Raw genomic sequence first — 134,714 nt, 5'->3', positions numbered from 1 at the left:
TTTTTCTTTAATCTTAGAAGACAAAAGACTGGGCGATGTTAACGTGAGGTTTAGATGCATCAACATTTCGATTTGATACCAAAACACAGAAGAAGCTACCTTTGAAGAAGATCAATTCCACCGAGAGTGATGGATAAATAGGAGATTTCGACAAAAAATAAATAAAATAAATAAAAAGTGCCGATTTACAAATATTTCATTTAAAAAGACGTTTTATATACTGTGAATTGTAATAAGGCCCACTATACTAAGTTTTAATTAAAGAAACAAAGCTAAGGTTAAGTTTTTTTAATTCGAGTTTGATTTATTTATTTATGTTCTTGGAGATATCAATAGAAAGTTTATTGCTTGCACACTTATGTACATACAACATTTTAGTTTCTACAACTTTCTCGCGTTACGTTTGGACGGGGTCTTGGTCATTTTCGCTACGAAGCGAGATACTAAAACCCATCAAGAAAAAAAAAAAAAGTTGGAATATAGTGTACTAAGCAATAGCAGACGTGACTTCGCATATTTTTAGAAAAAGGCGAAGAAGATAGAAGCTAAGTAGAATAGCATTTAATGCTTTCTTCTAACTCAGCAACTTTTCGAAAATTTCCCTTGGAACCTGAAATATCAACTTCTGGCCACACCAGCTGTGAATGATCACTTATTGATTTGGGATATCGATCCTACTGTTTGTTTGTAGAACTTGAAAAAGGTCAAAAATTATTGGATTTTTTTTTCCAAGTTAAAAAAAAAAAGAAAAAAAATTCTGATTTTATTGCCCGTTTGGAATATATTTCCTAGAATTTTCGACACATTTTAGTTTTGACTTAAGTTGGGCAATTGAAGTAAGAGTAAAACTTTAGAAATAATAGAAATAACGCACCTTCTTGGGATACTTCGAGTATTTGTTGGATAAAGAAATATTATTGGTTCCTTTATATTTACTCTTGTCTTGAGAATATATATCTAAACATTACTCTTCATTTGTCTCCATTTTATATGGTTATAATGATCTATTTGGAGCAGGTTTTGATATATATATATATATAGTATTAAAGATCGGGGCGTGAAAATTTATGGATCATATTCAATTTTAGTCTGTCTCCACTCCCTTTGTACAAAATCTCATTATACTAAATGGCCCGTTTATGGTAAACAGTGTACAACCTGACTGTAGGACTATTATCACTACCCGCTTATTAGCATTTCTTGGGTAAAAGTTCTCATTTGTTTTTATCTCATATTATGACTTCCGGGTAAATGCCCTGTAATTTCTCCTGTTCCCAACCACAGAAATATTACGTCATGTTTTGCTAACGGTTTATTAGTAACTATTGAGAGGGCGTGCATAAATTCGTGCATTATAGGATGTTATTTATTTTGTGGACACTTATATTGTGTAATCATAAAAAAGAATAAAATAATGAAAATAATGGCTGCAATATCCAAATGTGTTCTATCAATATCCTCTCCATATAATGTGTTATATTGCCGAAATTTCGTATGATGGTGATTTTTTTGCTTTGTAAATATTACCAAAAACTAATCTCAACTGTGGGGGGATGGGGATGTGAATAAGATAGTTTACCAAAGTTGAGTTCATTGGACAAAGTAATCACCTCTTGGGTTTTGGGCCCTCGATACACTGACCTTACTTTCAATTTTTTTTTTTTTTTCATATATTTCACTATTTTATTTCTCAGTTACACAGAATTACCAGACATCTAAAGTATAAAAAAAGTTATGAATTTTATATGTTAAATATACATAGAACATATAATTTCTACAAAACAATAATAATTCAAGAATCCTTGAATTATTATTAGAAATGTACTCTTGTTCTCATTATTTTGACCTATAGAGCAATTATGTAACTTGCTGAAAATCACACGATCGGGAAAATATAACTATATATATCTTTACATTTTCAACTTATAACGGCACTTTTACAATTGATTTTTAATTATTCCTATAAACTGAAAAATGTCATTACCATTTTTGTGTTTCGAAAAATACAAAAAAAAAAACAAAAAAAAAACACGTAATCTTGTGAGGAAGGACACATTGAAAAATTTTATATACTTCTTAGTTCATATATTTATATTTAAATTATTATTAGTAGTAGTATTAGAATTATGCAGGCATCTCCATGGAGTCAGCAGACTCATCTTGGTAGACCCAATCTATCCACATAATATCTATCATACCTCTTCATGAACTCATTGGCAGACGAAGCATAACTGAGTCAGGCAACGCATTTCCATTCATTCACCATCCTCCAAGTGAAAAATTTAGTCCTCACACTTTCGTTAACAAACTCTTACTTAATTTCCAGGGTTGACCTATTGTTCTTCCACGACTATCCCACTGATGAAATATTTCCCCTGCATCAATCTTATGAAAACCTTTTAGAAACTTAAACGTTTCTATCATATCTCCTCTTCACTCATCAACCGACTTCTGTAATCCACAAACTCTCAATATAGAGAGCATTCCTTACATCTCTCATCAACTTTGTCACTCGTCTCTGAATCTCTTCTACCACTTCCTCATTTCCAAGGAATCCAGAGGACCAGACCTCAGCACAGTAATCCAGATGCGGGTGCAATTCATAAACGCTTTATAAAGAGGAATAATAACTTCTTTATCTCTGCATGTTTGTGTGTTTTCTTCAGTAACCAAGTAATCATACGTGCTATCTTGGACACCTTAGCAATATGCTCTCTGAACTCCGACTCTTTACCCATCAACACCTCCAAGTTCCTAGTCTCACCAACCTCTCGGGGTACAATTCCATGAATGTGGTACACATCTTTTAAACTTTTTATCACAAAATGCATAACTTTACACTTTTCCAGATTGAACTGACACCCGTTATCTTTTGCCTATATTGCCAGCTTATTTAAATCATCTTGCAAGCTGTCTACAACAGCTTGATTAATTATTACTCTACCCAACTTTGCATCATCTTCAAACAACTGAATAACTCCCTTCAAGTGATTTCTTATATCATTTATGTACAAATTAAACAATAATGATCCAGAGCCTTGCAGCACACCACTGGTTCATCCTGGATTCTGCTTCTCCATACACTACTTTTTGGTATCTGTCCATCAGGCATTCTCGTATCTACATCACAAATTTAATATCCATCCCCCATATGTTCTAATTGCATAACAGTATTCCATGGAATATCCTACAAAACATAGCAGTATCACTGTGTAGCCATTCCCCTTGTCCAACACAGCTGTCACTCTATCATAAAAAGTTAAATTACTAACGCAAGACAGAACCTTCAATAAAACCATGTTTTCCCCATAGAATATCATATTCTTATTCACCCATTCCTAGATTCTGTCTTCGACCACCACTTCCGAGATGGTGATTAGTCTGTAATTTTCTACCGCAGTCTTAGAGCCTCCTTTATGCAAAGGAAGGGACCTTGCCAGACCTCAGACTTTAGTTAAAGAGCCAAGTAAGAGGCATTGACAATTCCTTTGGACATTCACGTAATACCCGAACTGATATCCCATCCAAAATTATGAGATTGATCATCGTAAACTGTATGATTGCTGTTTATCACGATGAAGGGTTTTTAATATATTCCTTTGAAAACGTTATTGCAGTTAGATAGATTTCATCGCCTATAGCATAAATGGCGAACCTATGGCAGGCGTGCCAGAGGTGGCACGTCCGAGAATTTTGCTGGCACGTCAACGATTCAAAAGTGATATATCCTTTTATACGCTTATAAATTCAACTTTTTTTTTTTAAATTATTACAATACGTACAAGTTAAATTTTGTTTTACACGATAGCGCAGCTATGAAGACGTGCATATGATTGGTGCGGTATTAATACAAGATCACATCACCCAAAGTGCGCGCGGTTAGCCTAGTGGCTTTGCGCTTGGTACATATGCCTGGGGAAGGAGTGTCCTGGGTTCGATTCCCGTCGCTGACGTGAATCGAACTTAAGCTTAAGTTTAAGCTTAAGGATCTTCCTCAGACATAGCCAAGTTAGCCAGTCTTGGACGTGGACAGCAGGGTTTTTCCCCCCAGCTTATCTGGGTTTTTTCATCCCACAACCAAGCAAACCGGCCCCGTGAACACACACACACACACACACACACACACGGATCTACAGCCATAAATACTTAACCCCTCATGAGGGGGTTCAACTAGCCCCAATAGGGACGGGGGAGGAAAGGGAGGAAACTCCATATGAATAAATAAATAAAAACACGATCCAAAGACTCACACATGCATTATATGTATAGTGACCATATTTTTTTGGAGAAAATAAAGGACAAATCAGAAATTGTTTCATAATAAATAATAAAAAAAAAACAGGTTGAGTTTATTTGTTTCACTAAAACTAAAAAGCTTTATAACGTTTATTGTAAAATATAAGCACATACATAGCATTTCAAAATCATATTATTACTTAAAAAATTTAATTTTGATACTTTTCACAAGAATGAACTTTTTTTTTAAATAAATCAGGTTCGTGTTTTAAAATTCGTAAAACTGTATACAATTCATGTCAAAGTTCTATTTGACATGAATTGTCAAATAGAACTTTGCAAATTTGAAATTTGGTATAAATGCATGCTTTCAATGTTTTGATTTCGAATTGTTTTTTTCACTGGTCCACATATTGTTCACTAGTGAAAATACTCGTTCAATGGGGACATTAGATCCACGGAGATATACGCAGAATTCAAACGATTTTAAAATGTTGTTAAAAGATATGTGTTTATCTGCGAAATATTTAAAAATGGAATTAAAAACTGCTCTAACTAATGAATCACACTATTTGTTGAGAAATATATTACACAGACTGCAAACGCCTCTGTACCTGATTCATGAATACAATAAAAATTATAATTATTTATAAAATATCATATAATATTATAAATAAATAAATAAATTAATTTTATATTAATTTTTCCCCTACTAAAAACTGCCCGGCACGTCAGCAACTTGATTTGTAAATTTTTGGCACGCGCCGGCACGACAGCAACTCAATTTATAAGCTTTTGGCACATGAAAAGGTTCGCCACCACTGGGGCCCTATAGTGATAATTATCCCCTTTGCTTTTTGGAGTCATGAAGTATGAAGAAATTCCAATGGTCTGCAAAGTAGAATTTTGAGGTTGTAATGTGCGCCTAACATTGCCTAGTTGGAATTTCCCCTTTCAAAATAAATACATAACTAAATAAAAATAAAAATCCCATAGGACGCTACCGTCCTCTACGGAACGCTTTTAAAATACGTGGAGGCATTAAGTTTATTTTTTTTATTTAATCACGCAATTATCCTTTTTTTTTTTCATTTAATTTTTCCACATTCAGTAAGTTATTAAAAACGTACCTTTTATTGGCATTTTTTTCTTTTAAAAGCCTTATCAGTGATGTCATATGTTTAGACTAGGGTTGCCAGATTTTGGAAAACCAATAATGGGACGTGGGTCAGCCTTGTTCCGTATTTGGTTTTCCGAATACGGGACAACTTTGGTGAGTCCGAAAATATTATAGGACAAGTCTGCTGTTGCAATCATTAGAATTAAAAGGATGATGATGCTTAATGCCATAGTTATTTAGGCAGAAATAACATTTTTTTGATTGCTGGTATTTGGTTTTATAAAATAAGTATCAAATTTTTGGAACTGTAACTCGAAATGCTCAATTTGTGTTTGTGTTGTGTAATATCCGATCGTTCCCCCATGTGCAATACTAAACGTTTGTCTACCGATTTCGCATTCAACTTCGTCGTTATATTTCTTTTTGCAATAAAATTCCACTCTTTCGAATAATCATCGTTAAAAACGCACTTTCGTTTTGGCATTGTTAACGGCTTAAGGGAAGAAATAAAATTTATTATTATTACATAACACCTCCAGGGAGTCCAAAGACTTATCGAGGGAGGGTACCTACTCTACAGCTCTCCGTTTCCACCACTCCACCAGCCACAACTACCTTCATCTACATTCTACATCAACCTCATCTACCGCCGACCACCACCACTAGTTATATTTTCACAAGCAAACATCCATGCCCACGTCGAGATTCGAATCCGTAGCCTTTTAACTGGAGAGCGGATCCGCTAACCACTCGGCCAACTAGGCCATCATTTAATTTACCTTTGTATAATTAATAAAGAACATTAATTTATTTTTAATTATACATTTGGGTATTAACCAAATATCCCACATTCGAAAAAGACGCGATATTATTTTTTAATAATTATTGAAATAATTATTAAAATTATTTCAATTTTAATAATTACTAAAATTGAAATAATTTTAGATTATTTCAATTTTAATACGTAACATCCATGTACGAGGGTGGTCGGAAAAGTTCTCTGCCTTGACCATAGATGGCAACACTATCGGCAAAAGATTTTTTTTTCTAAGTTGATACCTCTATCATAATTTCACGTTTGATACATCCATGTGAAATTCCAAGTCATTCTATCAAGTAGTTTTTTATACAACTGTCAGAAGCCAAAGTGTTGTCTGAATCCCATGAAATGGATAAAATTGAGTATCGTGCGGTTATAAAATTCTTTGTAAAAGAAGGTTTCACGGCAAATTCATTCGAAGCTCCTTCGTTTTCGACAATTAAAAAATGGGCTGCCGAGTTCAAATGTGGCCGTACCAGCCTTGAAGATGATCCACGTGAAGGACGACCAAAAAGTGTAACACCAGAAATCATCGATCAAGTGCACGATATGGCATTAGAGTCAAAGTGCGTGAAATTGCTGAGACTCTAGGCATTTCAATATTTTGAATGAAGAATTGCAAATGACAAAGTTTTGCGCAAGATGGGTGCCGCGTTTACTCACAGCAGATCAAAAGCGCACTCGCATGAAAATCTCTGAACAGTGCTTGGAGCGTTTTAACAAGAATAAAACTGATTTTGTGGGTCGATTTATTACTATGGATGAGACTTGGATTCACCATTACACACCAGAATCCAAACAGCAGTCAAAACAGTGGACAGAAGCCAGTTGTTCAGCGCCAAAGACACACAAAGTCGGTTCCATCAGCAGGAAAGGTCATGGCATCGGTGTTTTGGGATGCTAAAGGCATTTTATTTATTAATTATCTTGAAAAGGGTAAAATAATAATCGGTGAATATTTTTCCGATCTTTTAATCAGAGACTAGACTTAAAGACAGAAGAAAAAAGTCATCTTTCATCAGGACAATGCACCTGCCCACAAAAGTGTTTTGGCAATGGGAAAATTAAGGGATCTGCACTATGAATTGTTTAATCATCCACCCTATGGTCCAGATTTGACACTCTCTGACTTCTATCTCTTCCCAAAACTAAAACTCTTCCTCATTGGTCAGCGTTTTTCTTCGAATCAAGAGGTGATTGCAGCTGTAGAGGGGTATTTTGTAGACCTTACTGAGAACCACTACAGGGGACATGATAATGGCGCTGGAACATCGCTGGAATAAATGTATTAGTCTTAAGGGAGATTATGTTGAAAAATAAAAATTATTTTGAAATTATAAATTCGTTTTTTCATTGTTAGGCCGAGAATTTTTCAGATCACCCTCGTACTATACCGATACCTCACCGCACAATGTTCAAATAAGAACTGTTTGAAAATAAGCAAATGGAATATATCTGCACAGAATTATAAATAATATGCTTATACTAAATAATAAGTGACCAATGAATAGGACTGTCGCAGCCGTAAACCGTAAACAATTAATTTCCTCGAATCGTAGTTTTTATGGCTTACAAGTCAATTTAAGTTGGGTTATTCGAAAAGAATATTGAATATTATAATTGCTTAACATCATATTTATAATTTTATCTTTTCATTAAAATACGGGATATCAGGCTGTCCGTAAAATTTTTAATACGGGACAGCAATATTCGACTTAAAATACGGACGTCTGGCAAGCCTAATTTAGAAAGAAAATGTTTCCAGTTTTTTGATGATTTTAATACAAGCGCTGTTTCATTACGCTTAAAACATGTAATTATTGTGACGTAAGTACAATAAATAACTCATGGTTATTTATTGATTTATAGCTCATCGTTCATTTAAAAAAAAAAAAAAATACACTTAATTATGAACTACAGGTGATGTTGTTGATTACGTCTTCCCATTGGTCAAGTGTGAGTGACGTCACCCACGTTCCGTGAAGCGGTAAATGTTGAAAGAATACTTTGAAAAAAATAATAAAAAAAGGGCGCATTAGGTTCGAGATTGTAAATCGGTGATGTAAACTTATGGATATGTTATCTTTCTATGGTACTTTCCTCGTTTAATGTTTGCTTGGGTAATATTTCACAGTTCTTTATCTTTTTAGTCATTTCAATTCCGGCAAAAAGCTTTTTTTTTTTTTTTAAACTGTTGTATTTTTCATTAAAAATAACAAACATGCGTATTTGCAGGCGTACACTTCTGTGGCTAATTGTTTCAAAAGATATATTTCGGTGATTACACCACATTTTTTATTATTCAGTTATACAAAATACTGAAATAATAGTTCCCGACAAGTTTCGTAAATCGTAGGATTTACATCTTCAGGGGGTAAATAGTATAACTTAAAGTTTAAACAAGAGAATTAATAAATACAAATCATAACCGTCTGGCTATTCATAAACTCCTAAAGTATTGTTTATACAATGTTTAAAAAGATTTAAGATGTCCGGAGGGAAGAGGGAGGTCTTCTAGGAGATTCAAAATTTCTTGTCTCGGGACGTTTGTAAACAAGCTGATAATGTCTAGACTTGCTAAGATGTCTGTTGGACCAATATGTATATCTTTCACTTTTTCTATGAAATGTTTACTATTTTTTATGAAGGAAGATGTTTTTCCCATATATTGTGAGATCATGTTGGTGAGGTATTTCGCCAAGTTGGAAGTCGGTGAATCACTTCCATCTACTATTGGTCTTAAAGGTACATCTGTCTTATGGATCTTTGGAACACCATATATTCTTGGTATCAAAGGATGCTTTGATTATAAGTATTTTTTAAGTTCTTCCGTCCAGAGAGGCACTTTTTTTTTATTAGATCGTTTGTTTTTTTGTGTGTATGCCAAGTCTCTGTCTAAGGGTTTGTAGATGTTTGTATCTTCCAGGAGATTTTTCATTTTGTTATCGTATTCTGTAGCATTTAAAACGACAGTTGCGTTGGTTTTATCCGCTTTGATTATGACAATATTTTTTTCATCCTTTAACTTTTTAAGGCAAGCGTATTCATTAGGTAGATTCCAACGAGGTAATCTGCTTTTTAATAGTAAAGCTGTACTTTCTACACGGATAAGATCTGCCGTGTTCTCCGATAAATTTCTAATTCCTTTTTCTATTTTTGCTACGATATCAATTTTTGGTAGGAAACGTGGGCTTAAGGCGAAGTTAAAACCCTCGAGTAAAAGGTTATTCTCTTCTTTTGTTAGAACTCTCGAAGAAAGGTTAATAACTACTTTTGAATGATGTAGTTGTTTTTTATGTATTTCCTTCTTCTGAAGGAGTAAGTTGAACTTATGAATTAATGTATGTTTCTTCTGAGATCGCTATTGCTTTGTTGAATGTAACACTTCCATCGTACCTATGGAACGATGTTGTTCCATAGGTTGGATGGAAGAGATGTGGCCAGGAATTATTTATTTATTTATTTCGGTGATTACACCATATTTTTTATTATTCACTTATACAAAATACTGAAATAATAGTTCCCCATTAATAAAGGAGTTTATGAATAACCAGACGGTTATGATTTGTATTTATTAATTCTCTTATTTAAACTTTAAGTTATACTATTTACCCCCTGAAGATGTAAATCCTACGATTTACGAAACTTGTCGGGAACTATTATTTCAGTATTTTGTATAACTGAATAATAAAAAATGTGGTGTAATCATCGAAATATATCTCTTAAACATGCGTATATTATCTCGCCTACATTGCATTTTTAGTATGTGATAGGGTTTGTAAGCCAATACTGACCGCTACGTGCCTGTTTCGATTTTCGGCACTCAGTTTTACGATTGTAAATGCCTAATAAAAAAGATTACAGGAGTGTGCTTTGTTACTTACTCCCGTTTCGGAATTTATGAAATAATATTGGCATTATATTCATATAAAGTTTCCTGAAGATTGGTATGCTTGTTCGAAATGATTTGGTAGAGACATAGGCTTATCGGATTATTATTATTAATAAATCAAAATGTCATAAAGATCGTAAGTAGATAAAATAAAATAAAATACGTCATTAGTTTCATTCCTCAATGATAGATGGCAGTGCGGTCTCACTTTCTCAAGTTTCCAATTACAGTACACGTTTTTTTTTGTGTAAATGCAAACACAATTTTTAATAAATTTATTAATACAACGTGTTTATATTATGAATATTTCGAGACCGTTAATATAAAGAATATAGTTAACCTTGTGTAAGTAGAATTAACATTGCTTAAGTAGGTAAGTTAAATTCATAGTTTCAACAAACAGAAATTTATCGCAGAAATCTTATCTCTACTCATAGATGATATGATTTTCGTCTTTGGGATAGATCAGCAGCAGATGAAGAAAAATCCAATTCATTTCTATCGCATGACGATAGATGGCAGTGCCAACGAATGAAATACTGTCAGTTACAAGTTGTGATATATCATCATTTTTTCCATTACGGGAATAAATATTTCGTAAATTAAATAAAATTCAGAAATAACACGTAATTTTAAAATTAAAATTAAATACAAAATTAAAAAATATAAAATTTTATTTTCATAATAAATTATATGAAATCTAATAGTAAATAATATTAACTATTACATTTATCATAATTAATTACTTGCTTATTATAATTTATTAAATTATGAAGAAGCCTTTGAATGAGATAATAGGCAAATATTATGGAATATAATCGAAGTCCAAGGGTATTTAAAAGTGGAGATATCAAATGCAGTTAAGAACTTATAACATTATTGGTAAATATTCTTCTTCTTACGTATTCTGCAATTGAGCAGGTTCTTCTCTTAGTAGCAAAAACTTTCCTTGCACTCTCTTCTGTTCTGAGCCTTCTCTTTCAAGGTTGTGTACCTGTCTCCATTCAGCATGTCATCTAGCATTGTTTTCCTTACTCTTCCCCTGGGTCTTTTTCCGTCTATTTTTCCTTCGATGGCATCTCTGATGATTCCATTCCCTCTCAGAATATGTCCGATCCAGTTTCCCTTTCTTTTTATCCTCCTTAACAGACTTTTTTCTTATTTTACTTCTTTTAAGGCCTCTTGATTAGTTATTTTATCTGTTAATTTAGTTTTTTCCATCCTTCTCCAAATCCACATATCAAAGCTATCCAGTATCTCAAGGAAATGTTGTGTGGAAACACTCCAACAACATTTTATTAGTCTTTTCTTTGGCTTCTATCCATTTTACTTCTGAATAAATTCCATTTTCTATTAAATGCATCTCTCCCCATCGCTATTCTTGCTTTTATGTCAATTTTACATTTTCCATCACTGTTAATAACACTTCCTAGATATTTAAATGTCTTTACTTGATTCGGTTTTTCCCCATTTGGTCTGATATGTATATTTGCCGCTTTCCTTGCTATTTTTATTACCTTTGTTTTTCTTATGTTAATTTTCATTCCATAATCGATACAGAATTCCAGTAATCTGTTCAACATATGTGGTAGTCCTGTTTTGATAATTTCTATCCTTTGCTACTAAAATTTTCTAGCGATATTAGTGGAGTGGTTTCCCGTTGCCTTCTCCATCGCAGTGCTCCAGCAAGTACTGGTAAAGCTGCTGCCCTCTACCAGCTAGAGTAGAAGATGGGAAAAGGAGAGACCCCTCGGAGTACTACTCCTACCTCTAGTATTCTAATACCCTCGGGGTCAGCCAAGTAAAGCCATATAGGACAGAATATAGAAGGAACCAAACACAAGTAAGTGGAAGCAATGTCAGGCTCAGTTCGGGACCCCTGGCCGCTAACCATGTACTCCCAAGACGCGAGTCCCTGATAAATATTAATGAATGTATAAACAGCAAAAATAGAAAAGAATCAAGGTTTTCTAGACGGATTTATGAATTTAATTAAAGAAAACTAAAACTATGGCATTTTCGGGTAAATATCTCATGCGGACTAAAATAGTAATTGGTTTAGATCGTGTTGTAAAAAATAAATTAGACCGTTCCCAAACAATCGTTCTTATTTTTTTTCTTTAAAAAAATTAAAAAAAAAAACACAAGAAGGGAAATAAAATTTTCCATTTACTATAAAGTAAAAAAAAAGTAATAAAAGTGCATTATTGTAAGTGTTAGGTGTGTCCGTTTCCGTATTCTTTACAAATGTATGATATTTCAAATGCAAAAGAACAAATCGATGCATTGTTTTGTTTTTTTCAAAAATTTAAATGTATTTTCATATTTAAATTTTAGCTTTTTCTGTCGTGAAAAAATGCTTACATATATACATAATTAATTTCTTTCAATGATGGGAAACCGTGGATATATTTTATTCTTGAATTATTAAATATTATCTAAAGTTATTTTGAGATTCTTTATAAGCAAAAATTTACATATACGCAGGTAGTCGGATCTTCTAAGTAAACACACTGTTGAGCCAGCTTACAAACACAGCATCGTTAAAGACTGATGATAGATGTGGCGCCATCTTGTGTATAAAGGAATATTTTGCATTTGTAACTATTCAAGAAATGCAGCGATATGCTTGCGGTGTTTGTTGCGAAAACGCACTTAAAATATTTGAATGTTATATGTTAGTACTTTTTTTTCTTTCATTTTGTATTATTAATATATAAATATATTAATATTTTATATATACTGAAGTTCAGCAAACTTCGGACAGTTCCAATTTACTGAAATTGTGTTTATCTTAACTGTAAAATAATTATCTTGACGTATGCAATGTGGCGCCATCTCGTGGAAAACAAGTTTCTTCGTTTAGCTGTGATATGTACGAGGCATTATTAATCGCCGTTAAATTACAGTTCGTATGCTGGTTGACATACTTAGCTGTATTTTCATGTTTAAATTTCAGTAATAACTGTTGGTATTATTCAAACAAAAAAACTAGACACGAATGTAAATAAATAATTTACTATCTAAAATTAATTATTTACAGCTGGCTTTTCGCTAGCTTAATCTAGCATTATCAGAGATTTAATGCACTGCTCTATCTACTCAACAGCGTTAACAATTCACCAAGAAGAGCGCCTCTGTCGCCCTCCATGCAGGTGGCTTGTTATCCGGGTTATTTTAGTTTGTGTCCTCACCATTTTGCCTATGATAATGCTAGCTTAAGCTAGCGAAACGTCGGCTGTAAATAATTTTAGCTAGTAAATTATTTATTTTCATTCTAGTGTCTACGTTGTTTGCTGTTCCAGAAACTTCGACACGAAGAATATTTAACTGTGTATAAAATGCTACATTTTATAGACCTAGGTGTCCAGATCATATTTCTTCGATTGCTGTGCCGACAATCAGAACCATTGCGAAGCATATGAGATAATGTGATCTTCTGGACAATCAGTTTGCTCTTCCAACATGATTTGTTGGGATTCGGCACAATTACAAATTGGTTTTCCCGTTCTATGTGGAAGGGGGAAAAAATCCAATAAAAAGTGCCAAGATATGGAAAGAAGCACTTATGCACAAGATGAAATTGTTAATATATACTTTCAGGAATCGTTTCGGTGACAAAGCCCTCGAAACAACATTGAAGTCACTTTCCTAGAAATAAGCAAAAGGTTGAAGATTAAATTGGAAGTTGAAATCAGGAAAAGGAAATATAAGGAACTGTACAGTTTGTGTAACCTAGGACCATACTCATAACGGTTACTAGAAAAAGTTTCTAGTTTAATTTTCAATAGTCACTACAAAATTAAATGACTGTATCAATAAGGGCTCAGGTACACGATATATGCTTGCTCATAATCTATTAGAATCATAATTGAACATAATATTTGAGTTACAGTGTGATCTCTTATACGTTTAAAATAAAGGCCAATATTATTTAGTGCCATGAGGTAGTCTCTCAATCTTTTTCTAAAAGCGTATTCTGTGGTTACTGACTTTATTTCGTATGGCAGTTTATTGTAGCTGCTTGTTGCTAGGTGTTCAAAGGATTTATGAAAAATTTCTTTGTTTGTCTTGGGGACTACTAGCAAGTTTCTGTCGCAGCGTAAACCATAGTCTACAATATATACCGAAAAACTTACAACGTTCTTTCTTACATGCAATATGCAACCATACTCCCTCTGTCTAAAAAGAAACCGAACTTTTCGAAAATAGAAGAAACTAGTGGCGTCACCTGTTGTATCTTTTTGTTGTCGCAAGCGGCAACCTTCATTAGTGTTGTGTCAACTGTTTATGACATTTGTTTCATTAGAAGCCGAGTTATAGTTCCAAGAGTAACTGTTTTTTGACTAACGGTCGGAAAATGAGTTTCAAACTGAGAGTTTCGATTCACTTTTCTGTTAAACTTGGTAAAAGTTTTATCGAAAGGCAAGAAATGCTTCAAAAAGCATACGGTGATGAATGCTTATCCCGTACTCAAGTTTACGAGTGGTTTAAGCGATTTCAAAGTGGTCGTGAGACGCTTGAGGACGACGAAAAGCCGGGCAGTCCAAAAACTGGACTGAACGAAGTCAACATCCAAAAGTGCGTGATTTCATCAAAGAAAACCTGAAATCACCAATGTGATTGATTGAAGATGAATTGGAGATTCCAAAATCAACTGTGCACAACATTTTGACCAAGAGTTTGGGCCTTCGTAAATTGAATTCGCGATTTGTTTCCCAAAGTTGACCGACGACCAAAAAATGTATTGAATTGAACACTGCACGGACTTCATTAAAACCGCTAGTAAGAACTCAAACTTCCTTGAAACGATTGTTGCTGGTGACGAAACGTGGTGTTTTGAGTATGAGCCCGAAACAAAGAGCCAGAATGATGACTCCTGTCAACTTGTGGAGACCACCAGAAGAGGGGCATTGGAGAAGTCAAAAATAAAGATAATGCTGATTTGTTTCTACGATTCCAAGGCCATTATCCACAAAGAATTCGTTCCGCATGGCCAAACGGTCAATGATGAGTTTTATCTCGAAGTTTTGAAGCGATTGATAACGAGAATTCGTCGCCTACGGCATGAATATCGTGACGACCGATAGTTCGTCAAAACTCACTGTCACTCTTGGCATTATAACTCGGCTTCTAGTGAAACAAATGTCATAAATAGTTGACACAACACTAATGAAGGTTGCCGCTTTCGACAACAAAAAGAAACAACAGGTGGCGTCACTAGTTCCTTCTATTTTCGAAAAGTTCGGTTTCTTTTTGGACACAGAGGGTGTAGAGATAGAGTTTCTGTAATGGCAAAATATTATGAATGTCAAACAGGTCATTGGTTGAATATGCGATTTCAGTAATCACTTATAATTCTAATTATTTTATTTTGTATTCGTATCAAAGGAAGCAGATTACTTTAGTAATCTCCGACAGGTGATACTATATTGCAGTGAAGAATTTACCCAAGAATAATACCTTAAAAATGTTGTCTTTACAAATTTTTTAACATCGTGTATTCTGATGATTTCGTACCTTAATTTATTTGTTAAAATGAGATATAGGAGTTTCATTTCAAATTGCCGTTGATATGGAGTCCCAAAAAATTTTGGATATCACTACATTTCGTTACATGCCATTTTACGGTTATATTGTGATCTAGCTTATCTGTTAACGTGTGTGTGTGCATGTGTGTGTGTGTGTGTGTGTGTGTGTGTGTGTGTGTGTGTGTGTGTGTGTGTGTGTGTGTGTGTGTGTGTGTGTGTGTGTGTGTGCATGCGTGCGTGCGTGCGTGTTGCACGCGCGCTAAACCGGATATTTAGTTTCAATATCATGGTTGATCCTATTTTCTAGATCCTGGAGGATCGTTTTAGTGTATTATATTAATGCCGTGTCATCAGCGAACGATGTCGTTTTGCCAAAAAGTTTGTATTTACGTAGATGATTAATATATATTAAAAATAGGATGGGTTCTAGCATTAAACCTTGCGGGATTTCATATTTTATTATTTTTGGTGTGCTATTGAAGGTGTCATAGCTGTTATATCGTTTTCTATCTATCTGTCTATCTATCTATCATCATCATCAGAGTGGCCTTATGACTTACAGCACTCTGCAACCCAACAACATCATGGAGCAGGAGTTAGCTTAGGTGTACATCATAGATCTCCCTACAAACTAAAAGTGATTGCTGATATACCAGGATATGCCTTGTATGCTCACATAATAGCACCCAACCATAATACCCTGCATGTGTTCAACATCTACATACCACAGCAGGATGCTCTGGCATCACAAATCCTGGATTTCGTTCAAAACCATCTGTCTAGTATAGACCAAGAACATGTCATAATAGCGGGAGACTTTAATTGCACTCTTGACCAAGAAAAAGACAGACTTCAGTGTGCTGAACATCGTAGCCAATTAATAAACAAACTTCAAACATTGGTAAACGATAATGAACTCATCGACGTCTTCCGGCATCAACATCCTGATAAGAAATCCTACACATGGAGGTCAGCAATCACAGCGACAAATAGGCCACTCTACCAAGCACGACTGGACAGATACTACATTTCCAAACATACCTTGCCTCTAGTCAGAAACATCTCACACATCCCTTCCTACATTTCAGATCATTGTTTCGTCAAGCTGCAACTTTCATTATCCTTGGAAGCATCCAAATCAGGAAGTGCGTACTGGATCTTCAACAATACTCTCCTGAAAGATCCAGATTATATAATAAACACTCAGGCTTTAATAACCAACCTCACTCACTCGAAAGTGGATACAGAACCAATGAAAACATGGTGGCCCCACCTAAAATCACGAATAAAATCCTTTACGCAGATCTACAGTCACCAGAAAAATCAACAGAAGAACATTAGAATCAGACAACTTGAAGAACAGCTCAAGTATCTCCCAGAAGAAAGCCCTGAACATCATTCTGCCTTGCAAGCCATGCAAAGACAGGCAGAATTATCGGCAAAAGGTGCCCTACTTAGATCGCGGCATACACAAATAAATCTTTCAGACGCCCCCACAAAATATTTTTTCTCTTTGGAAAAAAAATGCCAGGCAGCAAACTCCATCTCTGCTATCAGACTTCAAGATGACAGCATCACAGAAGATCCAAGAAAAATCACCTCTGAAATCCTACAATACTACAAGAATGCATACAGCACTGCAGGAACATCCCATCATGCCATTCACGAAATATTGAAAGAAACAAAAAAAATCTCTGCAACAGATCGGAACCACTTAGAAAAGAAAATCACTCTACATGAACTGAAAACCGCATGCACATCCTTGCCAAAGAACAAATCTCCTGGCCTTGATGGTCTCACGTCAGAGTTTTTCCAAGTCTTCTGGAATCAACTCGGACCACTTCTCCTCGAAACACTGCAAGAAGCCTACATCAATGGCCTCCCACAATCCGTCACGACCTCAGTAGCACGATTGATACCAAAGAAGGGAGACCACACGGATATCCGAAACTGGCGTCCACTCTCCCTAATTAATACCGATTGCAAAATAATTTCCAAAGTTATAGCAAACCGAATAAAGCCAACACTGCCTGAAGTTATTGGCCAACATCAAACGTACTCTGTCCCAGGAAGATCAATACATGATAACCTCCATTTAATAAGAGACCTCATCCACATCGCAAATAGCCAACATGAAGACCTAGCACTCGTCAGCCTTGATCAGGAGAAGGCTTTCGACAGGGTAGAGCACGAATACCTTTATGAAGTTCTAAAGGCATTTGGCTATGGTCCTCTCATCATTGAAACAGTGCAATTGCTTTACAGAGATGCACACTTCTGTTTAAAAATCAACAACAGGCTCACTCGCACTTTGTCATACTCTCGAGGGATCAAGCAAGGATGTCCCCTCTCTGGTCAATTATACACACTGGCCATAGAACCCTTCTTAAAAAGAATACACGACACCATCACCTCCAAACGAACCAGAATAATAGAACCACATCAAAAAATTACCTTATCAGCATATGCCGATGACGTCACTGTAATAGTACGAAATGAAGAAGAAATGACAGTAACCGAGGAAGCACACAGACTATATGCACAAGCCTCAGGGGCCAAATTAAATTCTGCCAAAACCACAGGCTTGTGGTCAGGCAGATGGAAGTCTAGAAATGATTCTCCGATCGAATGTACCTGGTCAAGCGAAGGACAAAGATACTTAGGTGTGCACCTTGGCAACACCAAAATATATAACACACTGAACTGGACGCAGCTGCACAATCGTTTTAAACAGGTGCTAGGTAAATGGAACAGCGTTCGTTCCATGTCTTCACTTAGAGGAAGAGTACTAATAGTTAACCAGATGGCTGCTAGTGTCTTATGGCATACCCTCAAAGTACTCACACCTCCTGAAGAATTTCTCCACCACATTCAAAAGGAAATCAAACGTTTCCTCTGGAACAAAACTAACTGGACAACACACCCTCAACTCTGCAAGCCACTCAGCAAGGGAGGTCAAGGCCTGATTTCCCTTGAAAACAAGATTCGATCCTTCAGGATAATCCTCCTCCTAAAGACACTTCAATGCAATCACACTTATGTAACCACCTTCGATTACATCACGAAAGCATCCACCAGAGGACTTACACTTTCCACAATCCTCCGAATCTCCTGTCCTGCGCCATCTCCTCCTAAACTACCTACCTTTTACAAAGATGCTCTACAGCGATGGAAAAACACAGGACTCCATCACACACTCACAGGATCAACAGAGTCAGCTGTACTTACAGAACCACTATTTTCAAACAAAAACATCACAAGTCTCACAACTGGCCAGCCTTTTCTTTTCCCTACATGGAACTGGGCAGGAATAAGAGTCATAGGAGACCTCCTAACCCACACCCTAAAGTGGAAAGCATTCACAAGCCTACCAATGAATAACCCCAAAACTGAAAAACAATATCAACAGTTGCAAGCCTCCATTATAAAAGCCTATCCAGATATCGCTACACCTCAGGAAATCCGTATTCCTTCTAGAAACTGCTCGGGGCCAATATTTCATCTTGTACAATCTGAAGCCTCACTTCCAATTCATCCCTCCAACTACAAGAAAATATACCACTTCCTCATGTCAGTGTCCCCATCCTCACCATTCTTATATTCAGCCTTAACACTCTCATCTACAAGGCTGCATATACCACACAGTTTTCAGTGGGATCTGCCATATAAATCAAAATGTGCCAAACCAGATTCCGAAATACAGTGGAGATTATGGCATAACATCTTACCAACTCCTTCAAAGCTCTACAAATTTAAGCTAAGAGAAACGGATCTGTGTCCATTCTGTGACGTTTCAGGCACCCTGGAACACACATATCTGACCTGCCCTGCAAACAAAGTGATAATCACCTATGCCCTGAATACCGCCTCTAGCACCTGTAACTACACACACAGCCAAGAAGACTACTGGAATTTAGTCCACACAGAAGAAAACAGACACAGAACATGCAATTTCATCTTCATCTGCGCTAAGGCCGTCATCTACAGCTTTTACCTAAAACAGACAAGAAGTAACCAGCACCCATCGATCACTGAAGCTGCACAAACCCTCATGCACATCCTCCTTCGGAAACTAAAAAGCAGGCTTCTATTGGAACTTGAGCACTTTAAAGAAACAAGAACTGTCGCGAAATTCCTAGAGGAGTGGAATCCAACTGGCACCCTCTTCTGGATTGACGACGACAATGTGCTTCATCTGAATGATAACTCAGAATGAAACTGAAGTGTTAATTTTGAATATTCATTTATATCTCTATTGTACACCCGAAAGGAAAATGTTTTTTTTCTTTCTCTGTAAATATATACTTATAATATGTAAATAGTCATTGTTGCCTATCGTGTAATGTTTATTTTAACAAGTTAAAAAAAAAAAAAAAAAAAAAAAAATCATCATCATCATGCCTATCAAGGATTTAGGCCTAGAGTGGCCTATTCCGGCCTTAGAAGTCATCGTTGAATCTCTTAAGAGGACGTCCGGGTTTTCTTTTCCCCGGTGGTTTGTACTTTAAGGCTTGTTTTGGTAATCTTTCTGTTTTCATCTTTCAACGTCTTCCATCCATTGGTGTTTATATTTTTTAGTTTTTTCTATTACCGATTCCTGGTTTAATTCTTTCATAATTTCTTCGATTCTTTTCTGATCAAATGGGGTATACTTTGCAGTTTTTCTCATAAACTTCATTTCTGCTGTTATTAATATTTGTTTGTCTTTTTGTTTTTTTGTCCAGATTTCACTTCCATTTAATAGGACTGGTAGGACTAGTGTAATATTGTATACTTTTAGTCTGGTTTTTTTTTGTACAAGGTTTGGTTTAAATATAGAGTTAATTACCCCAGTTATTTTTAAAAATTTCGCAATTTTTACGTTTATATCTTTTTCATTTTCATATGTAATCATACATCCTAGGTAGTTAAATGAATTCACCTGTTCTAAAATCTTGTTATGTATTACTATTTTTTTCTTTCTGGATCTTGTCCGTTAAAGGCCATCGTTTTGGATTTTTCTGTTGATATTATCGTTCCATAATCTTTGGATATCTTATTTAGATCTAAAATATCTTTCTGTAAGTTATCTTCCGAATTTGTAATTATTTGGTCAACGCAAAAAGGAGTGTGTTTAAGTTAACTGTAGGAGAAAGTTTAATTCCTTGATGTAAATTTTTACTCCATTTTATTATTATTTTATTTAAGTAGATATTAAAAAGAGTTGCTGAAAGGGACATCCCTGTCGAACTCTTGGTTTATCTCTCTCGGATATGATAGCTCATGATTTAATCTTATTTGTATTTGACTATTTTCATTTATACTTATGATAGCTTTTAGAATATTATTTGGTATTTGTCTTTCTTTTAATATGTTAAATAAAATGCTTCTTTTAAGTTTGTCAAATACTTTTTTCAAAATCAATCAAAATAGAAATCATGTTTTCTATTATTCAAATAGGATTGGAACCAAACATTGGTAATTCCTCTAATGCCGATAGACATTTTCAGAAGTAGTCAGTCAGGATGCACACAATCGAATGCTTTAGAATCTAATACGAAAAAAGCGCTCCTGGAATTCCATAAAGTTTAGATATATCAAGAAACGCGTCTGTTGTGTGCATTCCTTTATTTATCCCACCATAAACTGTTATGGAATTCCAGTAGCGCTTTTTTCGTATTGAATTAGGATCTAAACCGAATTGATTAGGCGCGTAAAATGATATGGAATTAAGACAGCTATTTAATCGATTTTATTAGGATTTCAATTATCTTTGGGAATGTAGATAATATAGACATTGATCTATAATTCCGGATTTCATCTCTGTTACCTCCTTCAAATAACAGAAGAAATGAGGCAACCTTTAAGTGTTCTATAAATTGCCTATATGTAAAAGATTTATTTATAATATGTGTAGTTAATTAGTAAACCTTAAAGCAGGAAAAAGAACATTATCTCTATTAACGAAATTTCTTTCTTGTATGAATGATAAAAGTAAAGAATGGGGTTGGTTAACACGATAATTGGTAGGACAAAGCAGAAACAGGAGAATTCCCAGAGGACAATGATGTCACTGATGTACTTAGCGAAATGAACGAACGATGACAGATTGTGAACTATGAACACTTTACAAACTATGATGGCACAACCATCATAGTTTGTAAAGTGTTCATAGTTCACAATCTGTCATCGTTCGTTCATTTCGCTAAGTACATCAGTGACATCATTGTCCTCTGGGAATTCTCCTGTTTCTGCTTTGTCCTACCAATTATCGTGTTAACCAACCCCATTCTTTACTTTTATCATTCATACAAGAAAGAAATTTCGTTAATAGAGATAATGTTCTTTTTCCTGCTTTATTTTGTCCTTTAAGTGTTTAGCGAAATTTTTATACTCATATTCAAACATTAAATTGTTATGATTCTTTCTATGCTTCTAATAGATGTTTTCTTTTGTCCTTATCCTATTTTTTAGTTTATCTGTTAGTCAGCGTGTGTGAACATCATTTTCCACAGTAACTCTTTTGTGATATTACGATTTGCTGTCTGCATATTTAATCATTTTGATAAGTTCCTCATATAGCTGATTTGTATCTAATAGATCGTTTTGAGGCAGTTCATACTTTTTTTTAATGCAATTCCAATTTATTATAATTGGTGCCTCTTTCGAATTTTTCGTGACTACCTACTGCACAGCTCATGTCAACACTATTAGGTAATGATCGATTCAACAGTGTAGACTGATGATCTGTTATTTTGATAAAATACGTTGTAGAGAACACCTCATAACCTCGTAGACCGTTTGGTTTCTTATAAATATGATCAAAACAACTTGCTCATTTGTTCGCTGTTCTCGTATTTCCATCTGTGTATGCAAGAAACTCACGAGAAGATAATAAATTTTTATATCGTTCAATTTTGCTATTATTCTTATATAAGTCCAAATTTATATCCCTCATTGGTATAACACTATTATGTTTCAAGGTCTTTAGCTCTGTTAGAAATATATCAACTGGGCCATCATGGTATATAGCAAATATAACTATATTCATTGCTGTGTCATAAATCATCACAGTTTCAGCACTATGCGTATTTGATTCCAGTTGAGGAAAATTAAAAGTATTTTTGCTAGAGTACAGAATTAAGCCTGAACGCTTATAATCACGACAGTCATAATACGTTTGTCGTAATCAGTTTCAGGTTGTTTGATCCGCATTTCGCTTAACCCTAGCACACTATATATCATCCGATTTCTAAGAAAAGTTAAGTCGTCAAAATTTGACCTTAACGACCTAATATTTACATGATATAAGTTGACATTCTTAGAAGAATTTGAAGTAGCATCAAAAAACTTTTTACAGAGGTTAGATTATACAGTTTTTTTTACAGCTGATAGTCGCACCAAAACCTGGGTTATTCATATGTTCTCTCTTAGGTCCAATTGGATCAGCATTATTTCAGTTGTTCACAGTTAGGTAGCATTTAGATTTTATTGCCAACTGTGTTCGTTGAGATCGTCAGATGTTTTAATCCACATCACTTTTGTGTTGTCCTTTCTCATGAACAGTTTACCGTCTCTTACCCATACACATTCGACTGCACCACTTGCCCTCTTTTGTTTTGCTTCTTAAAGAAGTTGCTTATTAAGTTTCGTCAAATGGTCGTTCATATAGACGGTCACCGGTTTTAACTGTTCATCAAACTGTTGGGCTGTACTTTTGTTGAGTTTTCTTGCCTCCACCATCCATTTACTTTGAGCATTTTTATTCACTAATTCGATAACAACTAGCTTGATGTCTGTTTTCGCCTAGTGGGTATTTTGTGGGCGTCTTCCTTTGCATCTCCAAGTAGGTTCACCAATTTTTCTGTTATGGTTTGCATATTTTCATTACGAGCCTCTGGTAAACCGTTTATTTCAATATTGTTCAAACTGTAGTGCTGCTGATTTCATTGATTTCACATTTCAATTCGGTCATTTCATTTGTATCTTCAGTAATTTATTTTCATTTGTCAGTTCTGCCTTGATTATTTTTTCATGGCATTGAGCTTTATTCTTTAAATCCTAAATGCATGAAAAGCTGTACTACAGCGATGATTTCGAATAATTTTTTAACAAAATTTATTTAATATAATACCTAATACAAATACCATTTAACAATGACAAATATGTATAACCCAATAGTATATTCGGGTTGTTAAGTGTATAACAATTACAGAAACAAATATGCAATGCCTAATAGTCCAGTGAACAAAAATATTGGCAAGAACAATATATAGGAGATATGTATGTATATGTCCACGCCGTATAAAAACACTAATTAATTGATTATTTTTCATTAGTTAATGTTTAATTTTATACTCTTATTGTAAAAAAAAAATTAAATACTCATAAATTTTTAAGTACTCTCTAAGCTTTCTGTATGTGTTCATGTTGGTCCCGTTTGTATTAAAAGACGTAAGTCATTAACTATTTTAGAGTCAAATATATACAGTGTTTGTGAATTATTTGTTTTTGTGCTTTTTCGAACTAAATATTTTAAAACCCACTTACCTGCAGAAGTATCTTTTCTAAAGCTTACGTACTGATATCAGCCTTTAAGAAAAGTAGTATCGGGTGAATGTCCGCGTGGTCAGCCGAATGACTATGCGCTTCGCAACCATATGCCTGGGAGAGAAGTGTCCTGGGTTCGATTCCCGTCGCCGACGTGAGGATCTTTCTCAGGCATGCCAAGTTAGCCGGTCTTGGGCGTGGACAGCAGGGTTTTTCTCCCCAGTTTATCTGGGGGTTTTCCTCCTGCAAGCAGGCAAACCGTCCCCCCCTCCTGAACACGCACACACCCACGGATTACAGTCAGGAATACTGAAGATCCAGCCATAGGCCTGATTCGTCAGTTATGCCGGTTCCGAGCCTGGATAAAATTTGGAGGGGGGAGGGATTGAGATGGTGCCGTACTTCCCTGTAAAAGGGGATCACGGCCGTTATATCGTCAGGCGAATAAATAATCCGGTAAAATATAATTTTCTAAGTGGCAAGATATTTAATAGGATATATTTGCTGTAATGTCTCTGTATTTACTGTTCGTTAAAATGCGTATTAAGTTATTTTGTAAAGAGATTAGTGGTCTTAGGGTGGTGTGATATGTTCCTCCTAGGCTTAGTATGCCATACTGTCAAAGTTCAGAATCTTTTTAAAAGGAAGACACGAGATAGCATAAATCTTACTCTGTTGAATACTTCTGTATTATGTGCTTTCCAGCTTAAATTTTTACAATTTAGATTACTTTTACAATTCCAGTTATGAATATACGAATGAAAAATTTATTTTGCTATTACAGTCAGGAGTGTATGTATTTCTGAGTTAAAAATTATAAATTTTGTTTTTTCAGCATTGCGAGTAAGTTTATCCACATGAAATCAGTTTGTCACTGTTTTCAGATCTGTGTAACTCATGTTTTGCATTTTACAGTGAATATCAATGCTGTGTCATCTGCAAAGGTGTTTACTTGATAACTGTAGATGACAGAAGTCGTTGATGTAAATTATAAATAATACTGGCCCAAGCGCACAGAACCTTGGGAAATAATGCAATTTTGCTCTTTGAAATTGCTATAGCTTTTGTTAAGTTTCACTGCTTGTAATCTAGACGTTAAATAACGTTTAAACCAGGCATGCGCACAACTCTCATTATTGCCACACACACACACACACACACACACACACACACACACACACACACACACACACACACACACACACACACACACACACACACACACACACACACACACACACAGTGGAGAATTATTTGCCATCGTGCAGACTACGTAAGCGTTCTGAGGTGCTTTAACTGCAATAAATTCCACCATCACACACGAGACTGCAGAGGGAAAACCACCTGTCCATTCTGCTCTAAAGAACATAAGTTCAGCGAGTGCCCACGAAATAAGTCAGAGATGAACTGCCAAAATCACAACAAGCATGCCAAAACCAAAGACGACTGCAAAGTCACATGGCACTAAGCAAAGACTGCCCGATATACAATTACTATAGACAGCTCAAAAATTCAAAACATCGATTATGCTTTGAATAATCGATGTTTAAGCAATCATAGAGCCAACAGAAACAGCACTATATCCCTGGCATGCCTTTAAATAAATCTTCAACGCTCCATAAAGGCTGTAAATAACTTAACAGAATCATAAATAGAAAAAATATAGAACTAGCATTAATACAAGAAGTATGTATCTCGACTATCACACAGACATAAAACACGACTTAAAAAAAATGAGCAACATCACTGATTTTACCACCAACCATGGCCTAATACTTGGAATAGATAGCAACGCCCATTCGGTATTATGGTTTAACGAAAACACAAACAATAGAGGAGAAAATTTGGAATAGTTCATAGCATCAAATTCCCTACACATACTAAATGACGATTGTAACAGTCCATCATTTGAAAATACCAGAGGAAGCAGCTTCATTGATCTGACAATAGCAAACAACGCTATTTTACCCAGGGTTTCTGAATGGAAATACGAAGAAGAGGAAAGCTGTTCTGACCATCGCATAATAAGTTTCATCGTCAGTAACAAAAATTTAAACGGAATAGACAATACAAACCATCGCCTTAACATCAAATACTTCACCAATAACACCAACCTAGAGAAATTTATAAAAGCATTAAAAAGAGAATTTTCACGCTTAATCTCAGAACTTCACTTTGATGCGAAAAGCGGAAAAACAGCTCAGCTTAGACAAAAACCTAACCATCTGGGCATCAGCACAAACCGATATAGACTTCCTTGCTTCTGCACTTTCATCAGGTCTGATAAAATCCAGCGACAAAACACTCAGAACAAGCAAGAAGCTAAACATCGATGGAAGAAAATCAGTACCTTGATGGAACGACGAACTAACAGTCCTAAGAAAATGTGTCAACGCACTCAGACGATTATACCAAAGAACATACAATAACCAAGATTTAAAAGAGAGCAGAAGACAGAACTACTATAAAGCCATACACAGCTATCAGACCAAAATTACAAACGAGAAAACAGAATCATAAAAAAAATTCTGTACTGTTTCAACCGTATCGAATCCTTGGAATTGCATATATAAATTACGGTCAACACCTATACTGAACTATCAAGAAAATGGACGTCACCTACACTAAAAACTTAGTAGAAACTGCAGCTATTATGATAGAGAAGTTTATTTCCGATGACATTGAATCAACAGATGAAGAAATCCACAAAACTTTCAGACAAAGAATGGAACCAGATATAGACTTTCCTGACGATGACTCATTTGTAGCTAATGAAATCGAGTCAGTATTAAGATCAATGGATCCAAGAAAAACTCCCGGAGACGACTGAATAAGCAGCGATATACTCCTAATAGCGTTTCTCGAATTCCCCTAATTCATAACAACAGTTTACAACGAATGCCTAAAAAGAGGACGATTTCCTTCATTATGGAAACACTCAAAAATTATACCCATAATCAATGGTAAGGTACTAGAAAAACTTCTAATAAACCGAATAATGCACTATGTCTACTCAATAAACCTATTCAACAGCAATCAATACGCATTTAGACCTGTCCAGCACAGTAGACGCAATTAAAGAGGTCACAGAAGACAGTCTACAGCAAAAAAGAGACGTACTACTGATCTCACTTGATGTGCTAGGAGCCTTCGATGCTGCGTGGTGGCCAGCCATAATCAATCAGTTAATAGATTTAAAATGCCAAAAAAAAAAACAACTTACTCTACCTTACAAAAAATTATTTTACAGACAGAAGAACAACCATGACAATAAAAACTACAACTGTAATGAAAGAAGTCAAACGAGGCTGCCCGCAAGGTTCCTGCTGTGGGCCAGGTTTCTGGAGCATTCAGTAAAACTCACTTTTAAGACTTCCTTTCACTGCTGAAACAAAAGTCTTAGCCTTCGCCGATGATGCGATAACGGCCAACGAAGAACTCTTTAAAATTGCAGAGTGGGCACGCGAGAAAAAAGTTACCTTCAATAGCACCAAGTCTAAAGTGCTCCACATCTCACGAAAAAAATCAAAATAACCCGTAACGGTCTTCCTAAACAGAGAAGTTCTCGAGGTAGCCAGTGAGTTAAACTACCTAGGAGTGATAATAGATGAAAAATTTACCTTCAATAAGCACATCTCATATGTTGCCGAAAAAAAAGCTTACAAGTAGTAAATCTCCTAGCTAAGTCGGCAAAGATTAAGTGGGGATTAGGCCAACGAGCGCTGAAAACAATATGTACCGGTGCTATACTACCACAGATATCTTATGCTGCACCTGTCGGGAAACATATACTAAAATCAAAGATAAACCGACAAAAACTAAACAGAGTTCAACGCCTTATAGCCATATGTATAATTCAAGGATACAGGAAAATAATTTTCGAGGCAGCTTGCGTTATTGCAGCTCTAACACGATCTACCTGAAAATACAAGAATTATCTCTTGTATATGACGTCACTTCCGGAAGATATATAATGAAAGTTACAACATTGATCCAAATTACTACGAACGTCCGCTTCACTACAGTAGGTGGCCTCATCCAGCAAAGAGAACATATATTAAGAAGGAAAGCTCTGAAAGCGATGAATTTCAAATATACACTGACGGAAGCAAAACCAAAGGGAGCGTCGGTTGTTCTTTCATTGCATATAACATACAGTCCATTATACAAGAACGCTGCTCTAGGCTGCATCCTCTCTGTTCCAACAACCAAGCAGAACAACTTGCTGTGGTTCAGTCACTCACACATCTCCAAGAATTAGAACTCAACACCTCTCAGCAAAAGACAGCAAAACAATCTACAGCGATAGTAGAAGCACTATAGATGACATTAAAAACCAGAACAACCATATTGGATTGATAGAACAGACAAGAAATCTGGTTCGAAATCTCACTCTAGAGGGATATGAAATCCAGTTCTGCTGGGAGAAAGCGCATACTGGGGTAGCAGGAAACGAGAGAGCTGATCAGCTGACTAAAGAAGCAGCTGTTAATATATGGATATATAAAAATATAAATACGAATATCGATATAAAATATAAATGTAAATATGAATATTGATAAAAAATAGAAATATAAATGTTAATCAGTACTTGTAAGCTACATGTAATATAAGCATTGTATGCAATGGAGCATGACACACACACACACACACACACACACACACACACACACACACACACACACACACACACACACACACACACACACACACACACACACACACACACACACACACACACACACACACACACACACACACACACACACACACCAGAAATCGCGTACAGACTTTGAGCATCTGGATACCGATGGAATAGCTGATTAACGCTGTTGTAAGAGCCTTCACATAAGAGAAGAAGTAGTAGTTGCACCAGAAGTGCATTACAAGAGAGACATCTTTATCTTGTAGAATGTTATCTCAAGGAAAATGGGTCACACCCTTGAAAGCAACTGTCAAACGATGCCTTTATTTGTTGAACTGTGAAATCGATAAAGCATCCCGATATCTTAGCGAATAGGGGGGGGGGTCTAATGACAGCTGGAAGAATCACAGATACATAATACACTTCGTGTATTTGGCAATCGCTTAGAAATTTGCATGAACGAAGGACAAAATGATAAGATAAATAAACCAATAGCCACAGTTAGTATAGATAACTACTTAACGTGCGTGCGTTTCATAACTTCGTAATAGAAAATATTAGGGGTTGAATTCTGTTCCGTTTGCTGACCTATAGTCTTCTTCTTTTTCAAGGCTATTATTTTCCAGTTAATCTTTCTCTATTTTTAAGCACTGATCAAAGTGTAATTGTATTCATAGAGTTTTTAGAAATTGGTTAGCTGGTCTCTCTCTACCTTCGCTATTGCAAGAAGATTAGTGTGCTGTCAATAAACAGACAAAAGCGACACGAGAAATTAGGCTTAAAGCTAAGCCATCTATGTGTAATTCTAAGTATATACTGCTCTTTGTTAATGTCGTGTTATCCACAGTCGTTTTTTTTTTAAGATGTGGGATTGAAACACTGAGAAACTTCACTTATTTTCGTAATATGTAAAAAAAAAAAAAAAACAGAATCGTTTTCTTTTTTATGGCGATCTCACCTACAATAGGTACAGACGATTTTCTTAACGTAGCTAATACTCTTGTTTTGCGTAATTTATTTTCGCACGTTATTTATTATTGTACAATATAATCACCGACACTAGAAATTCAAATAAATAAATTGAACACATGAAAATTTTATTGTTTTTTAAAAGAAATGCGTTTTTATTGTTTAGTTTATTACATTTTATTAGGGACTTTACAACATCGTAATGCTGATTCACACGTTATTCAGGAAATGTTCACTTCTTCTCCTCATGAAAGTTCCTGTTTGTGTAAATGGCTTCAGGATTTATTATTTTCTTCGTCTATTTACGGAAGCAAATAATTTGCTGGGAAGTTTAAAGACTTCTCGCTTGATATGACGACACATAACTATGTTGAAATAAATATTGAGATAACGCTAGATTTCAGAGAAACGTAAATTACACATTGAAACAGCATATAGTCCTCGTAGGATCCTGATCATACATTTCACCGGTTACAGATAATATAAATTGGTCATTCCAAACGGTTCGTCTATGTATCCTTGTGACGCACTAGTCTAGATGCACCTGACTCTCCAGATGGTTTCTGTGCAGGCTAGTAATATGATCAGAAAAAGGCATAGCATGATTCGTACTCGAAATGAGGATGGTTTTTTTTCACCAGTTTAATATATTCTGTCACCATTGTTGATATTTGTCTTAGTGGAGCTGCCTTTCTGTAGAAACTGACACTATGCAGCTCCTCATGTATTACCCTACTAATCTGAAGTCCCACAGATTCTTTCAACTCCTGAGTGAGCCTTTCCGCATAGGATTACAGAAATTTCCATACCACATCCCCAGCACCCTTTGGTACAAGTTTCCTGGGTTTTCATGTGATGTCGGAGGTGGCATCCTTACATTTGCATCGACTGGAAATGTTGCCTATACAGTTAATTGAGTAAAGTACAGTGGACTCTAGAGATACATCTGCTTGTCTTATATAGTGATATGAAAAATAAAATTTGTCATGTCTCCTACTCAACCAGAGGATGTCTCAATACGTATTTCAACATAACATACATAACTAACCAGCCGCAAAGAGCTGAATTTTGATAACTAAAATATCTACTTTATTCAATACTATTTCTTGGGTTGTATTTAGAGTGAAAAACTTAATCGATTTTTAACTTTCTTTCTTTTTTTAAATAGAGATTTGAAAATTATTTAATGAAACTGTAGCTCCGTAAAATAAACTTGAATAAAAGATTAAGTCTGAGAATTAAGGGGAGGGGGATGTATTGTATAATACCTTATTAACCCGGTGATATAGCTTTCGGTATTCTGATCGTAAAAATAGGAGGAGGAGGAACTCCAGAATTTGGGAAATATGTGACCAAAAACCTTGCAAATAATATTGTAATAAATTTTTTTCCAGCTTGTATATGTATGTGCTTGACGATCGGGTAAGCTGAGTGGTTAGCGTATCCTTCTCCCTTGTTGCGGGTTCAAATCCCGCTGTGGACATAGATAGTCTTCAGGTTAGAGATGTCAGCAAAATCATCACTCGATACGAGGCCACTTCTCCGTGATGGGAGACCTAAGTGGCTTGAAAAAAGTTCCATGTTTGATCTCTACAGCAGAATTTCTGAGCTGCGTAAAAAAGTAAAAAAAGAATGAAATCCATAAAAATAGAAAAATCTTTAAAATAGCACATAAATAAATATTATATAAAAATTAATTTAATATATACCAAAGGCGTAATAAACCGGCATTGAGAATATTTCTAAGAACGAACCACGAGGAAAATACGCCAATAAACAGAAAATATTTTACAATCTATTAACTCCTACCATTTATTCATTCCAGAGACAGACGTACTAATTATGTTTGAAATAATATCTAAACTATATCAAAATTTAAAAAAAAAATAATCGGACGGTTTGTAGAAATAGTTAAAATGCACTCATTTATTAAAAATGTAATAGTATTTCAATATTTTTATGTATATTCTCTTCATTTATTATACATTTTTGTAAATTAAAATTAGAAATAAAAAAAGGAAGACATGCTAAATGACGAGAAGCGACAGGTAAGAATAAGATGCGAAAGTTGTGAATTTTTAAGATAGGACTACATTGCAAAGTAGATGTTTCAGTTTAAAAATAAAAGTCTAAAATAAACTCATCACATTAGTTCTGCAACTTCGAACTAAGTAGGTAACCAACAGACGGATACAACAACCTAAACGAGAACAGACCACGTCAAAATGATCCATATTTTAAACTTACTAACTCTTTCCTGATATTTAAAACAAATTACGTAATATAGTATTTAAATGTGAATACTAAATATAAATATACGTGTACGATATTGACGTTTGGTGGCATCTTTGGTTCTGGTTACAATTCCATAGTTTGCAAATCCTAGTGTTTGTGATTTCTACCAGTTTTGAAAAATGTGGATAAAATTTAGAGGCAAACCGCTGTTCCCTTTCAGTTGATGCTCGTGGATATTGGAAAACATTTGCATCAGCTCCTCTTGGGACATCCAGCAGTGAAATTATAAAAAAAAAAAATAAAATAAAAAAATAATCTCATCCTTCTAAATCTTGGAAAACGTCAATCGTTAATAGAAGGCCTGTTTTCATTTATTCTTCCAGGATTACACGACCTGAAACAATCAACAAATCCACGATTAAAAAAAAAAGGATTCATTTATATTTTAAATACAAAATTTTTTTTATTTTTATTTATTTAAGTCATTTTAAGTCTAATAAGATATATACTCAGATTTTAAGTATGAAAAGGTTATAAGACTACTGAATGGTTGTAAGAACTTTGTTTGGACTTATCACTATCATTTTTTGCGAATGGTAATGATGACTTTGACAGCTCAGACGGCTAAGTCCTCCCGGGAAAGAAATAGTAAAGCATCTCACTTCACGTGCAGTAGTTCCACTCCTTGTATGTCATCATTGGTATCATTTGAAGCAATTATTTAAATTATTCTGATTTTGCGTTTTTATTTTGTCTGCAAATGAAACACCAAATTGGTGTTACATTTCCTAGTCAAATTAGTCCAATAGCAAACGCAAGCAAAGATTGCTTCGAACTAGGTATTGATGACAGTTAGTGTCACCCTGCCTGATGAAAATATGGCCCGGATCTAGACTCTTCCAGCAAGACAACGCCCCATGTCAGAAGACTCGCATTCTGCAAGCATGGTTCCAAGATGATATTTTAGCATTCAGTGTGCTCCCCTGTGCGTCTAATTTTCTTGATTTGAATGCAATCGATCATTTGTCAGATCATGGAGAACGCAGAATCTGTCGGTCCACGTCACGCCATCCCCTAGCTCTGTCGCTGACTTCAGGATGCAATTCTGTATAGTTAGTTGGCCCAGAATACTTCCGAATTCCTTTCGTGGTCTAGTGGAGTCAACGCTACAACATGCACAAAGCAGTTATCTCGACCAGAGGAGGTCCAACACGCTGCTAGATGAATGTTTATGCTCATGAGTTTATATGTCGCTTAATAAAGATCTTCAGCGCGATGAAGAAACAAAAGATTATGAATTATCTAGATCAGTGTTTCTCAACCTGTGGTCCGCATGCAGACTTAAATTAATTAAATAAATGTATATTTTTAGTTATCCAAACAAATTAAAATTGAAGAAATAAGTAAAAATTATTGAAATCAAATGGAGACTTAAAAAACATAAGAATATTCAAAGGCAGAAGCAATAAAACTATATTATAGTTCACTTAACCCCTCTTTTTTATTATTCGTCATTCTGCCGCTAAATTTACAGCTGCAGAATGACAATAATAAAAGAGGGGTGAAGTGAACAGTAATATAGTTTTATTGCTTCTGCCTTCCCTTGCTGTTTTTGTCAGATTTGAAGTGAATGTGTTATCCACATTTCAACCAATGGCTTGTTGTTTATTGATTTTTATTATTGAAGGTTTCCCTCTTTCAACCAAGGCTCAATATATCTTGAGAAGTGCTAAGTGATACTTGGACAAAGTGTGTTGTGAGTTGACCCCAGTTATATATTTATATATTTTTCGGAAACGTTTTTTAATAATGGAAAAGTGGCTTAGAACTAGGACTTGGAAAAGAAGGGCAAATGAAACAGGTGATGCTAACCCTAATTGTGATAGGTGTTGTAACGGCGAGTAAATCTGATACTATTAAAGAAGAAGAAACAAGCAGTTCAAAGAAAAAATACAGTAGGAAATATAACAGTTCACATTTGGAATTCGGGTTTACTTGGTGTGGAGATGAAAGTGAACAGAAACCAGGGACGAATGCTGGTCTTGAAATTCACACTTGCTCTTGTCATTTTGGGAATGAGAGGTGTGATTGAAGTCTGATTAGCGGAATAATGAATTACTGACCGTTTAAAACTATGTACAGGTAACCCTCGTATAAATGCGGATGTTAGGTTCCGCAGAAATGACGCGTTATATAAATCGCGTTATGCGAGTCTCAGATCACATAGAAAAAGTAGGGTTAGGTTCAGAAATCTTTTTTTTTAATTATATAAACAACAATGAGATATCCAACAAAAAAATATTTTTATTTAATTCAGGTAACTCATGTAAGTTAAGAAAACATATAAACTATGACACAAATACATAGTATAAAAGTATAAAAATTACAAATTGTAATTAAACTTCATTGCACATAATGCATAAATGTTTTAGGCAAATAAAATAGTAAAATAGTGCATATTTTAATCTTTCATAGCACGAGGATTTGAGGATTGGTTAATAAACATTAGTTTTGTCATGTAATCATCTGATGCATTACTACAAAACAGTAGAGTAATTCTATCTTTGGAAACTTTGAATCCAGAGCTGATCTTTCATTTTTCGAAACATAGGTGCATTTTTGCCCTTTTTTCCAATATAACCCGGATTTATCCGCATTGAACACCTGGTCTGCATTATAAATGTTTATAAACTTTGAGAGTTTTTTGTTTAATAAGATTTCCATGCATAGGAATTTTCTTTTGAGGTGCAATCTTCTATCGAAATCATTAGAGATTTCTCCGTTTTTCCATTAGAATATCGCGTACACGAGCAACGCGCTTTGAACTTATCGGTGACCTAGCAATAAACACTTTCTCGGATTTTATGTTCATTTTGTTTGATTGTTCGAATTGTTGATTCATTTAAATCCAAAGTCCCTGCAAAAACCTCTGGTTTTTCTCCATTTTTCAACCTATCCAAGATTTTGAATATTTTTCTTCGAGAAATGTTGGTTTTTCCCTTTCGTTGCAGTTTGTGGCCATTACTATAAAAATAATTTTTTACATATAAAAGCAAGCATTATATATTGTATGTAATGCTTGCTCACTAGAAAATAAAGTGCTCAGCTTGAGATGAACACATTTATGATTTTTAATGCACTTTCCTGGAAGAAACGAGGATAATTTTCAACAATAAACGTTTTATACGGTAAACAACTGAGGTGTGTGTTATGATCCGTCGAGTAGTTTCCGACTCCTGGCGACTCCACGAACATACACTCTCCATTCCGATATGTCCCTGACCATGTCTTTCGGAACCTCCAAAAGCACTCCAGTTGCTTCTTTAACTCCATCCACCAATCTAATTCTTGGTCTTCCTCTTCTCCTGCTCCCCAACAACTTTAACAAGCATCATCTTCTCCAGACTGTCATTTGCTCGCATAATATGCCCAAAGTAAGACAATTTTTGCTTGATGATCATAGCTTCAAGGGAGCAATATGGCTTTATTCTGTCTATCACTGATTTATTGGTTTGCTTTGCAGTCCATGGTATTCTTAGTAAGCGTCTCCAAACCCATAATTCAAATGCATCTATCTCCTTCTTTCACTCCTTCTGAGGGTCCAACTTTCATATCCATACAGCACCAAAGGGAATACCATTGCTTTCACGATTCTGATTTTTGTTGTCAGGCTAATATCTTTATCTTTAAAGATCTTGCTTAAATTTGTCATTGCTTTTTTTCTGAGTAATAATCTTCTTCTAACTTCTTCGGTACAATAACCATCTTTATCAATTCGGGATGCTAGGAACACAAAATTGTTAACTGCTTCCATTTTCTCCCCATCTACTTCAAAACAATTGAGATACATGCGTGCTAAAGGGTATTTCCCGTAATATAAATTCACTACTTATAATTACATGCGGGATACAGACAGACACAAATTTAACGAAGATAAATTTGATTTTTAAGTCGCGCGGTGAAAATAATACGAAAAGATAAAAGGTTACTACAATTTGTAGACCGTGTTTTTATCGAAACCGTGTTGTATAAGTACCGCGTTATACGAGGGTTACCTGAATTTAGAAATTTATGTACATTTAATCATACAAATACAACATTTATTTTACAAATGATATTCTACCTTTTTCAATTTAGCAACTTGAATACAAATTCTACCCTACGGTTCTTCTTTATGAACTGGTCAATAACATCGTCATAAAAAGTTGGTTGTAACTTAATTTTCCAAGCAACACGCACACTCGTAAAGTCTGGCTGAAGCTCACTGGCTAGAGCTACTTTGACTGCGTGCGGCCCATGTTTAAGCAACAGGGTGAGATGACGTGGAGTGAGCGGAAATGACTATGCGCGCGCATTTTGACTCCTCTTTCAATGAACTGTCGGTCGTAGAATTAATGATATGGCAGGTGATGTAGAATCTCAGTTAATCGAAAGAGTTAAGAAGAAAGCCCTTATTATGCATTACAAATAGACGAGACTACTGATGTGCAGTTAATATGCTACGTAAGATATGCGCATGATAACAACATTCATAACGATAATCTGTTTTGTAGAACTTTGTCATCCCGAACAACTGGAGAAGAAATATTTCACACTCTCAATAATTACATAATACACAAAGGGATCCAGTGGAGAAAATGTATGGGCTTCTGTTCTGATGGAGCTCGTGCCCTTACAGGCAGGCATAGTGGGGTTGTTTCTGTGGTCAAGGAAGTAGCTCCGGATATGAATTGGGTACATTGTTTCATACCCAGGGTAGCGTTAGCCTCCAAAGGAATACCACCAGAATTTAAAACTGTGCTATACAACGCTGTAGAGCTAGTTAATTTTATTAAGGTTCGACCGTTAAATAACAGGTTATTTTCAGTACTCTGCGATGAAATGGGCAGTGAATATATACAACTTTTGCTTCATTCTCCTTTGCCCCTGGAAAACAAATTCGTTTGCTTTCCAGGGGCAAAAGTACTAACAAGATTTTCTTGTTAGTACTTTGCCACACTAAGACGATTTCTGTATTTTGTTTTTGTTTGAAGGAGCGATGAAAATCCTTTCTCACAAAGATAGTTTGTAGAGAACTGCATGACGATTTTCAGTGCTTCAGATAAATCGGGAAATTCACTTCTCGCTGAAGGCGAGATCCAAAATCGAGCCAAACCAAGATGACAAAATGGCATTTTAAGTCCACTGTCACTTGAAATCTCAATTAAATCTTTCGTTCTGATAACGAAAGGTCGTTCTTGTGACTGCAAGCCTGAAATAGATCTCAAACCCACAGAAATTTCTTACAAAAGTTCTTCGGAAAATATGTTCCAAAATTCCGTTTCAGAGTTTTGAGGGGATCGCAAACCCTTTCCAGAAACTCAGAATCAACAAAAAGATCATTTTCCACTAAAAAGGATTCCAGTGTTGGAAAATGTGCAAACTGACTGTCTTTTACATAACTAATGCACAACACCAGTTTTATTATTTGTAAATGAACGTAATTCTAATTTTGCATCACTCCTTGTTGAAGCACGGTTATCAACACTATCCCATCCTTCAGACATTTTTTTCGAAATTAAATGAACTAAATCTCTCCCTTCAGGGAAATTCTCTAACTGTTCTTGATGCCTACGACAAAATAAAGGCATTCGAAAAAAAAAAAAAAAAACTGGTTTGTGCATTAGTTATGTAAAAGACAGACAATTTGCACTTTTTCCAACATTCGAATCCTTTTTAGTGGAAAATGATATTTTTGTTGATTCTGAGTTTCTGGAAAGGGTTTGTGACCACCTCAAAAACATCCGAAACGGAATTTTGGAACATATTTTCCGAAGAACTTTTATAAGAAATTTCTGTGGGTTCGCGATCAATTTCAGGCTTGCAGTCACAAGAACGACCTTTCGTTATCGAAAACAGAACAGTTAATTGAGATTTCAAGTGACAGTGGACTTAAAATGCAATTCCATGATCTTGGTTTGGCTCGATTTTGGATCTCGTCTTCAGTGAGGAGTGAATTTCCCAAATTATCTGAAGAAGCACAGCACTGAAAATCGCCCTGCAGTTTTCTACAACTTATCTTTGTGAGAAAGGATTTTCATTGCTCCTTCAAGCAAAAGCAAAATACAGAAATCGTCTTAGTGTGTGTGTGTGTGCCTATCTTCGACTGAAATTGACCAATGTTGAGCAAGATATCCAGCAACCCTGCAAAAGCACCGAGAAGCGGAACCATCTCATTAAAAGTAATTATGTTGCTAATAACTAATTTTATATCATATTATTTATTTGGACTACAGTTTCCGAGTTTTCTCGTTACTGGTTTTGGAATTAATCCATTTCCAAAATCGGACAAAATCTGGGATGAAACGAAAGTTACACAAAGTAATGTCACGGTAAGCACAGCTCTGCTGGCGTGGAGGATAGCTGCCCGCGTCCAGTATAGCGAAGTTCCGTATCTTGTACGGTCGTTTGCGGGAATATGCGGCCGAGCATATACTGAATCCCTCGCATGTAGGCAACAACATTCGGTGATGGATTGTACAGAAACATGGATCACAGCGTAACGAATACAAGGAGCATACAGGGCGGACGATAAATAAAACCACCACATGATTAACGATTCTGCCAAATTTATGATGACCACTGCTGTGCCTCTGGATAAAACAGGATGGATATAATTAAAACCACCATCATAACACGATTAGTACAAATCGCATACGTACAATAAATACGGCATACAGTCGCTTGCAGGAAAATGTGCACGACCACGTGGATGGCACTTAGCGACTGACATCATGGGTCGGATTGTTTATAGATATTAGAAATGACCTCACATAACAGGATGTTTTAAATTTTTTTCGCTGGTCATGAAAAACTCATCAGTGAAATAAGGCGATTCGTATCAGCTGGAAGCATGTGTGTGCGTGCGTGTGTGTGTGCGTGCGTGCGTGCGTGCGTGCGCGTGTGTGTGTGTGTGTGTGTGTGTGTGTGTGTGTGTGTGTGTGTGTGTGTGTGTGTGTGTGTGTGTGTGTGTGTGTGTGTGTGTGTGTGTGTGTGTGTGTGTGTGTGTGTGTGTGTGTGTGTGTGTGGATGGATGGGGTGCTCATTAATGGCTTTGGGATTTTCTGAGCGAAACTTTTGAGTATATGCAGGGGATGGTTTGGACAGGACAACAAGGGATGTCATCCATAATGGAATCCATGGATGTCAAGTTCGTATTCAGTATTATGATGAATGGAGTAAGATAAGAACAACATTTTCCCTCGTCTCACAACGCACTTAGCGAATGGAACAGATTACATGTCGAATCAGAGAGTGCGTGAAGATAAAAGTTGTTGTGGGGTAACTTCATGAGTATAAGCAGATGAATGGGAATAACATAAAATATAAAAGTTGCTGTGGATAGATCAATGGGGATTAAAGATAAACGTCGTTGTGGGCAGATAAATGAAGATTTCAGCGGGACAGTGCTGATATTCCCCATTCATTTGCCCATGGTACCAAATACGCTAAAAGGTTGTTGTGGGGTAAGCTTAATGAGCATCGGCAGATGAATGGGGATGACATATAAAATACAAAAGTTGCTTTGTGGGCAGATGAATGGATGTATCAGCAGGATGGCGTTGACATACCCATTCATTTGCCCACAACAAATCGGAAACTGATACCTTTATTTGTTTAATAAAAATTAAAACTGTGTTCAGTGATGATATCCTTTAATTCTTTACTTCCAACTTAATTAATTATTTTCCATATGTATTCAAAACATGATTTTAGATTTATTATGATATTAAAGGCACAGTTTTCCCAAAATGTTGGTAATCCCCAATATACATTTAAAAAAAAAAAACATAACGTAGTGGTCCGTAGAATTGTTTTAGGCATTTTTGGGTAATCCCCAAACCTGATGTCCTATCATCAGGTTTGGGTTTGAATCGAAATAAATATTTCGATTCAACAACTTATTTTTAAACATACCTGGTGATGGCATCAGCTTGCTTCAAGGTGTCTGGCATTTTGCAGTTTTTTGTTTCTGGAAGTAGCAACACTAACAACCCGCTAACTATTGATAGCCCTCCGTAGAGTCCTAGACTTATCACCATGTGATAGTCTTTAGCCTAAAACGAAAACTCACAGTATTAATATTAATAACATTTAGGTGTGCTACGAAGAAGTAATAGTCAACAAATAATTTAGTCAACGTAAATAAAGGTAAGAAGATTATTCTTATTAAGAGAGACCTATAGAGAGTCAGGGACTCATCGTGGAAGGCTGCATACTACACCCACCAACTATTCTACTTAATCTTGAATTCATTCACACTGCTAGCACTCACAACATCCAACGGAAATTCATTCCAATCAAGCACCACTCTATAAGAGAAAAATCTAGCCCTCACCGATTTCTTAGTAGCATTCATTCTGAGCTTTCAAAGATGTCTTATATCCTTTCCCCATCCTCTATACATTGAAAAATTCCATCAATTGAAATCCTGTATGACCTTTCAGAAGTTTGTAAGTCTCAATCATATCACTCCTCTTTCTCCTATTTGCAAGTGTCTGCAGTCTACACATTCTCAATCTGTCTTCATAATCAACATTTCATAATCCTGATATCATTTTGAACACTCTCCTTTGCATTCTCTCCACTGTATCAGAATCCAAACGGAAACTAGGAGATCAGACCTGCACACAATAGTCCAAGTGAGGTGTTATCAAGGTCTTGTAAAAAGGAAAAATGACATCTATACTTTACATGTGAACGTTCGTTTCAGCATTGCAATTATCTTTTGAGTTGCATTTGCTATCTTTGCCACATGGCCCCTAAACTTCAACTTCCTATCTGTTAACACTCCAAGATCCCTAGCCTCATCAGTTTCTTCTAGCCTAATCCCACCAATATTATATGATATTGGATATCTAATCACGCCAAAGTAAATGACTACATTTACTGCTATTGAAATGACATCCATTTTCCCATGCCCACAACAACAACAGCTTATTCAAATCATTCTGCAAGTACTGCAAGTACCAGCAGCATTCCTGATTACCCTACTTATCTTTGCATCATCAGCAAATAACTGTATGTAGCTTGTCAAATCCTTCCCAATATCATTAATGCACAGAATGAATAACAGTGAACCAAGTGTACTGATCCTTGTGGTATTCCTCACTGGTTACCTTAAATCTTGCAGACTCACATTCTCCGTATACCGCTTTTTGATATCTATCAATCAGCCATCCACTTATCCACGCTAATATTCTACATATTCGAAACCCATGTTCTCCAATTTATGCAGCAGTCTTCCATGCTGTATTCTGTCAAAAGCCTTAGCAAAATCCAGAAGTATCATGGTGTATCCAGTCCCCTTGTCTAGTTCAATGACCACTTTGTTATAGAATGTGAGCAAGTTGTTAAAACATGCCCTTCCCTTAGTAAACCGATGTTACTCATTGGAAAGTGGAGATTCACTGTCAACCCATTTCTGAATGCGAGCCCTTACCAATTCAAAGCAATATCAAGTTCAGCTGAACACTCTTTTAGCACCCGTGCTGATATCCCATAAGTCCGAATTGCTGAATTCTTATTCGGTTTGTGCAATAGCTCTAATACCTCAGCCTCGCACACACCTGCGTTTCTTCATCTAGTGAAGAAGAAACAGTGAGCTCAATGTTGTGTTCCCCATGTTGATAGCTTTTAACAAAATGGGCACTCATTAACTGAACAACCTCTTCTGCATCTGTAACCCTCACTCCATCTGGATTTAGAAGAGTTATTCTTTCATATTCATTATTTCTTTTACTTGCAGCATATCGAATAGAATTCTTGTGGGTTGTCTTTTACATGCAGAGTCAGTTTCTTTTCATACTCAGACTTTGCTTTCCGTACAACACTTGTGACTATTCCAGCCAGCTGCTTATAACATTCATAACTGATGTCATCCTTATGCGCACGGTATTCCTTCCACATCGTCATTTCTTACGAATCTCTTGCTTAATAAGATTACACATCCATTTGACTCTTACCTTATTTATTCTTCAAACTCTTGGGACACATTCTGATATCGCATCATTTAAGTATTGTTTAAATGCATATTCTTTACATCCAGCAACCAGTCCCATTCCACTAAACTCAGTAAATCCTCAGTTGATCATAATTTCCTGCTTTTTATTTCAGCATGTAACGTTTTCTGAATGGAACATTCATAAACTTAGTCACTTCCCAAGTGAGTACCGCATGATCATTGTCATCAACCGGATGCAGAAACGCCTTCTGACACTATAATCAAATCTAACATTCTTTGACCTCGAGTTCTTCTCTCACATGCTGCCTGTGGAAATTGTCCCACAATAAATGCATTTTTATTCTTCTTATGAGATTCTATTGCTACCCAATCAATATTTGGATAATTAAAGTCTCCCATTATGATTACTCTCTTCCAAGATCTTGTCTATTTGGTGGTTCATTTCTTCATCACCAGCTACCAATCCACCAGATCTGTAACAGCACCCCGCCATGTGATTGATCTTGTTGGATTCCACCTCACACCAGATTACTTCAAACTCACTGCCATATGAAATACTGTTAGTAGTACTACAACCATAGGTCTCAACTCTAACTGGATTCAAGTTATCGAATATCATTAGCAGCACCCCCCCCTCTCCTATCCTCTCTATCCTTCCTTAAAATGCTGGACCCTCTACACTCGATACCAGTTAGTATGTCTGATTCTGATAGTTAGGTCATACTAATACCTACAATCTGAGGTCGCAGCATATTGACCAAGGCAACAAACTCTACCCTTTTGTTTCTGATACTCGTAGCATTCGTGTACAGACATAATAATTTACCTGCATGTTCTTTTGTATACTCTTGTATGCAGTCTGCATGACACAGTTGGACAACTTGCAGATCTCAATTCTTCTCTAGTGTTTTATCCATGTACAAATCTTCGCACATGTGTGGTGTGTCCGAACCGGTCAAACACAAACCCTAAATCGTTCTCACCTCATCAACATTTCCATGACAAAGCCCATTCCTGTTCTTAGCACTGTTACATAACATTGTCGCTCTTACACTCACACCATTCCTCCCTTTTTAATTTTTTTCCCTGACTCTCTGTGTTAGGGCTCATATCAGTTATTAGTTTTTCTAGAGTCCTGATAACAAACACATTCAGGTGTAGGCCGTCCCTCTTATACAAATCCAATCTTCCCTCAGACTCACTCCACACATCCGAAAACTCGCATCCATTCCTTCTACTCTACCTACGCATCGAATCTTCTGGAACACAAACTTTTCCTGCTTTCGGTACTTACCAAATACTCGGTGAAAGGGGCTACAATACTTCCAACTCTGGCGCATGATGAACTGGACGATATACCAATATTGCGGGTCACAGTGGGAAAGATCTCTGCCGAATACACGTAAGCAAGAGAGAAAGATGTCGAGACTGCAAACTTCCCCATCATAGCCAACGTTAGTTTTAGCCAATACATAGCTGGAAAGTAATTAATAATAGAAGACTTAAACATGTTAGGAAGTTGCACCTTAATCTAAGAGCACAAAATGTTAAGTTTAATTCTCATTGATGGACCATGCAATAATCATATCATACATTATGTGTTATGTATAGCGACTCATGACTGTATGTAAATATCAAGGGGCTAGAACATATAAGCAGTATTGATAACGATACCTATATGTGTATATTAATACTGATGTATTTTGTCGCGTTTTGCAGTGGTTCCGAATGTTTGGAATGTAAAAGTGTTGACATCAAACAAAATAATAAAAATTATTAATGACATCGCAACAAAAGTTAAATACTCACTGTCTGGTACAAAAAGTATGGAGATGCAGGATAAACCAGCGAATACCATTGTGATCATTGTCGGATTTCGACGCCCAATGTATCTCAAAAGAAGAAAACATAAGATATTAGCAGGAAATTCTACGACTCCAGAGATGAAGAAATCAATAAAGAAATGTCCTCCAATGTTTGCTGTGTTCAGAACAAGTCCGTAGTAAACAATAGAATTGACGAACCTGAAAAAAAAATGGGAATCCAGGCTATAAATATTAGTTAATATAAAAAGGACAAAATAATTCATAACTGTTTCGTTGGTTGTAATTAAGGTTATTTTAAAGAACACATGAATGGATGCTGGGAGACTGTGTTTCCATGTTTAAATTTTCGTAGCAGTTGCTATTCTGGTCCCGCTGATGTCCTCCATTCACGTGACTGTCCTTGTTATTCAGGTCATTTTAGTTTGTGTTTTCACTGAGCGTGTAGTGTTATATTGCCTTTGGTAATGCTACCTTAAGCTAGCGAAACGTCGGCTGTAAATAATTAAATTTTTGAGTTAGGTCTCCAATATACAAGCGATGAATTTGATCTCCTGCCTTAAGACATTCATAAATATCTATTCCTGGTGGATTGGAATCCACACACTATTGGGAAGAGAGAGAGAGAGAGAGAGAGAGAGAGAGAGAGAGAGAGAGAGAGAGAGAGAGAGAGAGAATATGCTATCACTTATTAAATATTACACCCAGTGAACATCATGTTCCACTTACCACAGAAAATAAATATTTATTGTCTTTTTCCTTAGGTTAGAATATCGTAGAAGGTCTAGGATTGTTGTATGATTTTGTTTTCTTTTTTCTTTTTCTTCCTGCAAAGTAGAGACATTATGTCATTCCAAATTAATTCTTAACAAAATATAACTAAATTCAAGGCAAAATTAATTATACAATCAGTAATGACCGTAAAAAAAATTCAGTCTTTGTCTACTGATAAATGGTGCAGGATTATGACAGTCACCGAACAGAACGAGTCGTACCTCCTTTTCAAAACACTACTCTGTTTTGAAATGCCAAAAGTGTCTCGTATTTTTCCACAGAAATTTGATTATATAATACAAAAGAGACAATGTTTTTTTTTTTCTCTCAGTTATTGCTTAAATTCAGCTATATTGATAATCATTGCTCGCATTACCATTCTAAGAAGATAGATGGCATTACTGGTGTATTAAATCCAGTTAATTCCGCTAATTTATTGTATATTATTATTACAACGTCATACCTCCAACAAGTCCAGAAACTTCTCGCTGTCCACCAAACTACTCAATGTTCCAATTACAACACAACGATATCACTACCATCAACGCCATCTACCGCCCACCACTACAACAGTTTTTTTTTTTTTTTTTTTTGTAAACAACGTGTATTCTCATGGCCGATTTGTCTGTCTGAATGCGTGGTTAAAAAAAAAAGAGACGAGTTTCTGGAAGAAAAAACTCCTGCCTTTGTATGAGATCTGTCAATTCACCTTCAAATTGAAAAAGTACCATCTGAAAATTTCTCTTGTTATGACGAGAATCGAACGTAGATTCCTTCCACAAATATGGAATAGCCTGCTATTGTTCCAGTTACACCATGCCCACACTACATTAATTTAACTTTTAAGAAATTAATAAATAATTAAAAAGTGGATGCGAAATATCAAATACGTAATAAAATTATAATTAATGTTGCTTTTTCATGTTGCGTTTCTGCAATTAATGTTGAAAAGTTGAGAAAGAAGTACTTATTTTCCCAAATTATTTAATTATTTTGATTCTAATCTAGATGATTTTCCATTGTTTCTGAGTTGTTGCCGTGTCATGTGACATCACTGATTTGTCCAAACAATGTTTCGGAAACCAATCAGAATTCAGAAAAGCACTAAATGTAAGTATATGTGTAGACAAGGATTTTAATGTCGATATTTACTGAAACTGTTTCATGTTGCTCCCAAGCAGTGGTTAAATTCAGCCAGGGCTGAATTGTGCGCGATAATATAAGTGTTTATCCTGATACAGAAAATCTGCAATTTGATAAAAAATGGTTTGTAAAAACCATGTCAAACGGGGAACAAGTACTCAGAAATTGGTTGATATATTGCAAGCGAAAATATGCCCTGTTCTGTTATCCGTGTATTCTTTTTGGAAAAAATCAGAATGCATGGACAATTGCGGGGGTTCGAGACTGGCAGCATTTGAATCCTATGTTACCACGTCATGAAAACTCATTATATCATAAAATAAATTAAGTCGAATGGAAAACTTTCGAATCAAAAATTAAGAAAGGTGGTTTTATAGACGATCCATTAGAAGAAGCAATTTTAAAAGAAAAAATAAGTGGAGGCATATTTTAAAAGTTAGTTTGGGTGCCATTCTGTGTTGCGTAAAAAATAATGACGCTTTGAGAGGAACTTGTATAAAAATTGGTCATCCCGAATGTGGAAAATTTTTGAACACGATGGAATTAATTAATCATTACGAGCCTATTATTGCGCAACATATTGAAAGTCATAAGAAAAATCAAGTTAATTATTTCTCTCGTATAATACAAAATGATATAATTAATATAGTTGCTTCTAAAATTAGACAGCATATTATTTCAAATATCCAAAAAGCAAAATATTTTTCGATTTTATTTGGAAAAAATCAGAATGTATGGACAAATTTTTTGTAAATTCTACTAGTAGATGGGATCTTTTAAAGGAAAATTTATTTGTTCGTCTTCAAGGTTTAAGTGACATGTGCGAAGTTTTAGATCTAATACTCACACAACTCAATGATAGATTTACTGCTTTACAAGAGGTCGCCAACGACTTCAGTTTTATAAATGGATACGCTTTAAAAATTATGCAGCTACATGATTGCAAACGATGCGCAGCAGACCTGGCATTGAAATAGAATAACAACTTAGATGCTCCAGAATTTGTATGTGAATTTGAGAGGTTCTATTATCAAGGCATGGAATTTTTTGAAAATTTAGGCGATATGGACGCTTTTCAAATCTTGCAATAATATTACGAACTCTCATTACAAAACACGTATCCAAATCAAGACATAGCATTAAGGATTCTCATAGCAATGCCTGTAACAACAGCTTCCTGCGAACGTTCGTTTAGAAATTGGAAATTGTAAAATCGCACCTTCGTTCTTCAGATTGGAGAAGAGCGATTGACAAACATGTCTATAATATCAATTGAAAAAGATATTGCAGAAACATTAAATTATGACGATATAATAGAGTGTTTGCAAATGAAAAAGGTAGAAAATTTTTTTTTTTATAAAATATGCTGAACTTATTTATGTTTTTATTCTATTCTTTTATACTATCCTATGTCGTGTTTTTCTTTAATTTATTTGTCATTGAATATGAATAAAAATTTGTTTTTATTTAATAGATTACTGGGGTTAATAGTAAGTATTTAACATATTGCATTTAGTTAAATTTAACTTGTTACATTTAAATTTTTCAAACTTTTTGTCATTTTTGGGTTGGGGGCCCAAGTTAGACACTTGCCACAGGCGCTTCATACCCTCGTTACGGTACTGCTTTTATTATACACGTTTTTAAATTGAAATACATTGCTTTACTGTAATGATCCCACTGCTTTTATGACTAAATAGGTACAAAGTCTGATTTTAAAATCAAACATAATCATTTTATCATTACGTTATAAAACAAAAAGTATTATAATTCTAAATTTTTTCCAGATGACAGCAAATCATCTGGATCGTGATCAGCATTTATCAAGACACTGGAATGTTCTCAGAAAAAAATAAATAAAAATAAGAAAACAGAAATGGAAAGAAATCAACAATACGCATATCTGGGATGTTTACAGTTGAAATGATTCTTTCGACTGATTCTCTGAATTAAGTAAAAGAGGTAATCATAAAATTCGTTGCCATTCCACCAAATGTTTTGTTTCTGTTGTATGTGCTGCCAGAGGTGGTTTATGCTTTCTTTCGTTCTCAACCTCTTTGAAGTGTTCCGATCGGCGTATAGATCTGCCAGTTTGTCCTATGTAGTTTAGACCATACTGAAAGCAAAATGAGTTAGATATACTGGTTTGAATATATACTTTTAAATGAGCCCATGCCAGTTAAGAAAAATGCAGTTTTATAATGAAAACATGTACTAACATTTTATAAAATAATCAACCACAGTGTATTCAAATGTATTCAAATAATTTTCTCAAAAAATGTCCAGTTTGACACTTTTTAATAAAAGTCGTAATTTTCATTGCCCCTTACTAAATATACATTTGTTTATAAATATTATTTGTTTGCATGCTAAAATATGAATAAAATGTGCAGTTTTACTATATTATAATGTTTTTTTTTTTTTGTTTTACAGGTATTATAATTATCATTCTTAATAAGACTGTGCTGCAGCGACCTCTAGTGGCATGATATTTTTATACAAACTTTCATGAAAATCGAGTCAAGAATTTTAAAAGTTATAAAGATGATTTCAAAAAAAAGTTTCTTTTTTTTTTTTTTTTTTGCTAAATCAGCATTCAGTAATTTTATTTACCTGGTGTAATTCATCTGAAAGTTTTTTCAACTTGGTGTTTAGGTCTGCTACATGTTTTCCATTCATTTTAGATGCTTTCTCTATAATATATGCAGCTTTATCCAGTTTGCCGTTTGCCAATAACCATCGAGGAGATTCAGGAATAATCCTAGATCAGTAAAGTACGAACAAATCATTTTTACATATAACCAAAGTAAGCATGCATGCTCTAACTGTTGGTTTTCTTTCATCATTTAATACATTAAGATAGCTGTGTATCGCTAACCTTTTTATTATGATTATAGTGAATGCACTCACCACCAGGTGCCAAACAGAATGATGACGTAAGGCAGACTGATAGCTAACTGTATGTAAACCCAATCACGTAGTAGCCAAGCGATTCCAGGAAGCATGATATACCCAAAACACCATCCAAATCCTTGAAGAACAGAATAAATTGGTCTGTACGTCGGTCCTACGATTTCCATCACTAGACATAGGAAAATTGCGTATTAATATCATATCCTGTTATACAAGATTACTCTTTTAAAGGTATATGTAACAATGCAGAAGTAATAAATTCTAAGAAATAAGTCATATAACTTTGATAATTCTAGTGTTTTCCCCCTAATATGATTTTATTATTATCATCATCATCATCGTCACGTAATTCTACTTGTTACGCCGAAGACAGTGATATAAAATTCATCGATATCGGCTAAGAAGAATCCAAATTTTGAATGGTGGAAATTGAACACAGTGGACCATGGTCAACAACGAGCGGAGAACAAATGACGTCGCCGTCTTTACATTCACAGTACAGTTGCTCAAGGGAAGAAAGGTGAGTCATGAAGTGCATCATATGCCTGAAGGATTTATCTTTCGACGGAAATCATATAACCTATGTAGGAATCTTCCCTTTCCATGTTTTGGCCTTTCAGAGTACGACCCCCCCCCCCCGCGGCAACCTAAATCCAATGCAAAACGTGAGGAATGGAAGTGCCTATACTGCGGGAGAACAGAGAAACGCTGCCACCCACGGCGCAGCTGATTAAGCCGGAGGCAAAATCAGACGATGAACTGAACAGGCCAAAAAATATAGGCTATGCCTATAATTTGACTTATTTAAATATACTACAAGAAAACGGTTTAGAGACTATAAAAGCCAGCTTAGTACATCTTTCCAACATTTACTAATCTGGCTAACAAAAAACAAAAAAATTTAGCGAATATGAGGATTTTGTTAAACATAATAATTTAGAGTGGACGCAGCTTGTAAATGGTAAAAGACATCAACATTAGTGTTAACGTACTAACTGAGAGGCAACATAATTTGATTAAAGAGACATCCGAACTCCGTCAAGAACTTAATTCCCTAAAAGTATAATACGAACTCTTAAATCAGAAACAATATAAAGAAGATCATGTCATAAACGGTCTCCCTGAAACTGAACTTGCAGAAAATCTCAGGGATGTATTTTAAAGTTAGGCCATGCAATTGAAACCCCCCCCCCCTCCTCTACAGCCTAACGACATTCAGACCGTAAATCGGATTCTTAGGAAGAACAAAAAAACAAGGCTTGCCATGACCTGCACCAGTCATAGTTCGTCTTACAAGCAAGTCGACAAATGACAATCTCATAAAAGCCAGCAGACTGAAATAAACAGTTGCCAAGGGCTTGAAAGGATTGCAAGATAGTATCTTTCTATCTGAATATTTAACACCATTCAACCAGATTCTGCTGTACTAAGCAAGAAAAGCAAAAACAGAAAAGAATTACCAATTTTTGTGGATCACAGATGCTAAGATGTTCTTCAGTAAGTCACAAACTTCAAAGTCGATACAAATCAAAAGCTCAGAAGACAGATAGGCGGCCACTGTGAAAAAAAAGGCTCCTAAATCAAAAAGACCATAATAAAAAATGAATGTGAACCATCAGAATTGCTGATATATTCTGGTGTCTTAACACCCACCAGAATATATCAACAAGTTCACTTTGATCAGACCTCTCAAACATCAGACTTTCAACTCAGCAATCAAACCAATAAACAATAACTAACCGGTGTTATCCTCAGATAAGCTTACTGAAAAGCTTCGAGGATGCACGCTGAGACATTACCTCTCAACCGAGATCAAAACAAAGAAAAAAATCCATTTATTACATTGAAGTACTGTAGCTACAGCACTTAAATACTTTAAAAAGCAAAATTGTAAAATATATATAATTTATTATTATTGTAAAAATACTCTTAGAAATGCAATCGTATTCAACCACAACTATAAATTACTATCTAAAGTAACTATTATTAATACATTAAGAATAAAAAAGGAAAATTTGTACGAAATTCATTGTTTTTTATAAAAAAAAAACAGAACAATATGTTTTGTAAACGCATATATAATAATAATTTTAATAATATAAATTATTGAATTTTTTGTTGCTTTTGTATAAATACATATGTGAAAAATAAATCATAATATGTAGTACTTCGTCTCAGTACTCTGTAAAATAACATGTTGGTTTATCAATTAAGACGATTACGCAGCAGTCTTTCGTGTGGTACGATGGTACCCTATCCAATGCTTTAGAAAAATCCATCATTATCTTAGTGTATCCATTCCCTTTATCCAACTGAGCCGTAACATTGTTATAAAATGTGTGGAAATTGCTAAAATACGATCTTCCTTTAGTAATCCCATGTATTAGTGAATAAAGTATATTTTGTTTGTCCACCCATATCTGAATGCGAGTTCTTACCGACTTCCATAACATCTTCCAGAGATACTGACAAGTATTTCTGGAGCAATGGTGATTGGCTGTTACTCCTGCATATATGATTTGCTGTTCATTTAAGCTATCTGGACTTATGTCACTCTTCGTCACTGATCTGAAATAGTTTAGATTAGATTTCGATATGGTCTAAGAAGGTCAAACGTTTCTGTGTTATAATTTAATGCGATCATGGGGTCCAAAGCGCAGTCGATAATAACAACAACAACGGCTTTCGATCGAAAATACTTAAGTTCGATTTGCATCATAATACGAGGGAGATCTCTACAAGGGCTTGTCAAGAAAAGGGTGAGTTAGTCAGTCGTTTTTATTCAACAGAATATCCTACAATTCCAACTGTTCTATTTCCAATTCCTTGAAATTTTCAAAAAAATATTTCTTAGTTATGTTACATTATAATCTTAAGCGTATTTCGCAAATTGCTTAAGCATATGTTGTCTGTCCGTCCTTCAGTCACTGCTGAATTCTAGTTGAATGGTGTGCCTTTGAAATTCTGTATTTGGAATCCATACAGAAACGTGTATCAAGGCATCTTAGCGTTAGTTTAATCGGACCATTGTTGGGGCAAAAATGGGCAAAAATATTTGCAGTATATTACAAAGTATCTATGGATAGAGTTTATTAACAATTGGTGTTTAGAATGTACATCCAAAATTCCACTCACTAACCATATGCCCATGTAGTTCACTGTTGGTTTCAGTTAGGTTATATATTTGGACAAGATGATATGAATTAATATTAACAATTGCGTGTTGCATGGAATTTAACGATGTTTGATATTTCGGTACTCTGTTGAAGTTTGTCATTTTAATTTTAATTTTAATCGGACTATTTCTAATAGCAAACATACACAAAAAACAGATTGCATTAGGCCTAATAGCCCTTTGGAGATGGTGGTTTAATTTAAATACTGGTAAAAGTTAGATTTTTTTTTAAATAAAAGCTCAAGGACAGCATAATTAACATAAACCTGTAGACAACAAAGTCACAAAACACATAAACACGTTATCCTTTTTGGTAGTGCATTATCAATTATGAAAATCGATCACACTATTTCACACATAATATCTGTTAGGTTTGGGAACACAAGATGGCAGCAGTGTCGTTCTCTCGTGCCCATGCCTTCAAAATGAGCAGGTGCGACACGTCAGCTGTCGTTGACGGCTAAGAGTGGTGAAAGGCTGCTCACCGATGTTAAAAGGATCCAATGGAACCGATCTAAAAGATTGAACTAAAGTGCATTTCATAGATTATTTCTTCATGGTAAAGATGAATCAAAACATTAATAAAACTATCAATACTTACACAGAACAAATCCGCTAGTTGAAAGACCGGTTTCTCCAGCGGCTATGAAAAATCTCAGTATTACAAACATGACATAAGATTTGGAGAAAGCAGTCAGGGTTCCAAACACGAGCATCATCGCAATACACGACAAGATAACTACCCGTCTTCCAAATCTGCAAATAGGAGAAGAAGGAGAGCACTTACTATAAGCATTTTGAAAGAATATGATCCTTATTATGCATACACGTAGATGCCGTTCTGTCAGATCTCTTAAACCGCTTGTTTTTCTTGATGAAATTTGGAAGATGAGAATATATATATACCCTTCTATTTTTCCTTAAGTCTTGTATAATGTATTTGTTTACTTGATAATAAGTAATATTTAAATCACAACGCAGTAATTAGTGAAAAAAAAAAAACTTTATTTGGCGTAACTGAACAGTTCAATAGTAGTTGGATACCTAATACGGTAAACGAGGTGCATGTCTGCCATCTCAGCGTTCGTAAAACGATGAATGTTCTTCGTACGACGTCGAAAGCTTGAATGAGGAAGCCCCAATTGCTCACCTGGAGCGCTGGCGAACAGCGCCACCTATCACTTTCGGATGGCGTTTCCGGTCATGCTTTTCTATGTGAATATGGTTGTTTTTGATGTTTTCTACCTCCCCTCAAAATTCTGAACCACCCTGTAGATGGCATTTGACTATTGTAAAGATATATATTTTTATAAAACCTTACTGGACAACGTTACTGCAAAATGGAACATTTGATTCCCTGCTCGATGGTCTTCAGTCGTAGGGTATGACGGGAAAACTGTTTAAATCTCACTTCCGTTTATGTCATAGGTGATAGTGCAGATGCTATGATGGGGTTGCTAAACTACGTGGCACTGCAGTAAAATTGTTGCATCACCGATTAGAACTATCTGTTAATGACACTTTACAATTCATTGTAAAATTTGTAATTTTACAATGCATTGTGGGTATTGGTAGATTCAAAGCATTTGTTGACAAACTTGATATCATGTACAGCGCATCGCCAAAACCTAGAGTGTTGAAAGCGTGTGCAAACTCATTTAGTATTGACTATTAAAAACCAGAAGGATTTTTTAAAGCACAGTATGGGTAACATCGAGTTTTCCGTCTGTTTCAGCTGCTTGGAATAATTATGAGACGTTAGTTCATCATTTTCAAGAAGCAACGAATGATTAATATCGAATCAAATGTAAGAAAGCAAAGCGCTGTGGAAAATTAGCTAAACAAGTAATGGGAACACTTTAATATGAATATAAATAATATATAAGAGATAAAATTCTGGGATTTCGTAAAAAAATGTAAGCATTTGGACGCTGTGAAATTGAAAATACCAGTTTAAACAGATGAATCTGATATTCAACGCATCCAGAACTTCGTCGATGAAAAAAACAATTATTAAACAATTATTTAAAAATATTTTTTAAAACTTTCGTATATCAGTTATATCAAACAATACTTAGTCTATTTTTGAGTTGTAAGTCAGCAATTAGAAGTGAAGGAAGCACAGGAAGATGGTCGGATGTTAAATCGGGTACAAAAGAAGAGCACATATTATCTGTACTGTTATTCGTCATCTTTCAGGATCATATTATGATTATTTACGGCATCTCCATGGAGTCTAGAGACTCAAAAGATATTCTGTAGAAGGAATGTGGCTTTTCCTAACTAAACTGAATAACCTCTGTAAAAAATCAGCAATAAAAATTAAAAATATTATGAAAATACAGAAACATTGAAAACATGCATCCCGAATGGGGAACTTATAGAACAAGTAAAACATTTGAGCAATTTAGGCCCAATTTTTAGTGAAGATGGCCAATTAAATATTGAAATGAACAACAGAATTAGCGAAGCAAGCTGGTACGGTAGACGGTTAACCAATTTTAATTTATGGATCTCAGAGCTGGGTTAGAATAAAACACTTCATCGAAGACAGAGATGACAGTTCTGAGAACGATAGGAAAATAAACAGATGCCATTAAGGTAGCATCATATTAAAAATGAGAATGTTAGGAAAGAACTTGGCATGGTTAGCATTCAGGAGTGTGCGAGAAAAGCTAATCTCAGGTGGTATGGTCACTTAAATTTACAAAATGAGAGAGGAAAGATTAGCAAAAGAATTTTTTTTTTCTTTTGCCAGGATGGCAGGAAAAAGACTCAGAGGAAGATCAAGATCTAAGTGGATTGATATAGAAAGAAGTGTCTTAGAAGTCCGAAATATAAGGTCTGATGATATTGGAGTCCTGATTAATTTGGAAGAAATTGTCTATAGGACGTTAGTGATGATGTAAACTTTGCATAGAGGATATCATAATTTCCCATGCATAATATTTTTAGTTGACATATCCTTTTAGTATCCAATTTTTTTACGGCACATACTGTTTTATTAAAATGAAATGTCCTAGATACAAACTGAAACAGTTGCCTGGAGTTACAGAAACTTAGAATTGCACTTTTCTTCTAAATGCCATTTAACAGCATTGTGCTTATTCCAAATATTGATTTTAATATTTCACAACACTGGAAGAAATAGCTATCCCTGCTTGAGGGGGACAGATATTTAAATAATAAATTTAAATTTATTATTTGTTGCATAGAATAACTGTCTCTCCCAACGTAATCCCAACCAATGTACATAATCTCTCCCAACCAATGTATATGGTCTGAAAAATTTTGGTCAATACGTCTTGGATGTTATACTAAAATATTAAGAAAAATTAATATCATTGGATAAGTAATTAAAGAAACAAAATTGAAGAATTAAGCAACTGTTATGATTGAATAATAATATACAGTCATCAAAATGTACATTGGCATGTACATAAGCCATGCAAATGTGCATTTTAATATCTGAAACGCGAGAAACCCAAAATAAACTGCAACTAAAAGCATTAAAACAATTTTCTATCAAGTGATGGTTATGTGTACTTTTCTCTACATAAGCCTTTGTTATTTCATGGAAGCTAATATAACATTAAGTTGAAAAAGATTCCAAGGAAAGGTCCCTAATAATTTCTTTCTTCATTTGCTCAAAGGACACCGCTGAAATAAAAACAAAACGGAAGTACACTGTCACTTATAGGCGTCATTTCTATTTCTGTGACAATATTTGCATCAAAAGTGCAAAAAAATATTACCGGAATTTCCAGATCCTGTTTATAAAAGGGGAGAGGAAAGTAAACAACATGAACTGCCATGTCCTATCATTGATGGCGCTGTAAGCTGTTTTTGCCATCTGCTGTCAATCCTTACTTATAAAGTAAGGATTGACAGCAGATGGTTACTGTAAAGTAACCATCTGCTGTCAATAGGTTACTTGTAAAGACTGTGCTGAGTTCTGTCTCTAATTTGACAGTAAAATAAAAAGTTGGATAAATGGTTTTCTTTATTTCTAATCCAAGACAAAAGTGGGAAAATCATTCAAGGGCAAATATAGTATATACTTTATATTATATACTTCATTACATACTTTTCTTCATTTAGTACTCTTGGGTACTTTTTTATGTGACTACGAGGCAATGTCTAACAGAAATAATAACGTTTTTATTGACATATACGATGATTACACAAGAAAATATAATTGACACTGCAATAAAAAATAATAAGTGATGATCTTACCTATCAGAAAGCTGTCCAAATAACAGCAGACTGACCATATAACCAACCATATACAAGGACTGACTCAGAGGAACCAACCACTGCTTTTGGCAAACGAGATTCCACTGGAATATAAATATTTTTAAGTCGATAGAATATTCTATTATAATATGTTTCGAGTATAGAATTAGATATCAATTGTCACGGAAGTATATCTGGAATAATTCGAATCCTAGTCACACAATTTTTGTTTTCTCTTTGACGCCAGTTTAAAGGACTGCATGTGTTTAGGCCCCCATGCGTTTCTCGACGAATGCCTTCCATATTCGAGCAATGTACAACGATCGATATACGAATGTCTCCACCAGGGGCGGCTCGTGCATAGGCGCTGCGGAACTGCAGCACTCGCAATTTTTCTCGATATATAAATATATTTATTAATTTATATTTCCTTGTAATATTTAATTTTTTCATCAACAATCCTATACAATTCTCTTATTTTGTAGAAAAATTAATAAAAATCCATCTTGTAGTACTTAGGAGGGCGTAGGACGCTAGCAGCACTGTGTTTACCACAGTGTCATATTGCTACGCGCGCAATCATATACATAGTGAGATACGAGTGTTGGATTCTGAATGAAGAAAAATTAAAATTATTAATACTCCTTTCAGAATCCAACATAATCCGCCATAGCCAAGGCTACATTTGTAATTATTGAATGTAAACAACTTATTTTACAATTTAATATTCATATAACTACTTTAATTTTGTCTAATATCAAATTATTTAATCAAAGATATATGTATTAATAGTGATAAGACTGTATTAAATATTATTAAGCTATTTTAATTATTACTATGTTAATATTATAAGAACTTGTATTTGATAATTTAACTGCGCATTATTTGAAATGTAAATATTCTCTATTTATTCCTGTTTGTAAAGTTTAACGTTATGTAATAGCTCAATTTTATTATATTTTGTTTTGTTGTCATGGAAACGTATGTGAGCGAGCACGTTTTGGAATACCACGTGACGGGAAGGTTTATTGAAAAGAGTTTTGAGAACAATTCAGGTGGGATCAACGGATATAAAAAGCGACGAACGCTGGAATTATTAATTAGATTAAGGAGAAACTTCAAGATGGCGGCTCGCGTGGTAGTGTTTAGTGTCGTGTATTATTGATGGTGAATTGTGAATTTGACGGTTATGATTTAGTGATTTATGCGTATTCATCAGTAATTTCAGTTAATTGCTTACTGCCATAAACAGGCACTTTATTTATTTTCCATCCAGGTAAGTCAATTGAAGTTATAAGGGCGATACGCTAGGCCTACTGCCGTTAGTATCGCCATTGCTGTATTTTATATCGCGACATCTTATTGCTGGTAGACACCTTAGGGTGTCTACGGGATTTGCTAGTGGACCCTCAAAAGTCCACAGGATTACTTTTACCTGCTCGGAACACCAGAGCAATCTCTACTCTTTCTCCATCCTTGACTTAACACATTTCCAAATATTGTCATGGCAAAACTTCTGAATGAGGCCAAATTCGAAGAAGTTTACTTTGAATTCCTCAGACTGGGAAAGCTGCTGAGTGAAAATTGGCCAGGAAAAGTCAAGCTCTTTGACACATTCCCCCCCACAGCTGTCACAGAGGATAATATGGTTGACATGATTGAAGAGCCCACAACTCAGACGCAATCAGATTTAGCACACTCCCCAAGTGTGGAAGATGCTACATCCCAAGACAGTAATTATCATTCCTTGGAAACTGATACAGAGTTCCAACTGGTGAAAAAGAAGAGGAAAATCTCTACCAGTGTGGAAGAACCCAAAACAACAGGGATAGAAGTACTCAATGGTCCTAAAGAAAAGATACCACCAGTCATATTAAGGGATAAAGAAAAATGGATCCCTTTCACATCAGCCCTAAGAGAACAAAATATCTCATTCTCATGGGCTAAAAATACAGATGAAGGAGTTAAAATACAACCCTCTACTGTCTCGGATTACAGACAGATGACCAGATTTATGGACAATGCTAGCGTCCCATACCACACCTTCACTTTACCTAGCGAAAAGAACCTGAAAGTTGTTCTACGTGGGATAGCTGAAGGTATCACTCCTGAAGAAGTGTCCACTGATCTCTCCAGACAGGGCCTGTCCCCAGTTAAAGTGAGCAGAATGCTCAGAGCAGACAAAAGACCAATGCCTTTAGTGCTGGTAGAAATAAACAACACACAAAAGCAGATCTATGAACTGACTGTAGTATGCGGTCTCAAAATTACAACTGAGCCTCTAAGGAAAAGAGCATCTGCAGGTCAGTGTCATAGATGCCAAAGATTTGGACATGCTCAAAAATTATGTAAGGCAGCCTACAGGTGCTTGAAGTGCAGCGAGGGACACCAGACCATCTCTTGCACCAAACCTCGCACAACTCCAGCATGCTGTGCAAACTGCAGAGGACCTCACCCCGCCAACTATAAGGGATGCCTTTCCAATCCAAAAAACCGAGGAACAATAAAAGTCAATCTTTCTCCGCCACGTAACAATGTTTCAAGCATCCAAACAAATTGTCTTCCAGTCCGAAACACCTTGCCTTCTACCTCACAAGAAGGAACAACCAGGGACAAAACATATGCTGAAGCTGCAAGAACTAAGCCTCCTACATCTCCCGAGCTAGAATGCTCCAACATAACATCTGTCTTAACAGCCTCACTTGCCACTATGCTGCAAGAATTCAGCAAGACATGCCCATCAACATCTTCCAGAAAAAGATTCCTGCAAAGCACTCAAAACATTATAACAGCCATCTGTCATGAATAATAAATTCAAACCAAAAGCTCTTAAGATAATAGCATGGAACGCTAATGGACTAATGAACAAGATATTGGAACTAAAAGAATTTTCAACTCGTCTCAGTGCAGATATCATCTTGATTGGTGAAACACACCTAAGACCAGCTAATAACCCTAAAATCCGTGGATATACTATGTACAGAAACGACAGAATTGGCACAAGAGGCGGAGGCACAGCCATATATATTAAGAGTTATTTAAATCATAACACAATAGACAAGCCCAAAACAGTAAACCTGGAGGTGACTGGTGTGGAGGTGCATACCTTCAATGCCGGGAGTCTCAAGATCTATGCTGCATATAACCCTCCAAGCATTCCTCTGCTGACAACAGATCTGGACTCCATACTTAGTCCAAATGACTCCATAATAATAGCAGGAGATTTCAACTCAAAACACACATCTTGGTACAGCTCATCTACTAATACCAAAGGTCACACACTTTTCAACTATGCAATGCTCAACTCTATTGTAGTGACCGGCCCTACTGAGCCCACCCATTTCAGCCCTTCGGGTGGCTCGGATGTGCTGGACATTGTCATCTTTAAAAATTTAAGATACCAATACAAATTGGAATCAGTCAACGAATTATCTTCTGACCACAGTCCAATAGTGCTTAATCTAGGTTCATCAGATCAATTCTCTCCTCTGCACACATTCATACCATGGGACAAGTTAGCCAAGGTTCTTCCTGATCATATTGGTCCGGTACCCAATATCAGTAAAAAGGAAGAGATTGACACAGCAATAAATAACTTAACTATACAAATTCAGAAAGCAATTGAATCAGTCAGACAATCCACTGCCTTCAACCCAACTAACCGAATCCCTGAAGAAATCATGGATCTAATCAGAGCAAAAAATAGAGCCAGGAAGAGATACCACAATACCAGAGCCCCACAAGATAAAAAAGTATTGAACAATCTAAACAGGCAGGTCCGAGAAGCTCTTCAAAAACACAGAAACCAACAATGGGAAACCAAATTGACCAACATTAACATTGATGATCATTCTGTATGGAAATTCTTAAAAGCAATCCGCACCAAAAAACAACTCATACCCCCTATCCAAACCAAGAAAGGAACAGTTCACAAAGATGAAGAGAAAGCCGAGGCAATAGTAGATAATCTAGAATCTCAGTGCAACCCATCGTATACTAATTTAAATATCAACCTTATATACAAGATTCATCGTCATGTTAGGTCAACCTTAAGACAGAACAATGTCAACTCAGAACTTATCACTCCTACTAATCCAACAGAAATGATAAATATCATCTCCCATCTAAACAATAAAAAAGCCCCAGGACCGGATGGCATAACTAATAGAATAATAAAACTACTTCCAAGAAAGGCCATAGTCCATCTCGTCAACATTACAAATGCCATCTTTAGATTCCAGCATTTCCCTTCTACATGGAAAACAGCCACAATCATGCCACTGAAGAAGCCAGGAAAAAATGCTCACCTACCTGAAAGCTACAGACCCATAAGCCTATTATCCTGCCTCGGAAAGATAACAGAGAAAGTGATCCTCTCAAGATTCCAAGCAGAAACAGATAAGTTAGGAATTTTGCCTAATGAACAGTTCGGCTTCCGTAGGGCCCATAGTACATCCCAACAAGTGCACCGGCTGGTAGAAATCATTACTAAAGGTTTCAACTGGAAACTCAATACAGTTGCCATCTTCATCGACGCAGAGAAGGCGTTTGATAAAGTATGGCATCAAGGTCTTCTCTACAAACTGATAAAATTTAATTTTCCAGTCAGGCTAATAAAGGTAATACATTCTTACCTGAAAGACAGATACATGCAGGTCAGGGTAGGCGAAACGGTTTCGACCAGACGCAGGATCTCGGCAGGCATACCTCAAGGATCTCTTCTGGCACCTCTACTGTTTTCAATATATGTAGCAGACATCCCTCTGAACCCAAGAACAACATTCACTGCATTATATGCAGATGATACTGCACTGATGGCAAGATCACTGAGCCCAAAACTGGCAACTAAAAGATTACAAAATAGCATACACACCTTAGAAAAATGGATGGCAGACTGGAGGATCCAAGTTAACCCCCAGAAAAGCTCAGCCATACTGTTCACTAGAAAGAAAATTCACACCATGGAGGATATTTATTTATTGGGAGTAAAGATTCCATGGCAGACTGAAGTTAAATATCTTGGAGTGATTCTTGATAGTAAACTCCTATTCAGCAAACATATTAGTTACATTACCTCTAAGACATCCAACGTCTTAGCACAGCTCTTCCCTATGATCAACAGAAAAAGTAAACTGGATATGCAAACAAAATTAACAATCTACAAGATGGCAATTAGACCGGTTATCACTTACGCATCCCCAGCTTGGAGCCACACCGCAAATTCAAACATTCTAAAACTTCAGAGATTACAGAATAAGAGCCTGAGGATGATTCTGGATGCCCCCTGGTACATAAGAAACACCCAGATCCATAGAGAAGTTAATATCCCTTATATCTCTTCCCTTCTCAAAAATCTAGCTGAGAAGTTCTTTACCAAGACAAGTAACCACCCAAACCCTTTAATCAAGGAAGCCTCGGAATATAATGAAGAAGAAATCTACAAATATAAAAGACCAAAGTCTATATTAAGTTCAGCTGAACACAACTAACTTCACTGCCCTCAATGGGCGAGCATAAAGCTCACAAACATTCCATTTAAAGTCCTACCATTACAAGACAAAGGGGAATATGAAAAGCAATTTTGCTTCACCCATCTAGCCAGAAATGTTAATGTTAATGTTAAAATATATACCATTGATTCGGATGGAATCGAAGCAGGCATTCATTTGGGGGATGAGAGTGGGATAATAGCGAGTCGGCGAGTCACTCAAGTAGCTAATTAAAGTCTGCTAGTCGAGGAGAGGGTTAGCTAGTAAGTTGCAGAACAACAAATAAAGCAATGGAAGATAGCAAAGTAACAACCGGATGATTAGCGATAATTCTGTTGAGATTTAATTCCAGGCCGACCTTTCAGGGACGCAAGGAAACTTGAAGCATAGCACAGAGTAACTAAGAGAATAAGTAGAGGCAGTAAAGTTGGATTTAAACGATAGCTGTTTAAGAAATATAGTGTCTAAAAGATTAATTAAATGCCGGAAGTATAGGCAACTGCATAAAAACTTCAAGTTAAAGAATTACTGTGTGTTACCTTAGTTCAAGAGTTATTAGTAGAATACTGAATTGGTCAAGTGATATCAAAGGTAGTACAAGCGTTTTGACTGAGCAAGAACGTTTAACTATGTGAATTACGACCGTTAATTTATTCAGTTATTACTAAGATTTGTTTTAATGAGTGATGTTAATTGTTTTTATGTGTATACAGTTATAAGAGATGTTCGTATATAAGAAGATGAACAAGGAAGATTACCGGTAAGAAATATCCAACTATTGATATTCCTATGCGGAGATATGCATGTGTTTCTTCCTAGAATATCCCTATATTGCAGAGATTAGCTGGAGTGTGGAATTAAGAGTGTATACTTGTGAAGAAGTGTTACTGCCCTTTTATTGTATTGGAAACTTAAGTAACTGTGAGATATTAGTGTAACTGATCACTAAAGAACTTTATGACATTGAACTTGATTAAATAGTTAAATGAACCTTGTTAAGACTGTATTTTAGACAACAGATTGCCTGAAATTGTATGATGAGCTCAAATGTTTATAATACCTTATTCGGTGATTTAAATTAATGTGTATAAATTGTAAGCGTAAATTAAATGTTTGTTTGTTGATTTAAAGTTGTGTTTTGCCTGAATCTCTTTTACTGCACCATTCATAAAATATTCGAACCAAAGAGAGCGAATTAAATGAATTAAATAAACTCGGCCAGTATATATAATAATAACACATAAAAAAGAAATAGTTCAGAGTTGGATTTACTTTAATTCTTGGACTAATTTAGATATAGAGTGGCGCAGTCAATAAATATAAATTTTCTCTATATTTGGATTAGAAATCAATTAGCAACTTATTTTTTGTTTAAGAACATCGTAGTGACAAACATGGGATCCAAAGTACGGGTTTAGACGAAATAGGATACAACACGAGCTATTAGCGTAATTCAGCACTGTCCGTCGCGCAGTTCCACGGTTGTTTATATGCAGCTTGCGCCAGTAGTAGAGTGTTCTTAGTGTTTACTCCGTCTCTTTAAATATTTGGACATTACAATTAAAGACATAACTTTTCTTATAGTTTTTATTTTAGAACATTAATGGGGTTATGATAATGGATTTAATTTTTAAGTAATTTTGCATGATACTAAACTGTGTAATTTTAACAATAATAAATAATATTTTTTCATGTTTAATTTTTTTTTAAATTTTTATCATAATTTTGATATTTTATCCCAACACGTCTACGCTGTACTTACAGCGTGTATGTATATTTCGAAAGTTGCAGCACCCCCACGATTTCAAGCCACAAGCCGCCACTGGTCTCCACTCGCTACAAACCGTGTGAAGAAATTGTGTCAAGTCATCAAACTTACACAAAGGTAATTTCTAAATTCATCTCTCTCTTTCTCTCACTCTGTTTTTTCTAAATAATCAACGAAAAGAATCATATGAAAAAAGTTGTCATCACTAGGAAGAAGCTATTAATCTTCTGAAATAAATATCATTTTTTTAAAGAACTGCGGAAGTTAATTAACCATGTCATTTTTTATTTATTTACTGTTTAAAATTTATTTTGAATTCAAAAATTTCTTCTGTTTTTTTTGTGTGTAATTATGGGAGTTCATAAGTAACACGTACGCTGTCAGTCTACGAAAAATAATTCCTAAACGAGTGTTTGATTCCTAAGAAATAGGAAGAAGGCTTAAAATCTTAGCTGATATTCTCAGCCAGGAAGGATGCAACTCCCTTCCAGCGATAAACCTTTATCTGTTTCCGTTGTATAGAAAGAGAGAGAGAGAGAGAGAGAGAGAGAGAGAGAGAGAGAGAGAGAGAGAGAGAGAGAGAGAGAGAGAGAGAGAGAGAGAGACTCAAACAAGCTCTGTTATCCTTCCGACATAAAGATAGATTCCAAGAAGCAAATGATTTCAATAGCACTTACCTGGGAAGTTAACGTAGATCTAAAAAACGAAGTATCGAATTGCCATTCTGTACAAGGGACCATCGTATTAGTAGGATAATGATAGGGATCGAGAGACGTCGCATTTGATAGATCGTACATTTCACATTGACTGTACTTATACACACCATCAACTGATACCTTTGGGATGCTGACGTTTTCCCACTCTTCTACAGTCAGGTTTCGATAAAAAGGTGGGGGTTTACATCAGTGGTCCACATCGTAAGCTAAAACCATGACCCCAAGTTCGTGTCCAGCAACTGGTAACATTGTAGTGATTAAAATTGCCAAAATTATCTGTTGCCAACGTCCATTTTCTCCAGTTAATTGTGTAAAGTCGGTGATCTTTTCATCATGACTCGGCTCATCGTACATCGTAGATTCTAACGGTATAGGAGACATGTGATGAACAGAACAACCTATGCACTAACAGCTTGTACAACTACATTTGATTGTTATAGACGTATAAAATATCTCCAAGTCATTATTATTATTTGAAGGAATTATGTGGAAATGGAGGTAAAATTACAGCTTATGTTAAAACACTGAAACAGTTTTCCATTTATACGATAAAAGCAAATTTAAAAGCGGAATTTTTTTTATTAGCACACGAAAAATTATATAAAACACGGCGTAAAAAATATTTTCTAATTCGTACGCAAGTTCATATTTTTGTGATGTAACATTTTGTAGTAATATCACGTGACCATGGAGATACAGATATTTGCATATTTCGTTGTTGTTGACGTAAGCTGTCACGTGTCATCACAGACTTAATGATATGTCATTATGTTTCCGTTGCTGTGGAAACATAATATAACACATAGTGAATCGCGGATATCAGCGTTTCTCAAACTTATATCCATGTTCCTCTTCTTAAATTTTTATTCTTATCAACAAGTACCTCCTTATCAAAATAATAATAAATAAATAAATAAGTATATTTCATCGTAAATGTCTATTTTATTTGAATTTATATATTCATGTAAAGAAAAAAATAAGATTTATTTTTACTAGAACAAATTTTACGAAGATATTATAAATTTTTACTTAATTTAAATAATTTGTCATCAATGAGAGGAGTGAAATTGCTTATGGTGTGATAAAATTTCAGCAAAATTTGGCTGACGGCCTTTAAGATCATTTATGATTTTTACAGCTTCATCCAGAACTTTTCTTATATATGTGGCCAAAGCCTCCCTGTCTATGCATCTATGCAACAGTGTATCGGCTTTGCATCTGGTGCAACAACTTGAATCCTTGAAACAAGCTCTTTTTTAGAACCAACCATAAATTTCGCTCCTTCCGTGCTTATTGCCATCTCAACTTTTACAATCAAGCTCGTTATGATGCATAAATGTATTTAGATTGTTGAATATTTCTTCTTCTGTTGGCAAAAGAAAAGATCGTCATGAAGATTTTGATTTTTTTCGTACCTAACGAACATTAGAAGATTTGCAAAATTTCTAATGTCGGTGGATTCATCGATCTTCAACGAATAATAACGACTCTTACGTATGTAACTAACTTGTATCATCCGGTCTATAATATTCCAAGTTGAGTACTATATACTGTTGGAAATATCATCAAAATTGTTCCGGCAGTTAAGGTAGATTACGTTTAATTCGTACCTGATATGCAGCATCATCCATATGCTACGAAATAAAGCCTACAACATAGTCACAGACGAAGAAGACGTACGTCAGAACTTCCCACATCTCCAAATGGGTATCCTCTAAATTTAATCAATAAAATGCTCTATAAAAACAACCTCCAGCAACAATGTATAACAACTCAGTACGTATCAACCATTGTCATACCCTATGTTGTTTTAGTCCTAAACGTTCCTAAACGAGTGTTTGATTTCTAAGAAATAGGAAGAAGGCTTAAAATCTTAGCCGATATTCTCAGCCAGGAAGGATGCAACTTCCTTCCAGCGATAAACTGTTTATCTGTTTCCGTTGTAGAGAGAGAGAGAGAGAGAGAGAGAGAGAGAGAGAGAGACAGGGAGAGAGACTCAAACAAGCTTTGTTATCCTTCCGACATAAAGATAGATTCCAAGAAGCAAATGATTTCAATAGCACTTACCTGGGAAGTCAATGTAGATCTAAAAAACGAAGTATCGAATTGCCATTCTGTACAAGGGACCGTCTTATTAGTAGGATGATGATAGGGATCGAGAGACGTCGCATTTGATAGATCGTACATTTCACATTGACTGTACTTATACACACCATCAACTGATACCTTTGGGATGCTGACGTTTTTCCACTCTTCTACAGTCAGGTTTCGGTAAAAAGGTGGGGGTTTACACCAGTGGTCCACATCGTAAGCTAAAAACATGACCCCAAGTTCGTGTCCAGCAACTGGTAAAGCTGTAGTGAATAAAATTGCTAAAATTATCCGTTGCCAACGTCCATTTTCTCCAGTTAATTGTGTGAAGTCGGTGATCTCTTGATCAGGACTCGGCTCATCATATATCGTATATTCTGACGGTAACTTCAGTATAGGAGACCTGTGATGAACAGAACAACCTATGCACTAACAGCTTGTACAACTACATTTGATTGTTATAGACGTATAAAATATCTCCAAGTCATTATTATTATTTGAAGGAATTATGTGGAAATAGAGGTAAAATTACAGCTTATGTTAAAACACTGAAACAGGTTTCCATTTATACGAAAAAAGCAAATTTAAAAGTGGAATTTTTTTATTAGCACACGAAAAATTATATAAAAGGCGACATTTTCTAATTCGTACACAAGTTCATATTTTTGTGATGTAACATTTTGTAGTAATATCACGTGACCATGGAGATACAGATATTTGTGTTTCGTTGTTGTTGACGTAAGCTGTCACGTGTCATTGCAGACTTAATGCTATGCCATTATGTCCTAATGATATGTCATTATGTTTCCGTTGCTGTGGAAACATAATGTAACACATAGAGAATCGCGTAAATCAGCGTTTCTCAAACTTATATCCGTGTTCCTCTTCTTAAATTTTCATTCTTCCCAACAAGTACCCCCCTTATCAAAATAATAATAAATAAATAAATAAGTATATTTCATCGTAAATGTCTATTTTATTTGAATTTATATGTTCATATAAAGAAAAAAATAAGATTTATTTTTACTAGAACAAATTTTACGAAGATATTATACATTTTTACTTGATTTAAAGAATTTATCATCAATGAGAGGAGTCAAATTGCTTATGGTGGGATAAAATTTCAGCAAAATTTAGCTGACGACCTTTAATATCATTTATGATTTTTACAGCTTCATCCAGAACTTTTCTTATACGTGTGGCCAAAGCCTCCCTGTCTATGCAACAGTGTATCGGCTTTGCATCTGGTGCAACAACTTGAATCCTTGAAACAAGATCTTTTTTAGATCCAACCACAGATTTCGCTCCTTCCGTGCTTATGCCATCTCAACTTTTACAATCAAGCTCGTTATGATGCATAAATGTATTTATATTGTTGAATATTTCTTCTCCTGTTTGTAAAATAAAAGATCGTCGTGAAGATTCTAATTTTTTTCGTACCTAACGAACACTAGAGGATTTGCAAAATTTCTAATGACGGTGGATTCATCGACTTCAAACGCATAATAACGATTCTTCTAACTTGTATCATCCGGTCTATAATATTCCAAGTTGAGTAGTCTATACTGTTGGAAATATCATCAAAATTGTTCCAGCAATTAAGGTCAATTACGTTCAATTCGTATCTGATATGCAGCATCATCCATATGCTACGAAACAGAGCCTACAACATAGTCGCAGACGAAGAAGACGTACGTCAGAACTTTCCCACATCTCCAAATCTCAATCTCAAAATGGGTCCTCTGAACTTAATCAATAAAATGATCTATAAAAACAACCTCCAGCAACAACGTATAACAACTCAGTACGTATCAACCATTATCATACCCTATTTTGGTTTAGTCTCCAATAAAATAGCTAGACTCTTACGTATATTAGTTGGGTTAGTATTGATAAAGTTATGATTAGTGTGAGAGAGTGAGGAGTACGTTTTCGATAGTGTTGTTTGTCGTAAAACTTCCCGTATAGTTTTTAATCTTTTTAGCAATGCTAGGAGGAGAATGATATTGTGTTCAATCGATGACCGTGGATCAAAAGCCCAACAGCAGTTCACAAGAACACTAGTGCAACGCAAGGTAAGCCTTTGGCTATTGTGCAAGTCGCTCAGGCCCTCTCCTGTTATCCGTCCAATGCCCGTCAGTAGTCTTCCTTCTCCAGAAGGAGATTTCGACTGCCAGTCTACACTCGGTGGAAGGAAGGGACAAGGCAGGTCCTGAAACACACAGCCCGCCCCCTGCACGCACACTTTAACAGGACATTATTTTTCCCAGTCTGGATGTCACCGACGATCTTGTTCAAGCCTTTAGCAAAGACCAGCTACTTTACCTCTTCAAGAAGATTCTAAAAAGGTTTGACACGGAATTCCCAGGATTCATAAACATTTATACACATGTCAGCGATCAAGAGGGAGAAGAAGAGGAAACAGAGGGCGAACCTACAACTATCTCATCACCCATGACCCCTAGGCAGATGGACTCGCAGGATGAACTGACACCCAAGAGACGAAAGACACAACAAGAACACGTGGAGGAAGATCTAACACCACAGACTACAGAAGTTAAAACCGAAAAGGTCCCACCAGTCATCCTCTGGGACAAAGAGAAGTGGACTTTAGTTTCAAAATCACTAGACGAACAAAACATCAATTTCTCCAGGGCCAGAAACACAGACGACGGTGTGAAGATTCAGTCAGCTGCAGTCACCGACAATCGCAAAATGACCAAGATGTTGGACAACACCAAGATGCTCTTCCACACCTTCGCACTGCCAAGTGAGAAAAGCCTTAAAGTTGTGCTCAGAGGGGCTGCCGAGGGCATCACAGTCTTCGAGATCACTGCTGACCTAATCAATTAAGGCCTGACACCAGTCAAAGTAAGTAGAATGATAAGATCCGACAAAAGCCAATGCCACTTGTGCTGGTTGAAATCAGTAATAACCAAAAAAGGATATATGGACTTACAGATATCTGCAGGCTCAAAATAACAACTGAGCCGATAAGGAAAAAAGCATCGGCAGGGCAGTGCCACAGATGCCAAAAGTCGGACATGCACAAAAACTGTGCAGAACAGCATATAGGTGTCTGAAATGTGACGAGGGACACCAGACCAACACCTGCACCAAACCACGCACAACTCCTGCATGTTGTGCAAACTGTGGAGGACCTCACCAAGCCAATTACAAAGGGTGCCTCTACCACCCAAAAAATTGCGAATCAGCAAGAACTAACCCAGTTCCTCCCCACAATTATACCAAAAGCAATGAAACAGTCCACTACTGAGCCAGAAACACATCAACGTAGGAAGGCACAAGACCCACAACCATGATCAAAACTTATGCAGAGGCTGCAAGAAAACAGATTTCCACAAATCATGAGCAAGCAAGTCCAGATTTAACAATAGCATTAAAAGCTTCCCTGTTTACCATGCTGCAATAACTCGGCAAAACAATCGTCCAGAATCTTACCACCTTCCAGAAAGGGACTCCTTCAAGGAACTCAAACTAACATAATAGCCATACGCGAAGAGTAAACAATTTAAACCAAATTCACTCAAGATAGTAGAATGGAACGCAAACGGATTGACAAAGTTCCGGAACTTCAAGAATTTGCGACCATACACAGTGCTGACATCATCTTAATCGGAGAGTCACACTTAAGGCCAGCAAATAACCCAAGAATATGTGACTACATTATATACAGAAATGATAGACTTGGCAGAAGAAAGAGGAGGAGGTACTGCTATATGCATCAATAGTTACCTAAATCACAACACAATACTCAATCCCCAAACCAGAAACCTGGAAGTAACACGAGTGGAAGTACATACCAACAACGCCAGCAGCATCAAAATTTATGTCGCCTACAACCCACCGAGCATTCCTATACTGACAACAGATCTGGACTCTAATCCTAGGATCCAATGACTCCATTATTATAGCAGGGGACCTCAATGCAAAACACTCATCTTGGTTCAGCTCGTCAAATAAAGCTCACCAAAGGCACCTCGCTATTCAGCTATGCTACGCTCGAATCTCTGGTTGTGGTTGGTCCCACTTAACCCACCCACTACACCCCTACAGGCAGCTCGGACGTGCTAGACATAGTCATTCTTAAAAATATTAAATACCAATACCAACTGAAAACAGTAAGCAAACTATCCTCGGACCACAATTCCATAGTGCTCCAGCTAGGGTCATCAGACCTATTCTATCCTCCACACACATTTATACCATGGGACAAGCTAGCCAAGATCCTTCCGGAGCATATCGGTCCAGTTCCAATCATCGCAAAAAGGAAGCGATAGACACAGCAGTAAACCAGCCAAATCCAGAAAGCAATGGAAACAGTCAGGCAAACCATAGTCTCCAACCCAAAGAGCCGCATCCAGGAGGAAATAATAGATCTAATAAGAGCAAAGAACAAAGCCAGAATGCGATTCCATAACACAAGAGTCCCATAAGACAAAAGTGCACTGAACAACCTAAACAGACAGGTCCGAGAGGCTCTTCAAAAACACAGAAACCAAAAATGGGAATACAAACTGGTCAACATCAATGCTGAAGATCACTCTGTCTGGAAAATTTTAAGAGCCATCCGCAACAAATAACAAATCATACTCCCCATACAAACCAAGAAAGGAATGGTACACACAGACAAGGGGAAAGGAGAAGCACTAGCAGATAACCTTGAATGGCAGTGCAATCCATCTTATACAAACCTAAACATCAACCTTGTATACAAGATACACCAGCAGGTTAAGATAACCTTACCACAGCAGAAAGATAACTCGGAATCCATCACTCTTACCACTCCGGCAGAAATAACAAACATCATAACCTATCTAAACAGCAAAAAGGCTCCAGACCCAGATGGCATAACCAACCAAATAATAAAACTACTACCAAGAAAGGCCATAGTACATCTCATCAACATAACCAACGCTATCTTTAGATACCAGTATTTCCCCACATCTTGGAAGATCGCAAATATCATACCATTGAAGAAGCTAGGAAAGAACCCCCAACACCCCGAAAGCTACAGACCGATCAGCCTGTTATCCAGCCTTGGAAAGGTGACCGAGAAAATGATACTCACAAGGCTTCAAGCAGAAACAGACAAAATGGGAATTTTACCAAATGAGCAGTTTGACTTCTGCAAGGGCCATAGCACTCTCCAACAAATCCACCGGTTAGTGGAGATCATCACAAAAGGCTACAACTAGAAACAACATACAACTGCCATCTTCATCGATGCGTCAAAGGCGTTCGACAAAGTATGGCATCAAGGCCTTCTGTATAAATTCATAAAATTTAATATGCCAATTAAGTTAATAAAAATCATCCACTCATACCTGAAGGACAGAAATAGGCAAATCAAAATCAATGAAACAGTATCATCCAGACGAAACGTTTCGGCAGGGGTTCCTCAGGCACGTCTCCTGTTCTCAAGCTTCATAGCGGATATCCCTCGGAGCCCAAGAACAACAATCACAGGATTATATGCATATGATACTACAATACTAGCAAGCTCTATGAGCCCAAATTTGGCAATTAGAAAACTACAAAGTAGCATTCACATACTGGAAAAATGGCTGGCAGACTGGAGGATCCCAAATAAACCCCGAAAAAAATTCAGCCGTACTGTTTTCCAGAAAGAGATTCCACAACATGGATGACATTCACCTCTTAGGTGTCAAGATCCCATGGGAGAATGACATCAAATATCTCGGAGTAATACTCAATAAAAAAACTTCAGTTCAGCTATCACAAAAAACACACTGCCTCAAAGACATCGAAAGTAATCGCCCAGCTTTACCCTATGATCAACAGAAAAAGAAAAGTGGATACAAAAATTAATTTACTCATCTACAAGATGGTAATACACCGATTATCACGTATGCATTCCCCTCATGGAATCATACCAGGAATACAAACATCCAAAAACTACAGAGAATACAGAACAAATGCCCGAGGTTGATCTTAGATGCCCCTTGGTACATCAGAAACTCACAAATCCACAGAGAAATCAACATCCCTTACATCTCCTCCCTACTCGTAGATCTAGCTGAGAAGTTCTTTACCAAGACAAGCAACCTCCCAAACCCGTTGATCAAGGAAACTTCAGAATATAATAAAGAGGAAAGATACAAACGCAAAAGGTCCAATCCAAGTCCATCCTACGTCCAGCTGAACACAGCTAAACTCACAGCCATCACTGGGCGAGCTTAAAGTTCATTAAACAATCCACTCAAAATACTTCCTTCAGAGACAAAGGGGAAAACGAAAAGCATCTTTGCTTCATCCATCCAGACAGTAATGTTATGCGTATATTAGATAACAATGTTTATTTTATATTTTCAACCATTTCAGCGATTCTTCGATGAACAGTACTCTTTGAAAGGCAAATCCTATCAAAAGATCTTTTTGTATTATCTCGATCATAATTTCCGCTATTATTTTTGCTGCAGGCTTGACCAAAGTTTCAGCAATTGTATCCGCTGCACCACTTTTTTGCTATTAATAGCGACACACGATATGAATCTTCTAACACCTTAATATTTTTACCTCCTAACAACTCAACATCAGGTTTTGAGATTCCTTTAAATTTTTTAGTTTATTTTGATAACATTCTACAGGTTTGTCCTTGTATTTGTTATGTTTCGATTCAAAATGGTGATTTAAATTAGATGGATTCATGCTTTCATTTTTTTTAAAGTTTCACCACAAATGACACGTAATGGAATAGGTTCCTCTTCATTTTCTGTCCATGAATATCCACATTTCAAGTAATTCATATTGTACTGACGAAGTTTTTTCATTTTCACCCTAGTTGGTTCTTTAGAGATCTCAGAGGACACACCCTTATCAATTTCATTTGATCCAGATACAATATCAACCTTTTCTTGTTGCTTACAGCTATTTGCATCTGCTATATTGCTCTCTTTTCTGCGTTTTTATAAATCTAGTCTTTCATCCATACTTAAAACTTTGGAAGCAGAGAAATTTTATTTATTAATTTGGCCGCTAGAGGGTCAGACGGTTGGTGGTGTTTTCAGGGAGCTCCCGAAAGTTAAGTATAATTTTGAATGAAAATTAGAATATAGGTTAAAATCATAACGTATTATTGTCTAATTTTGGTAGCTTGTGGTGTCTGTGTGATTTTGGTGTAAATTCCGTTATTTAATTTAGTATTTAACGATACGTTTCATAGATTTGAATATGGCGACAATGCGACGTGAGATAATGGCGTCCAAAAATACGACGCCATTGTTCAAAAACTATAATGTGAGAGAATTTGTGCAATGTGATGTGTGTGGAATGTATGCATTCCCGAATGAGGCTGGAGTTTGGATTGAAAGTGATAGTGGTGGGAGAATGTGCAGAAAGTGTAAGCAAAGTGAGGAGTTGAATTATGTGTCAGGTTGTGAGACAGCTATGGTTGAAGAAAGCCAGAATGTGAGTGAAAATAGTGGTTTGATAGGGAATTGCGATGTACAAGATGGCAATGAAAGCGGTGATCTAAGAAAGAGTGAGAGCAACTATACAGAGAGAGAAAATGGTGTGAATGATAAAAAATATGAGGAATTATTTGTAGGAAGTGAGATCGCTAGGTTGCGCGCAGTGATACAAAATGCGCAGCGGCAATTAGAGCACCTGCAAAACTCTTTCCAGAGTGATTCGGCTAACGTAAATAACCAGCGTAAGAGTGGGCGAGTTTCTGAAATGAAGGAAAGAGTGTTGTATGGTGACTCGTTATTAAGAGAAGTGATAGATGGGAGTGTAACTAAATCGTACTTACCGGGTGCGAAATTTAAGGATGTAAGTGAGAGTATTAGAGTGCAAAAACAGAGGGTGAAAGAATTAATAATTGTGGCGGGTACGAATGAATTGAAAGGTGATAAATTTTTATGAGAGAGGACTTGAAAGTATTGTTAAAGGTAGTGAAAGAAAAGAGTGACAGAGTTAGAATGGTGAGTCTGTTGCCGCGGTATGACAGAGAGGAGCTTAGAAGGAGGGCCATAATCGCAAATGTCATTATGCGCAAGTTATGCAGACGGTGTGGTGTGGAATTCGTGGACGTGTGGAATGAGCTTGATGGGCGAAAGGACTTATACAAGATGGATGGCCTGCATTTGAATGGACTTGGTGTGCGAAGACTGGAAAAAGTGTTGCTGAACGAAGTGAAAATGGATGTGCAGAACCAGGGAAACTACAACTACCAAGGATGGGGGGGGGAGTGGATATGCAGACATCAGTGAGACAGTTGAGTGTAAAAATGTATGTAATGTACCTGAGCCAGCACTAAGGACAAAAATGGGAATGGGACATTTAGAATAACGCATCAAGATAGGGATGGGACAAAGGGATCACTGCATTTCATGTATACTAATGCCAGGAGTATTAGGAACAAGAAGGAAGAATTTTTGGCCTTGATTGGCTCTTCCTAGCCACAGGTTATTGGCATTAGTGAAACATGGCTGACGAAAGATGATATAGTTAGTGGGATAGAATGTGTAGGTTATAGTGTGTTTAGGAGGGACAGAGAGAATAAAATTGGGGGAGGGGTGTTATTGATGATAGCTGATAAACTGCAGCCAAGGAGAATTGAAGTTGTATTGCAAGATAGTGAAAGGAGCTCATTCGAGGCCATTTAGTGTGAGATTGAGACTGGCAGAATAAAATATACAGTTGGGTGCTGCTATAGACCAGGTGATGGAATAGATGGTGGAGATAGTATGCATAAACAAATTGATGGAAGGAGGGTAATTATTATGGGGGATTTTAATTATGGTAACATTGATTGGAAGGAGGACAGGACACATGTGAGGAAGGAAATGGATTTTATTCAATTATTAAGAGATAACTATCTGAGTCAGCATGTAATTGAAAATACTAGGGGTGTGAGAGTGCTTGACCTGGTAACAGCATCTCACAATTTGACTGTAATGAATATGACCATGTTGCCACCTATTGGTTAGAGTGATCATGAGGTCTTGACCTGGGAGGTGGCTAAAGGTGTGGAATTTTTGATTAAGACAGGGTATATGTGGAATTACCGTGCTGGCAAGTATGACAAGCTTAGGAGATTGCTTGGATCAGTGCCGTGGCATGTACAACTGCAAGGGCTGGACGTCGATAGAGCATGGGAAGTGGTCAAGGAGCATTTACAGGAGGTTATGGTTGATTGTATACCTAGGGTACGAATAGTAAAACAAGTAGGGGTTAAATGGATGAATAACACCATTAAGCTTGAGCTGCAAAAAAAGAAACAACTGTGGAGGGAATTTAAAGAAAGTGGTGACCTGAAGGCACACGAACGGTATAAAGTGCAGGCCAGAAGGGTAACGAGTGTGGTAAAATCAGCAAAAGCCGATTATGAAAGGAAACTAGCTATGCAAGCAAAAGAGAATCCAAACAGTTCTTTCAATATGCGGCAAGCAAGAAAAAAACTGTACATGGCAAAATGATTTTAAGGAATGACGATGGTAAGGAGGTCACTGAACCAGTCGATATAGTGAAGTTACTGAGCGCGCACGTTGCAAAAGTATATCATCCAGGTGGTGACATTGAAAAAATGAAGGAGCCATTAGTTTATACGGGAATTGTGATGAATGAAGTGGAGGTGAATAGTCTATTACAGAACCTTAATGTGAATACATCTGTGGGATTGGATGGTATACCGGCACGGGTCTTGCGTGAAGCGGCTAAGGAATTATCAGTGCCCTTGACTATGTTGTTTAATCTGAGTCTCGGGTCTGGTTTAGTCCCGAAGGTGTGGAAAGAGGGGAAAATAGTTTCACTGGATAAAGGAGGATCCAAGACTATGGTTGCAAATTACCGACCGATCAGCATATCAGGAGTTGTTGTCAAGGTCTTGGAGAAAGTAGTCAAGGGAAAAATACAGGAATGGATTGATGAAAATGAAATATTGTACAGGGGACAGCTTGGCTTTGTAAAGGGTAGATCATGCCTGAGTAACTTGCTCAAGTTTTATAACAAGGTGACGGCTGAACTGGATAAGGGAAATGGGTTTACAGTGATACTGCTGGACCTGGCAAAGGCGTTTGACAGGATACCACATGGAATTCTAATCCGTAAACTACAACATATGGGAATGGATATAGGGTTGGTGAGATGGATAGGTGGGTGGTTGATGGAGAGATATCAAAGAGTGGTTTATTCAGGAGTGGAGTCCAAAAGACGGCCTGTGACTAGTGGGGGTGTCGCAGGGTTCTGTTCTTGGACCACTGCTGTTTAATCTGTTCATTAACGATATAGGGAAGGATCTAAGTGGAACAACAGTTCATTTGTTCGCTGATGATACAAAGTTGGGGAGGGCGGTAGTTAATGCAGAAGATGTCAAAGTCTTGCAGGATGACTTAGATAGATTGGAGTTCTGGGCTAAGGAGAATGGATGTCAATTTAATGTGACAAAATGTAAGGTTATGCATTTTGGGGTGAAAAGATTAGCAGCAGTATACCACATGGGTGGAACTGTATTCCAAGAGATTGATGAGGCCAGGGACGTGGGAGTGTTGGTGGATAGGGAGATGAAGTTTAGGCGGCACATTGCGAAAGTAGCTAAATCAGCTCATCAGCTCACTTAGTTGTTGAAAAATACCTTAACGAGCAGAGACAAGCAAGTTATTGTACCTCTGTACCGAGCCATGATAAGACCTCATCTTGACTACTGTGCCCAGATTTGGTCACCTCGGTTCCTTCTTGATGGGGAGGAGGTGGAGAGGATCCAGAGGCGAGTGACTAAGATGATAGCAGGTCTATGGATGAATCATATGAGAACAGGTTGAAGATTTGTGGGTTGCAGAAACTGGTTGATAGGCGGAAAAGGGGAGATATGATTGAGACATTCAAATTGCTAAAAGGATTCTATATGATTAATTCAGAGGATATATTTGAGATCAGGACTGGTGGTGGGAGAACTAGGGAACACCTATGGAAGCTGGGAAAGAGTGTGGTTAGCAGGGGTGTTAGAGCTGGGTACTTTACTTTTAGAGTGGTAAATGAGTGGAATAAGCTGCCAGAGTCTGTTGTGGGTGCTATGACAGTGAGCGAGTTGAAGGCAAGGTATGATAGATACTGTGAGAATGTCGTATAGTTGTGTGGACATGATGTTTAGGGCCTCCCTCGATGAGTCTAAGGACTCCCTGGAGTAGCCCGAAAATAATACTAATAATAATAATATAGGTATTAGAGCTTCTGTACATTATTAAAGCAATTATGTCACTGCAAAAGTAGTATGAACCTATTAATCATTATTTTAGCTAACAACAAATTTCTAATATGATCAAATGATGAAGCACACTGATTAAAATCTGCTTAACTGACTTAATTACATATACTAACGGTTCATATAATTACTTTTTTTTATCAAAAAAGTAATTATATGAATAATTACTTCGTGTTGTTGCAGGCTCGCAAAGTAAGTTCATATACGAAGTTGAACGAAGAATCACGAGTGATTGCCCGCGAATTTACGAACTATTCAAATGAAGCAGTTATCACAATCTGAGTATGAGAATTGATACACAATGTATAAATTATTGAGAAATATAGTAGTTTAAAATAATTCTTTTTTTCTTAATAATGATTCCATGCTTTCAATGATGCATAGTCGAAAATTGCCACGTAGCCCGCCTGAAGACCTTCCAGTACCCCCGGTGGGGGGGGTACGCGCACCACACCTTGAGAAACACTATCATAAGTCAAAATATTCTTACGAGTCGCAACACCTGTCTCCTACATTTTTTTCATTTTGCCTCCTACATTTTTTTCATTTTGTCTCCTAAATTTCTTTTCCATTTTCTCTCCTACATTTTTTTCATTTTGTCTCCTACATTTGTTTTCCATTTTGTCACATATATTTTTTTCCATTTTGTCTCCTACATTTTTCCCATTATTCTCCTATTTGTTTTCATTTTGTCTCCTACATTTTGTTTTCATTGAAATGGAGAGTTTCAATGCAAACGTTCTTGAGACGTTTTATGTTTTTAGAAAAAAGACTCTTGATACGATAAAACTATAAAATAATTAAAAAAAATAATGTAACTAAAAAATTTTCTATGGTAAGTTAAATTTATAATCCGCAAACTCGATAGGAAATTGCGTATAATTTTTAAATTGTCTTTCATTTTACAGCATACTGGGAAAAAAATAAATAAACTTGTTATTGATCGCAATATCACAAAACATTTACTACAAAAAAGGATGTTCATAGACTCTGGATAACAGATGAACTAAAAAATATGATAAGGACAAAAGAGAAGCTCTATCATAAGCATAGGAAAAATCCCTGCAATTTAATGCTTGAACACGACTACAAAAATTTCGCTAAACACCTAAAGGAAAAAATAAAACAGGAAAAAGAACATTTTCTTCTATCGAAATTTCTTTCTTGTAATAATGATAAAAGTAAAGAATGCAGTTTGGTTAATATGACAATAGGTAACACAAAGCAAAAAACACGCGAATTTCCAGAGGGCAATGACATCACCGATGTACTTAACAAAATGGACAACCATTTTACAAACTATGGTAGTTGTGATTTCGACCCTGCAGAAAAGACAAAGTACGTGAGTCGCCTTCCATAGATTAAGAATTCCATGTATCTACACGCAGTAAACGAAGACGAGGTAAAGAGTTTGGTAATCGGATAAAAAAAGGGGGGGGGAAATGGGAAATGACAATATAAATGTCAAAAAACTAAATATTATCATTAAATACAAATTGCTGTTCTTCACAAATATCATTAATAAATCCTTTGAACGCGGTAAGTTTATCGAGCACATAAAAGCTGCTTCAGTTGTACCGCTATTTAAAGGAGATAACAGAAATGAAATAAAAAATTACAGACCAATATCTACACTATCCACAATCTCAAAGGTTATTGAAATTCTAATAAAAACGCTTAATTAGCTATTTAAACACCATATCCTTTTACGCAATTAATCAATGAGTTTAGATCTGGATACAATGCCGAAAAAGCGCAATTGGAGTTTCATAAAACGGTCTGTAGCAGAATAAATAAAGGAATGCACACAGCAGCTATTTTTCTTGATATATCTAAGGCATTCGACTGTGTTCATCATGACCTATTGCTACTGAAAATGTCCAAATACGGCATTAGGGGAATTACTAAACTGGTTCAGATCCTATCTGAATAATAGAAAACAGCTACGGCACATTCAATAGCGCAACAAAAGTAATTAAATACGGAGTCCCGCAAGGGTCTGTACTAGGACCCATCCTATTTTTAATTTATGTAAATGATTTATATAAATACAAACTTTTTGGCAAAATTATATCCTTCGCCGACGACACAACATTAATATACACCGAAACAATCCTTGAAGATCTAAAAAATCGGATTAATAGTGGTATGTTAAAACAAAGTAAATGGTTTAGCAATAATAATAATAATAATTATTATTATAAAAACCTCCATGGAGTCAAAGACTCATCGTGGAGGTCCACTGTTATTCACACAGTTTATCACACTGTGCCTTAAATATATTCACTGTCTCTGCACACACCACACTCTCGGGCAAAGCATTCCGATCACTCACCACTCTCCATGCAAAAAATCTGCTCCTCACTCCCTTGCTCACACCCTCCTTATACAGCTTCCAGGAATGACCTCTTGTTCTCCTACTATCCTCACCAATTCTGTGCAAAACCTCCCCGACATTAATCTGGTAATAACCTCTTAACAGCTTATATGTCTCGATCATACCCCCCCCTCCTCCTATCCACCAATTTCTGCAAATTGCATTTTGTCAATCTGACTTCATACTCTACATTCCAGAGACCAGAAACTACCTTAGTCAATCGCCTCTGAACTTTTTCCAACGCAATTTCATCTGTTTGAAAACCAGGTGACCAGATCTGTGCACAGTAATCCATATGTGGCCTGATCAAAGCCTTATACAAAGGAACCATAACATCCTTACTTCTACAAGTCAATGTCCTCCGCATCATTCCCATTATCCGCTGTGTTGTCTTCACTATTTTAGTAACATGTCCCCGAAAATTTAGGTCCTTGTCTGCAATCACTCCCAGATCTCTCATTTCCTCTACCTCTTCCAAGATATTTGCACTGATTGTGTACTTTACATCCCATCTCTGCTTCCCAAATTTCAAAACCTTACACTTTGAAACATTGAATTGAAATCCCCACTTATTTACCAATTCAGCCAGTGTATTCAAGTCCTCTTGCAAAGCTACAGCATCCACACTACTCCTGATAGCTCTCCCCAACTTTGCATCATCTGAAAAGAACTGCACATAACCATTCAGACCTCTCCAGATATCATTTACATACAAATTAAACAGCAATGGACCCAAAACAGACCCTTCAGGTACACCACTAGTAACTTTCCTCTCCTGGGATATCTCTCCTCCATAGATAGCTCGCTGATATCTATCAGACAGCCAATCTCCAATCCAGCGAACCAATCTACTGTTCAGCCCCATCCGTTCCAATTTAATTACCAGCTTGTCATGTGGCAATTTATCAAACGGCTTTGCAAAATTTAAATATACCACTGTATATGCAACACCCTTATCCAACGCATTTGTCACTTTATTATAAAAAGTAAGCAGGTTGCTAAAGCACGATCTTCCTTTAGTAAATCCATGCTGGCCGCCAAAGAGTATTTTTCTGTTGTCAACCCAATTCTGAATCTTATTCCTAACTAACTTCTCTAATATGTTGACCACAACTCCAGACACACACAGACTGGTCTATAATTTAAAGCCTTACTCTTGTCACCTCTCTTATGAATTGTAACAATTTTGCCCGCTTTCCACTCTTTTGGAACTTGACCCAGTGAGAGACCCGTTGAAAAGATATACAAAAGCTGTTGTTAACTCTCTGGCACATTCCCTCAAGACACGTGGTGAAATAGCATCAAGTCCCGCAGCCTTATTTACATCAAGTCTATTCAATTCCTCATATACCCCCTGTTCATTTACTAACAGTTCCTCCTCTTCCTTCTTTCCCACTGCTTTCAAGTTCTGCATGCTGTCACATTCACAAGAATGAAATACCTTTAGAAATTGCTCACTAAATATCTCAACTATATCCTCCGCAGCGGTTATCATTCTTCCGTTTTCACTAATCTATCCCATCTTACCATAATCATTCTTTCTTCTACTAGCGGCATATCGAAAAAACTCCATAGGATTTTTTTTGGCCGCTTTAGCTAACTGCTGCTCATACTGCATTTTTTCTACCCTTATCAAGCTAATCACCTTCCTCGCCTGCTCTTTGCACTTCTCATGCATGTACTTCTCATGCTGTTATAAATACTCATTTTGTGTTTCTTCCATAATACCTTCTTCTTCCAGATTCCATATCTTATCTCTTGATTCATCCATTTTACACCCACTCTATTTACCCTCTTGACCCTTGGAATACACTCTGATATTTCCTCCACCAAATAGTTCTTGAGTATGGCCCAAGCAGCATTGATATCCTTTCCATCCAGTTCCTCTTTCCAGTTTATTATCGCAAGCTGTTTCCTGAGCTTTTCGTAATTACCAGTCTTATAATTCCACATACATCCCTTTCTAATAGACATCCTCGAATGACTGGTCACCCTGCACGTGAACACTCTCACCAACTGGTGGAAGATTTGATACCTCATTTATAATAACATCATCTGATGAGATGATCAAATCAAATACTCTTGATCCTCGTGTGCCCTCCTTTACGTGCTGCCTAAGGTAAGTATCTTTCAAAAACCCCAAAAATTCATTTTGTTTACCCCCAGATGCGTCTCTTGCTTCCAGTCTATATTACCATAATTAAAGTCGCCCTTAATGATAACTCGTTTCTTGCTAGCTAGGCCAATTTGCCTATACATTTCCTTCTCAATATCCTCCATATTACCAGGCCTATAGCAACACCCAACTAAATATTTCATCCTGTTTATTTCTACCTCACACCATACCGCCTCAAAACCGTGACCACTATTGGCACCTTGCAATTCCACCTTAGATGGGCACAACTCATCTGCTACCATTAACAGTACTCCTCCTCCCTTTCTTCCCTGTCTATCCTCACGAAAAATATCATATCCGTTCATCTCTATTCCTGTCAGGATGTCAACGTCATCTAACCACGTCTCACTTATACCAACAATTTTGGGGTGAACGGACTCGAGCAAAGCAACAATTTCGTTCCCCTTATTTCGAATACTTCTAGCATTAGTGAATAAACATAAGAAATCATTACTGCTTCTACAAGTCCTAAGAACATCACTCCTGCGATGTGACTCTTCAATATCTTCCCCTGTCACTTCCTCTATATTACCACCAATTCTATAGCTTTCTTCACACCTAAACTCTTTCCACCCATCCCAGGCCATCTCAATCTGTGTTTGTCCGCTTACACATTAACTTCTGAATTCAGCACCCGCATGTTTCATAAAGTTTCTCCCCGTCCACCCTGACTCCCCCCCGTTTCCCTGTTTGTGTTGTACCTCCACTCTCTCATTTACTTCATTCATAATATTCACATCCCCATTTGCAAGCGAATAAATACCTCTCCTTACCCTACTGTTTTTTCTTTCATATCACTTTGCATCACCTCAGATATATTAATTACAGTCATTACTTCTCCTGCCAGTAACAATCTCCAGCAGACTCACACCAAAACCATTTAAATGCAGCCCACCTTCTTTATACAATTCCATTCGTCCCTCAAATTCCTCCCACACATTCACAAAATGCACTCCATTCTCCTCACATAACCACGCTAACATATCATTCATATCTTTTCTCGCCTCCTCAATTCAGCACTATCATACATTGACAACACACTGACTAACTTTCCAACCACACTGTTATCTTTTACTCTCCTTAATAATCTCCTTATATCCAATCTGGCATTTTCCTTGTTCCCATCCAAATCGTTTGTTCCTACTACAACCACCAACTCTTGTGCTCTCTTATTCCTCATGTCCAACGCTTCAATCACCCTCTCCATTCTATCACCAGGAAAACAAACCTTATGCATCTTCTCATTCACTGCACCTCTAATAATGGAATCTCCATAGAGAACCACTCTCGAATCGTTCGATATATCTTTTGCATGGCCAAAAGATATACTCTTTTTCACTCTTCCATGTATGTCTGTAATCCTTTTCATTTCATTTCCCATGCAGTTTATCTCTTGCCTCATCATCATCATCAACTCTGCTTTCATGTCCGCATCCAATATATATTCCTGTCTGTCATTTTCATGTAGTTTCATATTATGTCTTTGGATATTTTTGGTCATGCAGCATCTACAGCAGTCTTCACACTGATGTTCTGACGAGGATATCCATGGTATAATTAACTGACCCATTTTCCTTCTATTGAGAAACATTGTGATCCTGTAATGGAAGCTGCTGATCATGTATTTTAGGAATGTTTGGATCTACTGTCTTGATGTGAAGAACTGGCACAAGGTGAAACTGCCGCTCCAGGTAATAAGAGTGAGACACCAGGTTCGATATCTTTTATCATACTTTGTGCAACTTGAAGAGAAGTAGATAACACAAGGAACTAATATTTGGCTATCTGTACTTAGTCCTGATTCTATGTTATTTGAGTGAGTTTCAATTAACTCAACAGTTAAGAATAGGCATCGTATTCATTACTGGGATTGATCCTTTTACCAACATTCAACTCTGTATAGATGGAAATGAGTTCTGAGTTGGACTAGGATATATATTTCTGTTGTGTCTAATTCATTTACTTTTGATGACACATTGGCCTTCATGCCTTTATTGTTAGAACCACGAAGATATCTACTTCGAGGTCTTTCTCTTTTCTTCTTAATTAACGGTGGCAATTCTGTGCTGCGTTTTTTCTGTTGCACCTCAGCAAGTAACAAGCCCTGGTTACTTGAGTCATGTTCACTCTTCTCCCGAATATCAATACTGGAAGTATCCCTCTGTCCAACTTTTGTACAGATCTCAACATTCAAACTTTTAGCATCACTAAGCAGCGTGGCAAGTTGGTCCTGAGAAATGATCACTTCACCCTTGTACATAAAATCTATTATCATTTTTAAATCCGTGTATTTTATATCTTTGAGAATAACAACTGGATGTTTACAAGAGTTTTCAAGAAATATGCCATGAAAGAAAGAACTGTAGGCAGACAACACTATTTGGTGTGCTTTAAGTCTCTTACCTTCACATACTAAAGTCACATCTACAAAAGTTTCAGTAAACAGTAATTCATCTAAAATAGTTAGTACACTGACATGGTGATTATTCCTTCTTAAACAGATCTGCTGAGCCTCCATCTTCATAATCTAGTAACATTTTTTTTAAGTTAACCAATAACAAGTTGGAAAAATTAAACTAGCACCTAAATTGTTATATCTTTACCAGCAATACTGGACTTAATATCGATAAATAATGGACTTAATACAGATAAAAAAAAGTTATATGTACTTCACGCAGGTCCGGTCCGAGATTATCTGATGCCCCTAGGCAAAGAAAATTTACGCACCCCTATACATTGTCTATATTATAGAGACAATGTATAGGGACGCCTAAATTTTGATTGTTAGTTTGAAGGATACCCCGGAACTTCCCCGCTCATCTTGGGACAGATGCCAGAAGGAGAAAAATCTCTGCACTTGAGGTTAAGTATACAAAGAGCATGGGAGTGGAAGAAATAGAAAAAGGCTAAGATAATGTAGGATCATCAGCGAGCACCAGGACGGCTCATTTTTTTATTAATAATCAAGATTTTACTAATTTTTTTTTGAAGGTTGTAATTTTTGTCCGAACTATGTAGCAAAATCTGACGCCCGGAAGTCGTAGTGCCCCTATGCGATTGCTTAGGTTCACCTAATGATAAAACCGGCCCTGACTTCGCGTTAACAGATAAGCTAGACCACGATATGACCATAAAACGGCATGAAAGGAAATGTAGTGGCATCCTAAATTGTAACTGTAGCCTAATCAAAAAAATAAAAAATAAAAAAACACTCAAGTATTTGGGCCTCCATATCGATAGCAATATGAAGTGGAACTCCCACCCCACTGTCATAACAAATAAGTTTAAGTTCATAATTAATAGAATATATTTGTGTTAAAAAATTTGTAAACGCAGCATTCTTAAGATGCTTGTACCATTCCTGGGTAAATTCTTCACTGCAATATGGCATCACCTGTTGGAGTGGAGATTATGACAACAATCTGCTTCCATTAATACGAATGCAAAACAGAATAATTAGAGCCATAACCACTACTGACTTCGCACATTCAACCAACGATCTGATTGTCATGCATAATATTCTACCACTACAGAAACTATATCTCTATGGTTGTCGTAAAAAGGAACGCTGAAAGTTTCTTGGTATATAATGTAGACCAGGGTTTCCCAAACTGTGTTCCGCGGACCACAGTTATTCACCTTCCGCGGAACACTAGTGTTCCGCGGAAGGTGAATAAATTCCTTGAGAAGTCCTCCTTGAATTTGTCATTTTAGTTTTCTAAGCATTTTTCATGAATAAATATTTTATAGTGGAAATAATCTGAGGAGAATAATATTCGTGAATATGTCAAAAAGCTCAGACCCAGAACGCCTATTAACATTTGTGTATCGTTAATTTTCACACATCGAAACCTTTCAACATTTGGGAAAGGGGATTCCGCTGTTTATGACCGGTCATAAAAATTGCCTGCAAGTCAATTACAGCAATGGGCGGCGTATCCTGTGTTCTCAAAACTGAAAGACAAAACTGAACTTGCAAATGTTAGTGACCAATCAGCAAGGAAGTATAAAGAAAATTTTCTACTGAAATTGAAGATCAAGGTAGTCTGTATCCGGTTCTAAAATCTATTAATACTGAATACTTTTTTCGCAAGTTCGTATTGCAGTGTGGAAGTGCTTGTTCTGAAACCGGAGTACCCTGATTTTTTTAAAAGTAATAAGAATACAGATTTAAATTCTAATATAAGAGACATGGGACTTTGTTTAATTTTGGTATTAAGAAATCTCTTATTGAAGGTGTTTGTGACGCAACAGATAGTGAGTCATCCACCACCAACCTGCAAAGCGATCTCCAGGATGTACAAAAGGAGGGGAAAGCTACCAGCACACAGGAGAAAAAGTCCGCATTCACTCGTAAGTACTTATAATAATATTATAAATTTTTGGTGATCAGAATGGGATATCAATGAAAATCAGCACAAATTAATTTAATAATGTTTAATTAATTAATAATTTTTAATTAATAATTAACGATCAGTTAATAATTAATAATTAATTATTAATTATTAATAATAAAACATCAGCTAAATTATTAATTAATACATTACAAAATAACCAAGGTGTTCCGTGAAAATTTCAGGATTTGTGAAGTGTTCCGTCGTAGAAAAAGTTTGGGAAACCCTGATGTAGACTATGGATTACGATGCAGAGAGAACATGCTGGTAGTATCCAAGGCAAACAAAGAAATGCTTCACAAATCCTTCGAATACCTAGCGACAAGTAGCTACAATAAACTCCCAAATGAAATCAAATCTATAACCTCAGCTTCTGCATTTAGAAAAAGATTGAGAGACTACCTCATGGAACTAAACAATGTTGACAATTACTTTAAACGTATAGTATAAGGCAGTGTTTCTCAAACTTCAGATATCCGCGTACCCCTTCTTAAATTTTCATTATTACCAAGTACCCCCGAATTAATTAATTAAAAAATAAAGAAATTAATTAAAAATAATTAAATTAATTAAAATTAATAATTTGATTTAAAATATTAATTAAAATTAAATATCTATTTTATTTGAATTTATATGTTCACGTAAACAAAAACTGTGATTTATTTTTAAATTTTGGTTCTCTAGAGATGTCAGACGACACACTCTTATCAATTTCATTTGATCCAAATGCAATATCAACGTTTTCTTGTTGCTTACAGCTACTTGTATTTGCTATATTGGTCTCTTTTGGAGGTTTTATAAATCCAATCTTTAACCAATGATCCATACGTAATAATTCGAAAGCTAAAAAAGAAATACTGTATTTACTCGAATATAACTCTAACTTTTTTTCCCAAAATTAAAGCTAAAAAATCGAGATACTTGCGGGAATTTTCGCAAACTAAAGTTTTCAGGAAAAAATTGAAAATGGGGATGACTTACCAAGAAGCTCCTACTCGCTATCATCACTTTTGGCATCGAGAAAAGTTTCTTTGTGTGCATCGTCAAAGTCATCCACCCAAATAGCGTCATCTTCTTTCCCATTATTTCAAGCAAAAATTACCAGTAATTTACAAGACTTGAGATACGTAGAGCAGCGAAGAATCTGCATATGATTGGTGCGGTATTAACAAAAGATCGCGCGAACCAAAGACAAATTAGCATTTCAACAGTTGAGTTGAAATGCTAATTCCCTTCAACCGAATTCCATAATATCTGAAACACATTCACTATATATTTCTTAGTTTTAACACGTTAACGACGGGGGGTGGTGTCAAGCAAAACCATATGTTCCACCGGCAACATATGGTTTTGCTTGGTCTACACAGCAGTTTCTGTTGGAGAGGGGATGTGATTCATTAGTTAGTGCCGTTTTATCCCGGTTGTCTCTAATCGCACTGTTTGTTGAAAAAATATAATTATGCATAGCCGAAAATTTCCACGTACCCCCTAATGACCTTTTGCGTATCCCCGGGGTACGCGCACCACACTTTGAGAAACACTGGTATAAGGGATCATTATAACTCACATGTCATATCCAATTGAGGTACCAATATACTAACTAGTTCATTCACTTAGGAGATTAATATATGAACATGTACATCAAATCAAACAGTGTAAGGTGAACCCTCATAGATAAGGTCACTGGACTCGCAATGACTTTTTTCGAACTAATTTAATTCTCTAATAACCAGTATGGCTACGGCCCTTGGTCACACATAACTACACAAACTAACTTACTTTTTCACTAAAATCAGTAACTTATTATGGACTACGAAAACTATCCGAAATGCATTTTACTCTATTTGTATATATAAGGAAGCATTTATTAACTGTAACAAAATAATAGCCAAAAATAAGTGTAATTACCAACAGAAAATGATAGTAATTTATTGAACTGTATTGTATAATACTGTACATTGAATTGTACTTGATGTGAAGGATAATAAACTGTTATTGCGTAGCGCTCGTGACGTCAGGGAATGAGATCACGTGGTTTCTCACATGGCGACACAGCTGTAGGTTAAATTAACAGCTGAAAATAGCGCACATGTGCACACACACACACACACACACACACACACACACACACACACGCACACGCACAAATGCACGCACAAACTATTTCATTTTAGAATTTTATTCAGTTTAGATTAATTTTAGTTCAGATGAGATTATTTTTTCATTATTTATTCGTAGAATAAGCAACAAGTTAATAACATAGTACAAACCTTTCAGTCATTGTGGCAAGAGCGGACGTTCTTGTCTATAGCAAGGACACTACTATTTTCTTAACAAATATTCATAAAACATTCCAGATATTCATAGCTATACATATCCATCACACTGAAGATCTTTGCTACGTCGATCACATTCTGCATTTTTTAAAAGTCCTACAGCAATTTCTACAAATGCACTGGGAAACTAGCACGCCATGACGCTTCGGTAGTTTGTTGACGTGTTCAGTTATGTTTCCTTGCCGCACTTTTAAATTACGTGTGTGTGCATGCATAGGTAGGGAACGGATGTTGTCACAGTCATGTACACGGATACTTCGATAAGCTAACATATGGTTGTGAGTGTCCTTGAGAAGTTTAGGGTGTGTTGGCTCTTGTCTGTACAAGAGATATTTCTTGAAAATAATTACTTTTGTTTGGTTCGTGGAAAGGAATAGTAAACGTTGACAGAAAAGGAAGGTCGTCAGTCGTTTCAATCATGTAATGCTATTCCCCAAACTGGTACCTGGGGGTAAGAAAATAAAGAAAAAAAAAATTTGCTGGAGGGAAATATTTTGTCATCTTCAAAGCTTGTATTAACTTCGGTTTTAAGTCAAAAAAATAAAATAAAAATGAATTGTAATATCGATGGATTAGCATACATTTATAGTAACTTCACCTAAAACGATGATAAGTAAGACAGTCTACGAAGCCTTCCAAGTCAGGAAGATTCCCACTAGACTGAATGTTAGAGTAATTCCTAATACATTCAGATGAAGAAACAGATGATCACAGATGCTTGTAGATTTTTTTCCCCCATCGTCCTACTTTGACATCTAGTTATTCCTTACAAATATACTTTCGAGTTCAGAATAACGTTATAAGAATAACTTGGTGAAATAAAAACTAAAAGCATTTACTGCTACTATGAAATTTCGATTATTATCAATTGGGGGCAGGAGGAGTTACAATATAATCTAATATTCTTTTATTTACCTAACTATAAACATTTTCGATGCTTCCATCATATTACTACTAAATTAATGTTTACCAGAATATCTGAAATTTCTCTTTAATCGTTATAATTATGTTTTGTTCTTAATGATATGCAAAACCAATTTTTCATTTCTTATACGTTGCTAATATCAACTATTGAAATAAATTACATAATCTCAACTAAAATTATTTATTACTGCTAAGAGTGTTTAGTTGAATAAGCTCTTACGTCATTGAAGTCTTCTTCACTTCATATCACTTCCAACTGATTCAAATGTATTTTAATTACTGAACGAAATCAATTTTTGAAGACTTGTAGTGTGGCAATAGAGCACACGTTTTGAACTGTGACCTTCCGTTTATATCGATTTCATAGAAACCTGTTGAAGGATGCTTACCAGCGCAGTATTTTTGAGCTACCATGAATGCGATAGCAGCCACTCAACTTGTAAGCAAATATGGACGATGTAAGAAATATGACACTAATTGATAATGCGGTATATGAGTCTTAAGTAAAAAAAACCTAGTGGTAAAATTGCCGTTAATTTGAATGCTAAAAGTAGGACGGCTAATTCATACTAGAAGTACGAATTGATGCTAAAAGTATGAACGAATACTAAAAGTGTTTTTAATAAATAAATAAATAAAAAACAGAGTACTGTTTCCTCAGAATATTATGCGTCGTATAATCGCTACGATTTTGTCACGATATCAATATCTTCTTTTTCTTTGGAGAGATCCGCGTTCAAATTCCCGTAGATCTGACGCACCCTCACAATTTTTTTTTTTTTTTTTTTTTTCAAGTGAAGTTGAGGTCGTTGGTCTCATGTGGGGATTTCAGTTTTTCAAATCCTGAAACAAGCCAATTGGCCGGTGCACTTGCAGTTTACTAGCCAATTACTTTGTGACTAGATATCGAAACGATCATCTCATAATCTGTAGAACATCCTATCATCAACAGAAAGTTATTCAAAACATTTACTGAGAACAGTCATACAAAGCCGAATTGTATTCAAATGACTTTCGTTGGAATCCGAACTAGAGAAATATTCAGAATCATTCCTACTATAAACATGTTACGGGCGAAAGTAAAAAAAAAAGTGAAAAAATGAATTTTCAAGTTATCAAAGTTGGCAAAAGAATAGATGTCGATTAATGTAAATGTGTCGAAAAGTAACAACTTTAAATTCCCCTACCCCAGGTATCACCGAAATAATAATAATAAATAACTTTTCCTATAACGTCTGTTGGTAATTTGCATATCTCAAGTATTGAAGAGCTTCTGAGAAGCCTTCTTTTGTGCTGATGGATGTTTTCCCAGTTCCTGCTTCTCCTTCCCACTCATAAAAAAGCAGTGATTCTCTTTGTAACCATAGCTACGATTTTGATTTCTGGTGCTAGCGAACCATTGCGATATTCTTCCACTGGTTTTAGATTCGGTCTCTGTTTTCTTCTATCGAAAACTGAACAATATGATGCTGTTTTATCCTCTGATATTATCTCCTCATTCTTGCCTATTTGACTGCTATTATTCAGTGTTCTGTAGTGCATAACTTTTACATCGAGCTGTTGGAAAATATTAGAATGATTACAATTTAATTCAGGTTGCTACTTGGGTTGGTTTATTCAAAATAGGAAATATTTCCAGCTTGACATCATACAGATATCCGCTTGCAGAATTGTTATCTTTTATTCCAGCGTGATGAATCCACATATTAGCAAGTAGAACTCTGAGGATGTGTATTCCAAGTGTCAGTTCCGTGTCAAGTAATTTAAAAGTATCCTGTTTCATCAGTTTAAAATAACTTAATATGTTCTTCCATTCATCACGCAAATCAAAAATACAGGGTGACCAAAAAAAACAAAAACACGAGGTACCTTTTAGTTTTGTATGAAGTATCAAACTAATAAAGCACCCCCTAAAAGATGCATGCAAGAATGGAAAAATTCAGGAAGTATGGACCTGCTTCAAATCTTAATTCAAATGATAAAGATTATGAAAATTTGAACATGATGATTGCTCATACCACTCGGGAAGACCGAGAAAGCAAATGGAAGTTGTGGAAATTGTAGAAAAATCTGTGGAATGCAATCCAAAACAACCCTTTGGAGAAACGGTCAATCACTTGGACTTACCTGAGCAATGCACAAGAGGAGGGGGACTCGTTGATGATCTCAAGAAATACCCATACCTTATACAGACCAAGCAGAAGCTCCACCAATGAGGATAAACTAAAAGGATTTTGGAAGCGCTAATCAGTATCTACACTGAACAGAAGTGGGTTTCTCGCAGTTCAATTTAAACTCTCCCTTCTAATGTTTTAATTTTGAATTCAGAACAGAAGGGCTTCAGAACTTTCTTTGTATAAACGTTCATGTTTATATAAAGATCTATGTAAAAGTTTAGACTTTTCCCAATGGATCCTATGGTTTGGATTTTCAATTCCGTGTTGAGAGAGGCCAGATTTCTGCGGTTTAAAAAGACGAATGTGGTCTTGATGTTCCGAGATGCGTTTCTGAACAGACCTACCTGTCTGCCCAAAGTAAGATAATTTATTTGCATGCGCATGGAATCTCATAAACGCCAGGCAACATCAAAGGTGAGAGTTTGTCCTTAGGAGAAGGTAACAAGTTGTAAATTTGGTTGATAGGTTTGTAAGTAGTGGCAAAATTGTATTTCTTCATAATTTTAGAAAGACGTTCTGAGATACCTTTTACGTAAGGTATGGGAATCCTATGGACTTCTTCTTGTCTGGTTGGAGGTGTGGAGAAGTGATTGATGATTTTTTGAGTTGTTTTAGGATTATATCCATTTTGGATGGCTGTATTTTTGATTACTTCTAATTCCTGGTTTAAAGATTCTTCAGAGAAGCAGAATTTGTGTGCTCTGGAAACTAGCGATTTAATAATGCCAGATTTCTGAGATGGATGATGAGCGCAAGAATTGTGAATGTAGCGACCTGAGAATGTAGGCTTGCGAAAGACAGACGTGGCGATGGAACCGTCTTCTTTTCTTTGGATGTGTAAATCCAAAAAGGTGATACCTTGTGGAGATTCCTTTTCTAACGTAAAGTTGATGCGATGATGAATAAGGTTAATTTTATCTAGAAACAGTTGTAATTCATGTTCGGGATCATTCCAGACTGCAAATACGTCGTCGACATATCTTAACCAAATTTTTGGTTTGGGTTCAAAAGTGAACATTTTTTCCTCAAGGCGTTCTAGAAACAAATTTGATGGGTTTGGTGATAAAGGAGATCCCATTGCTGTTCCTTCTTCATGCTTGTAAATTTGACATTTCCAGGTGAAGTAACTTGATGCAATAACAAACTTGAACAATTCAACTATATCAGAGGGAAATTTTTGAGTTAGTAATTCTATTGATTCTTTATGGGGAATGTTTGTGAAGAGGGAGACAATGTCGAAGCTGATTAACAAGTCAGTTTTTGATAGTTGAATGTCTTTAATTTTTGTGTGAAACTCAGTAGAATTTTTGATTGAAGAGACTGAGTGGCCTATATGAGGGCGGAGAAGGTTAGATAAGAATCTTGATAACTTGTACGTTGGACAGCTGATACAGTCTACGACGGGTCTAAGTGGAACATTAGTTTTGTGTAGCTTAGGTAAGCCATAAATTCTAGGAAGTCTTGCATGGTATGTCTTAAGTTTTTTGATTGTTGCTTCATCTAAGGAGGAAGTTTCATTAAGTAGCGTATTTAATTTTCTGAGTTGACGAAAATACGTGTTGTTGGTTAATACGCGTGTTTCTTTTAATTATGATCGCACCACAAGTTTCGTTATTTAAAAAAAAAAATTCTAAAGATGGTCGCCCGCTCCGTTCATCATCATGCACACCTGGCCTTCTTTCATTAAAAAGTCTTACCCATCTTCGTACCATTGAAACATTCATTGCGTGTTCTTCATAAACCTCAATTTCCCGATTCAGCTGCTTTAACGTTCCTCGCATTCAAGTAACGGATAACTGACCTAATTTCACATGCGGCGGGCGATTCGATTTTCTTAGACATTATAAACACACACACCAAGAAGCGTACGCGCGCGAGAATGTCTGAAAATGGCACCAACGACTTGCTAAGGAATAGACAAACTCAGTAGGCATGCGCAACATTGCGATCGCAGTGTTGCGCATGCGTGCTGAGTTTGTCTATTTGCGCATGAAAATATTTAAAAACGGAACTTATTTTCTGGACGTCCCTCGTATTATAAGAACTGGTAATAATACATATTAAATGAGCCACGATAAAGAACCGTTTGCATTTTTTAAGCGTAATGTTGTACAAGGGTTGACTGAAAGGTTCTCGGCATAACAATGAAAAAACGAATTAATAATTCCAGAAGTATGTTTGATTTTTCAACATAATTTCCATTAAGACTAATACATTTATTCCAGCGATGCTCCAGAGCCATTATCCCGTCCCTATAGTGGTTCTCAGTAAGATCTGCAATATCCTCCTCTACAGATGCAATCACCTCTTGATTCGAAGAAAAACGCTGACCAGCGAGGAAGAGTTTTAGTTTTGGGAAGAGATAGAAGTCAGAGGGAGCCAAATCTGGGGAATAGAGTGGATGTTCCAACAATTCACAGTGCAGATCCCTTAATTTTCCCATTGCCAAAATACTTGATTTTTTGACAAAAAAGATGATTTTATTCTTCTGCAAACTGAGTCTTTTCTCACGAATTATTTCGTCTAGTCTGATTAAAAGATAGGAATAGTATTCCCCAGTTATTGTTTTACCCTTTTCAAGATAATTTATAAACAAAATGCCTTTCGCATCCCAAAACACCGATGCCATGACCTTTCCTTTCGATGGAACTGACTTTGTCTTCTTTGGCGCTGAACAACCGGCTTTTTTCCACTGTTTTGACTGCTGTTTGGATAATGGTGTGTAATGGTGAATGCACGTCTCATCCATAGTAAGAAATTGACGCACAAAATCAGTTTTATTCTTGTTAAAATGCTCCAAGCACTGTTCAGAGATTTTTATGGGGGTGCGTTTTTGATCTGCGCGGCATCCGTCTTGCGTAAAGCTTTTTCATTTGCAATTCTTCATGCAAAATATATCCTACACGGTCTTTCCAAATGCCTATTGTCTCTGCAATTTCACTCGCTTTGACTCGCGGGTCATCCAATACCATATCGTGCACTTGATCAATGATTTCTGGTGTTACACTTTTTGGATGTCCTTCACGTGGATCATCTTCAAGGCTGGTGGCCACGTTTAAACTCGGCAGCCCATTTCTTAATTGTAGAAAACGAAGGAGAAGAGTGCCCATAAACGTTTATGAACTTCGAATGAATTTCCTGGGCTTTAGACCTTCTTTTACGAACAATTTTATAACCTCACCAAACTCAATTTTATCCATTTCAAGGAATACAGACAACACCTTTGCTTTAGACAGCTGAATAAAACATAAACTACTTGATAGAATGACTTGCAATTTCACATGGATGCTTATGACAGATGTATCAAGTTAGAAAAAAATATCTTGCCGATAGTGTTGCCCTCTATGGTCGAGGCCGAAAACCTTTCAGACGACCCTCGTATATTCACTTGTCCATTGTTACTGTAGTTTGCGATGTATATTCTGTTTTCCTCTCTTTCGTTCTCTGTCTCTCTTTGTGTCACCGTCTTAACGGAATTATTTGTGTGATTTTATAGCTCTAAATAAATGTCTCATTTTCATAGCTGCTTGGTCATTGAATCTGTTTCATGCTACTAAAAATAGTACAGAAACAAGATAGATATACTTTCAGGTGATCTCTCGCTCAGAAATAACATTTTATACAATAAAATCATGAAAGTGTTGATTATGTGGAATTGTTTTCTTATACGAGCTATAAAAATGCGCATTCATGAAAAGAATTACCGAACCCATAATTAAGTTTAATTGTATGATAAAAATTGTAAAATGAATTAGTATACCGAGGTCAATTAATTATTTAGAGTAATGTTCTCTATCATAATGAATTCTGAATTAACTCTGATTCTCATTTGTTTGTCGAAAAATGTTTTTCGACATGCATGTAAAATATTATTACTATTTTAGAGTTCTAATTGCTGATTCATTGATATTGGCTTCGGGAAGATTTCATTATGCTGTACTCGATTCAAGTAAGTTTAATTTTGTGAATCTTAAATGGTTAATAGCTACTTTGCTGTTTTCTCAGAAGTTGATGAAAGAAAAATAATCAAATTTTGTCTGCACCGCCGAATTCCCTTTGAAAGTGATGTGGGATACTTGAAGACGCTGGCCATCTGCAAAAAGAAATGTTTATCCAATATTAGAATAAGAAGAGCTGATCGGGTTAGGCTGTCCTTTCTGCACAATCCCTGGAAATCATTGGTTAAACCGTGGTTGATTACAGGGACGACTCGTGCACAGGCACAGGGAACTGCAGCATCCTTAATTTTTCTCGATATATAAATATGTTTATTAATTTATTTATATTTGCTTGTAATATTTAATTTTATCATCAACAATCCTTTACAATTCTCTTATTTTATATAAAAAATAACAAAATTCCATCTTGCAGCACTTGGAGGGCGAAGGACGCTAGTAGCACAGTGTTTACCACAGTCATACTGCTACGCGCGCACGTCATAGCGAGATGCGAGCTATTAGCGTAATGTGGCACTGTCCGTCGTGCAGTTCCACTGTTGTTTATATGCAGTTTGCGCTAGTAGTAAAGTGTTCGTAGCCCTTATCGTGTTTACTCCGTTTCTTTAAATATTTGAACATTCCAATTAAAGACATTTGTTATAGTTTTCATTTTAGAACATGACTGGGCTTATTGACAATTATGACCTCAGAATTTCTAAGTAATTTTGAATTATACCAAACTGTATAATTTTATCGATAATAAACAATATTTTTTCATGTTTAATTTTTTTTTAATTTTTACCATAATTTTGATATTTAACCCAAACACGTATACACTGTACTTACAGTGTGTATATATATTTCGAAAGTTGCAGTACCCCCACGATTTCAAGCCACCAGCCGTCACTGGTTGCTTAACACAACAAATCAATCAACTCCAGTTTGTAGTATGAAATACTCTGGAAATGTTCGTGTCAGGTGTCATAATGTTTGCCAAAAAGCAAGAAAAAAGAAAAAAAAAAGCAAGAAAAAACTTATAATTTTTATCCATAGAACGAACGAACAATATTAGCAATTGTCTTTGAAAAATAACTAAAATAATTAATCGATTTAGTTTATCAAAACATTAAAGTTCTCATTCTAATGATGTCAGTGACATTTCTGTATGTCGTTCACTGTTTTTGTATTGATTTGCGTTCATTCCGTATAAAATGTTATGGCTTGGTGAGCACTTGTGAAATATTAATTAGGAGTCCTTTCAAAATAATTACATTTTATCCTACGTCATCCACGTTAAATACTTGATCATGTCAAATGAGAAAAGAAGTAGTTTTTTTTTTTTTTTCATTAGAATACATAAACAACGATTTATCTGGTCAGTTGCATTTTACCCACTCTGACTATCAATAAATAGGCCACGCTGTAATGAATTACCTTTGTGAGAGGACCCAACAATCAATTTTTAATTATGAAAAAAAAGCTATACCATTAAGTGGATTTAATTTTTAAGTAAATTGCTTATTTGGTAAATGATTCTATGAACTGGGACTAAGTTCCAGCTCATAATGTCTCTTTCATATTGAAAAGGAAAACATAATTGATATTAGTACTAAAATACGCATCAGACTCCTGGTGAAAGTTAGACACCTATAATACTGTGTTTTAGGTGTAATATAGGTGGACTGAGGTCTAAATTATCTGGAAATCGTGTTCTAGAGACCGCCAATATATTTGCAAAAGCGAAAGTATAAGATATTAAAACGATAATATAGGGAATCATTAACACGATGTAACTTAATAAAGTGAAAATGATATAGAATACCTTGCAGTACGTGTTACCGAAGAGTGGATCATAGTGGTTCGGTACACGAGGTTGTTTCGCATAGTGCCCTTCCAGTTCGAATGCTGCCCGGATCTGGTCTCTGTATGGCTCTTCTCCCAAGAATTTTCTCTGCACCTCTTCGGCTTCCTTTCTCTTCATTTGCACGTGTTGGTCCACCGCCTGCAAAGCCGACTGATGAAATAAAGAAACTATTCAATAATAAATAAATGCAAGTTTTCAAATATTTCAAAGAAAGATTCAGGAAACTTGGTGGCTTTATTACCAGTAAATAGTTAACTTATTGGTTAAAATAATTTACGAGTTTAGCATCCAATGCTGTCCAATCGAAAAAGAAGATGAAAGTTTGACTTAGAGCTTAAGTGAGATAATCGAAACCACAAGGCTAGGTTTTCCTCTCCATTCTGTGGAATAAACTTGTTTAGGGAACAATGCATGCGTCAAGTTCTGATGAAATTGCAACAGGAATGCATGAAATATCACAGCAGGGCATTCAATAAAACAGTAGTGAATAAGATCAACATGGAACTTTTATAAATCTGTCGGTAACGATGATGTCCTTTGGCGAAATTCCTGGATTCGAATCCTCTTTAGGATTCGAATAGGTTTCATAGGAGGTGGAAGGGTTTTTTCTCTCCAAACTAGCGTTTTTTCATCCACCAAAACAGACAAGCCGGCTAAAATAACAAATGCAGTAATTAATTGCGTCTACTGTGATTCCCAATGTAATCGATCAACCTTATTTGAACGAGGCAAGTTCGCTGAAATGTCCAATTGATCCTACTACTTTCTTTAATCTGAAGGGTCTGGTGCATCAACAATTTGATCTCAAACCCTAAATTCAAGGGGATTCAAACGATCGTTGTTTGTTTAAAGTGCAAAATGAGTCTCTCTTACACCTTATTTTTGAGTCATGGCCATATGAGCTTAAAGCTTAAGTGAGATTCTTCTCCGAAATGAAATACTGTGCACTCTGAAAGGAAAAAAAAAAAGATTTAAACACTTTGATATATAATTGATTTCGATAACATTTCCAAACTCGTCTACCACAAATGTTTTGAACAAAGGAAGGTTCGTCCGTCTAAATCAGTGGAATATCACTCCTTAAAGGCGATACACCACTGAATGATTTGTATATGTTTTAAGTTCATCTCAAAATATAGAAAGAGAGAGAGAGACAAACACTGATATTTTTGACTGAAATTATATTGATTTTAGTCAATGGGAAATCCTGGCGAAACAGATGTTTTCCAAAGATTAAGGAGATAAAGAAAGAACGAATAGAAATTGAGTCATTTCAGTCCTTTGAGTTTGAAGTTGTGCTCGGCTATCATGCGTTTTGTGAAAGTTAGGGGATGGAAGGGCGAATAATCATAATTCAGTCGAAGATTACTATGGACAAAATGCCTGCTGATCGAAAATGGAAATGGAGTGGAGTGGGAAAAAAAGCCACATTTCAGTTCCATTTTCCACTCTTTCTAAATTTAGCTATATAGTTCAGATATCGTCCTTTCTACCCATTTACACTTTATTTCAAGTATTAATATTTCTCTTAGAACTTCGTTTAATAAAATAAAATGATTTTTTGCGTGACAATGTCAGAGGATTAGAAAAATGACTCGCTTTGATTTAGCAGATTAAACTAGTTTCATGATACAAGTAATTTGATCAATTGCAGTAAGAATGAAAAAATAATCACACAGAAACATGAGTAATACAAAACACTTTAGAGGAAAAATCTTTTCTACTGAAATATGTAGCGCTCGGAAAAGAATTTTGCTCTATCCTTATTAAAACTTATACTTAATACACAACCTGACAGGCATACAAAAATTTCTAAAGTGTTCAATGTTTTGTTGATTTTGGTTTAATATGACACCTCGACAGTCGTTCAATTGACCTATCTGGCACCTACGCGACTAGACACATATATACCGACTACTGGCTAGTCTTCCGTCATAATCTTCAGCTCGCCTATGTAGTTCATTTCATTTCTTTTACATTCATCAGTCACTCTTGTCAGTATTAATGAATTATTTGAGATGGAGAATGGTGTGAACCACTTTTCGTTTATTATTTTTTACGCTCTCTGGTTGCGAATGTAGACGTGACAAATTTCACTCTCAAAACGTGTGGAACTTTTCTACAGATCTGGAAAGTTGACAATCTAATTAATGAATGATGTGTATAGTCTGATGTAGCTTTTGAATTTTTGTCATGAATTTTAATGTTTCTTTCTTACTAGTTTCTATTAAACTGCCATTTGACCGGAAAAATATTGCCTTGAATCCTAACTATGGTGCGAGAAACGTATCTTTACAAGGGCATTTTTAGCTGAACTGAGTTAGTTGGTGTTATACGGAGCTGGAAGAGTTTTTTCATTCCATAAAAACAAACTTCCGACCACAAGAACACACGTAATTAATAGGCATAATATGCATCTCATAGTCTTAGGTTCTTCGGGGAGTTAACCATTAAAAGCATCTGGTATTTCTCTAGAGGGGCAATGTGTGAAAGGAGTCGCACAAAGTAATGCCAGCATCAGAATACTAATGATACTTTTTACCTTTTGCATTGCGCTTTTGTATACATTGTTTTCTACATGTACTCATTAAATCAGTGCATACCATAAATTGCCAGTTATAAACATATTTCGAACGCAAATTTTATAGAAGAGAACTAACTTAGTTGCGTAAGCAGAACGTGATTAAAATTTAGAACACACCTCATTGCATTAATTCTGTTGTACTGCATCCAAAATAATGTTTACAACTAATTTAAAGAAATATTTAAAGTTTCGGATCTTATGTAATGATTTTGCATTCGCTCTTTTAAGCATAAGATTAGGAGTTATAATAATGCGCATTAATCGAAACACGATGAGAAATTTATAAGCTGAAAAATATATTTATTAATATATTTTTGAATGATATCAATAATAAATAACAAATCTGTTTCAATTTAAGGATGTTGTTTTCATAATTAACTAGGAATATCTCATTCATAAGTTAAATTAAAATATATATATATATATTTAGATGTGAAACAACATATTTCTTCTTAGTCTTCGCTATCTGTCGCTCATACGAGAAGTGACATTTCTAGAAAGAGTGCGTGTACACACACACACACACACACACACACACACACACACACACACACACACACACACACACACACACACACACACACACACACACACACACACACACACACACACACACACACACACACACACACACACACACAGTAATGCAGTTTAAATTTGATGTTGAAGCTAAAAAGACACAGAAAAGTGATTTTTCGACGGTCATGTCAACAGTATCTTTCGTACTGGAAAGTGGTGCCACCTGGGATATGAAAATGGAACATACGCTCGGCGCAATTCAATAATTTTCTTCAGGTATGTGCGACAGAAATGTTTAGTATAACTTGCAGATTTTCGTTTATTGACGGTAAAAAGAAATATTAGACATTCGTAATTAATATGAATTATTTTTCACCCTTTGTTATCTTCATTATCTCTGTGTGAACGTCAATATTATACAAAGACAATCTATCTACAAATATTCTATATATTATATTATCAAAGATTCAACTTATTGCAGAACTAAGATCTTCAGGATGTTTTCTTAAATGTAAGACTAAGTTTTATTATATGTAAGTTTAGGTCTGAACTGGCTACAGATAAGCCAGTGTATAAATAAAGAGATCATTTGGTGAGTAGGTAAGAATATTTTGGAATTCCATTTGACATATGAAAACAAATGTGTCAGATCGTTACTTACAGCACACTTGAAAACGAGTATACCACGAAGAGTGAAGTTGAAAAAAAAAAAGATTCCAAGTTGGAAATGCGAAGGAAGATCTCCAAGAGCTTTGCAATTAGGAAATTACAGATTATAAAACGTCAAAATTTAAAGAAAATTATAAAAATTAAAGACCAGTGTGTGTGTGTGTGTGTATTTAATGTGAATTCAATTGTTTATATGAATCCAACCTACGAAAATTTAGAAATCTATGACACATTAGTATGGGCTAAGATTTAGATAATGTGACAATCCTAAACACGACCAGTCTAAATATGAAACTTCTTCAAGCCACATCAGGTCTTCAGTAAGCAGGAAAGGTAGTGTCATACCTGGCAATGAACTTCATCTGCTATCTACAGACATCAGAAGCATGCATTGGCATAGTGGAGTTTGAAACCATAGCTAGTTTGGAGAGGGGGAGATGCTATTCACTCGGCATTGTCCAACTAGATCATTTCTTCACCTTTGCACTAAACTGATCAGTAAACCTTCAGTCCCGAAATCACCTGAATAGAAAAATTATAAAACTAGATAATCCACTAATTAGTCTGTCTGCTTAGCCAGGTGAATAGCTTCTTCTCAAATTAATAGAGTGCAAATCCCACTTTGGCCTGAATTTATGCCATTCTTTATGTGGTAAATGAATGTTATTACCCCGATTGAAATTCGCCCTACTTATTGGAAGGCTGGATTTCATTCTGGGTCTTCAAAACAGGATTCCCATATTTCTAATCGTAGCCCACCCACTGCACTAATGTTTACAATTTTGTGTAGGTAGAACTGTCATGAAAAATAATATTTACAACTATGCAACGTTCCTCCAACTTATTCTGGCATTATCAGAAAGCTATTGTAATTATACTTTAGAGAATTTGCATATTAAAATGTCTACTAGTTAGTAAAAATATTTTACTAACTAGTCTTAGCCTTCAGTTTTTAAAAATTGGTTAGCTGGTCTCTCTACCTTCGCTATTGCTACAAAAGCGACATGAGAAATTAGGCTTAAAGCTAAGCCATCTATGTTGTTAATTCTAAGTGTATTTTGCTCTTCGTTAATATCGTGTTATTCGCAGTCAGTTTTTTTTTTTTAAGATGTGGGATTGAAACCCTGAGAAACTTAACTTACTTTCGCAATATTAAAAAAAAAAAAAAAAAAGGTAGACCAAGATAGCTCTGTAAGTCTGCTCTAGCGATCAGACATTATATTGTCTAAGCTACTGGAGGCTATTAAACACTGCTGCCTAAATATATTAAACACTGCTGCCTAAAAACATTTTCCCAAACATCACGGCTACAGTGATATTGCGATCCAGTCTGTGGGTTGCAAAGGCGACACCATTCCCTCGGCTACTTAAAGTAATATTTCTGTGTCTTTATGTTTTGTTGGTACAGACGATTTTCTTAACGTAGCTAATACTCTTGTTTTGCGTGATTTATTTTCGCACGTTATTTATTATTGTACAATATAATTACCGAAACTAGAAATTCAAATAAATAAAATCACACATGAAAATTGTATTTTTTTTTTTTTTTTTAAAGAATTGCGTTTTTATTGTTTAGTTTATTACATTTTATTAAGTGACTTTACAACATTGTAATGCTGATTCACACGTTATTCAGGAAATGTTGACTTCTTCTCCTCATGAAAGTTCCTGTTTGTGTAAATGGCTTCAGGATTTATTATATTCTTCGTCTATTTACGGAAGCAAATAATTTGCTGGGAAGTTTAAAGACTTCTCGTTTGATATGACGACACATAACTATGTTGAAATAAATATTGAGACAACGCTAGATTTCAGAGAAACGTAAATTACACATTGAAACAGCATATAGTCCTCGTTGGACCCTGATCACACTTTTCACCGGTTACAGATAATATAAATCGGTCATTGCAAACGGTTCCTCTATGTATCCTTGTTGGACGCACTAGTCTAGATGCACCTGACTCTCCAGATGGTTTCTGTGCAGGCTAGTAATGTGATCAGAAAAAGGCATAGCATGATTCGTTACTCGAAATGAGGATGGTTTTTTTCACTAGTTTAATACATACTGTCGCCATTGTTGATATTTGTCTTAGTGGAGCTGCCTTTCTGTAGAAACTGACACTATGCAGCTCCTCATGTATTACCCTACTAATCTGAAGTCCCACAGATTCTTTCAACTCCTGAGTGATTGGAAATCCTTTCCACATAGCATTACAGCAGGAGTGAATGCTAGTCTTGAAATTCACGCTTGCTCTTGTTATCATTCAGGGAGTGAGAGGTGTGATTGAAGTCTGATTAACGGAATAATGAGTTACTGACCATTTAAAACTATATATTTAGACATTTATGTACATTTAATCATACAAATACAACATTTATTTTACAAATGATATTCTATCTTTTTCAATTTAGCTACTTGAATACAAATTCTACCCTACGGTTCTTCTTTATGAACTGGTCAATAACATCGTCATAAAAAGTTGGTTGTAACTTTATTTTTCCAAGCAACACGAACACTTATAAAGGCTGGCTGAAGCTCACTGGCTAGAGCTACGTTGACTGTGTATGGCCTGTGTTCAAGCAACAGAGTGAGACGACGTGAAATGGCTATGAGCGCGCATGAAATCACAGTGCTGCTGCTCCGAGGACTTGGAAGCTCCTACAACGGAGCAAGCCAAGGTAGCTTTGACTAGACGAGCAGGCATCGGCCTTCGATATACAACTCAAAGCTCAATTATTGCTGTGCAAGCTTAATACGTCTTCTGTCTACAAAAATAAAAGCCTAAATGGAATGTTTATAAATCATTTAATGAGCTTGCGCAGCAAGCATGGAGAATTCGTCCCTGGATTACAGAAATTTCCATACCACACCCCCAGCATCCTTTCGTACAAGTTTCCTTGGTCTTCGTGTGATGGCGTAGGTGGCATCCTCATATTTGCATCGACTGGAAATGTTGCCTATACAGTTACTTGAATAAAGTGCAGTGGACTCTAGAGATACATCTGCTTGTCTTATATAGTGATATGAAAAATAAAATTTGTCACGTCTCCTAAAACAAGGGATACGTCAATACGTATTTCAACATAATAACTTAACACAAACTAACCAGCGGCAAAGAGCTGAATTTTAATAACCAAAATATCTACTCTATCCAATACTATTTTTTTTTCGGGGACGGGGGTTGAATTTATAGTGAAAAATTTAATCGATGTCTAACTTTATTTTATTTTTTTAAATGGAGATTTGAAAAGTATTTAATGAAACTCTAGATCCGTAAAATAAACTTGAATAAAAGATTAAGTCTGGGAATTAGAGGGAGTGGGGGTGTATTGGATAATACCTTATTAACCTGGTGATATAGCTTTTGATATTCTGATCGTAAAAATAGGAGGAGGAGGAACTCCAGAATTTGGGAAATATGTGACCAAAAACCTTGCGCAATAATAGTGTAATAAATTTATTTCCAGCATGTGTATGTATGTGCTTGACGATCGGGTAAGCTGAGTGGTTCCCGTATCCTTCTCCCGGGCTGCGGGTTCAGATCCCGCGGTGGACATAGATTGTCTTTAGGTTAGAGATGTCAGCAAAATCATCACTCGGTACGAGACTATTTCTCCGTTTATGGTAGACCTAAGTGGCTTGAAAAAAAGTTCCATGTTTGATCTCCACAGCAGAATTTCTGAACTGTGTAAAAAAATAAAAAAAAACTATGAAATCCATAAAAATAGAAAAATTCTTAAAATAGCATAAATAAATATTAAATAGAAACTAATTTAATATATACCAAAGGCGTAATAAACCAGCATTGAGAATATTTCTAAGAACGAACCACAAAGAAAATACGCCAATAGCAGCAAATATTTTACAATCTATTAACCCCTAATAAATTTTTGTAAATTAAAATTAGAAATAAAAAAAGAAAGACATGCTAAATGACGAAAAGCGACAGGTAAGAATAAGATGCGAAAGTTGTGAATTTTTAAGATAGGACTACATTGCAAAGTAGATGTTTCAGTTTAAAAATAAAAGTCTAAAATAAACTCATCACATTAGTTCTGCAACTTCGAACTAAGTAGGTAACCAACAGACGAATGCAACAACCTAAACGAGAACAGACCACGTCAAAATGATCCATATTTTAAACTTACTAACTCTTTCCTGATATTTAAAACAAATTACGTAATATATTATTTAAATGTGAATACTAAATATAAATATACGTGTACGATATTGACGTTTGCTGGCATCTTTGGTTCTTGTTACAATTCCATAGTTTGCAAATCCTAGTGTTTGTGATTTCTACCAGTTTTTAAAAATGTGGATAAAATTTAGAGGCAAACCGCTTTTCCCTTTCAGTTGATGCTCGTGGATATTGGAAAACATTTGCATCAGCTCCTCTTGGGACTTCCAGCAGTGAAATTACAAAAAAAAAAACAATAATAATAATCTCATCCTTCTAAATCTTGGAAAACGTCAAAGCTTAATAGAAGGCCTGCTTTCATCTATTCTTCCAGGATTACACGACCTGAAACAATCAACAAATCCACGATTAAAAAAAAAAGGATTCATTTATATTTTAAATACAAAAGTTTTTTTTTAATTTTTATTTATTTAAGTCACTTTAAATCTAATAAGATATATACTCAGATTTTAAGTATGAAAATGGGTTATAAGACTACTGAATGGTTGTAAGAACTTTGTTTGGACTTATCACTATCATTTTTTGCGAATGGTAATGATGGCTGTGACAGCTCAGACGGCTGAGTCCTCCCGGGAAAGAAATAGTAAAGCATCTCACTTCACGTGCAGTAGTTCCACTCCTCGTATGTCATCATTGATATCATTTGGAGCAATCATTTAACTTATTCTGATTTTGCGTTTTTATTTTTTCAGCATTGTTAGCACACACATGAAACAAACTGTTGTTCATTCGCTAGTGAAATTAGTTAATCAATAGCAAACTGAACTTAAGCAATTGCTTTCTTCTTTGTTTTGAATCTGCATAACCCATTCAATATCACTAAAGAATCTATTTATCTTCTCCCCCCCCCAAGTAATATGACCATCTAACCTCTGCACTTTTGCGATACAGGCCACTTGTGGCAGTATCTGGTAAGGGGACTGTTTTCGTAGACACGGCTGTTTCTTGTCTTCCCCATTAAACAGATCTTGACCGCTATTCCTTACCTGGAGATAGCTTCGAACTAGGTATTGATGACAGTTAGTGTCACCCGGCCTGATGACAATATGACCCGGATCTAGACTCTTCCAGCAAGACAACGCCCCATGTCAGAAGACTCACATTCTGCAAGCATGGTTCCAAGAGGATATTTTAGCATTCAGTGTGTTCCCCTGGGCGTCTAATTTTCTTGATTTGAATCCCATCGATCATTTGTCAGATCATGGGGAACGCAGCATCTGTCGGTCCACTCCACGCCAGCGACTAGCTCTGTCGCTGACTTCGGGTGCAATTCTGTATAGTTAGTTGGCCCAGAATACTTCAGAATATTTCGTGGCGCGTTACTAAATGGGTGGTCATAATGTTTCTGCTCATGAGTTTATTATTATTATTATTATTATTATTATTATTATTATCTGAGACCTCCAAGGAGTCAAGGACTCATCGAGGAAGGCTGTAAATTACCCAACCGAGCTACCATACCCTCCCTTAAATTAATTTACACTAGATGCACTCACTACCCATAAGGTCAAATTATTCCACTCATTCACTGCTCTCTGAGAGAAAAACCTAGCTCTTATCCCTTTCTTGACTGAGAACAACCTTAACTTCCATAGATGCCCTCCGTGTTCTCTCCTCGCCTTCCATATAACGAAACATTTCATCATTTGAAATGCTATAACACCCATTGAAAAGTTTATAGACCTCTATCATATCACCCCTCTTTCTCCTGTTAACCAGAGTCTGTAATCCACATACTCGCCATCTGTCCTCATAATCTAAATCCCATAATCGGGATATAATCTTTGTAACTCTTCTTTGCACCCTTTCCGCATTTTCTTTATCCCCTTGGAACCCGGGAGACCAAATCTGCGCACAGTAATCCAAGTGTGGTCTTATCAAAGCCTTATAAAGAGGCAAAATTGCTTCCTTATCGTTACATGTCAAGGTCCGTTTCAACATAGCAATTATCCTCTGAGTTGTGTTTGCAACTTTTGCTATGTGACCTTTGAACTTTAAATTGTTTTCCACCAATACACCAAGATCCCTTGCCTCTTCCGTTTCTTGAAGCATAACCCCACTAATATAATATACCACCGGATCTCTAATCACGCCAAAGTGCATAACTTTACACTACTAACATTAAACTGACAGCCATTTTCGTTTGCCCAGATTTCCAGTCCATTCAAATCATTTTGTAATTGCTGAATATCAGTAGCATCCCGGATTGTCCTGCCTACCTTCGCATCATCAGCAAGCAATTGCAAATCTGATGATAGACCCTGCTTGAAGTCATTAATGTATAGATTGAATAATAATGGCGAAAGGACTGAACCCTGAGGTACACCACTGACTGGTTACCTTAAATCTCACAGATTCACACCCACTGTATACCACTTTTTGATATCTGTCTATTAACCATCCCTGATCTAAGTCGATAGATAATGTTCCAATTCCATATTTTCTAGTTTAGGCAACAGCCTATCATGTGGTATCCTATCAAATGCCTTAGAATAATCCAACATTATCATAGTGTATCCATTTCCTTTATCCAACTCGGCCGTAACATTGTTATAAAATATGAGCAAATTGCTAAAACATGACCTTCCTTTAGTAAACCTATGCTGTTCCCTGCAGAGTATAGAATGATTGCCTACCCATTTCTTTATGCGAGTTCTTACTCACTTCTCTAAAATCTTCACTACCACACCAGAAGTACTAATAGGTCGGTAGTCAGACACATCAGTTTTTGCACCACCCTTGTGCAATGGAACTATATTGCATTCCTTCCATTCCTGTGATATCATTCCTGAGCTGACACTTAAGTTATACAAATGTGTGAAAGGCCTAATCAATTCAGCTGAACAATTCTTTAACAAACGGGCAGATATTCCATCTGTCCCTATTAACAAATTCTTATCTAGGTTAAGCAAAAGCTCTACAATCTCATTTTCATGAATCTGTAACTCTTCATCCAACGTAGCAGTAGCACTGTGCACCATACTAATACCTGGTCGATATATCTTAGCAAAGTAAGCATTCATTAACTGAATAATCTCCTTTGCTTCCGACACTCGTGTACCATCTGCATTCAATAAAGTTATTCTTCCACATTCATTCTTTCTTTTGCTTGTGGCATAACGATAAAATTCTTTTGGATTGCCTTTAGCTTGCATGGCCAATTTCTTTTCATACTCCGTTTTAGCTTTTCTCACAATACTCGTTATTTTTCTGGCCTGAGCTTTATATATTTCATAACTCCTCTCACTCGTATTCTCACGACACTCTTTCCACATCATCTTCTTCTTGTGGATTTCTAGCTTAATAGGGCTGCACATCCATTTCACACCCCACCTACTTACTCTTCGAACACTAGGGATACATTCAGATACCGCGTCATTCAAGTACTTTTTCAAAGATTCCCATGCATTGCTGACATTTTTTCCATTCAGTAACTGATACCATGGGACCAAAGATAGTATTCTTCTAAGTCGGTCGTAATTTCCAGCTTTGTAGTTCAGCATGTAGCCTGTTTTAATCGGCGCTTCAATACAAGTATATATTTCCCAGGAAAGAACAGCATGATCAGTGTCACCAATTGGTGGTAAAATAGCTATATTCTTGACAGAGATCACTTCTGACGCTAAGAGCAAATCCAATACTATTTGACCTCGAGTTCCTTCTTTCATATGGTACTTTAGAAAGTTATCTCGCAACAATTCAATAAATTCCTGTTCTTTCTGATCATGAGATTTCTCTTCTGCCCAATCAATGTTTGCAAAATTAAAGTAATGATCATTCGCTTGGTACCCATAAGGCTAAATTGGCGATGCACTTCTTCGTCCCCTACAACTGAGCTGCCAGGTTTGTAGCAACACCCCGCCATATATTTCATTCTGTTAACCTCCTCTTCACACCAAACAGACTCAAACTCATCGCTCCCTGGGACACTGTTACCATCATTGTTTCTTGTATTTCTACCCTAACTGGACATGATATAATTAGTAGCACTCCTCTTCCTCTTCTATCACTTCTGTCATTCCTGAAAATAGTATATCCGTTACACTCGATCCCACTTACCATATCTGATTCTGATAGCCGAATTTCACAAATGTCAACAATCTTAGGCCACATCCCATTCAATAAAGCAACAAACTCAATTTTTATTTTTACTAATGCTTTTTATATGTCACTTAATAATGATCTTCAGCACGATGAAGAAACAAAAGATTATGAATTATCTAGATCAATCACTTAATTCCCAAACCTGATGTCCTGTCATCAGTGATTGCAACTCTAGCGTATTTCTTATTTAATTTCTACAATTGTTTGTTGAATGATTTAAATTCGGCCCTGTAAAATTAATATTAGGGCATTTCAATTTAACAACTTATTTAAACATACCTGGTGATGGCATCAGCTTGCATCAAGGTGTCTGGCATTTTGCAGTCTTTTGTTTCTGGAAGTAGCAAAACTAGCAACCCGCTAACTATTGATAGCCCTCCGTAGAGTCCCATGCTTACCACCATGTCATAGTCTTTAGCCTAAAACGAAAACTCACAGTATTAATATTAAGAACATTTAGGTATGTTACGAAGAAGTAATGGGCAACAAATAATTTAGTCAAAGTAAATAACAGTAAGAAGATTATTCTTATTAAGAGAGACCTTCCAAGAGTCAGATACTCATCGTGGGATGACACATACTACACCCACCAGCTATCCTATTTAATCTTGAATTCATTCACACTGCTTGCACTCACAACATCCAACGGCAATACATTCCAATCACGCACCACTCATTGAGTGAAAAATCTCGCTCTCACCCATTCCTTAGTAGCATTCATTCTCAGCTTCCAAGGATGCCCTCTCGTCCTTTTCCCCACCCTCCATAAATTGGAAAATTCTATCAATTGAAATCCTCTATGAACTTTCAGAAGTTTTTAAGTCTCAATAATATTATCCCTCTTTTTCCCGTTTGTTAGTCTGGTCTGCAAACAGTCTGGTCTGCACACAATAGTCCAAGTGAGTTCTTATCAGGCCTTGTAAAGAGGCAAAATGACATTCTTATCTTAATATATGAACGTTCGTTTCAGCATTGCAATTATCTTTTGAGTTGCAGTTGCTATCTTTGCCACATGGCCCCTAAACTTCAACTTCCTATCTATTAATACTCCAAGATCCCTAGCCTCATCAGTTTCTTCTAGCCTAATCCCACCAATATGATATGACATAGGATATCTAATCACGCCAAAGTAAATGACTACATTTACTGATATTGAGCTGACACCAATTTTCCCATGCCCACAATTCCAGCTTATTCAAATCATTCTGCAAGTACTGCATATCAGCAGCATTTCTGATTACCCTACCTATCTTTGCATCATCAGCAAATAGCTGTATGTATTTAGCTTGTCAAATCCTTCCCAATATCATTAATGCACAGATTGAATAAAAGTGAACCAAGTACTGATCCCTGTGGTACATCACTGGTTACCTTAAATCTTGCAGACTCATATCCCCCGTATACCGCTTTTTGATATCTATCAATCAGCCATCCACTTATCCACTCTAATATTCTATATTCGAAACCCATATTCTCCAATTTATGCAGTAGTTTTCTATACTGTTTTCTTCAAAAGCCTTAGCAAAATTCAAAAGTTTCATGGTGTATCCAGTCCCCTTGTCTAGTTCAATCGTAAGATTATTACAGAATGTGAGCAAGTTGTTAAAACATGCCCTTCCCTTAGTTGCTCATTGGAAAGTGGAGATTCACTGTCAACCCATTTCTGAATGCGAGCCCTCACAAATCAAAGCAATATCGAGTTCAGCTGAACACTCTTTTACACCCGTACTGATATCCCATCAGTCCGAATTGCTGAATTCTTATTCAGTTTATGCAGCAGCTCTAATACCTCGTCCTCATACGCCTGAGTTTCTTCATCTAGTGAAGAGGTAACAGTGAGTTCAGTGTTACGCACGCTAGGTTGATAGCTTTTAACAAAATGGGCAACCTCTTCTGTATCTGTAACCCTCACGCCATCTGCATTTAGAAGTATTATTCTGTCATATTCATTATTTCTTTTACTTGCAGCATATCGATAGAATTCTTGTGGGTTGTCTTTAGCACGCAGAGCGAGTTTCTTTTCATACTTAGACTTTGCCTTCCGTACAACAGTTGTGACTATTCTAGCCTGTGCTTATAACGTTTATAACGGACGTTCATCCTTATGCATTCCTTCCACATTGTCCTTTTCTTACGAATCTCTTACTTAATAAGATTACACATCCATTTGACCCCTACTCTACTTATTCTTCGAACTTTCGGAACACATTCTGATATGGCATAATTTAAGTATTGTTTAAATGCTTCCCATGCACTGTCGATATTCTTTCCATCCAGCAACCGATCCCATTCCATTGAACTCGGTATACTCTTCAGTTGGTCATAATTTCCTGCTTTGTAGTTAACGTTTTCTGAATGGAACATTCATAAACTTAGTCACTTCCCAAGTGAGTACCTTTGATCACTGTCAACAACCAGAGGCAGAATACTTACGTCTTTAACTGAAACGCCTTCTGACACTATAATCAAATCTAACATTCTTTGACCTCGAGTTCTTCTGTCACATGCTGCTTGTGGAAATTGCCCCACAATAAATGTTTCCATTCTTCTCATGAGATTCTACTGATACCCAATCAATATTTGGATAATTAAAGTCTCCAATTATTATTAGTCTCTTGCAGCTCATCTTGTTTATTTGGAGATGCATTTCTTCATCACTAGCAACCGATCCAAAAGGTCTGTAACAACAGCCCGCTATGAAATTGATCTTGTTGGATTCCACCTCACAACAGATTATTTCAGACTCACTGCCACATGAAATACTGTTAGTAGTATTACTACATTCATAGGTCTCAACTCTAACTGGATTTAAGTCATCCAATATCATTAGCAGCACGCCCCCCCTTCTCCTATCCACTCTATCCTTACTAAAAATACTGCAACCATGACACTTGATACCAGTTAGGAGGTGTGATTCTGATAGCCAGGGCTCACTAATGCCTACAATCTGAGGTCGCAGCATATTGACCAAGGCAACAAACTCTACCCTTTGTTTCTGATACTCGTAGCATTCGTGTACAGACATAATAATTTACCTGCATGTTCTTTTGTATACTCTTGTCTGCAGTCTGTATGACACAGTTGGACAACTTGCAGATCTCTATTCTTCTCTAGTGTTTTATCCATGTACAAATCTTCGCACATGTGTGATGTGTCCGAACAGGACGAACACAAACCCGAAACCGTTCTCACCTCATCAACATTTCCATGACAAAGCCCATTCCTGTCCCTAACACAGTCGCTCTTACACTCACATTCACACCATTCTACCCTTTTTAATTTATTCTTCCTGACTCTCTGAGTTAGGTCTCAATCCTGTTATTAGTTTTTCCAGACTCCTGATATCTGATACTCAGTATTGATAACGATACCTCAGACTCACTCCACACATCCGAAAACTCGCATCCATTCCTTCTACTCTACCTACGCATCGAATCGTTCGGAACACAAAATCTTCCTGCTTCTGGTACTTACCAAATACTCGGTGAAAGGGGCTACAATACTTCCAACTCTGGCGCATGATGAACTTGACGATATACCGATATTGCGAGTCACACTGGGAAAGATCTCTGCCGAATAGACGAAAGCAAGAGAGAAAGATGTTGAGACCGCAAACTTCCCTATCATAGCCAACGTTAGTTTTAGCCAATACATAGCTGGAAAGTAATTAATAATAGAAGACTTAAACATGTTAGGAAGTTGCATCTTAATCTAAGGACACAAAATGTTAAGTTCAGTTTTCATTTGACGGACCATGCAATAGTCATATCATACATTATATGTTATGTGTATCGACTCATGACTGTATGTATATCGAGGAGTTAGACCATGTAAGCAGTATTCATAACGAAACCTATATATGTATAATAACACTGATGTATTTAGAACCGTTTTGTAATGGTTCCGAATGTTTGGAATGTTGGCATCAAACAAAATAATAAAAATTATTGATGACATCGCAACAAAAGTTAAATACTCACTGTCTGGTACAAAAAGTATGGCGATGCAAGATAAACCAGCGAATACCATTGTGATCATTGTCGGATTTCGACGCCCAATGTATCTCAAAAGAATAAAACATAAGATACTAGATGGAAATTCTACGAACCCAGAGATTAAGAAATCGATAAAAAAATGTCCTCCAATGTTTCCTGTGTTCAGAACAAGTCCGTAGTAAACAATAGAATTGACGAACCTGAAAAAAAAATGGAAGTCCAGACTGTAAATATTAGTTAATATAAAAAGAAAGACAAAATAATTAATAACTGTTTCGTTATTAATAATTAAAGTTATTTTTAAAAAGCACATGATTGGATGCGGGAAGACTTGGTCGAGCTGATGTCCTCCATTCACTTGACTGTCCTTGTTATTCAGTCATTTTAGTTTGTGCTTTCACTGAGCATGTAGTGTTATATTGCCTTTGGTAATGCTACTTTAAGCTAGCGAAACGCCGGCTGTAAATAATTAGTTTTTATTAAATTAATTTTTTGGAGTTAGGTCTCCAATAAACAGGGCGAGATCTCACTCGTTGTAAGCGATGAAATTGATCTCCTACCTTAAGACATTCATAAATATCTATGTCCCCGGTTTATTGGGACCCACACAATACTGGGAAGAGAAAGAGAGGGAGGGAATATTCAATCACTTATTAAATATAACACCCGGTAAACATCATGTTCCACTTACCACATAAAATAAATATTTGTTGTCTTTTTCCTTAGGTTAGGATATCGTAGAAGGTCTAGGATTGTTGTATGATTTTGTTTTCGTTTTTCTTTTTCTTCCTGCAAAGTAGAGACATTACGTCATTCCAACTTAATTCTTAACAAAATATAACTAAATTCAAGGCAAAATTAATTATACAATCAGTAATAAAAGTAAAAAAAAAAATTCAGTTTTTGTCTACTGATAAATGGTGCAGGATCATGACAGTCCCCTAATAGAACGAGACGTACCTCCTTTTCAAAACACTACTCTGTTTTGAAATCTAAATTTCATTGCCAAAAGTGTCTCGTATTTTTCAACAGAAATTTAGTTATAATTATACGAAAGAGACAATGTTTTTTCTCTCAATTATTTGCTTAAATTCAGCTATCTTGATAATCATTGCTCGTATAAACATTCTAAGAAGATAGATGGCATTACTGGTGTATTAAATCCAGTTCAGTTAATTCCACTAATTTATTGTAAATTATTATTCTTATTATTATTACAACGTCATACCTCCAACAAGTCCAGAAACTTCTCGCCGTCTCCCCAACTACTTAATGCTCCAATTACAACACAACCATATCACTACCATCAACCGCCCACCACTACAACAGTATTTTTTTTTTTTTTTTTGTAAATGGCGTGTATTCTCATGGCCGATTTGTCTGTCTGTATGCGTGTTTAAAAAACAAAAAACGAGTTTCTGAAGAAAAAACTCCTCCCTTTGTATGAGATCGGTTAACTCACCTTCAAATTAAAAATATTCCATATGAAATTTTCTCTTGTTATCACGGGATTCGAACTCGTTCCCTTTCATAAAGATAGAATTTTTTGCTATTTTTCAAGTTGCACCACGCACACCGTACAAAATTTGAATTTTAAGAAATCAATAAATAATTAAAAAAGTGGATGTGAACTATCAAATACGTAATAAGATTATAATTAATGTTGCTTTTTCATGTTGCGATGTTGTAATTAATGTTGAAAAGTCGAGAAAGAAGTACTTATTTTCAGAAATTATTTAATTATTTTGATTTTATTCTAGATGATTTTCCATTGTTCCTGCGTTGTTGACGTGTCATGTGACATCACTGATTTGTCCAAACAATGTTTCGGAAACCAATCAAAATTCAGAAAAGCACTGAATGTAAGCATATGTGTAGACAAGGATTTTAATGTCGATATTTACTGAAACTGTTTCATGTTGCTCCTAAGCAGTGGTTAAATTCAGCCAGGGCACAGCGCCAGAACTTTTTTATGCACCCTCCCCCCGGAAGATTTTTCTGTTTCCATTTCTCCCTTTACGGTAATTAAGCCTAACGCGAAACAGACAGCAATGGCAGATTATTAAGACGTGCATCATTGATTGGTGCGGTATTAACAAAAGATCACACAACCGAAAGATAAAAGCACAGCTGACAATTGAGTTGAAATGCTAACTCTCTTCAACCGAATTCCATATGTGAAACTGCCATAACAACATTCACTACATATATATATATATATTTCTTAGTTTTAAGACGTTTACGAATTTGGACAAGTTCGGTTGAATTTTATTGCTGCTTTGTAGCAAGCGAACTCACACACATCTAATTAATAACAATAGTTTTTAGTTAGATACTGTTTGCCGTGCAACATATGGTTTTGCTTGAGTCTATACAGCATAGTTTCTATATTAGGGGACATGTGATTCATTAATTAGTGTGGTTTTTATTCCAATTGTCTCTAATTGCACCATTTGTTGAGAAATACAGAGTGTTTCAGAAAGAATGTCAAAAAGAATTTCAAAAAGAATTGATGCTGTCCGTGCAGCAGGTGAAGGGCACATTGAGCATTTGTAATTGTGGTGAGTGAAACAAAGGCCTTACTTCTTACTTGGTAATTTATTTTAAATATAATTATTTGAAATCGGGTCATTCTTTTTGAAACACCCTCTATATTACACAGAGTGCTTCTACCTTATTCACTGACATAATAAAAGTACTTCTTTTTCTTGCCTCTGCATTTGGCTATTGGGGAGGGCGTGTTGTTTACCGCAGAAGCAAGTTACTATCACCCAGCTCTGAAAGTGTTTCAGCTTTTTTCTTTTTTCATTTGTGAGGTATACGCGAAACTTTTTGATTTCTTTTTTCGAAAAGTAAAATCAGGGGTGCGAGTTATATTCCAGTAAATACAGTCTTTCAACTATGGATAAGTGCATTGGTACCTCCTTTAAACGGAAAAATAGCTCTGATGACAGTGATAATACAAAACGAGTTTGTAATGTGTAGTTTCTGAAGAGAAAGAGGTCTGTAACGAATCCACAGAATTCCCATCAGTTGCAATGCGATAATATTAATACGCTGAACGAAAGGAAAGATTTGCTGACTTGCTGGACACTCGACCAGTGGATCGCATTCAAAGGTAAATACAGTTGGTTATTTTGTAGGAACATTTTTCTATTTTCTAACTTTTCTCCCTTTACGGTAATTATGACTACAATATTGTGTCATTATTCAACAATTGTTTACAGTTTTGAATGTGTATATAAAGTCAATATCAACAGTCGCCTGATTATGAACGCGTGATGAAAGGGACGGGGAGATTTGGAGCTTCCCCCGGATAGCATTCAAAGGTAAATACAACTGGTTATTTTGTATAGGGCCCCCGGAACTTATTCGTTTAGAATTTAACCACAGCTCCTAAGGTATGTATTTTATTATATTGAATGTATTCAACGTTTGCTGATAATGGCAGAGAAGATTTTTTTTATAACAGTGATTCAAGACATATTTTAAGTATTAGACACGAAAACTTAGCGAATAATAATATTATTAATACAAAAATAATAACTAGTCTTGTATCACTTATAAAATGCATGAATGTTTTCTACCCAGACTGGCAAACACACTACATAAGTAGTTGACTTATTTGCTTCAACACTGCTAGTTATAAAGGGTTAAAATGAACTGCAACATTAACAAAAGCTTATAAATTGACCACATCCAGGGATAAACACGTGACTATGTTGTTAGGGGACCTTCGCAAAAGTACAGGCATGCTAATACGTGACGAGTGAAATATTTGTCTGACTAATGAGTCACCACAATGAGAAACTGAGTAAAATAAAATACGTTAGCACAGCTGTTGATTTATATAAAAATCAACAGCTGGCCTAGTCGGCTGAGCAGTTCTCGTAATTGCTTTCCAACCTGTGGATTTGATTTCCAGGAAGCTTGGATGTTTGTGATTGTTTTTCTCACCTACACATTTGGGTGTTGATTTTACCCAGCATTAGGATTCTACAGGCTGATCATCATCATCTTAACTTAACTCTTATTATTTTTTTTTAAAATATAAACCCCCATACGTGAGTGTTTGCGAAACCTATAAACAATATAGTGCGTGTTTATTGAGAAAGAAAAACGAAACAAACTGCTAATGCGTTTCTTGAACAGCTGTTCCAAAGAACAGGGACAGATGGAATGAAAGACCGGATGACGTTGGTCTATTTATAGATATTCACTAGAAGCTGCTTGTGTTTTGCACATTTAAAAGGGCTGTTCAGGTTAGTGGAGAAGCGTCTATCAGGACCTGCTCAGAACCTCCAGCCGAGCCTGGTATCTATGGAAATGCCTATAGAACAGGCATTATTATTGAGTGAACACCTCCAAGGAGTCCAAACATCCATCGAGGGAGGGCACCTATTCTACAACTCTCCGTCTCCACCACTTAATCCACCAATTACAGCGAACCGTAACTACCATCATCATTGGCACCAACGCCATCTACCGCCTACCACCATCACTAGTATTTTCACAGACAATCGCAGACATTCATGCCCACGGCGGATACTCTAACCAATCGGCCAACCAGAGCGACAATTATTTGGGAGTATTTGTTTCGTATTTATATACGTAACTGATTTTGAAGGGTTGCAAGTGAACTAGTTTTATTCAGTGCCGTAACGAGGGCGTGGCAAAAGACGCGCCGCGACGTTGTTGCTGCTGTGTCGTTGTTGGATATTTTCGCTCCTTTGTGGAACAAAACATACCGGAAAAGAGAGATAATTTTGTTTATATACAACATACTGAGTAAGTACTATAATAATTATATTAATAAAAACATAAATTTAAATTAAAAAACACTTCTAGGGTAATATGCCACCAAAAAAAAAAACCTTCCGGTGCACAGTGTAAAAAAAAATAAGAGAATAGAAGATTGAAAATATAAAGAAAAATATAACTCCAATTAATATTTTTATTACGAAATCTTCTACACCTCCAGTTCATTCAAGCTTAACAACTGAATTAAATCTGCCTTCTACAAGTAGTCATGTTTCATGTGAAAATGAAACAGAAGAAAAAAGCACAATTGAACGTCAAAATCAGGAAATCGAGAAGCAATGTAATAATTAATATGGTGGATGTTAGATTAGAAAATATTGATAATGCAAAAATAATGGATTTTAATGATCCCACAACATAGCACATAACCAATAGTAACATACAAATATTTGTTCAACATGGACCCGAGTTGTGCGATAATATGAGTGTTTATCCTGATACAGAAAATCAGCAATTTGATAAAAAATGGTTTGTAAAAACCATGTCAAACGGAGAACAAGTACGCAGAAATTTGCTGATATATTGCAAGCGAAAAGATGTCCTGTTCTGTTTTCCGTGTATTCTTTTTAGAAAAAATCAGAATGTATGGACAACTGCGGGGTGTCGAGACTTGCAGCATTTGAATCCTATGTTACCACGTCATGAAAATTCATTATATCATAAAAAAATATTACGTCCAATGGAAAACTTTCGAATCAAAAATTAAGAAAGGTGGTTTTATAGACGATCCATTACAAGAAGCAATTTTAAAAGAAAAAGAAAAGTGGAGACATATTTTAAAAGTTATTTTGAATGCCATTCTGCACTGCGTAAAAAATAATGACGCTTTGAGAGGAACTTGTGAAAAAATTGGTCATCCCGAATGTGGAAAATTTTTGAACACGATGGAATTAATTAATCATTACGAGCCTATTATTGCGCAACATATTGAAAGTCATAAGAAAAATCAAGTTAATTATTTCTCTCGTATAATACAAAATGATATAATTAATATAGTTGCTTCTAAAATTAGACAGCATATTATTTCAAATATCCAAAAAGGAAAATATTTTTCGATTTTATTTGGAAAAAATCAGAATGTATGGACAAATGTTTTGTAAATTCTACTAGTAGATGGGATCTTTTAAAGGAAAATTTATTTGTTCGTCTTCAACGTTTAAGTGACATGTGCGAAGTTTTAGATTTAATACTCACACAACTCAATGATAGATTTACTGCTTTACAAGAGGTCGCCAACGACTTCAGTTTTTTAAATGGATACGCTTTAAAAATTATGCAGCTAGTTGATCTCAAACGATGCGCAGCTGACCTGACATTGAAATACAACAGCGACTTAGATGCTCCCGAATTTATGCGAAATTGAGAGTTTCAAATATCAAGTCATGGAAGTTTTTGAAAATTTAGGCGATATGGACGCTTTTCAAATCTTGCAATAATATTACGAACTCTCATTACAAAACACGTATCCAAATCAAGACATATCATTAAGGATTCTCATAGCAATGCCTGTAACAACAGCTTCCTGCGAACGTTCGTTTAGAAATTGGAAATTGTAAAATCGCACCTTCGTTCTTCAGATTGGAGAAGAGCGATTGACAAACATGTCTATAATATCAATTGAAAAAGATATTGCCAAGACATTAAATTATGACGATATAATAGAGTGTTTGCAAATCAAAAAAGTAGAATTTTTTTTATGAAATATGCTGAACTTATGTTTTTATTCTATTCTTTTATATTATACCTATCTCGTGTTTTTCTTTAATTTATTTTTCATTGAATAAAAATTTGCTTTTATTTAATAGATTACTTATTTGTAATAATACATCAATGGATTTACAGGCAACTCATTTTGATGGGATCAATATTAAGTATTTAACATATTATTTAAATTTTTCAAACTTTTTGTCATTTTTATTTTGGGGGCCGCAAGTTAGATACTTGCCACTGGCGCTTCATACCCTTGTTACGGTACTGCTTTTATTATACACGTTTTTAAATTGAAATACGTTGTTTTACTGTAATGATCCCACTGCTTTTATGACTAAATAGGTATGTATTGCCCCTTTTATCATTACATTATAACACAAATATATTATAATTGTAAATTTTTTCCAGATGACAACAAATCATGTATATCATAAAAATAAGTAAATACATAAAAATTGGTGATCCTTTTGATCAGCATTTATCAAGACATTGGAATATTCTCAGAAAAAATAAATAAAAATAAGAAAAGAGAAATGGAAAGAAATCAACAATACGCATATCTGGGATACTTCCAGTTGAATTGATTCCTTCGACTGATTCTCTGAATTAAGTAAAAGAGGTAATCATAAAGTTCGTTGCTACTAAATGTTTGTTTCTGTTGTATGTGCTGCCAGAGGTGGTTTATGCTTTGTTTCGTTCTCAACTTCTTTGAAGTGTTCCGATCGGCGTATCTATGCAGATCTGCCAATTCGTCCAATGTAGTTTACACCACACTGAAAGCAAAATGCCTAGTCAATTAGATAACTATATATACTGGTTTGAATATATACTTTTAAAGGAGCCCGTGCCAGTTAAAGAAAAATGCAGTTTTATAATGAAAACATGTACTAACATTTTATAAAATAATCAACGAAAGTGGCGCATGTATTCAAATAATTTCCCCCAAAAAATTCCAGTTTGACACTTTTTAATAAAAGTCGTAATTTTCATTGCCCCTTACTAAATATACATTTCTTTATAAATATTATTTGTTTGCATGCTAAAATATGGATAAAATTTGCAGTTTTACAATATTGTAATCGTTTTTTGTTTTACAGATATTATAATTATCATTCTTAATAAGATTGTGCTGCAACGACCTCTAGTGGCATGATATTTTTATACAAACTTTTATGAAACTCGAGTCAAGAATTTTAACAGTTATAAAGATGATTTAAAAAAGAAAGTTTTTTTTTTTTGCTAAATCAGCATTCAGTAATTTTATTTACCTGGTGTAATCCATATGAAAATTGTTTCATCTTAATGTTTTGGTCTACTACAGGTTTTCCATTCATTTTAGATGCTCTCTCTATAATATATGTAGCTTCATCCAGTTTGCCGTTTGCCAATAACCATCGAGGAGATTCAGGAATAATCCTAGATCAGTAAAGTACGAACAAATCATTTTTACATATAACCAAAGTAAGCATGCATGCTATAACTGTTGGTTTTCTTTCATAATTTAATACATTAAGATAGCTGTGTATCGCTAACCTTTTTATTATGATTATAGTGAATGCACTCACCACCAGGTGCCGAACAGAATGATGATGCAAGGCAGACTGATAGCTAACTGTATATAAAACCAATCACGTAGTAGCCAAGCGATTCCAGGAAGCATGATATACCCAAAACACCATCCAAATCCTTGAAGAACAGAATAAATTGGTCTGTACTTCGGTCCTACGATTTCCATCACTAGACATAGGAAAATTGCGTATTAATATCATGTCTTGTTATACAAGATTACTCTTTTAAAGGTATATGTAACAACGCAGAAGTGATAAATTCTAACGAAATAAGTCATATAACTTTGATATTACTAGTGCTTTTACCCTAATATCATTTAATTATTATTATCATCATCATCATCGAAGACAGTGATATAAAATTCATTGATATCGGCTATGAAGAATCCAAATTTTGAGTGGTGAAAATTGAACAGAGTTAACCATGGTCAACAACGAGCGGAGAACAAATGACGTCGCCATCTTTACATTCACAGTACAGTTGCTCAAGGGAAGAAAGGTGAGTCATGAAGTGCATCATATGCCTGAAGGATTTATCTTCCGACGGAAATCATATAAGCTGTGTAGGAATCTTCCCTTTACATGTTTCGGCTTTAAGGACAAACAAGGTTTGCGCTGAAACACATCCTGGCAACTTAAATCCAATGCAAAACGTGAGGAATGGAAGTGACTGTACTGCAAGGAGAACAGAGAAACTCTGCAACCCACGGAGCAGCTGATTAAGCCGGAGGCAAAATCAGACGATGATTTTGAACTGAACAGTCCATAAAATACTTTAGGACTGTTCAGTTCATCAGACGATGAACTCAACAGTCCAAAAAATATAGACGATGCCTATAATTTGACATCTTTAAATATACTACAAGAAAACGGTTCAGAGACTATAAAAGCCAGCTTAGTACTTCTTTCCACGATGTTCTAAGCTGGCTAACAAAAATCAAAAACGTTAGCGAATATGAGGATTTTGTTAAACATAATAATTTAGAGTGGATGCAGCTTGTAAACGGTAAAAGACATCAACATTAGTGTTAACGTACTAACTGAGAGGCAACATAATTTGATTAAAGAGACATCCGAACTCCGTCAAGAACTGAATTCCCTAAAAGTATAATACGAACTCTTAAATCAGAAACAATATAAAGAAGATCTTGTCATAAACGGTCTCCGTGAAACTGAACTTGCAGAAAATCTCAGAGATGTATTTTAAAGTTAGGCCATGCAATTGACATCCCCTCCCCCACAGCCTAACGACATTCAGACCGAAAATCGGATTCCTAGGAAGAACAAAAAAAAAACAAGGCTCGCCATGACCTGCACCAGTCATAGTTTGTCTTACAAGCAAGTCGACAAATGACAATCTCGTAAAAGCCAGCAGACTGAAATAAACAGTTGCCGTGGATTTGAAAGGATTGCAAGATAGTATCTTTCTATCTGAATATTTAATACCATTCAACCAGATTCTGTTGTACTAAGCAAGAAAAGCAAAAACAGAAAAGAATTACCAATTTTTGTGGATCACAGATGCTAAGATGTTCTTCAGTAAGTCACAAACTTCAAAGTCGATACAAATTAAAAGCTCAGAAGATAGATAGGCTGCCAGAGTGAAAAAAAAGGCTCCTAATCCCAAAAAGACCACAACAGAAAATGAATGTAAACAATCAGAATGTGAAAAACAAATCATAATCTGCAGTAATTCGTCTCAGTACTCTGTAAAATAAACATGTTGGATTGTCAATTAAGACGATTACGCAACAGTCTTTCGTATGTTACCCTATCACATGCTTTAGAAAAATCCAACATTATCTTAGTGTATCCATTCCCTTTATCCAACTGAGCGTTAACATTCTTATAGCATTAGTGGAAATTGCTAAAATACGATCTTTCTTTAGTAATCCCATGCTGTTCCTTGCAAAGTATATTTTGTTTGTCCCACCCATTTCTGAATGTGGGTTCTTACCGACTTCCATAACATCTTCACCATCATTCCAGAGATACTGACAGGTATTTCTAGAGAGGTGGTGATTTGCTGTTCATTTAAGCTATCTGGACTTATGCCGCTCTTAGTCACCGATCTGAAATAGTTTAGATTTGATTTCGATATGGTTTAAGTTTCTGTATTATAATTTAGTGGGTTCATGGCGTCCAAAGCACAGTCAATAATAGCAACAACGGCATTCGATCGAAAATACTTAAGTTCGATTTGCGTCATAATACGAGGGAGATCTCTACAAGGGCTTGTCAAGGAAAGGCGAGTTAGTCAGTCGCCTATCGATGCGGAAGAGTTTTTCTGCAACAGAATATCCTACAATTTCAACTGTTCTATTTCCAATTCCTCGAAAGTTTCAAAGAAATATTTCTTAGTTATGTTATATTATAATTTTAAGTGTATTTTTCAAATCGATTAAGCATATGTTGTCTGTCCGTACCCCAGTCATTGCTGAATTGTAGCTGAACGGTGTGCCTTTGAAATTCTGTATTTGGAATCCATACAGAAACGTGTATCAAGGCATCTTAGCGTTAGTTTAATCGGACCATTGTTAGTGCAAAAATGGGCAAAAATATTTGGAGTATATTACAAAGTATCTATGGATAGCGTTTATTAACAATTGGTGTTTAGAATGTACATCCAAAATTCCACTCTTTAACCATATGCCCGTGTAGTTCACTGTTGGTTTCAGTTAGGTTATATATTTGGACAACATGATATGAATTAATACTAATAATGCCGTGATGCATGGAATTTAACGATGTTTGATATTTCGGTAATCTGTTGAAGTTTGTCATTTCAATTTTAATTTTAATCGGGCTATTTATAATGGCAAACGTACACAAAAAACATATTGCATTAGATCTATATAGTCCTTGGAAATGGTGGTTTAATTTAAATATTGGTAAAATGTAGAATTTTTTTTTTAAATAAAAAGCTCAAAGATAGCATAATTAACATAAACCTGCAGACAACAAAGTCACAAAACACATAAACATATCACGCTTTTTTGATAAGTGCATTATCAATTATGAAAATCGATCACGCTATTTCACACATAATATCTGTTAGGTTAGGGAACACAGATGGCAGCAGTGTCGTTCTCTCGTGCTCATGCCTTCAAAATGAACAGGCGCGATACGTCAGTAGTCGTTGACGGCTAAGAGTGGGAAAGGCTGCTCAACGATGTTAAAAGGTTTTAGGACTAAAGGAACCAATCCAAAAGATTGAACAAAAGTGCATTTCCTAGATTATGTCTTCATGGTAAAGATGTATCAAAACATTAATAAAACTATCAATACTTACACAGAACAAATCCGCTAGTGAGAATACCGGTTTCTCCAGCAGCTATGAATAATCTCAGTATTACATACATGACATACGATTTGGAGAAGGCAGTCAGGGTCCCAAACACGAGCATCATCGCAATACACGACAAGATAACTACCCGTCTTCCAAATCTGCAAATAGGAGAAGAAGGAGAGCACTTAATATAAGCATTTTGAAAGAATATGATCCTTATTATGCATAGACGTAGATGCCGTTCTGTCAGATCTCTTAAACCGCTTGTTTTTCTTGATGAAATTTGGAAGATGAGAATATATATATATATACCCTTTTATTTTTCCTTAAGTCATGTATAATGTATTTGTTTACGTGATAATAAGTAATATTTAAATCATTAGTATTTTAGCTTACATTTTTTTAAAGTTCGAAGTAAACGTAACGTGGGAAGAGTGTGTATATATGAAGGCCTTCGTATCATCAAATTTATTATCCAAATAATACTTTTCAAACACAAGAGTTTCATAAAGGAGAATATAAAGGATGTAATCAGGAGGGTTTTTTTTTTATGTGATTCCCACATGCCAAATATTGTTAACTTATTTAGGCCACTAATATCATAGGTAGGATATTTATTCTTATTTTTGATATTTATATATTATCCAAAAACGCTGCTCTATAGACTTAAGGCGTCCAATAAGCGAGGAAGTGGTTTCACACTTAGTGACGAGATTCATCTTCCACCTAGAGGCATTCTCAACAATGCCATGCATGAGAACCCACATCCTGTTTATTGGAAAGCGGGTACACTAACCAATGAAAAAGAATTCTAACTTTATCCTTGCATCCTTATTTACGATGTGTCTTTTTAATTAAAGATGAATTAGTCGGTTTCATGCGAAATTAGAGGATTTCTCTATCTTCGTAGAAGCTCGAATTGTTAACGTTGCAACCCAAAAAAGTGTAATTCAGATTATTTTAGACAGGGTTTGCCAACACAAGATGGCATTGGTTGCTGCCATACTCTCATAGAAGTCTTGAAAATCATCTGCAGATGATTGTCGATTGAAATCGATGAGCAGTCGGTCTCCACGCTTGGTGAGAACCAAGCGTGGAGACCGACTGCTCATCGATTTCCAATATTTAGATAGGATTAAAACACAGGTTAATGAAATGCTATAGTAAGTTTTTCAGTCTTGCTTGTGTGGGTTTGATTTATATAAAATTAAACCTACCCTATTCTCTGGGGAATAAAAACACTAGAGGACTTCCGTTATCTATATACAGAATGTCCCAAAATTCACGCAAGAAGTAATTTTGATAGAAAACACAGGTTTTTAATTACAAATTGTAATTTCTTATTGATTCATAAAGTATACAGTATAGGGTTATGTATGGAATAGCATATCGGGTAAATGGCCTCCACGGCTTTGCTGGCACATACACTCTCTTTTGTCGAAATTTTCCATGACCGTTTTGCATAAATGTGGCTGAATTTCGTTGATACAGCGCTCAATTTCCTCCTTCAAGGTGTGGGCTTGTTGGCATAAACCTTAGACTTCAAAAAACCCCAAAGAAAAAAGTCCAACGGCGTTAAGTCACATGATCTGGGCGGCCAATTCTGATCACCAAAACGGGAAATTACACGACCAGGAAATGACTCATGCAGTAATTGAATTGTTTCTCGGGCTGTATGGCATGTGGCACCGTCTTGTTGAAACCACATATCGTCCACATCCATATCTTGCAATTTAGGCAAAAAAAAACTGGATTATCATGTCGCGATAGCGAGCACCATTAACTGTTATTGCCTTACCAGCCTCATTTTCGAAGAAGAATGGACCGATGATGCCTCCAGCCCAAAATAATCCGCACCAAACAGTGACACGTTGTGGATGCATTTGTTTCTCAACAATCACTCGTGGATTTTCTGAACCCCAAATGCGACAATTTTGTCGATTAACGAAGCCATCAAGATGAAAATGAGCCTCATTGCTGAAGATGATTTTGTTCGAAAAATAAGCATCCACTTGTTGTTGTTCCATAATCCATTCAACGAACTCTCTTCGCTGTGTGTGGTCAGTAGGCTTCAGTTCTTCAGTCAATTGAACTTTGTAAGCATAAAGATGCAAATCTTTCGTGAGAATACGCTGTAGAGAGCTTCTCGAAATGCCCAATTCAAGACCACGGTGCCGAATTGATGTTTCTGGACTCTCAGCAACACTCTCACGAACTACTTCGATGTTTTCTGTTGAACGACGGGCAGAGTGTATAAGATCACTAATTGATCCAGTTTCCTTGAATTTTTTAATTAATCTTTTCACAGTTGATGAAGTTAAATCACTATTCCGACAATATTTTTTACGAAAATTGCGAACTGTAGCTGCCAAACCTTCATTATTTTTAAAATATTGCTCAACAATGAAAATGCGTTGTTCTTTCGTGTAGCGCTCCATTTTTAATAACCTTGAACTGTCAACTGTCACGCGGTCTTTTTTTTTTTCTCGTTGGCAACACTTTACCTCACAAATGGCGCTAAATTTAAATCTTGCGTGAATTTTGGGACATCCTGTATTTATGCAAAATGAAATACATTTTTTTTTTTTTTTCGGTACGAAACGTTATGTTACAAACAATGACTTTTGATATACAGGGTGGTTCAAAATTCCATGTACAAACTTTGAAGGGATGTAGAGAACATCAAAATCAACCATATTCACATAAGAAAGCATGACCGGAAACGCTACCGGAAGGTACTAACAGGGACAGAAAGATACAGAAATAGCACAAGGCAGTAATTAGTGAAAAAAAAAAACTTTATTTGGCGTAACTGAACAGTTCAATAGTAGTTGGATACATAATACGGTAAACGAGGTGCATGTCTGCCATTTCAGCGTTCGTAAAATGACGCATGTTCTTCGTACGACTTCGAAAGCTTGAATGAGGAAGCCTCAATTGCTCACCTGTAGCGCTGGTGAACAGCGCCACCTATCACTTTCTTGTGACGTTTCCGGTTCTGCTTTCCTATGTGAATATGGTTGATTTTGATGTTTTCTATCCCCCCCCCCTCAAAGTTTGTACGTGGAATTTTGAATCATCCTATAGATGGCATTTGACTATTGTAAAGATGAATATTTTTATAAAACCTTACTGGAGTGTTACTGCAAAACGAACATTTGATTCACTGCTCGATGTTCTTCAGTAGTAGGGTATGCTGGGAAAACTGTTTAAATCTCACTTCCGTTTATGTCATAGGTGATAGTGCAGATGATATGATGAGTTTTAAAAGTGGAGTTGCTAGACTATGTGGCATTGTAGTAAAATTGCTGCATCACCCATTATAACTATCTGTTATGACAATCCATTGTAGATTCAAAGCATTCATGTACAGCGCATCGCCAAAACAATATCAGAGTGTCGAAAGTGTGCGCAAACTCATTTAGTATTGACTATTAAAAACCAGAAGGATTTTTTTAATAATACTTTAATAATTCTTAAATAATACTTTATTTATTTTCGAGTTGTAAGTCAGCAGTCAGTTATAAGTGAAGGAAGCACAGGAAGATGATTTGATGTGAAAATATGCACAAAAGAAGAGCACATATTTTCTGTACTGTTATTCGTTATCTTTCAGGATCGTATTATTATTATTTATGGCATCTACATGGAGTGGATTGATATAGAAAGAAGTGTCTTAGAAACCCGAAATGTAAGGTCTGAACAGAGTGTTCTTATTCCAAATAATGATTGTAATATTTTCGACAACACTGGAAGAAATAGCTATCCCTGCTGTTTTTTAAAAACGTATATTTGTTACATAGAATAGCTTCCCCCCTCCTCTCAACGTAACCAATGTATATTCTCTGAAAAAATTTCGTCAATATGTCTTGGATGTTATTATACTAAAATATTAAGAAAAATTAATATCATTGGATAAGTAATTAAAGAAACAAAATTGAAGAATTAAACAACTGTTATGATTGAATATTAATATTCAGTCATCAAAATGTAATTGGCATGTACATAAGCCATGCAAATATGCATTTTAATATCTGAAACGCGAGAAACCCAAAATAAACTGCAACAAAACGCATTAAAACAATTTTCTATCAAGTGATGGTTATGTGTACTTTTCTCTACATAAGCCTTTGTTATTTCATGGAAGCTAATACAACATTAAGTTGAAAAAGAATCATCCAAGGAAACGTCCTTAATAATTTATTTTTTCATTTGCTCAAAGGACACCGCTGAATGAACACAAAACGGAAGTGCACTGTCACTTATAGGAGTCATTTCTATTTCTGTGACAATATTTGCACCAAAGCTGCAAAAAATATTACGGGAATTTTCAGATCCTGTTTATAAAAGGGGGGAGAGGAAAGTAAACAACATGGGAACTGCCATGTCCTATCACTGATGGTGCTGTAAGCTGTTTTTGCCATCTGCTGTCAATCCTTACAAATAAGTCACTCGTAAAGACTGTGATGCGTTCTGTCTCTAATTTGATAGTAAAATAAAAAGTCGGATAAATGATTTTCTTTATTTCTAATCCAAGACAAAAGTGGGAAAATCATTCAAGGGCAAATATAGTATATACTTCATTAGATACTTACTTCATTTAGTACTCTTGAGTACTTTTTTTATGCGACTACGAGGCAATATCTAACAAGCATAATAACGTTTTTATTGACATATACGATGATTACACAAGAAAATATAATTGACACTGCAATAAAAAATAATAAGTGATGATCTTACCTATCAGAAAGCTGTCCAAATAACAGCAGACTGACCATATAACCAACCATATACAAGGACTGACTCAGAGGAACCAACCACTGCTTTTGGCAAACGAGATTCCACTGGAATATAAATATTTTTAAGTCGATAGAATATTCTATTATAATATGTTTCGAGTATAGAATTAGATATCAATTGTCACGGAAGTATATCTGGAATAATTCGAATCCTAGTCACACAATTTTTGTTTTCTCTTTGACGCCAGTTTAAAGGACTGCATGTGTTTAGGCCCCCATGCGTTTCTCGACGAATGCCTTCCATATTCGAGCAATATACAACGATCGATATACGAATGTCTCCACCAGGGGCGGCTCGTGCATAGGCGCTGCGGAACTGCAGCGCCCCCAATTTTTCTCGATATATAAATATATTTATTAATTTATATTTGCTAGTAATATTTAATTTTATTCAACAATCCTATACAATTCTCTTGTTTTGTATAAAAATTAATAAAAATCCATCTTGTAGCACTTAGGAGGGTGAAGTTTAAATATTTGGACATTACAATTAAAGACATAAGAGATGTTATAGTTTTCATTTTAGAACATTATTGGGGTTATGATAATGGATTTTATTTTTAAGTAATTTTGCATGATACTAAACTATATAATTTTATCAATAATAAACAAAATTTTTTCATGTTTAATTTTTTTTTAAATTTTTAACATAATTTTGATATTTTATCCAAACACATATACGCTGTACTTACAGCGTGTATGTATATTTCGAAAGTTGCAGCACCCCCACGATTTCAAGCCACAGGCCGCCACTGGTCTCCACTCGCTACAAACCGTGTGAAGAAATTGTGTCAAGTCATCATAGGTACTTACACAAAGGTAATTTCTAAATTCATCTCTCTCTTTCTCTCACTCTGTTTTTTCTAAACAATCAACGAAAAGGATCATATGAAAGAAGTCGTCATCACTAGGAAGAAGCTATTAATCTTCTGAAATAAATATCGTTTTTTTAAAGAACTGCGGAAGTTAATTAACCATGTAATATTTTATTTATTTACTGTTTAAATTTTTTTTTGAATTCAAAAATTTCTTCTCTTTTTGTGTGTGTACTTATGGGAGTTCAAAGTAACACGTACGCTGCCAGTCTACGAAAAATTCCTAAACGAGTGTTTGATTTCTAAGAAATAGGAAGAAGGCTTAAAATCTTAGCCGATATTCTCAGCCAGGAATGATGCAACTTCCTTCCAGCGATAAACCGTTTATCTGTTTCCGTTGTATAGAGAGAGAGAGAGAGAGAGAGACTCAAACAAGCTCTGTTATCCTTCCGACATAAAGATAGATTCCAAGAAGCAAATGATTTCAATAGCACTTACCTGGGAAGTTAATGTAGATCTAAAAAACGAAGTATCGAATTGCCATTCTGCACAAGGGACCGTCTTATTAGTAGGATGATGATAGGGATCGAGAGACGTCGCATTTGATAGATCGTACATTTCACATTGACTGTACTTATACACACCATCAACTGATACCTTTGGGATGCTGACGTTTTTCCACTCTTCTACAGTCAGGTTTCGGTAAAAAGGTGGGGGTTTACACCAGTGGTCCACATCGTAAGCTAAAAACATAACCCCAAGTTCGTGTCCAGCAACTGGTAACATTGTAGTGATTAAAATTGCCAAAATTATCTGTTGCCAACGTCCATTTTCTCCAGTTAATTGTGTAAAGTCGGTTATCTTTTCATGAGGACTCGGCTCATCGTACATCGTAGATTCTGACGGTATAGGAGACCTGTCATGAACAGAACAACCTATGCACTAACAGCTTGTACAACTACATTTGAATGTTATAGAGGTATAAAATATCTCCAAGTCATTATTATTATTTGAAGGAATTATGTGGAAATGGAGGTAAAATTACAGCTTATGTTAAAACACTGAAACAGATTTCCATTTATACGATAAAAGCAAATTTAAAAGTGGAATTTTTTTTATTAGCACACGAAAAATTATATAAAACACGGCGTAAAAAATATTTTCTAATTCGTACGCAAGTTCATATTTTTGTGATGTAACATTTTGTAGTAATATCACGTGACCATGGAGATACAGATATTTGCATATTTCGTTGTTGTTGACGTAAGCTGTCACGTGTCATCGAAGACTTAATGATATGTCATTATGTTTCCGTTGCTGTGGAAACATAATATAACACATAGTGAATCGCGTAAATCAGCGTTTCTCAAACTTATATCCGTGTTCCTCTTCTTAAATTTTCATTCTTCCCAACAAGTACCCCCCTTATCAAAATAATAATAAATAAATAAATAAGTATATTTCATCGTAAATGTCTATTTTATTTGAATTTATATGTTCATTTAAAGAAAAAAATAAGATTTATTTTTACTAGAACAAATTTTACGAAGATATTATAAATTTTTACTTGATTTAAATAATTTGTCATCAATGAGAGGAGTGAAATTGCTTATGGTGGGATAAAATTTCAGCAAAATTTGGCTGACGGCCTTTAAGATCATTTATGATTTTTACAGCTTCATCCAGAACTTTTCTTATATGTGGCCAAAGCCTCCCTGTCTATGCATCTATGCAACAGTGTATCGGCTTTGCATTCTGGTGCAACAACTTGAATCCTTGAAACAAGCTCTTTTTTAGAACCAACCATAAATTTCGCTCCTTCCGTGCTTATTGCCATCTCAACTTTTACAATCAAGCTCGTTATGATGCATAAATATATTTATATTGTTGAATATTTCTTCTCCTGTTGGCAAAAGAAAAGATCGTCATGAAGTTTTTGATTTTTTTCGTACCTAACGAACATTAGAAGATTTGCAAAATTTATAATGTCGGTGGATTCATCGATCTGTGAGGAGTACGTTTTTGATAGTGTTGTTTGTCGTAAAACTTCCCGTATAGTTTTGTATCTTTTTAGCAATGCTAGGAGGAGAATGATATTGTGTTCGATCGATGACCGTGGATCAAAAGCCCAACAGCAGTTCACAAGAACACTAGTGCAACGCGAGGTAAGCCTTTGGCTATTGTGCAAGTCGCTCAGGCCCTCTCCTGTTGTCCGTCCAATGCCCGTCAGTAATCTTCCTCCTCCAGAAGGAGATTTCGACTGCCGGTCTACACTCGGTGGAAAGAAGGGACAAGGCAGGTCCTGAAACACACAGCTCCCCTCCCCTGCGCGTACACTTTAACAGGACATTATGTTTCCCAGTATGGACGTCACCGACGATCTTGTTCAAGCCTTTAGCAAAGACCAGCTACTTTACCTCTTCAAGAAGATTCTAAAAAGGTTTGACACGGAATTCCCAGGATTCATAAACATTTGTACACATGTCAGCGATTAAGAGGGAGAAGAAGATGAAACAGAGGACGAACCTACAACTATCTCATCACCCATGACCCATAGACAGATGGACTCACAGGATGAATAGGCACCCAAGAGACGAAAGACACAACAAGAACACATGGAAGAAGAAATAACACCACAGACCACATAAGTTTAAACCGAAAAGGTCCCACCAGTCATCCACCGGGATAAAAAGAAGTGGACTTTAGTTTCAAAGTTATTAGGCCAACAAAACATCAATTTCTCCATGGCCAGAAACACAGACGACAGTGTGAAGATTCAGCCAGCTACAGTCACCGACTATCGGAAAATAACCAAGATGTTGGACAACGCCAAGATGCCCTTCCACACCTTCGCACTGCCAAGTGAGAAAAACCTTAAAGTGATGCTCAGAGGGGGTGTCGAGGGCATCACTATCTTCGAGATCACTGCTGACCTGATCAATTAAGGCCTGACACCAGTCAAATTAAGCAGAATGATAAGATCCAACAAAAGCCAATGCCACTTGTGCTGGTTGAAATCAATAATAACCAAAAAAGATATATGACCGTACAGATATCTGCAGGCTCAAAATATCAACTGAGCCGTTAAGGAAAAAGGCATCGGCAGGGCAATTCCGCAGATGCTAAAAGTTCGGACATGCACAAAAACTGTGCAGAGCACCATACATGTGTCTGAAATGTGGCGAGGGACATCAGACCAACACCTGCACCAAACCACGCACAACTCCTGCATGTTGTGCAAACTGTGGAGGACCTCACCCAGCCAACTACAAAGGGTGGCTGGTACCACCGAACCTATCCACTACAGCATTACAGGCAGCTTGGACGTGCTATACATAGTCATTCTTAAAAATATTAGATACCAATACCATCTGAAAACAGTAAAGGAACTATCCTCGGACCACAATCCCATCGTGCTCCAGCTAGCGACATCAGACCTATTCTATCCTCCACATACATTCATACCATGGGACAAGCTAGCAAAGGTCCCTCCGGAGCATATTGGTCCAGTTCCAATCATCCGCACAAAGGAAGAGATATACACAGCAGTAAACAACTTAACCAGCCAAATCCAAAAAGCAGTGGAAGCAGTCAGGCAAACCACAGTCTCCAACCCAAAGAGCTTCATCCTGAAGGAAATAATGGATCTAATAAGAGCAAAGAACATAGCCAGAAAGCGATTCCATAACACAAGAGCCCCACAAGACAAAAGTGCACTAAACAATCTAAATATACAGGTCCGAGAGGCTCTTCAAAAACACAGAAACCAAAAATGGGAAGACAAACTGGCCTACATCAATGCTGAAGATCACTCTGTTTGGAAAATTTTAATAGCCATCCGCACAAAATAACAAATCATACTCCCCATACAAACCAAGAAAGGAATGGTACACACAGACAAGGGGAAAGTAGAAGCACTAGCAAGGTTATCTGTGCAATCCATCTTATACAAACCTAAACATCAACCTTGTATACAAGATACACCGGCAGGTTAAGATAACCTTACGACAGCAGAAAGATAACTCGGAACCTATCACTCCCACCACTCCGGCAGAAATAACAAACATCATAACCCAAATAAACAGCAAAAAGGCTCCAGA

General features: G+C 36.0%; 3 protein-coding genes across 4 annotated transcripts; all 3 read right to left on the bottom strand.

Annotated features, from left to right (window-relative positions):
- Window positions 1–29,910: 29,910 nt before the first annotated feature.
- On the bottom strand, window positions 29,911–88,772 carry LOC150096221 (organic cation transporter protein-like). Of its 2 annotated transcripts, XM_090408902.1 has the most exons (11): window positions 88,571–88,772; window positions 66,085–66,511; window positions 56,045–56,148; window positions 52,410–52,564; window positions 48,631–48,802; window positions 48,334–48,481; window positions 44,533–44,630; window positions 43,790–44,004; window positions 43,275–43,456; window positions 39,934–40,073; window positions 29,911–32,371 (listed from the first exon to the last, which is right to left on the bottom strand). In XM_090408902.1, the coding sequence occupies exons 1-11, from the start codon at window positions 88,579–88,581 to the stop codon at window positions 32,320–32,322; spliced, it is 1,704 nt and encodes a 567-aa protein (XP_090265028.1). In that variant the 5' UTR covers window positions 88,582–88,772; the 3' UTR covers window positions 29,911–32,319. The 2 variants fall into 2 exon arrangements, with proteins under 2 accessions (XP_090265028.1, XP_090265029.1); XM_090408903.1 differs by lacking the exons at window positions 66,085–66,511; window positions 88,571–88,772 and adding an exon at window positions 63,979–64,097.
- Window positions 88,773–97,525: 8,753 nt separating this feature from the next.
- LOC150096220 (organic cation transporter protein-like) lies at window positions 97,526–121,878 on the bottom strand. The gene is made up of 6 exons (XM_090409008.1): window positions 121,712–121,878; window positions 121,412–121,559; window positions 114,304–114,401; window positions 113,644–113,812; window positions 109,897–110,036; window positions 97,526–97,706 (listed from the first exon to the last, which is right to left on the bottom strand). Exons 1-6 carry the CDS (start codon window positions 121,876–121,878, stop codon window positions 97,526–97,528), a joined length of 903 nt encoding a protein of 300 aa, XP_090265134.1.
- An 894-nt stretch (window positions 121,879–122,772) lies between these two features.
- Window positions 122,773–131,505, bottom strand: LOC150096219 (organic cation/carnitine transporter 2-like). The gene is made up of 4 exons (XM_090409007.1): window positions 131,113–131,505; window positions 129,741–129,844; window positions 125,004–125,158; window positions 122,773–122,810 (listed from the first exon to the last, which is right to left on the bottom strand). The coding sequence occupies exons 1-4, from the start codon at window positions 131,503–131,505 to the stop codon at window positions 122,773–122,775; spliced, it is 690 nt and encodes a 229-aa protein (XP_090265133.1).
- Between the last annotated feature and the right edge of the window lie 3,209 nt (window positions 131,506–134,714).

Source organism: Typopeltis vanoorti, chromosome 19 (assembly GCF_054136105.1).
Source record: "Typopeltis vanoorti isolate ZY-2024b chromosome 19, IOZ_Tvanoo_1.0, whole genome shotgun sequence".
Taxonomy (NCBI): Eukaryota; Metazoa; Arthropoda; class Arachnida; order Uropygi; family Thelyphonidae; genus Typopeltis; species Typopeltis vanoorti.
The sequence above is the reverse complement of the archived record's forward strand: the minus strand, read 5'-3'. Positions and strand labels throughout refer to the sequence as shown.

Coding starts and splice junctions, on each gene's coding strand:
- LOC150096220 (XM_090409008.1), bottom strand. CDS start 121,878: ATGGAAATCGTAGGACCGAAGTACAGACCAATTTATTCTGTTCTTCAA. Junction 113,813..114,303: donor ACAAATATTTATTTTATGTG/GTAAGTGGAACA, acceptor TTTTTTTTTCAG/GTTCGTCAATTCTATTGTTT. Junction 110,037..113,643: donor ATCCGACAATGATCACAATG/GTATTCGCTGGT, acceptor TTTTCGTTTTAG/GCTAAAGACTATGACATGGT.
- LOC150096219 (XM_090409007.1), bottom strand. CDS start 131,505: ATGTACGATGAGCCGAGTCCTCATGAAAAGATAACCGACTTTACACAA. Junction 129,845..131,112: donor GATCTACATTAACTTCCCAG/GTAAGTGCTATT, acceptor TTTATATTCCAG/TGGAATCTCGTTTGCCAAAA. Junction 125,159..129,740: donor TTTGGACAGCTTTCTGATAG/GTAAGATCATCA, acceptor TCCTATTTGCAG/ATTTGGAAGACGGGTAGTTA.
- LOC150096221 (XM_090408902.1), bottom strand. Junction 52,565..56,044: donor TTTGGACAGCTTTCTGATAG/GTAAGATCATCA, acceptor TCCTATTTGCAG/ATTTGGAAGACGGGTAGTTA. Junction 44,005..44,532: donor ATAAATATTTATTTTCTGTG/GTAAGTGGAACA, acceptor TTTTTTTTTCAG/GTTCGTCAATTCTATTGTTT.